This window comes from Bufo bufo, chromosome 3, assembly GCF_905171765.1.
Source record: "Bufo bufo chromosome 3, aBufBuf1.1, whole genome shotgun sequence".
Taxonomy (NCBI): Eukaryota; Metazoa; Chordata; class Amphibia; order Anura; family Bufonidae; genus Bufo; species Bufo bufo.
In genome coordinates, this window is record NC_053391.1 from 320,685,961 (window position 1) to 320,830,139 (window position 144,179).

Sequence of the window (144,179 nt, forward strand, 5' to 3'; positions counted from 1 at the left end):
CCCAGCCTCTATATAAGCTGGAGTCACATAACGCTGCACGTCACTCTGCTGTGCTTAGTATAGGGAGAGGATGATGCTGCTACTGTGAGGGAGCGAATATGACAGAATCTGTTATCAGAACTCCAATTGAACTCAGCGATCTACATAGATATAGTTGTGTGGGTGCAGTGCACAATCTTTTTACCCTGCCCTGAGCCCAGTGCCTGAGAAAAATAACTTTTATCTGTCTGTTAGTTAGGTGGGCGGCAGCGGCCATTTTATGAGAGCTCAGTGCACCAGCACTGCATCTGTGCTTTTGTGACATTCAAATCCAAGCTTGAAATACTGCAATAATAATCTGTCTTTGAAAAAACACCCATTTTTGGCAATATCCAACATCTGGTGCTTTTGCAGGATTAGTCAGTGTGCAATTTAAGCTAGAAAAACAGCTATAATTTTCTGGGTTTTTAAAAACATCCTTTTTGGGCAAAATACACTATTTTACAGCCCTTGCTGCATCTGCACGTGTGAAATTCAAGCGTTATATACAGATTTCATATTCTGTTATAAAAGAAAAACACCATTTGTTGGCAAAATACTTAATATTGCAGCCATTGCTGCATCTGCGATTGCTAGAAACAAGTTTTAAAAACTTCTATAATTTTCTGTATTATTAAAAACACCCTTTTTGGGCAAAATACACAATTTTACAGCCCTTGCTGCATCAGCACGTATGAAATTCAAGGGTTATATACTGCTGTCTGTAACGGATCACCTGGCACCCCGACTGGGTACCTCCGTTGACGGATGCGCCTAGCGTTTCCTGAGGCTTCCAAGCACTCTGGCAGACACCACAATCACCAAACCGAAGAAGCAGATAAATCCTCTTGATGCATATGAATGCTGTAGGCAGTTGAATAGGAAACCATACGAATAGGTTTACACTCCTAGTAGTCAAACTGGGACAGCATGCAATCAATCCTCCCCCAAGAATGAGACGACACTTCACCTTGAGGGTTAAAACAGGAACTGACTTTATTTGGACACAGCACACTACTTTAAACTCAACAGCCTCATTTACATACAATCGGGCACCTAGAGGACTCTGGTACAAGGAAGGGTGGGGGCAAGACGATAGCACGAGCTGATGGGAGATTGAGAAGGGACAGGAAAAAGGGGGAGGAGAAGAGGCACAGAACACCCATGCCTGTAACCTAGCAAACTTTACAGCCAGGGCAAGATATATACAGTCCACAACACACAGCAATACAAAATACCACATGCCCAAATTGCATTCCACGTACAAATTCACCAGGGGCCATAGTCAGTAGGTAGGAGGCGGGCAGCCAGGCCTCTCCAATGCCCAGTGGCGAGGCGGGTTCCGCCACATTTCTCCCCTTTCCCATTTAGACTATCCAGACTCCAGACCTCCAGGCGGTCTGGGGCTCTGATAGTCAGCTGGCTTTTCTCCAAGGGTGTAGTTGTCCCTATGGCCCCCTGCCACTTGTGCCCAGTTGTAGATCCATGGCTTCGGGGGAAGGTAACCAGGGTGCCCTCTTCCCTGGTTGAACAAAGCTGTTGCTGGGGGGAAGGGGTAACAGGCTCCTCTCTCTGCGACACCCTCCCTTGTTGTAGGGGAAAACAGACTGCCTCTCCTTCCAATACATTGTCCTGTTGTTGTGGACCAGAACAGACTGTCCATTGTCACGAGGGTATCAAGAGCCACGTCTGACTCCGTTATACCCAGGGTCAGGAGGTCGCAGCGGGTGGCTGCGCGCTCTATATCTAAAGATCACGTTGTTTCTTAGTGATTGTTTTCTGTGTTTGCCTTGCTATCCTTTTTGTCTCAATCAGGGATCCGTAGCTTCTCCTCCTCAGCTGTTTCTTGTCTGCCACTCCCAACCTCCTTATATTCTCCCCTCACTCTTCTCTAGTTGCCAGTTATAGAGCTTCCTGCCTGGACATCTATACTGACCCACTGGAGTTGTGAATCCTGGTTGTCGTTCCAGAGTGCTACCCTCCGGATCCCTGTTGGGCTTCTTGTTGTCTCCTGTTGTCGCCCACCTGGGATTATATGTTGAGTTTGTATTGTCTGTCCTTCCCTTGGTGTTTTCCTTTAGAGCTAGTGGTGCGGACTAGTGTTCCCACCGCCCTGTTCACTATCTAGGGCTCAGCTTAGGCAAAGCCAGGGCTTTAGGCACGTGATCGGCGTACGGGTGAGGAACCCGTCTAGGGACGTCAGGGCAGCCAGGTGCCAGCCGCTAGGTGAGTCAGGGGTCACCACCTTCCCTCTCACTTGGGCAGGGCCTTCCTTGTTCCCTCCCTCTGCGTCAAGTATGTGATAGTCACGCCGACCGTGATATCCATATCTCCAGTGGTGCAGGTACAGAGACTACGGTCCCATCTGCACTGTTGTGGGGCTTACTGTCTCCCCTTGGTGGGCTAGGCTGCCGCTGGGGAGAGGGGGTAACAAACTCCTCTCCCTTACACACTTTCAGCCGCTGGTGAGAGGGGGTACAAGCCAGCCCTGTAACAAGGGGGTCGGTGGAACAGAGGCTAGCGGCGCTCTGCCCAGATGCCAGCTCTTCTGCTGGGAGGGGGCCAGAGGGGGCTAACGACTCCTCTACTGACCCCAGTACCTGGTTTGGAGTTGGCTGTGGAGGTGAGGGGTTGCTTACCTCCTCCTCTTGGTACTGATGCTGTTGGGGAGAGAGGCCGACTGTCTCCCCTCCCTGTAAAGCACACTGCCGCTGGGGAGTGAGACCGGCTGTCTCCCCTCCCTGTAAAGCACTCTGCCGCTGGGAAGGAAGGACGACACACTTCTCTCCCTGTATTACCCCCATCTGGAGTTGGAGATCTGGGCCGGCTGCCCAGTACCCCTGTAGGGCCGGTAGAGAGATCTCGGTCCCATCTCCACCTGCCATCTGTGGGTCTTCCCAGGACCAGTCGATAAGGTCCCTCATTTCTGGGGCTGGTTGGGGAGTAGGAGGTACCGAATGCAGGTCTCCTGATGATGGGCTTAGTTGTTGGGGAGGGGGAACGAAACTCCATGCTCCCAATGGTGTACAGTCCATAAGACCCATCAGGTTAGAGACAGGTGGTGTCACTTGATCATATAAGTCCGCATAATTCTGTTCGATCTCCCACTACTCTGGTGGTACTTGCAGGGTATAGGGTGACTGACTGGAGCTGACCAGGTGCTGGTAATCCTGCTCCAGTTCCCATTCCTGGACAGCCAGTTCAATCAGGTCTGGCCTTAGGTCTTCGGCCATAGGGAGATCCAGCACGGCCTCTCTGTAGTCAAATATGTCCCAAAGCCGTGACTCTGCCGCACTCCCAAATTCCGGTTCTGCAAAGGCCCCCCATAATAAGCCAGGACCATTATAATCCTTGCCCTCGGGTTTGTCAAATTTGGCCATTCCGGGAACCCGCTGAACCGCGTACCAACGTAGCGCTTGGTATGCATCATCGAGACCCAGTTCCCTCCATGCCAGTGAATTAAGTTGCCTCACCAATTCCTCCTGGGCCTGTTCTCCCAGCATAGGTATCCGTAGGGCCACTCTGGCTTGTAACCGCTGCTCCTTGCTGGGAAGACGCTCACCTCGCCAACGCTGGACACCTTCTAGGGTTTCTTCCCACATCTCTTGTCGGGCGCTCTCTCTGCAGTCCAACCTGGTTGCCTCTCCTATTGGCTTGACCAGTGGTGCCAAGAGGTTCTGTAACCTACGGTTACATTCATTTTCTACCTCGAGCGTTGTCCAGGGACTCACTGGTTCTATGCCGCTCCATAATAATTCCTGTGTCTCCAGGGTGTTGTTCCTCTCACACCAGGACGCCATCCCACTGCTTGCCACCAATGTAACGGATCACCTGGCACCCCGACTGGCTACCTCCGTTGACGGATGCGCCTAGCGTTTCCTGAGGCTTCCAAGCACTCTGGCAGACACCACAATCACCAAACCGAAGAAGCAGATAAATCCTCTTGATGCATATGAATGCTGTAGGCAGTTGAATAGGAAACCATACGAATAGGTTTACACTCCTAGCAGTCAAACTGGGACAGCATGCAATCAATCCTCCCCCAAGAATGAGACGACACTTCACCTTGAGGGTTAAAACAGGAACTGACTTTATTTGGACACAGCACACTACTTTAAACTCAACAGCCTCATTTACATACAATCGAGCACCTAGAGGACTCTGGTACAAGGAAGGGTGGGGGCCAGACAATAGCACGAGCTGATGGGAGATTGAGAAGGGACAGGAAAAAGGGGGAGGAGAAGAGGCACAGAACACCCATGCCTGTAACCTAGCAAACTTTACAGCCAGGGCAAGATATATACAGTCCACAACACACAGCAATACAAAATACCACATGCCCAAATTGCATTCCACGTACAAATTCACCAGGGGCCATAGTCAGTAGGTAGGAGGCGGGCAGCCAGGCCTCTCCAATGCCCAGTGGCGAGGCGGGTTCCGCCACACTGTCATATTCTGTTATTAAACAAACACCCATTTTGGGCAAAAAACTTTAATTGCGGCCTAGTCTGCATCTGTATGTGTGAGATACAACCTTTACATACTGTCATTCTATTCTGCTATTAATTAAACACCCATTTATTGCAAGATCCTAAATTTGAGGAATATGAGGAGAGCGTCAAATAAGGAACGTGGCCCAGGTCGCGGTGCTGCTGGTGGAGCTCCTGTTGCAGGGAGAGGACGTTGTCGATCTGTGCCAGCTAAACGCATAAGTGAAACCCCTTCCTCAGGTGCGAGTAGGCGACAGAACCTGCAGCAGTATTTGGTTGGGCCTAATGCGGCTCTACGAATGGTGAGGCCAGAACAAGTACAGGCGATAGTAGATTGGGTTGCTGACAGTGCCTCCAGTTACTTCACATTGTCTCCCGCTGAAAGATCAGAGTTGGCACCTGCAGCCGATGTCCATCAGTCTTTCACCTCACCCCCTTGCAAATCAGCCAAGCAGTCTGAGCCCCAAGTCATGCAGCAGTCTCTTCTGCTTTTTGATGACTCTGTTAGCAGGGTTTCCCAGGGCCATCTACCTATCCCTGCCCCAGAAGTGGAAGAGATTGAGTGCACCGACGCCCAACCACTTATGTTTCAAGATGAGTACATGGGAGGACCATCGCAGCACGTCTCGGATGATGACGAAACACAGGTGCCAACTGCTGGGGCTTTCGAAAGTGTGGAGACTAAAAAAAAGGAGGGCAGGGGTGAAGACTGGGTGGAAGATGATGTGGAGGACGATGAGGTCCTCAACCCCACATGGAATCAAGGTCATGCGAGTGACCTGTGTAGTTCGGAGGAAGAGTCGGTGGTCGCACAGAGCCACCAGCACAGCAGAAGAGGGAGCAGGGTGCAAAAGCGGAGCGGCCGTCCCCTAGACAATATGCCTGCTACTGCCCACCGCAGCAAGGGACCGAGCACACCAAAGACAGCTCCAAGGAGTTCCCTGGCGTGGCAGTTCTTCAGACAATGTGCTGACGACAAGACACGAGTGGTTTGCACGCTGTGCAATCAGAGCCTGAAGCGAGGCATAAACGTTCTCAACCTGAGCACAACCTGCATGACCAGGCATTTAAGTGCAAAGCACGAGCTGCAGTGGAGTAGACACCTCAAAACAAAGAAAGGTCTCTGGCTCCTCCTGCTTCCTCTTCTGCTGCAGTCTCGGCCTCTTCGTCCACCTCTGGAGTGACAGTGCCACCTCCCACCATGCAAACAGAAGATCTGCCAGCAGGGTCACCAAGCATCTCCACAATGTCCCACGGAGACGTTCAGCTCTCCATCTCCCAAACACTGGAGCGGAAGAGGACCCACCCGCGATCCCTGGACCTGAATGCCAACATTTTTAAATTACTGGCCTTTGAAATGCTGTCTTTCCGTCTGGTGGAGACGGATAGTTTTAAAGGCCTTATGGCAGTGGCTGTCCAACAGTACGTCGTGTCCAGCCGCCACTACTTTTCCAGGCGAGCCATCCCTTCCCTGCACAACCAAGTGGGGGACAAAATCAGGTGTGCACTGCGCAACGCCATCTGTGGAAAGGTCCACCTCACTACGGAATCATGGACCAGGGACGTTATATCTCCATAACAGCACACTGGGTAAATGCAGTGGCGGCTGGGCCTGAGGCGGATAGCAGTTTGGCGCATGTCCTTCCACCACCGAGGATTGCAGGGCACTTCAGTTTGCCTCCTGTTGCTTCCTCCTCCTACTCTGCTTCCTCATCCGGTCAGCGTAACACCTTCACCACCAACTTCAGCACAGCCAGGGGTAAACGACAGCAGGCAGTTTTAAAACGTATCTGTTTGGGGGACAAACCCCACACCACGCAGGAGCTGTGGACGGGCCTTGAACAACAGACCGATGAGTGGTTGGTGCCAGTGAGCCTCAAGCCCAGCCTGGAAGTGTGTGATAATGGGTGAAATCTCGTAGCTGCTCTGGGACTAGCCGGTTTGACGCACATCCCTTGCCTGGCGCATGTGCTGAATTTGGTGGTGCAGATTCCTTAAAAATTACCCCGATATGTCAGAGCTGCTGCATAAAGTGCAAGCCATCTGTGCGCGCTTTCGGCATTCTCACCCCGCTGCTGCTCGCCTGTGAGCGCTGCAGCGTAACTTCGGCCTTCCCACTCACCGCCTCATATGAGACGTGCCCACAAGGTGGAACTCCACCTTGCACATGCTGGCCAGACTGTGCAAGCAGCAGCAGGCGATAGTGGAGTTTCAGCTGCAGCATGCAGGGCGAGTCACTCTGCGGAATAGGACAACTTCACCACTAATGACTGGGCCTCCATGCGAGACCTGTGTTCCTTGTTGCGCTGTTTTGAGTACTCACCAACATGGCCAGTGCCGATAACCCCGTTCTCAGCATTAGTATCCCACTTCTATGCTCCTTGAAAAAACGCTGCGGGCAATGATGAAGAGGATGTGGCACACGAGGAGGAAGAGGGATCATTTCGTAGGGTTTCCGGACAGTCATTCACAAGTGGCTCCGAGGGTGGGTTCCTGCACCCCACAAACTGCCAGGTACACAATTGTCCAGCCAGGGACACAGTTCTGGAGGATGACGAGGTGGAGGATGAGATGGAGGAGGGAGAAACCTTGTTCACAGCAAGGGTGGCACCAGACCAGCTCATGGCCATCACTGCCGCGTGGCTGGGGGATACAGAGGACACAGACGATACACCTCCCACAGAGGACAGCTTTTCGTTGCCTCTGGGCAGCCTGGCACACATGAGCGATTACATGCTGCAGTGTCTCCGCAACGACCGCCGAGTTGCCCACATTCTAACTTGTGCTGATTATTGGGTGGCCACACTGCTGGATCCCCGTTACAAGGACAACGCTACTGTCCTTAATTCCGTCACTGGAGCGTGATCGTAAGATGGCGCGAGTACAAGCGCACGCTGGTAGACGCGCTGCTGGTGGCATTCCCACCTGACAGCGGGGGCACAGTGCAAGCACAAGGCGAAGGAGGAGGACGAGGAAGAAGTCGCCAATGCGCTGGGGCACCGCCAGCACCTCAGAAGGCAGGGTTAGCATGGCCGAAATGTGGTAAAAGCTGCACCACCAGCTGGATATGGAACGTCTTATAGCAGGAGGCAGCATTTCACCAACATGGTGGAAGCAGTATGTGTGCACACGCCTACACGTTTTAAATGAGGTGTCTGCCCCCTTCAACTTCTGAGTCTCCAAATTGGGCACATGGCCTGCACTTGCCCTTTACGCTTTGGAGGTGCTGGTCTGCCCTGCAGCCAGTGTATTATCTGAACGTGTGGTTAGCACGCAGGGGGCGTTATCACAGACAAGCGCAGCAGCCTGTCCACAGCCAATGTGGACAAGCTCACGTTCATTAAAATGAACCAGGCATGGATCCACAGGACTTGTCTGTACCTTGTGCAGAATAGACATGTATACCGGCCTTAACCCAGCCATTGTTATACTACAGAGCAATTGCTCATTCTTGTATTTTGGATATTTCACACTCTTTTGGAGTGTACCCTAATAAAAAAATAAAAATATTTATAACTAAAAACCAGTGTTGGCTACCTCGTCCTCCTCCACCGCTGCTTCCACCTACACCGCTACGTCAACCGCCTACTCAAAATCTCCTACTCCATATGGACCTCCACCTCATAAATCAATTTATTTATTTTTAGATTTGTAGGTATTTTATTTTATGTCATTTCACTAATTTGTCTGTTACATTTTCGGGTGAAATTCACAAATTTTTGGGTGTAATATACCCCTCCTCTACCTAGTTGACAGCTTAATAAATTTCACAAATTTTCTTTTACATTTTCGGGTGACATTAAACAATTTTTTTCTGTCATAGACCCCTGCTCTATCAAGTAGACAGGTTAATAAATGTCACTAATTTTTCTGTTACATTCTTGGGGTGACATTTTACAATTTTGGACGTGAATAAACCCCTGCTCTGCTTTTTTTTTTATTAGGGTACACTCCAAAAGAGTGTGAAATATCCAAAATACAAGAATGATTAATTGCTCTGTAGTATAACAATGGCTGGTTAAGGCCGGTATACATGTCTATTCTGCACAAGGTACGGACAAGTCCTGTGGGATCCATGCCTGGTTCATTTTAATGAACGTGAGCTTGTCCACATTGGCTGTGGACAGGCTGCTGCGCTTGTCTGTGATAACGCCCCCTGCCGTGCTAACCACTCGTTCAGATAATACACTGGCTGCAGGGCAGGCCAGCACCTCCAAAGCGTAAAGGGCAAGCTCAGGCCATGTGCCCAATTTGGAGACTCAGAAGTTGAAGGGGGCAGACACCTGCATAGGTGACAGGGAGAGAAATCTTTAAAAATCATCTGTTCCATTGGTGGGTGACATTAACCCATTTCTGGCGATAAAAAAAACCCTACTCTGCATAGGTGGGGACAGGGACTTAAATTTCTAAAATTCGTCTTTAATTGGCCCTTTCATTCGATCCTTCTGCTTTAATAATTTTTCCCATATTTGCGCTTTAATAATTTGAAAACATAAATTTAAAAAAATAGTCTGTTACATTGTCAGGTGACATTTTACAAATTTTGCCTGATATAAACCCCTGCTCTGCATAGGTGACAGGGAATAAAATTTCTGAAATTCTTCTTTAATTGATGCACGCCACCTCCTTTCATTCAATGCTTAAACTTTAACAAGTTGTCCCACATTTGCGCTTCAATAATTTTTCCAACATTTCCACTCCATCATATTCAATTTTAAACAAATAACCTCCCTTGGATGTGGTCTCTCTTTCTCACACTCCCTCTCCGGAGTGGAACCCTGATTCGCCGATAACTGTGATCAACATGGTAGGCTCAGAAAAGAACATCGAAAGTTAATACAGCAGATATCCAATTAGATCGTGAACATCACGGGTTCGAGCGACATGGTGGGGCAGTATGTTTGCACACGCCTACACGAACTGACTGATGGTTCTGCCCCCTGCAACTTCTGAGTCTCCAAATTGGGCACATGGCCTTAGCTCGCCCTTTACGCCTCGGAGATGCTGGCCTGCCCTGCATCCAGTGTATTGTCTGAACGTGTGTTTAGCACGACTGGAGGGGGTTATCACAGGTTAAATTTCCCAATGTTTTGGGGTGTACCCTAATAAAAATAAATAATACATTTAAAACCAAAAAGCAGTGTAGGCTACCTCCTCCACTTCCACCTACACCGCCTCCTCAACCTCCTACTCCATATACTCCTCCTACACCTTGTCCTCCTAGAGCAAGATTATTATTTTTAATTTTTATGTATTTTATGTTATTTAGTCATTTCCCTATCCACTTTTGTTTGCAGAGCACTTGCCATGCTCTTAACCACATTCTGCAGCCCTTTCCATTACATTTTTACAGCCATTTTAGTGCTCAAAAGTTCGGGTCCCAAACTTGAAGCTCGGCCGAACCCGTCGAACATCCAGGTGTCCGCTCAACTCTACCTCTTACTCTTCCTGGGCTACATTATCTGACGTGGCATAGAGATGGATTCCGAGAAGGATTCTGCTGTAGTGGACTGGTCCCACCCTAAGGCCTACATGCTATCCAGCGGTTCATGGGCTTCGCCAATTATCAGAGGCAATTTTTACCTCAAGTTACCACCTTGACTGCCCCTATTTCTGCCCTTATACAGAAGGGGGTGAATTTCAAGGAGTGCCTTGCAGAGACAGAGTCAGCCTTCCAGTTTCTCAAGCAATCCTTCTCCTTTGCCTCAATTCCTCATTGTCTGGATGTCTCCAAGCAGTTCTTTCTGACGGTGGATGCATCTTTTCTGGGAGCCACAGCTATTCTTACCAGGAAGGGTGCCTCTGGCAAGATGCTCACCTGTGGCTTCTTCTCCGCAGTGAAACCAAATGATTTCATCAATTTGGAAATTGTAGAGTGGTATCATCTGCTGGAACATGCCTGCCCTAATTTCCACAGACCACAAGAACTTATCTGCAGTCAGCTCAACATCTCAAACCTTGCCAAGCTCAGTGGCCGTTTTTTTTTTCATGTTAGTTTCCTGCTACATCTCCATTCGGCCAAATAGAATACCAAGGCAGATGCCCTTACTCATTCCTTTGAGCCTGCAGATAGGAGAGGAGCCCCAGCACGTCATCAATACTGCCCATTTTCCCTGTTGCTTCAATTCAACTGAAGGACATCCAGCCGGGTAAGACGTTTGTCCCCGTGGAAGCAGATTCTGCTCTGGGGGAATTATTTAAAGTTGTCGAACACAACTCAACAACTGTCCTGCACATGAGATTTCTAAGATGTTTGAGACTTTGTTGCCTCCTTAACTTGTTCCCAGAACAAGTCTCTAAAACGAAAACCTGCAGGACTCCCTTGCTGGTGCCCGATGTCCTGTGGCAGCTATCGCCATGTATTTTACCAACCTATATGCTCTCCTCAGGGTGCATGGTAATCTAGGTGGCGGTTGATAGATTCTCAAAGAGGGCTTACTCTGTACCTCTGCAAGGTTTTCTGCCTACTAATCAACTGACCAAGTTGTTTCCACCTGTATGGCTCTTTAATATTTTGTGCGATTGGGGAGTACAATTTACCTTTAAGTTTTGGAGAGCCATCTGCAAGCTTTTCAATATTAAATTGTACTTTTCCTTGGCCTACCATCTGCAATCTAATGGTTAGATGGAGTGTACTGTATTAATCAAATCCTGGTCAACTACCTGCAACACTACACCACGATGATGATTGAGCTGCTTTACTCCCCTGGGCAGAATTTTCTTACAACAACCATTCTAGTGAGTAAGACCCCTTTTTTCTCAGTTCATGGCCATCTATTAAGGGTCCCTCTTCCATTGACAGTTTCCTCTGGTAGCTGTGTACACTATCAATAGCTTCTCCCAGATCTAGCAAGAAACTAAAACTTCTCTACTTCAGGCCTCTACTCGCATCAAGAAGTCCATTGATTGCAAGCGCAGGACTCCAGCAAGGATGATGTATTTTAAGTAAGGAATATCCTGGAAACAAAGGAAATCAGAGGTAAAACATTTTTCCTGGTGGACTGGAAGGGCTATAGTCCAGAAGAAAGATCTTGGGCGCTGGATTTTAATTCACTTATATGCTGCAGCCTGCTTGTTGGCAATGCCACTAATCCTCTGCCCGTAAGGGCTCCAGCTCTTAAAGGGCCAGCACACACACTAGTCGTAATCAACCAATGTCTGGAAACCTTCGGCTAATTAAAAAAGGTTTTACTACTGATGACCTATCATTAGGCTGGGTCATCAGTATCTAATGAGTGGGGGTCTGACACCCGGGACCCCCGTCCAGCTTTTTGTGAAAGCACCGGCGCTCCTGTGAGCGCTGCTGCCTTCTACATGCTCACCAAGCACAGCACCGTACATTGTATAGCCACTCTGTTTGGTTTTGTGCCCAGCACCATTAACTTCATAGGGGCTGAGCTGCGCCAAGGCCACGTGACACATGAACGTGTCGTCACTGGCCTAGGAAAAGCCGTGAGAAGGCCGCGGCGCTCACAGGAGTGCTGGTGCCTTCTCAAACAGCTGATCGGCAGGGGTCTCAGGTGTTGGACCCCCACTAAATCAGATACTGAGAACATATCCACAGGAAATCTTGGAAAACCTCTTTAAGGCACCTTGGGAGGGAGCCTGAGCAATAGGTTCCATAGCTTGTTAAATTCCTTTGAAGGTCTGCAGTCTCTTTTGTCTGCCTGTGCACCGACCTCTGCCTATTTACTGAAATCTGACCCTCCACTGCTTGCTTTGACCTAAGACCATTTTCTGTTAAAGGGGTTATGAAGCCTTTTTCACTAAGTGGAGTATCAGAGCATTGCATTATCCTATGCTCCCCCTTGCCCTGAGCTGCAAGGGCTTTTTCTTTACCTCCGGTGACGTACAGAGTTTTTCATGGGTATGCTAGCAAAGGCTGGCAGAGATCCCGGTGACATCACCGACACTAATGAGCGGTCTTTAGCGCTGACCTAGCCTGTAAAACAGGCTGTGACAATGAAAATAAAAACAGCCCTTGCACTGTGCAACGCAGCAAGGGTAGGCATCGGAGCAAGAAATGCTCTGATGCACCACTCATTTATGCTGAATGGGTGAAGGGGTTATGTCCAGGATCAGCTCTGAACCCAGACATTCCCTTTAAGCAGTACTCTGTCTGCCCTGATCAAGGTCTGTTCCTGACTATGATTTTGCCTGACCCATCAGTGCTCAGCAATGGTGTCCCAGACCTCTGTGGGTCAGCGGTCATACAGAGACTACTGTACCAGCCTGGTGGTTCCTCTGCAGCAAAATCTAGATCCCTGTAAAGGGGTCAAAGGGTGAATACCAGGGGACTGCCAGGATTAGGGCTCTTTCACACTTGCGTTCTTGTCTTCCGGCATAGAGTTCCGTCGTCGGGGCTCTATGCCGGAAGAATCCTGATCAGGATTATCCTAATGCATTCTGAATGGAGAGAAATCCGTTCAGGATGCATCAGGATGTCTTCAGTTCCGGAACGGAACGTTTTTTGGCCGGAGAAAATACCGCAGCAAATCCGGAACACTTGCCGCAAGGCCGGATCCGGAATTAATGCCCATTGAAAGGCATTGATCCGGATCCGGCCTTAAGCTAAACGTCGTTTCGGCGCATTGCCGGACCCGACATTTAGCTTTTTCTGAATAGTTACCATGGCTGCCGGGACGCTAAAGTCCTGGCAGCCATGGTAAAGTGTAGCGGGGGAGCAGTGTACTTACCTTCCGTGCGGCTCCCCGGGCGCTCCAGAGTGACGTCAGGGCGCCCCAAGCGCATGGATCATGTGATCGCATGGATCACGTCATCCATGCGCATGGGGCACTCTGACGTCATTCTGGAGCGCCCCGGGAGCTGCACGGACTGTAAGTATACCGCTCCCCCGCTCCTACTATGGGCAACCAGGACTTTAATAGCGTCCGGGTGCCATAGTAACACTGAACGCATTTGGAAGACGGTTCCGTCTTCAATGCTTTCAGTACACTTGCGTTTTTCCGGATCCGGAGTGTAATTCCGGCAAGTGGAGTACACGCCGGATCCGGACAACGCAAGTGTGAAAGAGGCCTTAGCCACATGTCAAATTTGTTGGAGGACACAATGGCTCCACACCCCCTGCTGTAACACTCATCCAGCCAGGTTTCTGTTATACCGACTACATCATCCATGTCTGTCAGTAATATTTCCAGTTATTAATTTTATTTGCCAGACTCTGTGCATTCACCAGTACGCATTTGAAGTAACCAACAGCTCTGCTTTTCTTGTGTGTACAGTAAAGACCATATCTATTTTGAGCTGCGGAACAGACCTATTGATGTGGATACCATATGGTGTTCTGTGGCCACAAAGAAATGAATGGGTCCGCATGCAGACATGACATACGGTCGTATGCACATGCCCTTATTCCTAGTCATCTGAACACTGTTGTGTTGCAGTTTGTACAGATTGCTGGATCCAGAGTGGTTCTGTGTAAGGAAAAACATACAGGTGGTCTGAATTCTAGGGATGGGTTGGGGATTTTAATAATGGAAACAAAGATGGCATATCCCTTCCTAATTTTGGCTTGCTGTAAGACCTTTGGTAGTTAACCATCTATGAATATAAACTTCTGATAGGAAATAGAAAGACCATACTTTAACCATTGGGTTGTGAGGGTACTACTCAATGATGGCAATGAAGAAAAATAGTTTTTATTCAAATTGAAACATTATGAATTAAAAAAAAAATAATAATAATCCATAACAAAAAATGATAAAAAACATGAAGAGAACAATACTTGGCACAGGCACAAAAAATTAAAAGTCAACAGACACAGCTTTGATTTTAGGTAATCTATAAAGATGCTCTGCTAAAAGGAAGCTAGTGGGTGCATTGGTAATTTTTGAGCCCAGGTGTCTGTTAACGGGATATTCCAATCTTGGGCTTTTATAGCAAATTCATAGGATATGTCATAAAAGTCTGTTAGATGTGGGTCTTACTTCTCACGAACGGGGCCCGTTTGCCAGTTGAAGTGTATGGAGAGGTGGTCGTGCATGTGTGGCCGTCTCCAGTCATTTATTGGGTAATTCTAAGGAAAGCTGAGCAACTGTTTTTGGCTGTTCTTGGACCTCCACAGAAGTGGAGAAAAATGTGCATGCACGCCCACCCTCTCCATACACTTCAGACGGCAACGGGAGCCCGGTTCTCAAGATGGATGCGGGCCCTAGGAGGTGTGGACACGCCATGTATCAGACTTAGGTCCCATTAAGAATCTGAGATAGGAATACCCTTTAAGTGGCTACCAGTCCCACAACAGTGCATCTTACAGATAGCCTAAATACAATGCTCTGTCTGGTAACAAATGCTCTTTAAATAATAAAAGAACTTTATTAAATTTCAAACATGTTTTTTTCAGAAATCTATTTTACCACTTCACAAAACGGGTTTTCCTTTTACAGATATTGATGGCATATTGCTAGGATCACTAGAAAGAAGTGGAAGCAACTATTAGCTTTCTATGGAGGGCACGTGGCTTGAGGTTCTGTCACAATGGACATTTATCATCTATCCACACAATATGGACCCCCACCATCAATAAGAATGGGAGTCTCAAATCCTCTTTCACCTCAATGCACATCACAGTGAGGAGTTAAAGTGGAGTGTAGTTGAGCATGCGCGCAGCATTCAATCTCTACGGGGCCTGACACAAACCAACAAGTTCACACTCAGCTGTTTCCATCAGCCCATATTGACCATGCTCCAAAGTTACTCTCCTCATTCCAGTCATGCAGTAACGAAAGACTAGGGCTTGTGAAACCTGTTTTAAAGACTGGAGGTGATCCCAGCAGAGGATAGGCGATACATTTTTACTATAGCACAAACCTTTTAATAGGAGTCAAAAGGGAACCTGTCACCTCATAAACGCATATAAAACCGTCAGCATTACCTTATAGTAGCCCCCAGTCTGTTAATAATCATGTGTTTGATCTAGTAATCTGATGCTCCCATACATGACAAAAACGATGTTTTAAGCGCCATCTTGCCAGTCCCGCTTGAAGTCAAGGGGGCAGTGTCCTCCTTGCTTAAAGTCAAGATAATCACGCCCCCTAACAGTCCTCTCTTGTGTGTGATTGACATCCTGCAGTGTTGGCCTGGCATAGAGTTAGTCTCGCCCCATGCGGTGGTGCCTCCTTGTTACTGCGCGGTCCCATCTCCGGCTCCCGCTGTTAGCCGGGGTTTCATCAGTACACCGCGCATGCAGAGACTAACGGAATCCCAGGCCGCAAGATAGCGCTTAAAACATTGTTTTTGTCATGTATAGAGCATCAAGATTACCGCATCAAACACATGATTAATAACAGACTGGGGGGCCTACTAAAAGTGTAATGCTGGTGGTTTTTTATATGCGTTTTTTTGAGGTGACAGATTCCCTTTAATAGGAAATTCGAGAATGTCCAATTATTAGAACAGCATGGATTTGGCCATGCATAGTCTGTCGCTTTCTACTGACTCTCTATAGTACATATGAGCTACTTTATACGTGTTGGAGGCTGTTTTCTGTAATCTCCTGTAGAGTTCAGTGGGCAGAACGGTTTATGCCATAAACATTAATCAACCCCTTTAGGCATACAAAATGTACTTCAACAAAGTTTGTGTCCTGAAATAGAACAGTGGGATGCTCACAGACCAGAAGAGGTTTAATTTCTGAAATAAATATAAAACATTAACATAAGGTGCAGAGTTGCAACCTGTTTAATAAAAGGGAACCCGAAAAATGTCAAGGCTCTGTAGGAGAGGCGATCTAGATTGCCGTTTGGTAGGGGAGTTAACTGTTGGGATTCTTCTTTTGTGTCATCAGGGGAGAAACGTTTGGAGGAGTTTTGAGCAGGGTTGCCATCTTCAGGTTCTTCTCTGCACACAGTCTTAACTTCTGAATTTCGGTATCAGACTCTGCAGTAAATGTCTCAGGTGTCCTCTCTGTTGCTTTTTTGCAGAAGTCTCGCTACTGCAGCTACTATCTTCTTGGTGAAGTTTCCTATTCTCTCTATGCTTTGACTGCGGCTTCTTTACCATTTCTTTCGACGTCTTTGTGACTTTTGCTACTTTTGTTGCTTTCACTGTATCCATCATCATAGCTGCTGTTTCCTCTCGGTTTTCGTTGCTTGGACTCCTGTATCTGCTTCTGCTATGTTTTTCTCTTCTACCTCTGCTCTGGCTTCTGTCCCTATTCTTTAGATCCCTAGACCCACTTCTATCTCTCCTGTTCTTTGCTTAGGCTTCTATTTCTTTCTTTTCTTGATCGCTATCCTTTTTTCCTTATTGTGACTTCTGTCTCGATCATGGCTAAAACTTCTTTCCCTTTCACCGAGTTCCTTTTCTGGACTTCTTTCTATTTCTTGACTATCATTATTTTCTCTCTCATTAACTGGATCTTCTCTTTCTTTGCTAGGACTTCTTTCATTACTTTTGCAGTCCCTCTCCTCGCTTTGGCTCCTACTTTCTCTTTCCTTGCTTCGACTTGCATTCTTCTTTTGTTCTGTAGTAGGGCTTCTGCTATCTCTACTCTTTTGCAATTTGCTACGACTCCTGCTCCTATTTTTGCTCCTTTTTACCCTATCTTCACTGTAGCTATGACTTTGTCCCCTCTTCCTTACACTTCTGTTACTTTTACTCATGCTTCTCTCTTTAGTACGACTCCGGCTATCCCTTCTACCCTTGCTAACACTTTTGCTATGTCTCCTGTCTTTGCTGGGACTTTTGCTTCTCCGTGTTCGTCGCCTGCTTCTGCTACGTGATCTGTAAATTTGGGGGAAAATATATGATAAGGCATAAACACAACACCTCCCTACTGTTTTAAAAACAACTAACATTAACAATTTAGCTCCATCATTAATCATGATATAGAACTGGCAGGTACCAGACAGTGAGAGAGGGTAACAATGTTTTGTTAACCGTTTCAAGACAGGGGCCATTTAAACCCTTTCTGACTAGACACACTTTCCGTTTTTTTTTATTATTATGTTTGCTCATTTTTCCAGTGATACCTGGAACTTAATTTTTAATGTCATTTAATTTTCGATTTTTCTAATACCCTTTTTTAAAATATATATATATAGTTTTTTTTTTAATAGCGCCAAAGTGGCAACTACAACACTTTTTTAAAGTTATGTCACCTTTCCATAATAGTCATTTTGATATAGCGTGACATACAGCTTATGGTCGCCAGTGCAGAACTAGGAAGCTGTGGTGTGGCATTTTTTTTTGTATTTTTTATTTTGTCTTGATTTATTTTATTTTTTTTACACTTTGTGTCTCCCATAACATTATATGACAAGTGGGGGACATGTGATTCCTAGGACTTAAAGCAGGAAGTGGGGACATTGCCGCTTCCTGATCTTTATTCACAAAGCTCAATAAGAGCATTGTATACTGTTACGTAGAAGGCAAGGACAATCAATAAAATGTCCCTGCCTTCTCTATAAGAAGCCCAGATGTCACTGACAACCAGCTCCCTGATCCTGCACAACTAGCCTGCAGCTTCTAAGTGTGCAAGAACATTCAAAAATGCCCTTGTACAGGTAAATTCAGACCATCCAGATGTTTAAATAGATGATAGCAATGCAGAAATGAGATTTCACACTGCCATTTATTCTATAATGAGGAAGTCCACATACAGTTGCCAGTGTGAGTCTTCAGGTGGTGCTCAGTACCTAAATGTATCACATAAATCGATTCATAAGATGGCCGGATGAAGTGCAGTGTTGCACAAAACGGCCGTCACTCGGTTTTATCCCTCTTGAGCAACGTTTTTTCCAACTTCTTATACATCATTTAACTAGAACTTGATGTGTAGCCCAATTTTTCAAGAAGGGATATAAAAGAAGTGATATGTGATAAATTTAAAATGAACCTTCTATGTGCATGTTTTATTACAATTTTTGGCTGTCAATCGTTTTCATTTTGGCAGTACTATGTCACTGAAAATGAAATACAAAATGTTGTCCTTCTGTAACAGTCAACACAAAGGACAAGACCTCCAATACAGATAGGAAATCCATTGTCAGTTTACTGCTGTTAAGAATGTTCTTGGTATCATTACATTCAGCTGACCTTGTCCTACAAATGGGGGTCATTTATCAAACTGGTGTAAAGTAGAACTGGCTTTTGCCCATATCAACTAATCAGATTCCACATTTCATTTTTGACAGCTCCTTTGGAAAATGAAAGGAGGGATCTGATTGGTTGCTATGGGCAACTAAGCCAGTTCTAATTTACACCAGTTTGATAAAGGACTCCCTGGTTTAATAGGGTCTATTCTGTTGATATACGCTGTTTAAGGACTCAGGTTAAACCACGCTCCTGCACTCAATATATTTGTTACATTTGCATGGCCAACCAAAAAAAAAATATATATATATATATATATATATATATATATATCTCTCCTCTGGTGTTAAATGGAGAGTTTCTGTACATAACGATTTTACACATTTGCTCAAGTGGTGGCTTTTTTCTGGGGGTAAGGCCTCTTTCACACTTGCGTTGTCCGGATCCGTCGTGCACTCCATTTGCCGGAGGTGCCCGCCGGATCCGTAACAACGCAAGTGAACTGAAAGCATTTGAAGACGGATCTGTCTTCAAAATGCGTTCAGTGTTACTATGGCACCCAGGACGCTATTAAAGTCCTGGCTGCCATAGTAGTAGTGGGGAGCAGTATACTTACAGTCCGTGCAGCTCCCGGGGCGCTCCAGAATGACGTCAGAGCGCCCCATGCGCATGGATGACGTGATCCATGCGACACGTCATCCATGCACGTGGGGCGCCCTGACGTCACTCTGAAGTATAAGTATACTGCTCCCCCGCTCCCCACTACACTTTACTATGGCAAACAGGACTTTAGCGTCCTGGAAGCCATGGTAACCATTCAGAAAAAGCTAAACGTCGGATCCGGTAATGCGCCGAAACGACGTTTAGCTTAAGGCCGGATCCGGATTAATGCCTTTCAATGAGCATTAATTCCAGATCCGGCCTTGCGGCAAGTGTTCAGGATTTTTGGCCGGAGCAAAAAGCGCAGCATGCTGCGGTATTTTCTCTGGCCAAAAAATGTTCCGTTCCGGAACTGAAGGCATCCTGAACGGATTTCTCTCCATTCAGAATGCATTGGGATAATCCTGATCAGGATTCTTCCGGCATAGAGCCCTGACGACGGAACTCTATGCCGGAACCCAACAACGCAAGTGTGAAAGAGCCCTAAGTGGTGGCCTGCATTCAGCTCAAATACTGCACATTAGTAAAATAATATCAAAATATTATGGGGTTTCAAAATTGCAGTGTTGTTAACATACCAGTACTCCTTCCTGCCCTACCTTGATTTAGAATGGCTGCTCCTCTGCGATCGAGAATTGAAATTTGACCTGAAGATTAAATTCCAAAAGTAAACAGTATTTTAAATTACATATCTGCAAGTGAGAAACTGTTCTTGTCACATCTGTTTTTGTATAATGTAAGAATTCATCAATCGAAGGCAATGAGGAACTTGGTGCATTCGAGTAGAACACCCCTGCCCCAATCATACCGAACACGATTTCTTTAGGCAGGAAACGACAGTACTGTTTGAACAACTGTATTTGGGCTGTGTGGTTGTAGAGGGGAGGCCAGTTCTGAGGGCCTCTTCTTGAGAGCTACAGCTGCAATTTTAGTCTTGTTTGAAACTGACAATCTTATATGCTTTATACAGCAATTAGAAACAGGTCCCAGTGAGAGCTACATAAAACCTGAAACACTCGTTTCAGATGCATTTACTAAATGCTGCATTTCTGGTTTTCTGGCAGCTAGGATTGACAGCCTTCAAAGAAGACCAGGATCACATCTCTAGCTGCTACACAACCTCAGATATTAAGGGTTAAATCTCAGCCAGCATAAGGGGGGCAGTGGGGGATGTGCCGACAGGCAGCAGGAGGAAAGACACAGACTCTGGTCTCACCCTGTGTTAACCCCATTTACTAATTAGGTGACTTCTGGAGGCTATTGGTTACACTGGCTTTTATTTAGGCTCATGGGGTTAAATACAAAAACACTCCACGCTTTCCAGATTTTTATTTATTAAAAATTTAGAAAACCATGTATCATTTTCTTTTCACTTCACACATACTTGTTACTTTGTGTTGGTCTATCACATAAAATCCCAATAAAATTTAAGTTTGTGGATGTAACGTGAAAAAATGTGGAAAAGTTCAAGGGGTATAAATACTTTTTCAAGACCCTGTACATGAACAAAACTGAGGCAGTGTGGAGAACCGGAGTGGCAAGGAGCAGATAACTATGAATCTTCTAGGTAGAGCGGCAGAGTGTGGGCAATTGCTAAAAACTAATTATTCCCAGAGAACCCATTTAAGAGTGCTGGGTCTAAGACTCTAGTTAAGGCCCTTCTGCAAGAAATCTAACACAAGCGAAATGTTAGGATGCAAAGTCATGTCCACAGGATCGTAAGCAAATCTAACGAAAGCCTTCCAGATTCTGACAAATACTAGAAGTAACCTTTTTACCCACTGGCCTGAGGAGTAGAGATAACCTTATCAGAAAGGCCTCTGGACATTAAGAATCGCCTTTCAAGATCCAGGCAGTCAGATGCAGCTTCTCTACTTCTGGATAGATGAGAAGACCCTAAAATAACAAATCGTTCCTCTGTGGCAGAACCGATGAGTCATACAGGGACATACTCCTGAGCCACTTGAACCATAGCCTTCTGAGTCAAAAGGGGTGTGACAGAACCATCTGTCTTTGGAATTGTATTGTATGTTATGTGAGGGTACCCAGATAGCTATGCCATGGAGCCTGTTCGTGAAATTAAAGACTTTGGCTCCATGTCGATTTTATTGTATTCGTGTATTCGTGCACTCAGACTTGTTTACTGTAATGGTTGTGACATTGTATGTTTAAATGGTGATTTCTGTCCTGTTGTCCCCACATGTGTATTGGCGATGTCCTGGGAGATAATTGAATTACTCCTCGGGTGTCTCCAGGGCAGAGAGGAGGAAACCATGATGCATTGTGGGGATGTATTGTGTCTGTGTATCCTGAATTGCTGCATATCTGTCCTCAACACAGAGCTTGGTCTCGTTTTTTTTTTTGGGGGGGGGGGGGGGGGGGAGGGAGTTCTTGTAACCTGCCAAGAGGATCGTAACAATTTGGTTTTGTCACAAGGGGCAAAGAGGATCACTTTCTCCTCTTCTATCCTTACTTTTTTTTATATTACTCTGAGAAGAAGGCTGAGAGGGGAAAAGGCATAACCAAGATACTCCTTCCACCTCTAAAAAAAAAAAAAAAAAAAAAAAGGCCACCACACCCCCAAGGGCAATATTTTGGATTGATGGAAAATAACTTCCTGCATTTCCTGTCCTCCCAGGTAGTACAAACATCCATCGAAGGGACCCCTCACAACTTCACTATCTGATTGAAGACTTCCTGGTTCAGACACCACTCCCCCTGGCTGACTTGAATGTTGACTGCGTCTGCGTTAACATTGTCTTCCCCTTTTGGAGGAACTGTCGAAAGGGAGAAAGACACCCTCTGAAGGACCCTTGAGTGAAAGTTGGCCCATAGCACAGCCGGAATGCAGGTCATAAGACAGAGGACCCATGCCTCCCTTAAGGACACCCTTAACCGACTCTCCTCTGAATGATATCCCTTTTTTACGCTCAGAAGAAAACAAGCCAGTTTACTAGAGACTAGAATGATCCCTAGAAAAGAACACTGATAAGGGCAAGATGAGACATGTCCCAGTTCTCCATCCACACCAACTCCGCTAGGGTTTGCAAAATCTGAACCCTGAGACTGTATGGAGAGTGCCCCGCTATCATATCAGAAAGTCATCTAAGTAAGGAATGATGACAAGGTATCTTTGATGCCCCCTGACACCATTACAGTGTTTTTGACCACATAGAGGACCATGTATGCTAAGGATTCCACGCAGAATTTTTACATAAATGATGGTGTTGAAGAGCCATTTGGCTTTGGACCAGAAAAAGAGCGGCATAAAAACCCCTTATTGTCTCCTGCAGCAAGGAATGAAGATCCTCTAGTCCTACTAAATCTGAGATTTCTTTTGCAGTGGTGTACCACATTTTTTCCAGTGGAGAGAGTCACAGCCAGGGAGAAGGGGAGTTTTTTTTTTCTCCCTGGCTGTGACCGCTCTCCACTGCGATTGGACAGCTCACAGCAAGGAGAAACAGGGCAGTCTCCTCCTCCCTGTTCCGATGCGAAAATTAGCATACAGCGCTGGAGAATTTAATGGGGGCCACAGAGGGCAAACGGAGCGGCGCCCAGAAAAAATAGTAAGCGCTATTAGATCCCCGCTGTATGCCCTACATACCCTGATACTTAGTTTATAAAGTCTGGACCCATGAAAGGTCCTCTTTAGGTCTGTTATCTTGAATCTCTCAGGTAGGGATTGTTGAAATTGAGCCAATAGTCTCCTTTTATAATACTTCTGGCCCAGAAACTTATGGAGATGGTTTTCCGGGCCTGAAAAAAGAAAAAAAGTCAACACCCCCCTCCCCCTGAGACCTGGTGTCATTGCTGAGTGCTACTGGAGGACTGAGGCTGGGACTTAAAGAAGAAACACCAAGATTTGCTTTCTCCAATCTGACCGCTTTTTAGAAACCCCCAATCTCTCTCTCTGCTTTGCTTTTTCAAGTCCACGATTTTAGACATAGTAGGACAGACTACAGAAGTTGTTTCTCTGGGGGTTCTATTCAAAATATGAGACTCTAGCTGCCTTAACCACAGCCTAAGGGCTCATGTGTTTTGCGGACCACAAATTCAGATCCGCAAAACACGGATACGGGCTGTGTGTGTTCCACATTTAGCAAAACGAATGGGACCCCATAATAGAACAGTCCTATCTTTGTCTGTAATGCGGACAAGGAACGGACATGCGGACACGGAACGCACACAGTAAATTTCCCAAACCGAACGGATTATGGACAAAAAAAAATGTGCATGAGCTCTAGGAGACCTAGCTACAGAAGTTGTGACCATGTTGAACTTGAGGGCTGATATGGATGTGTCACGATCCTAAAATAAACATCGGCCCTCTTATTCAATCGGATCCCAAAGCACCCATATCAGCCTCAAAGGCAAAGGCGAACCTTCTGCTAATTTTAGCTACGGAGCATGAACTTTTGGAATTAGTCCTGCCACTATAGCAATATCGTCCCTCTCAACAGTTTTTTTCTTTTTACCTCTTTTGGAAAGGAAAAACTCTAGATCTCCTGATCTAAGACAGTCAAACATCTGCTCCTAAAGACACCTTAGGTACTTAAATATCCTCCAATTCCATAGTCCTTGACCGCTTTGAGGAAGGATCAATATCTTTTTTTGAAACAGAATCTCCCTGACTGATCATCAGACGATGAGTCAGAACCCCCAATATGCCCTTTCCTCTTCCAAATCGTGAGTCACTAGAGTCCGCTACTGATATTCGCGAGACTTTTTTTCCCTATGTAGTGTGGTGAAGGCTTTTAAAAATCTAATCATGCTCTGAATTACTCAAAGAATGGAGACTCTTTCACCAACTTATTTTAAACAAGTAACTTAAAAGTAACTTAGTATAAGATGGTGCCAGTTTCTTTCTACGCCTGCCACATTGCTTGCCCTTGGACTTGTGTCTAGCTTCTTTGGGGTGTACCCAGTACCCTAAAACAATACACACCATATCAGTAAATCTAAATCTCTCTCCAATAAAATGAAAAGATAGGGGGGGACGGGACACTCTTCTTATCCAACCCAGAGTACAAACCCTGCTCTGTCTCCTTCCTGCATGGCTGTTTAGAGAGTAGTTTCTTTAGGGAAGTATCACTGCCACAAACTGAATCTCTGGCGGTACAAAACCTCTTCCCAAGGTAGCTGGCTGGAGTCTCCAACTTGTACAGTCGTGGCCAAAAGTTTTGAGAATGACACAAATATTAGTTTTCACAAAGTTTGCTGCTAAACTGCTTTTAGATCTTTGTTTCAGTTGTTTCTGTGATGTAGTGAAATATAATTACACACACTTCATACGTTTCAAAGGCTTTATCGACAATTACATGACATTTTATGCAAAGAGTCAGTATTTGCAGTGTTGGCCCTTCTTTTCAGGTATCTCTGCAATTCGACTGGGGCATGCTCTCAATCAACTTCTGGGCCAATTCCTGACTGATAGCAACCCATTCTTTCATAATCACTTCTTGGAGGTTTGTCAGAATTAGTGGGTTTTTGTTTGTCCCACCCGCCTCTTGAGATTGACCACAAGTTCTCAATGGATTAAGATCTGGGGAGTTTCCAGCCATGGACCCACAAAATGTCAACGTTTTGGTCCCCGAGCCACTTAGTTATCATTTTTGCCTTATGGCACGGTGCTCCATCGTGCTGGAAAATGCATTGTTCTTCACCAAACTGTTGTTGGATTGTTTGAAGAAGTTGCTGTTGGAGGGTGTTTTGGTACCATTCTTTATTCATGGCTGTGTTTTTGGGCAAAATTGTGAGTGAGCCCACTCCCTTGGATGAGAAGCAACCCCACATATGAATGGTCTCAGGATGCTTTACTGTTGGCATGACACAGGACTGATGTTAGCGCTCACCCTTTCTTCTCCGGACAAGCCTTTTTCCAGATGCCCCAAACAATCGGAAAGTGGCTTCATCGGAGAATATGACTTTGCCCCAGTCCTCAGCAGTCCATTCACCATACTTTCTGCAGAAGATCAATCTGTCCCTGATGTTTTTTTTGGAGAGAAGTGGCTTCTTTGTTGCCCTTCTTGACACCAGGCCATCTTCCAAAAGTCTTCGCCTCACTGTGCGTGCAGATGCGCTCACACCTGCCTGCTGCCATTCCTGAGCAAGCTCTGCACTGGTGGCACTTACCGATCCCGCAGCGTGATCCCTTTAGGAGGCGATCCTGGCGCTTGCTGGACTTTCTTGGACGCCCTGAAGCCTTCTTAACAAGAATTATAACCTCTTTCCTTGAAGTTCTTGATGATCCTATAAATTGTTGATTGAGGTGCCACTATATCCTTGCCTGTGAAGCCATTTTATGCAACGCAATGATGCTGCGCGCGTTTCTTTGCAGGTCACCATGGTTAACAATGGAAGAACAATGATTTCCAAGCATCAATCTTCCTTTTAAGATGTCAAGTCTGCCATTTTAACCCAATCAGCCTGACATAATGATCTCCAGCCCTTGTGCTTGTCAACATTCTCACCTGAGTTAAGACGATTACTGAAATGATCTCAGCAGGTCCTTTAATGACAGCAATGATATTGCAGTGGAAGGTATTTTTGGGATTAAGTTAATTTTCATGCAAAGAAGGACTATGCAATTCATCTGATCACTCTTCATAACATTCTGGAGTATATGCAAATTGCTATTATAAAAACTTAAGCAGCAACTTTTCTAATTTCCAATATTTATGCAATTCTCAAACTTTTGGCCACGACCGTAGGCTGTGCTCTCCCTCCCACTGCTGAACCCCTTCTCTACTTTCCGGGCTCCACTCTGGAATGCAGGTGTCATGCTGCAGTACCACTTCTGCCGAACATGCACACCCGATCACCAAAGCTCTCTTCAACATTCTCCACCCAGAATCCCACAAACTCCATGAAAGGCAGGTGCTCTTGTGCAGAGAGAGTGCCATACAGGAGGAGGAAGACAACCGGAGTCGAACAGGGCGTGTGGGTAAGGAGGCTACCCTCTCATCCAAACACTAGAGCCAGGCCCCCCAGAGGATACAATGGAGAACCAGCAGTGGGCACCACACCACCACTGTGGGAGCCAAGAGCACAAAGAGCCTTTTGCAGGGCAAATGTGAACTTCCAGACTACATGGTTGCTCCTGGTGGAGACTTACACCAATCAGGTAACCTCCATTCCACAGATGCTAAAGGGAGGAAGGAGGTCCAGCAGCATCTAACCCAAATCCTAGGGCACCATTCCCCTGTCCTATGGACAAGAAACTGAGGAGGGCGATAGTACTTTTAAAGATCTTGGAAATTAGTGTTTCCTGCCTGGGGGATGGACTCCACGTGCTGGGTGCTGTCATGAGGTGTAATGGAAAACAAATTATTTTGTTGGGGCTTTTATTGTGCAAATAGCATAAGATAACAAAAACTATATTAATTTGTCATTATTTTAATCATACTGCCCCCCACATACCTTATGTACCCCAAAATGGTTCCTAACTCAGGGCTCATGCACACAAACGTATTTTTTTTTTCCGTGTCCGTTCCGTTTTTTTTGCGCAATTCATTTCCATGGTTCCTCAAAAAAATTTTTTAAAAAAATCTGAAGTTATTCCATGTGTATTCCGTTTCCGTATGTCCGTTCCGCAAAGGGATAGAACATGTCCTATTATTGTCCGCATTACTGACAAGAATAGGACTATTCTATTAAAGGCCAGCTGTTCCGTTCCTGCTAAAATACGTAATGCACATGGACGTTCATTCGTATTTTTTGCATGAGCCCTCGTCATGGAAAATTCAAGGTCTCAAAGCTAGGTCCTATCGCTAAAAGGGTACAAGTGCATGGTTGTTGAGGGGTGTATTTTCACCATTAACGCTGACAATGTTTAACCCTTCCTTACTGCCTGTTTGACTATACACATCCAGGTGGTTCGGCATATATGTCAGCACGGAGTTTTAAACCAACTGTGCAGAGATCGCAGTGACAGCAAGGCTCCCCATAGAGAAAGTAGGGACGTTTTTCACCATGCCTTCCCTCATCGCCCTACAGATACTGTACAGAGATCCGGTCCGGAGCAGCTATATGACCTCCAGGAGTGTGAGTCTGCTGGGTCTTCTCAGACTCAGTTCAACTCTGCAGAGATGCTGTACAATCACGCACAACCTCTCTAAGGGCTGTATTAAAAAAATTTACCCCGTAAGCTTGGGATAACTATGTCAGCCCCAGTTACAGAAATCTGCAATAAAAATTAAAATTGTAATGTTAAGTGTTCCCCAAAGGTCTGAATTTTGCACACAAGTTTAAAATAAAAAATATAACAAAAAGAAGGCATCACAGCTTCTAGCCATGTCCCCAGCGACCATAACCCATACATCGCATATATCTAATCAACCTGCATGGAAAGGAGACCTAATTAAAAATACATATTTTAGTTGACTATTGTCCAATTAACAAAAAATGTATTGTGTTTATTGGTAAAAAAAACATCTTTCTTGTTTTTAACATTTTTTACCCTTTAGAAAAATAAAAAAATAAAAATGACAAAAGCCACATGTATTCACCCAAAAGTCGCAAAAATTCTTTACATGTACATACCTGAACGGGGATTTTTTTTTTATGGATTTCAAAGAAGCACGTATTACGAAAATGAAGCACGTATTACGAAAATGTGCCTAGTCAGGAAAGGGGTAAATGGTCCAGTCTTGTACTAGTCAAAGGAAATGTGTCACCAAAAGTTTTATCTGCCAGTTAAAATCAGAGTGTGGCACATATCTTTTTCTTCTAATCTGTTTTGCTTTTCTGATTGCAGATTTATTTCTTCTATTTCCAGAACATGATTATGGGGGGCAGCCATCTTGCCTGAGCTATTCTTAACAGCATTTTAAAAATCATTAAAGGGGTTGCCCCATGAACAATATTCTAGTTTTTCAAACTAGGCAACGGGATCTGAATATCTTTTATAATTGCATGTAATAAAAAATTTAGCATAGCCACAAAGTTTATTTAATAAAATATATCTGTATAGCGCCACCTGCTGTTTGTTTTTTTCAATTCTTTTGTCCTGTTCACCTAGATGGCCGCACATGCTCAGGTTCATCCTTCAATTGCCTCCTGAGCTGTGATAGGGAGAGCTGAGACACGCCCCCTTAGCCTGCAAGCAGAAAAGACACTTCCCTTGAGCTTTCAGCTTGATTTAAATCTAGCAGAGAAATGTATGTGAACATCTCTGATGTGAGGTACAGGGCTGGTTTTAGCTTTGTTACAAAGAGATTGTCATGTACTTTATGGATTTCACATCTAATTTTTACATTAGTCATGGGATAACCCCTTTAAGAAAATTGCAGCCCCATGTCAGGAGGGGACCCCATTGACTTACAAGGGAAAGGTCATTGTAGAAAGAACGAATAGATAAGCTTTTAAAATCATCTACTCTGGTATAGTGGATCCTGTTTTATCTATACACAGAGGTGATATCATTACAGGCAGGATTAGAATGAGTTAACTGCAATAAAGAATTGTGGCGCCAATTAGACATGTAAATTGCATGGAAAATTAAAAATATGTTTAACATAAAAAGTGATTTTAACAGCAGGTCATTTTCTGATGACACATTCCCTTTAAGCAGAGTCACTTTTTTTTTTTTTAAAAAAAGGTACTGTTTTACTTATACTGACCCCCTGTGATACAGCCTGTATTCTAGTCCACAGCTTAAGGAGTATTCCAGTAGATAAAAATTATTCCCTATCCACAGGATAGGAGATTGACTACCAGATCGGTGGGGGGTCCCTAACCACTGGGGACCCCCACCGATCACAATAACCGCCTGCTGCTCCCCTCAAATGGCCGGAGTGGCTGGTCGCTCCATTTATTTCTAAGGGAGTTCCGGAGATAGGTGAGCACGCTACTCTGCTATCTCCAAAACTCCCTTAGAAAATGAATGAAGCGGCCGCACACATGTGCAACCGGCCGCTCTGGTCATTTCAGAGGAGCAGCAGGGGGGCCCCCGTTCTCAAGCTCAGTGGGGGTCCCAGCAGTAGGGCCCACACCAATCTGATCGTTATCCCCCCATCCTGTGGATAGAGGATAACTTTTACCCACCGGAATAACCCTTTAATTCAGAAGTCAGTCTAATAATTGATTAGTTTATCACTTACATCATTGAACATATTACCTTGAACGGCTGCGGTGAGGAAGAGCGTCTGGCCCAAGATCCAGCTCTATCCCCACAAGACGGATCTTTTCGACCATTGATTTCTTTACCATCCAGTCGTTTCGAGCGCTCTCTTCATTATCAGAGTATGAACGGAATTCGGTGATTCCTTCATTAGGCCGTAGGTGATTAGCATCAACAAAGGTGACCTCCCCCACTTGCCCCATAAAGTCCTTTAAAAAGAGTAAATGGTGAAAAAAAATTACTTAACAGGGTTCTCGGAGAATTAATGCAATTAAAATTCTTTAATCTTTCATTAGGTATAATGGCTCCTTTGGTCTAGGGAGCAATCATTAGGAGAAATAAAATGGCCGCCATCCTATTAGTACACACAAAACCTGTCCTAACCACACAGCAGGACAAGTTACTTCATAACACTGAGGTAGAGCTGTCTCATACTCTTGTCCTACTTGTTTGGGTAATTAATGATCGGAATACAGGTGAGTATATATTTAGCTGAATCTCTGTAGGAATGGAGATAATGAGAAATGAAATGAGACTGTGGTAATGGAGACTGCATACAACTGCTGCTGCTCATTAGCCTCACCAACACCCTGCTGTCTGTACTTCATGTCTCCTCATGAGCTCCATTCCTACAGAGATTCAGCTGAAGATCATATTAAACTGTATTCAGGATCATAAAAAAAAAAAAAAAAACTTAAACTGTTTATTATGGCTGGTTTAACCTATTTATTTACCAAGCAAGTTTTGGCATTAAAGGGGTTGTAAAAAATATTAAAGGGAACAACTCACTGATCGGTGGGGGTCTGACCGCTTGGCCCCCACCGATCCTAAGAACAAAGGACCCAATCCCCTGTCCTTGATGGAGCTGATTCTCTATGGGACTGCCAGAAGATAGCCAAAAGCCAAATACGACACAGCTATTTTCAACATGCCCCACAAAGAATGAATGGAGCAGCAAGGCCTCATGCCGACCTGCCGCTCCTCCAGGCTGGGCGAAATGGACCACTGCTCTGAGGATCAGTGGATGGGCCAAGCGTTCAGACCCCTCACTGACCAGTCAGTTTATCTCTCTTAGTACTTGGTACAACCCCTTTTACTACTGAGCCACGTTTTCATCTTAAAGGGTTTTCTGTCACCCCATTAAAACGTTTTTTTTTTTTTTTTCTTTATAATAATCCCTATAGTGCGATCTCATGATACATAATCAAATTAATAATTTTTGGTTACAGTAGATTTTGGCTAAAAAACCGATTTTTTAAAATATGCTTAATTACCTTGCTACCAGCAAGTAGGGCGGCTACTTGCTGGTAGCAGCCGCATCCTCCGATGGTAATGACGCCCCCTCGGCATGCTGATTGACAGGGCCAGGGGAAGGTAATCCTTCTCAGCTGGCGCTGTTAGAATTTGAAATCTCGCGCCTGCGCCGTAGCTGGCTTCAATCGGCGCAGGGCGCACTGAGAGGCGGCCGCTCTGCTCGACCGCGCTCCATCCTCAATGCGCCTGCGTCGATGAACGTCATCGCATACAACCCGGAAGAGAAGACGCCGGCGTCTTCTCTTCCGGGTGTATTGCGATGACGTCATCGACGCAGGCGCATTGAGGATGAGCGGTCGAGCAGAGCGGCCGCCTCTCAGTGCGACTGCGCCGATTGAAGCCAGCTACGGCGCAGGCGCGAGATTTCAAATTCTAACAGCGCCAGCAGAGAAGGATACCTTCCCTGGCCCTGTCAATCAGCATGCCGAGGGGGCGTCATTACCATCGGAGGATGCGGCTGCTACCAGCAATAGCCGCCCTACTTGCTGGTAGCAAGGTAATTAGCATATTTTAAAAATCGTTTTTTAGCAAAATCTACTGAACCAAAATTATTAATTTGATTATGTATCATGAGATCGCACTATAGGGATTATTATTAAAGAAAAAAAAAAAAAAAAACGGTTTAATGGGGTGACAGAAACCCTTTAAATCCCAGGCCGATTTTTGCAAATCTGACACGCGTCACTTTATGTGGTAATAACTTTGGGATGCTTTTTCTTATCCAAGCCATTCTGAGACTGTTTTCTCGTGACAATTTTACTTCATGGTAAGCGGTAAATTTGAGTCGATATATTTTCACCTTTATTTATAAAAAAAAAAAACCAAAATTTATCAAAACATTTGGAAAAATTCACAATTTTCTAATTTGAATCGCAGCGCTCAGCTCATAGCCTGAGAGGCTTTTTTCTCTCAGGCTATGAGCTGAGCGCTGCGATTGGCCAGCGCTACAGCATGGAGAAAGAGACGCCGGCAGGCTCAACTGGGTGGAGCCGAACATATGAAAGATACCGAGGCAATACGCGGGAGAACGGAGCGGCGCCAGGGATAATAGTAAGTGCAAGGGAGATCCCTGGGCGTCGCTCTCATGTCTGTATACTTCGTTAGATTTTTTTAATCTAGTGAAAGGTCCTCTTTAATACCTCATAACAGTTATCAAATCAACATTCCCATATGTCTGTTTTATGTTGGCTTAAATTTTGTAAATGTCATTTTATTTTTTTAGGGCGTTAGAAGGCTTCGAATTTTTAGAAGCAATATTCGCAAATGTTTCACCAAAATTTCCAAAACCATTTTTTTTAAGCACCAATTCAGTTATAAAGTGATTTTGGAGGGGCTTACGTAATGGAAACCACCCATAAATGACCCCATTTAGAAACTACACCCCTCAAATTATTCCAAACTGATGTTACAAACTTTTTGTTAACCCTTGAGGTGTTCCACGAGAATTAAAGGAAAATGGAGGTAAAATTTCACTTTTTTGCTAGATTTTTTATGTAAATAATTATTTTCTTGCAGCACAGCAAGGGTTAGCAGCAAAATAAACCTCAATATGCATTACTCTGATTCTGCAGTTTACAGAAATACCCCATATGTGGCGGTAAACTGCTCTATGGGCATGTGCTAGAGGTCAGAAGGAAAGCAGCGGCATATGGATTTTGGATGCAGATTTTGCTAGAATGGTTTTTAGGCACCATTTTGTATTTGAAGAAACCCTGATGTACCCCTACAGTGGAAACCCTCAAAAAGTGACCCCATTTTGGAAACTACACCCCTTAAAGAATATATTAGGGGGGGGGGGGGGGACTGAGCACTTTGACACCCTAAGCGAAACACCTGACTGTGCAAATGAAAAAGTTTCATTTCTTCCAATAAAATGTTGCTTTAGCCCCAAATTTTTCATTTCCACAAGGGGTAACAGGTGAAAAAGCACCCCATAATTTGTTACCCATTTTCTCCTGAATATGTCAACACCCCATATGTTGTGGTAAACCTGCAGTGGGGGCTCATGGCAGGACTCAGAATGGAAGGAGCACCATATGGCTTTTGCAGTGCAGATTTTGATGGATTGGTTTACGGGTGCCATTGGTTTTCATTTTTTGAGTGATTGTCTTATGTGAGGGCTCATTTTTTGCGGGATGAGGCGACATTTTCATTGGTATCATTTTGGGGTACACAGGGTGGATAAAAATCTATGATTTAAAAAAAATAAAAAAAATACAAAGAAATTTCGGATTTTATTAAACTTAAAATCAGATTTTTTTTTTATATAAAATGCTTTTTGAGGAAAATATATTACCATCCAAAGGTTATTCCATCATGAAATAAAGATTCGTTTTTCAATTATGTAGAATAAGGCTGTATATGTAAATTTTTTTGGTAAATAAATTCATTAATCATTCACAATGTCATGCTCTTCCAGAGGATTTTTTTTAAGATTATTGGGCAGTTTCTCTGCCTACAAGATATTATCACAGATGCTTGGTTTACTTTTGCAGTTCTCAAAACTGAATTTGACTCAGCAGAGATCACATGCCTCTTCTTCACAGCAAAAATGTTATAACATGAACAGAGTTGAGAAAAATACCTTAATCCTAACTTCTACAAACCTATGAATACAGAATCAACCTAATCAAACTAATATGAAAATATGTTATTCTAAAAAATCTTTATCTACTTGCATATTATAAGTTATACCAGCAAGAATTAGTCTTTATGTAGAAAACTATGATTTAAATCAAGCCTTACTGACTAGTGATTTAAATCGTGATTTAAATAGTTTGATTTAAGTCAAATCCACCCTGGGGGTACATGAGACTTTTTGATCGCTTGGTATTAGGCCTCTTGCACACAAACGTATTAGTTCCGTTCCGTGTATTGGGGACCGCAATTTGTGGTCCCCAATGCATGGGCAACTTCCATGCGGCGGCCGGGACGGATCCAGACCCATTCAACTTCAATGGGTTCGTGATCCATCCGTTCTGCAAAAAGATAGAACAGGTTATATTTTTTTGCGGAACAGAAGCACGGATCGGAACCCCACGGAAGAACTCCGTACTGCTTCCGTTCCGCACCTCCGGATTTGCAGACCCATTCAAGTGAATTATTTTTTATTTTTTTTCAACATTCACCCGAGGGGCCATCTCATGTGATGTTTTTATAGAGCAGATTTTTTGATCGCTTGGTATTACACTTTTTGTGGGGCAAGGTGTCCAGAAAAGGCTTTTTTGGCACTGTTTTTATTTTTTTACGGCGTTCACCTGACAGGATGGATCATGTGATATTTTTATAGAGCCGGTCGATACAGACGCAGCGATACCTAATAGGTCTACTTTTCTTTTTTTTCCCCAATTTATTTTTTTACTTTATTTTGGGAAAAGGACTTTTTTTTTTTTACTTAAAACTTACAATTTTTTTTGTAAAACTTTATTTTACACTTTATTTTTTGTCCCACTCTGGTACTTCAACTTTTGGGGGTCTGATCCCCTGTACAATGCATTACAATATGTCTGTATTGTAATGCATTGGCTGTAAGTGTATTACCACTGTAATACACTTCAGCCTGCTTGCCTGTGAGATCCAGGGGGCTGGATCTCACAGGCTGTCACGGAAGGCAGCCACGATGCCTACTGAAAGCATCGGGCTTGCCGTCCAAGCCATCGAGTCCCCCGTCCACAGTAGCGCGGGGACCCGATGGGTGCTCCCTCCCTGCACGGACATCGCACGTGCCGTGGTCAGCGCTGACCGCGGCACATCTAGTGTTAAAGGGATTCTGTCCCCAGGTTTCACCCCTGTCAGCTAAACATATGCTGATGTTCAGGGCCTCATCAGGATTCCTAATGTGGGCTTCTAAAATGTGATCCGTAGCCTTATTTTGCTGAAAAACAGGTTTTACTAACCTGTCACTCAAAGAAATAAGCTGCCCAAGCAGATGTCAAGGGATGCAAGCTGCCGGCTGCACCCACCGCCATTCGTGCCCAGCGCCGGCTTTCCAGACTTCTGCACCGCCTCCTAATCCTCTGTGCCGCCTCTCCCTCCTCCTGCTGTGAGATCTCGCGCGTGCGCACAGGGCTCTGCCTGATGCGCCCGTGCGGACTTCTCGATTTGGCTTCTTAAAGCGAAGTGCGTATGCGCCGGCACTTCGCTCAACCCAGGTATGACCTGCACTCTGGCGCCAGCCTCTCAGAGCCCTGTGCGCATGCGCAAAATCTTACAGCAGGAGGAGGGGGGAGGGAGGGAGAGCGAGAGGCGGCACAGAGGATTAGGAGGCGGTGCAGAAGTCTGGAAAGGCGGCGCTGGGCACAAACGGCGGTGGGTGCGGCCGGCACCTTGCATCCCTTGACATCCCCCGACATCCCCTTGGGCACCTTATTTCTTTGAGTGACAGGTTAGTAAAACCTGTTTTTTAGCAAAATAAGGCTACGGATCACATTTAGAAGCCCACATTAGGAATCGTGATGAGGCCCTGAACATCAGCATATGTTTAGCTGACAGGGGTGAAACCTGGTGACAGAATCCCTTTAATGCGCCGGCATCAGTGTTTTCACTGATGCCGGCGCATACAGCAGGGGTTATCAGTCACTGCTGGACCCCTGCAGCTGATCGACGACGCTGGTATTTAAGCCAGAGCAGCCAGCGCCGTACATGTACGGTGTTGGTAGCAAACGGGTTAAGGCCAAAATTACCATGTTACATAAAAATATATTACTAGAATGGTAATCTAGAGCTGATTTGAGGAGTTAAGCCCAGAAAGGTGCCAATGGTTGGGCCCTCTCTACTGACTGGTTGTCCCTTATCCTCTAGATAGTGGCTAACTTGAATGGGTCACTCAGCTTTTGTAAGACTTTTGATATGTCATAGAGATCACTACATAGCTAGAACCAGGAGAGAGAAGCGCTCTCATATCGACCTTTCCTCACTGCAGGACAGGAAAGCCCCCCTGACTCAATATGAAGTCTATTGGCCCATCTCAATTCTGTCTGCTGCAGCGAGGAGAGAGAGCCTCTCACGACTTGTTATAGCAATCAGCACTTATGTTTCTATGACATATGAAAAGCTTTATGAAAACTGTGACCCTTTAAAGGTTGGCATGACCCCTTTAAGGACAGAGGATTTTTTTGTGTTAATGTGTCATTTTTTTTTTCTTAAACTTCGGAACGCTTTTATTGATCCAGGAATTTGAAGATTGTTTTCTCGTGACACATCGTACTTCATGTTAGTGGCGAATTTGAGTTGACGTGTTACTTTTATGTAAAAAAATAAATTAAAAAATTGCAGAAATTTTTCTGATTTTAAGACAAATGATTCTCGCAAAATGTTCCACAGGAATTAAAGCAAACTGGAAGTGAAATTTAAAAATATCTTTTTTTCTGTGCAGATTTTACCTTTAAATCTATTTTTCCTGTAATACAGCAAGGGTTAACAGCAAATCAAACCTCAATATTTATTACCCTGATTCTGAAGTCTACATAAACACCCTATATGTGGTGTAAATCTCTTTATGGGCACATGGTAGGACTCAGAAGGAAAAGAGCGCAATATTGTTTTTGGAGGGCAGATTTTGCTGGAATGGTTTTCAGGTGCCATGTCACATTTTGAAGAGACCCCTAGAAAGAAAACCCCAAAAAGTGACCCCATTGGAAACTACACTCCTCAAGGATTGATCAAGGGGTGAAGTGAATGCTTTGACCCAACAAGCGATTGATAGAATTTAGAAACACTTGGCTGTGAAAAACGAGATTTTTGTATAACTTACCAGTAAAATCTCTTTCTCGCTCTTTCCTTGGGGGACACAGAAGACCTTGGGTATAGCTCATCTCCATAGGAGGCGTGACACTAAGTGAAAACTGTTAAGCCCCTCCTCCACAGCTATACCCTCAGCCTGGAGAGAGAGTGCCAGTTGCGTGTCCAAGTAGTGAGAAAAGGCAAAGTCCAACAAGGAACCAACAAGCCAACTACCCAACGGGTAACAAAAAACTCGGAAACCGTGCAGAGAAAAACAATGAATGGGTGGGTGCTGTGTCCCCCAAGGAAAGAGCGAGAAAGATTTTACTGGTAAGTTATACAAAAATCTCGTTTTCTCGCCCAGTTTCCTTGGGGGACACAGAAGACCTTGGGACGTTCAAAAGCAGTCCAAAAGGGGAGGGACCACAGCTCCAAGGTGAAGCACCCGAAAGGCATCAATGAACCGCCGCCTGCAGACCCAGGCGGGCCAAGGCAGCATCTGCCAAAGCCAGAGTATGCACCCTGTAGAACTCGGTAAGGCGTGCAAGGAAGACCTGTGGCCGCCTTGCCCAAATGCATGGCCGAAGCCCAATGCCTCCGGCCCAGGAGGCACCGACCGCTCTGGTGAAATAAACGGTGACACCAAAGGCAGAATCCTGCCCTTGGTGCGGTAACCTCAGCAATAGTCAATCTGATAAAGCGGAGGAAAAACCACCCTGGAGTCCGTCAACCCTATGCACGGACCTCCTGGAAACCCAAGAGGCCGAACGTCGACAAGAGTCGGAGATCTCCAAGTAAAAACGGCAAGGCCCAAACAACGTCCAAATCGGTGAAGTGTTGAAGCGAAAGGCAAACACCACCTTCAGAAGGAAGGAAGAAACGGGATGTAGAACAGCCCTGTCCTGGGAAAAGACAGAAGGCTCGGAACAAAAAAGGGGCCATTCAGACACCCGTCAGAGGCACGACTGATACGGAAACACAACCGTACAGGACAGAAGGGGTAGAGAGAACTTCTGTAACGGCTCCAAGGACAAAGATTGGAGCGCCGAGAGCTCAGTATGTATTCCCCAGGGCGGGGTACCGAAGGACAGTACAGAGGAACCAAAGAGCCACTCCGAGGAAGAAGGACTTGACAGGCCCAGAGGGCCGGGGAACGCTGGAAGAGGAAGAACAGCGCAGACACTTGACACCTCAAGTAAAGGAGTCCCAGGTCCAGGCCGGACTGGAAAAAAGACAGAACCATGGGGAGAGAAATTCAGAGTGGGGAATGCACAGCTTCCCACAGAACCCAAGACAAAAAAACCCTAAGTCTTACGACAGATCCTGGACAAAACACAGCCAGGAGCGGACAGTAGCGAACCCGCTGGAGTCGCCTGGCAAGCGGGCGAAAACCCAATGTGATCAGGCGCAGACCAGTAACACGGGCAGAAGGGTCGACAAAAAACTGGTCCCGTCGGCCCTCGAGCAACGTTGTCCCGTATCCACCCGAGTGGGGGAGCAGAAGGACAGACGGAAAGGACCCAAAGGATCCGCCAGATGCCAGGACAAGACAAGGCTAAAGTCCATGCTGATGTAGCCACGTTGTACAGTCCCGGTGTGGGAGATCAAAGGACAAATTGGACCGAAAGGTAGTCCCCCCAAGTTACCGAGAAGGTAAGTCTACCGCAGGACCATTGTCTTAGAATGGACCACGCAATCTGCACTCAGCGGGAGGACAGAACGCGGTAGACTCGGTAAATAGGCACACAGCTAATACAGCCAGTGTGAACAAGGGAGACAGTACCAGGCCAAAAGGAACACCGGAACCATCCACATGAACAACCATGCTCTCCCAGAAGGGAGGACAGTGAAAGAACAGCCTCTGAAGTCTGGCGGGGCAGAAGCCACATCAGAGTGATCTGTACCAAGCGGGAGCCAAACAGAGCCGGCGATAAGGTAGTCGAGACAGAGGCCGGCATAACACCCTCCAACCGAAAGGAGGAGGAGTGGCAACAGGGAAGCCATAGGACAGCCCAAAAGCAGAACTCCGCTACACTGTGAGACGCCCGGAACACCGCCTCGCAGAAGGCGAATACCCTGAAGAACTCAAGGCGGAGGTCCTCCGGACCTGGGTAATCGAGCACCCAAGAGAAGTTGGGTGATCTTCCCGAGAAAAGCGGCCCGAACCTGGTAGCAGATCAGACTGAAGCGTAGAGGCGCCAAGAGGAAGGACTCATACCACACTGCATCCGAAGAGGAGGAAATTGCAGCAGGCAAGGAAACCGCAGTCCTGCCAGAGCCAACGAAGAATTCGAGGGGCGCAGCAGGCAACAGCACTCTCGACCATGTGACCACTAGCACAAGGAAGCAATGCCGCGGAAGGCCGAATGGGCACGCATCTAGGACCCACGAACACTCCCTGGGATGAAAGGCCAACTAAATGAATGAGTACCACCCAGCTCGGTGCAGCAGAGAGCAATAGAGCCTGTCCGGGTCAGGTGGATAGAATGAACTCCTTAGAGACGAGTGTAAGGCTTCGTATCCCAAGAAAACAAAAGTATGCCGCAGGAAGCAGGTGAGGCATACGTACGAGCAGCCCCGTAAGCAGTGAGAAGGCCAACCCACCTACAGGAGGAGAAGGCATACACGGCCCAAACAATGCCAAGAACGTCCGCTCACTGCGAAAAAAGGTTGGGCTCGCCACAGAGTGCCACAGCATGTACGGAATTGCAAAGTGCAACCTGAAAGGGAGTTATGCACAAGCCTAGTATAGCATGCGATGGAACGCAATCAGTCCGCCCCGAAAGGGGGGGAAAATGTACCTGGCAAGCTGCAGTCGGCAAGAGTGCAAAGGCCCGTCCCAAAAGGGAGTGATGCCCAAGGCCGTACCTACTTCAGAGAAGCAGGACATACCCCATAATCCAGCATGAACGTAGGAGGTCCACCTAGTGAAAGGGGAACATGCACAGGGTTATCCTAGCATTAAGTGAGTGTGCAATAATACACCCAACACTGAACTCAGCGAGAGTGCAACTACTCTGCCAATGAAGGGGGACATGTACAAATCCAGCACAGCCATACAAGGACAGCCGTGAATCTCATGAGCGTGCCAAATTCTGCCCATGAAATGAAGGGTGGTCACGCACAAGGCCAGCACTGTCCAAGGAAGTGCAAGCGTTCCACCCATGTTAGAGGGCCATTCTCATGGCCAGCAATGTATCCGGTGAGAGTGTAGCATGCCGCCCAGAAAAAGGAGGGGGGGTAATACACATGGCCAGCATCTCATCGAGGGAGAGTGCGAGCACCCCGCCATGTATGGGAGTCATACACATGGCCAGCAACGTACCGGCGAGAGACAACACAGTCAGTGAGAATGTGTGTATGTCGCCTGAGGAAGGAAGGCATGCCCCTGGCTGGCAGCGAATCCAGCGAGAGTGCGTACACCGCCCACGGAAGCGGGGTCATGCCTATGGATCCAGTGAAAGTGCAAGTACCCTGCCATGTATGGGGTACATGCACATGGCCAGCAACATACCTGCGAGAAAACATGTATGTATGCTGCCTGAGGGAAGGAGGCATACCCAAAGCTGGCAGCGAATCCAATGAGAGTGCAGCATACCGCCTATGAAAGGGGGTCATGCCTATGGCCGGCAGCGAAACCAGTGAGAGTGCAGCATAGTAACATAGTACATAAGTACATCATAGCACATCAGTGAGAGTGCAGCATTCCGCCTATGGAAGGGGGTCGTGCACATAGCCAGTACCGTATCCGGTGAGAGTGTAGTATTCCGCCTAAAAAGGTGGTCATGCACATGATCGGCAACAGATCCAGTGAGAGTGCTGCGTTCCGCCCATGGAAGGGGGTCACGCACATAGCCGGCAGCAAAATCCAGAGAGAGCAGCGTTCTGCCTATGGAAGGGGGTCGTGCACATGGCCAGCACCGTATCCGGTGAAGGTGCAGTATTTCGCCTAAGAAGGGGGTCATGCACAGCCGGCAGCCAGGGAGAGTGCAGTATCCCGCCTAGGAGGGGGGGGGGGAATGCACATGGCAGGCACCATAACTGGAGAGATGATGAATGCTGCCTACGGAAGGGCCGCATGCACTTGGCCAGCGCCGTATCCTGGAAGAGAGCAAGAAAACCGCCTAAAAAGGGAAAATGCCCTAGCAGCGACGCAGGCTGGGAGCGCAACACCATGCTGCCTGTGGAAAGAGGTCATGCAGACATGCAGCACTACTGATGAGGCTGCAGCGTCCTGCGCAGTCCAATAGAAATTAGTTATCCATTATTCATTATTATTATTTATTGAATTTTTTTTTATTTTATTTTAAACACAGCCTCTCTGAGGCTAAAAGGGGGGCCACCATATAGGGGCACAGATCGTCTGAGAGACAGAAAAAAAGGGGGACCAACCATACAGGCCCATTGGGAGCCGGCCTGTACCCAAAGGGTTAACAGGGATCCGGCCTGGAGGGCGGCACTGCGATCCCCTGGGGGCGGAGGAACCCCCAGGCGGGAAGAATTTGCGCCTGGAGAAGTTGCCGCCCCCTCCACCAGAGGCCGGAATTTTGCGGCCTAGTAGGCCGCGAAGCAGGGGTCTAAATTTGCGGCGCCCGGCCGGGACCTGAGGTGGAGTGGCGCTTCAAACCGGCCGCGGGTGCCCAACCCGCGGGCCGGTCGGAATTGCGGCCCAGCAGGCCGAAGCCTGGGACAAAATTTGCGGAGCCCCGCCGACCGGCACCGACGGTCGGACGGGGCCTGCTGGGGCATAGTCAAGCCCAATGCCGGCCGCGGGAGCCCACCCCGCCGCCGGAAGAGACAGGGGCCCGGAATGGGGCTTGCCGGCCGCGGGAGCCCACCCCGCCGGCCGGAATAGTCAGGGGCCCGGAATGGCGGCTCGCCGGCCGCGGGAGCCCACCCCGCCGCCGGAAGAGACAGGGGCCCAGAATGGTGGCTTGCCGGCCGCGGGAGCCCAACCCGCCGGCCGGAATAGTCAGGGGGCCCGGAATGGCGGCTTGCCGGCCGCGGGAGCCCACCCCGCCGGCCGGAATAGTCAGGGGGCCCGGAATGGCGGCTTGCCGGCCGCGGGAGCCCACCCCGCCGGCCGGAAGAGTCAGAGGCCCGAAATGGCGGGGCCTGAAATTTTTGCGGCGCTCAGCCGCACCAGAATATTAATGCTGGCCGGAGGCGAGGCCTTACGCAACACTGCGGTAAGGAGATGGGGGGACCCAGAGACGGGGTGCACGTGAGGAGAAGGCAGGCGACAGCAGAAACTATGTCGCAGCTTCTGCAGCTAGCTGTGGGGAGACAGCCACTAGCTAGTTCATATCCTATGAGGGCCAGGAAAAGGGAGGGGGAGGCAGAGAGCAGATTGTCGCTCTGCGGCACCCCAGGGGCCAGCCAAGGTCCAGCAGGGGAAGGGTCCAGAGGCCCAGTATGGGGGTCAGGCATGCAGGAGACCGGGGGGGGGGGGGGGGGGGGGGGGGGGACGTAGGGCTGGAGAAGCCTCTCTCTTACCACAGCCGTCTTCACCCTCGGTTCATTCCAGCAGGGTCGCCCCTTCAGCTACTGGCACCGCAGTGGCAGGACGCTGGAAGAGGGACTTGGCGTGCGGGCGACCCTTGCGCTGGCGGGATGTAGGGGAGCGAGGCTGCCCTGATCCACCTTGCCTTCTGTGGGGGAGGCAGCAGTGCGGGTGACCGGCACTGGCGCAGCTCAACCCCGGGAGAACAGAGAGGTCTAGTGCGTCTCTGTTGTCCCTGATGATCTGGAACAAAAATAAATAAAAAAGTAAAAATCTAAACTTTAAACAAGGAGAAAACAGCCCTGCAGAGCAGGGAGTGTCTTGCCTCCTTGGACACTAAGCAAAAAACTGGCAGTCTCTCCCTCCAGGCTGAGGGTATAGCTGTGGAGGAGGGGCTTAACAGTCTTCACTTAGTGTCACGCCTCCTAGGGAGATGAGCTATACCCAAGGTCTTCTGTGTCCCCCAAGGAAACTGGGCGAGAAATGAAAAATTACATTTTAGTTCCAATAAAATTTAGCTTTAGCCTAAAATTTTTCCTTTTCACAAGGCACTAGGAGATAATGCACCCCACAATTTGCATTTTTTCCTGAATACAGCAACATCTCAAATGTGGTTGTAAACTGCTGTTTAGGGAAACGGCAGCGTTCAGAAGGGAAGGTTAGCATCAGGATTTTCTAACATGGAATTTGCTGAAATTGTTTTTAGGGGCCATAACATTTTAATTTTTTTGTTGACTGCGCTTTGTGAGGGCTTGTTTGTTGCAGGACAAGCAGTAGTTTTTTTGTACAATTTTTGGGTACAAATGACATTTTTAGTAGGTAAGCTGCGCAAAAATTGCAATTCTGTCAGTCTTATTTTTTATGGGGTTTCTCATGCGGTATATATGATATAATTCTATTCTGTAGGTTGATACGGTTATAGCAGTACCAAATTTATATAGTTTATTTATGTTTTGCTACTCTTTCAGCATAAAAATCACTTTTGTATTAAAAATAAATGATATTTTGCATCGCCATATACGAACATCCATAACATTTTTATTTTTTCACCAATGTAGCTGTGTGAGGGCTTGTTTTTTGTGGGCCGGACAGCATTTACCACGCGGGATTAATACCATAATCCTTTAATAGATCAAGTTTTATTTTTTAATCACTTATAAATTAATGGATATGAGAAAAGGTAAGTTATTTTATATTTATTTTATTATTTTTCACATTTTTTTTTATCAAGTGCCATTTCCATCTTTAAGTACAAGTGGGGCTGATTGCAGTACAGTGCAGCAATAGTCATCTTTTGCAATGCACTGTACTGTGCATGCCCTGGAGCTGTTCTATTGAAACATGATATGTTGCAAAACGGTGGCCAGGACACCAGCTGCAGTGCATGTGTGGATATGCATGCTCTTGTGATCCCAGCATACCAACGCATCCAGAGTACGCAAAGGACTTCATCTCACTGCACTAGCGCGGCCACTGCTGCAAGATCGCAGTGGTGGCCGAATCCTCTAACCACGAGCAGAACACATATGGGGAGAACGGGGAGCCAGAAACTAGAAAGGGGCACTACCAATAAATCATTGTAGTTGGCAAGTGCCTTCTACTGATTTTTGTTGCACGAGGGGACCCAAATGGCAAGATGGCAGTAGCTCTTTAATCTTGCATGGCAAGGCAATTATCTAGCGGTGTTTCACTTTCAGGTGTCCCTGAGTTCCTTAAAATTAGTTGTGAATTATCCTTATATAGCAGATCCATTTTCACTTTTGACAGTAATGGACAGTACTGATCAGCCCGCAGAGGTTGCAGGACGCACGCAATCAGATATTTTGAAAAAATTGCTACAGTAAAAAATCTGGACTAACACTACCTAACATTTTCATATCATATATAAATAATAAAATAAATAAAAAACCCTCCTGTTCCAAAAACTGAACATAGATGCTAATGAGTGGCGTACACACTGATCAGTCCATGGCGGTCCCGGCTTGCACACAGAAAAATTGCTGCAGGGCTGGAAATAAAAAACTGTGACAAAAAAGCGTACACTATGGATTGGCATCCACGAAAACATATAGGGGGAGGGGGAAAGGATAGGTATACGGGTTGGACCTTAAGGATCAGTGACCCTGGAACTGCTGCAAATGAACAATTGATTATGATCACTGCAGCAGTTCCAAGGACAGTTTTTGTCACCGTAGATAGCAGTGATGAGCCACAAGTCCCAGCAGGCCAACACACAGCACAGAGGGGCAGTATTTTACATGTCCCCGTTGTGCTGTGGCTGGTATGCTTCTTGTACAGTGCGGGTCGGGAACTCACTTCCTGCTGCGCTGAACATGTACAGCAAAGATTGGGAAGGGGTTAAAGACTTCATTTTGTACTAATAAATATTTCTATGACCATACATTAATGCATGCCCTAGCAGTCACGAAGAATCCTACCTTCAATTCTTGGCAACTACATCGTGCAGACAGATTTTCGACTTTCAGGCGATACATTGTGCGAACTGGAGGCCCAGGCTTCTCGGTGGCACTTTTTCGGTAGCCATAGCCATCTGTGACATAGGGAGAGAGACCAGAGGCAGCTGAAATTGCAGTTATTAATGAAAATAGCAAAAAGGTGACACTGGTAGAAGCGCCTGTCCAATGTATGTTAAAGGGGATGTCTCACTTCAGCAAATAACTTTCTCTACATGATAAATTCTAATACATGCACCTACTAATGTATTGTGATTATCCATGTTGCTTCCTGGATTCATTTTTCCATCACATTATACACTGCTCGTTTCCATGGTTATGACCACCCTGCAATCCATCAGGTGGTCGTGCTTGCACAATATAGAAAAAAGCGCCAGCCTCTCTGGTGGCTAATAACGTGGGAGCGCACATAGGCAGGTGCTTTTTTCTATAGTGTGCAAGCACGACCACCTCTGATTGATTGCCAGGTGGTCATAACCATGGAAACAAGCAGTGTATAATGTGATGGAAAAAGGAATCCAGCCAGCAAAGTCAGCAAATATGGATAATCACAATACATTAGTAAGTGCCTTGTATTAACTTTCTCTACATGATAAATAATACTTGATGAAGCGAGACAACCCCTTTAAGGCTGGCTTTACCAAATTTTTTACAATAAAAATGATTGTATATAGAACATTGCATTCTCATAGGGGATCCCTGTTCTCATAATCAGTAGGGGTCCTAGCTGACAGACATCCAGCGGTCGTACATTTATCTTAGAGGTAGGTGATAAACATTGTACTGCTACACACACCATTATTTTGTCTTGCCGATAGTTGGCATATATGCCGCAAAGTGGGTGGATTCCAGCTGGATCACATTACAGTGAATAGGGATCCGGTGGTGCACGGTGGCAGATACTCCACCGGAACAGACTGCCGGAGTTCACAGCACAGATGGGAATCCAGGATTAATGGACTTTTCTAATTGCTTGCAGTGTCTGTGTAATCCCATCAAACAGAAGGCTATTTTATGGCACTTTGTAATCTGGGTTCTCTGCAATAAACAGTGTAATCACATGATAGTACAACAAAAACACTAAAGGTGGATGTACACTGCCCGATTTTTGGGGCAGATTATCAGAAACGACCATTCCTGTGAATGCTCGTTTCCGACAATCAGCCCGTCTAAATGTGACGCCGCCGATGAATGAGCGAAACGTTCGTTCATCGGGGAATCTGTTGTTTGTGCAGGCACCACCGATCATGGCTTCTGGGCAGCAGATTGTGTGGTCTAAACGGCGACCTGCTGCCCAGAGACAAGGATTCTGTAAGGGGACGAGTGATAGCGATTCCTCGTCCTCATACTGTGGAGGAGATTGTTGTATGTAAATACAGCGGTGTCCTAGCTGACTGCCGGGGAAGGAATGTTTCCATCCCAACAATCAGCTGTAACGTCATGCAGTGTAAACCTGTCTTAAAGGCGCATTTACACGGGCCGACTGAGGTGCCAATTATTGGAAAGGAATCATTTCTGCTCGTCAGTGGAGGTAATAGTTTCATTTACATGTAGCAATCACCTCCACTGTATGGGGACGAGCAACGGCTACTTCTCCATCTATTGTTCCTGGGCGGCAAATCGCTGTTTACAAGGACAATCTGCTGCCCAGAAAGGATGATTTAGGTGTCCGCATCAGCAATGATATCACCCGATGAACAAGGGTTTTGCCTGTTCATTAAGTGATCTGCGGCACCTTAAGGCTCCATTCACACATCCGTAACAATGGGTCCGCATCCATTCCGCAAATTGTGGAACGGGTGCGGACCCATTCATTCTCTATGGGGACCGAATGGATGCGGAGAGCACACTTTGTGCTCTCCGCATCCGCATTTCCAGAGCGGCCTGCCGATCTTTCGGTCTGCGGCTCCCGAAAAAAATAGAACATGTTCTATTCTTGTCCGCAATTGCGGACAAGAATAGGCATTTCTATGGGGGTTGCCGGCCGGGTGTATTGCGGATCCGTAATGCACTACGGATGTGTGAATGGACCCTATGGATAGGATGATTATCTGGAATGAGCATTCGTACTCATGTTTGTTCCCAATGATCGGCCAGACAATTGCCCTGTGCTAATCAGGCTTTAGAGCGTCCCCTAGCCTACCTGACATGTAAGCGTCACAAAAATAATAACGCTAACAAAAGCACAATAATCTTTCACTGATATACTTACTGTGCAAACCCCTCCTTGGCGCCCGTGTGTGTTCCACAATGACGCGCTCTCCACATAGGTCTCTCCCATTCATTTCATACACAGCATCGTCAGCATCGCGAACATCTTCAAACTCCACAAACCCATAGCTTGGACACAAACAAGATTGGACATTTCATACAGGTTAGAAAGAACAATAGATAGTATCGGCGGAGGTTCAAGAAGGGAGGCAGACGTATCTTCCTTATGGACGACATATCTTCACGCAGGACTAACGGTAAACCCAAATGGGGAGATTTATTAAAGGGAACCGGTCACCATGACATTTTGGTGTAATCTGAGGAGGACCGCCAGCATGACTCCTAAGCATAAAAAGATTAAATTACAAGCTTTATTGAATCTTTTTCCATAGAACTAGATATATTCTTTTGGTATAGAAAAAAAACTAAGTTACAAATTTGGTTGGGAGCAAGTTCCTTTAAAGGGAACCTGTCACCGGGATTTTGTGTATAGAGCTGAGGACATGGGTTGCTAGACGGCCACTAGCACATCCGCAATACCCAGTCCCCATAGTTCGTGTGCTTTTATTGTGTAAAAAAAAAAACAACGATTTGATCCATATGCAAATTAACCTGAGATGAGTCCAGCGTGAAGGAGCCCAGCACCGCCCCGCATCCTCAGAATCTCCTCCTTGCTCCCCGTCAGAAAGCTAGAGCGCCGTAATCTCGTGATGCGTGAGCTAGCGCATGCGCAGTTCGTCCCATGAGGCTGATGCCAGCACAGGGAAGGAATACTATGATGACACTGCGCATGCGCTAGCTCGCGAGATTACGGCGCTCTAGCTTTCAGAAGTCGGGGAGCAAGGAGGAGTATTCTGAGGATGCGGGGCGGTGCTGGGCTCCTTCACGCTGGACTGATCTCAGGGGCAGGACTTCTCAGGTTAATTTGCATATGTATCAAATCGTTTTTTTTACACAATAAAAGCACACAGAGCTATGGGGACTGGATATTGCGGATGTGCTAGTGGCCATCTAGCAACCCATGTCCTCAGCTCTATACACAAAATCCCGGTGACAGGTTCCCTTTAAGACCCTCATCACTTTGTAAAAAGTGGAAGCAAAAAAGGCAAGATGAGGATGGGCACACAAGATGAATATGGAGTGGTAGCCTAATGGCCCACAGACATGGGTAACCAACAAAGAAATAAAACAAGGCTCAGAAGCGCTGCTCAGAGCTCTCTGCCCCTCGGCCTTCAATGGCTCTGCTCAGCTATTTCAGTGTGTGGAGTACAGATCCCATAAACATTCTGTGAATCAGTACACCCTATGCTCAAAAATATGAGCAGAGCCGACAGAAGCCTAAGAGACACAGCTTCTGCTCCTTGGTGTTTTTTTTTTATGTTTAGGTCCCCTTTAATGTATAAATGTTTGGTTCACATTGCCTGGTGGGCTCGATCCACCTCATCCACACTGTAATGCAGAACTTCAGGAGGCACCATCAACAGCACTCAGCAGATCTAAAGCAGCAACTTCTTTCCAGAGGGGTGAAACTCATTAGAAAAAAAATTAAAGAAGGGGTATTCACCCTTACCGATTCCTGACCGTCTCTCCTGCTAGACTGCTCTCAACACGCAGGAAATGTCTGCTCTGCCAATCACTGGCTGAGCAGGCATCTCCAGAGCATGGACCTGGTAAGCGGCAGGACGGGACCAGCATGTTGGATGAAGGGGATCACTGCTCTTGGGGCTCCCGATAGGTCTTTTAGTAAATCCTTGTACATTGTGTAGGAAGGAACAAGGGGCCCTCATTGATGGTCGGTATGTGTCACCGAGGTTCCTGGCGTCGGTGAGGTAAGAGACAGTTTTTATTATTGCAGATTGCAGTCTGACACTTCAGCTGTTTAGTATGGCTGTAAAGCTGATCCGGGGCGGCTTTTACTGGGTGTAGTCAAAAGTGCTGGGTGGGTGGCTACTCCCCACGTTCCATGCCGAGTCTTGGCAGGCTTATAAAGCAGTCAGCACTATCAGGTGGTGTGGATCTACCTCCATCTGACAGTGAAGCTGTGGAGTCCTCTGTGCTGAAGACTGCAAACAGGCCTGCAGGCCGCCTGGAAACCTGCCTGCCAGGCTGGTGGCTGAGCATTCAGCCGGGTGTGAACCGACACCTAGGATTCCAGGTGAACATTGTTTTGTTTTGCTGTGTGTGAACAAGCACCAAGACTGTTATGTTTTGCTGAGTGTCAATAAAAGACTGAAGTTTGATTTACAACCTGGTTCCTTGCCTCTATACTGCGTCCGCTAACCTGTCTACCAGAGCAAATCCCCACAATTGTCAGAAAAAGAGAAAAGTACAACATGGATGTGGAATCATGGCATGGAAGAGTATTTGGGGTTGCCAGGTATCTAGAAACCCATCTAAAGTCCATAAAAATAGAAAACATTTTTCCACGACCATGAAATACCGTACATGTGTTGGTGAGTTTTTAGGCTGCTGGTACTCCAGCAGATTGTCATCACTTTACAGCCCACAGTAGATGATGGTAAGTGCTCATACCAGCGTACTGAACTATACACATCTCTTAAAGGGGTTGTCTCACTTCAGCAAGTGGCATTTATCATGTAGAGAAAGTTAATACAAGGCACTTACTGATGTATTGTGATTGTCCATATTAGGGATCGACCGATTATCAGAAGTACCGATATTATCAGCCAATATTAAGGATTTTGCACATTATCGGTATCGGCATCTAACCTTGCCGATAATGCGTATAAAGCGAATACTAGTGAGCGCTTATGGAAGCGCTCGCTAGTATGCATCGGGTGCAGGGAAGAAGCGCAGCAAGCACTTCCGATACTCACCCTCCCTGGTCTTCTTTGATGGGGCCCGTGCTGCACTGTCCTGACCCCGTACAGCGCGCACTATGACAGGTGACAGTGCAGCGCGGACCAGAGAACACAGGGGAGCAAGACGCCGGACCCGGAGATGAAGAGGAGCCGCGGCGCAGGAGAGGTGAGGAGTTTTTTTATTTTATTCATTTGAGGTCTGATAGGGGTTAAATAAAGTCTGATCTGAGGTCTGATAGGGGTTAATAAAGTCAGTGAGAAGGTGGAAGATGGTGTGGAAATTGGCATTTGGCACTATTATAAGTTAACTACCAACTAAGGCTACTTTCACACTAGCGGCACGGACCTCCGGCAGGCTGTTCCGTTGGGTGAAAAGCCTGTCGGATCCGTCCTGCCGCTAGTGACCGTGTGCCTCCGGACTGCCGCTCCCTCCCCATTGACTATAATAGGGGTGGGGGTGGAATTCCGGCGAGGCACGGTAGCGCAGAGGCTGCCGGAATAAATGTCGGACATGTCATAGTTTTATTCCGGCAGCCTGTCGCCGTGCCTCGCCCCCATTATAGTCAATGGGGACGGAGCGGCAGTACGGAGGCACATGGTCACTAGCGGAAGGACGGATCCGGCAGGCTGTTCACCCGACGGAACAACCTGCGGGAGGTCCGTGCCGCTAGTGTGAAAGTAACCTAAGGGCTTTATTAATTTATAATTTACCGTACATTTATAATATACTAGTGCCAAATGCAAATGTTCAACACCTCAGTGGCTACAACGAATATAATATATAAAATATCGGTATAAATTATCGGCCTGAAAGTTCACCGATTATCAGTATCGGCTCTAAAAAAAATCAAAAAAAAATCAATGTCGGTCGATCCCTAATCCATATTGCTTACTTTTCTGGCTTGACTCATTTTTCCATCACGATATACACTTTTCGTTTCCATGGTTATGACTAGGAATGAGCGAATTTCATATTTGGAAATTCGTTTTCGGTTCGTGTTGTGTATTATGTGAATTGCATTATGGATTCTGTTACCACGGACCATAACGCAATTCCATGACGGAATGCATAGAGGCATTCTGTTATTCATTCCATCATAATAGAAGTCAACGGCCTGCATAACGGATCCTTCCGGTTTACGTTATACTGGAGTCCTCTCCTGCATAATGTAAACCGTCATGGAATTGTGTTATGGTCCGTAGTAACGGAATCCAAAACGCAATTCGGTAAATAACACAACACGAACCGAATTAAAAAATATGAAATTCGCTCATCCCTAGTTACGACCACCTTTCAATCCAGCATCGGTGGCCGTGCTTATGCACTATAGGAGAAAGCGCCGGCCTATGTCCACTCCTATTGTCCTGGCCACCAGAGGTGCCAGTGCTTTTTTCTATGTGTGCAAGCACGGCCACCGATGCTGGATTGAGAGTGGTCATAACCATGGAAACGAGCAGTGTATAATGTGATGGAAAAATGAATTCAATATGGATTCAATACATTAGTAAGTGGCTTATATTAACCCTGTATACATGATAAATGCTATTTTCTGAAGTCAGACAACCCCCTTTAAGGCTACATGCACACGACCGTTGTGTGTTTTGCGTTCCGCAAAACACAGATGGCGTCCGTGTGCGTTCTGCAATTTGCGGAACGGCACGGACAGCCTTTAATATAACTACCTATTCTTGTCCGCAAACAAGAATAGGACAGGTTATATTTTTCTTGCGGACCACGGAACGGAGCAACGGATGCGGACAGCACACGGAGTGCTGTCCGCATCTTTTGCGGCCCCATTGAAGTGAATGGGTCCGCATCCGAGCCGCCAAAAAGGCGGTTCGGATGCGGACCAGAACAACGGTCGTGTGAATGAGGCCTAAGGCTCATGTACAAGTCCGTTTTGGTTTTTTTCTGCATCCAATTTGCATTTTTTGCAGGTCAGATGAGGAACCATTTATTTTAATAGGGCCACAAGAGATCAGTGTGCTGTCCGCGTCCGCACATCCGTCCTGTGGCCCCATAAAAAAATGTCCTATTCTTGTCTGTATTAGGGAGAAGGATAGGACTGTTCTATAGAGGGCCGGACAATGGGGAAGGAGCAGGGCCGGTATCCTAGCTACAGCCGTGTGCATGAGGCCTTACCTACAAGCGGTATCATCTACGTGTACTTTTATCACAAAGGGCTGGAAAAACTTCAGAATAGATCCGATTCCATAAGACAACACATGCCTATGTTCACACATGCCGGTTCTGATAAGGTTTTTAATACCAAAATTAGGTGTGGATATAGCAAAATAAAGAACAGATCCATCTCCTCTATCATGAAACTAGTCCTGGGGTTGGCTTCCAAAATCTGCATCCAAAAAACCTGAGCAAAATCTGCAAGTGTGAACATCCCCCTAATAATCACGATGGGCAGCTGAGGCCAGAACAGAAGAAGGACATGCCAGCTCCAATCAGAGCACCTGACGACACACACTGGTCACTCACCCATTCTTCAGATCCACCTCCAGAATCTTGCCGAAGCCCTTGAAGAAGCGCTCTACGTCGCTCTGCCGGGCCCGATGACTGAGCCGTCCGATGTAGATCCTTGGCATGGCCGATGACCGCGACATACCTGTGCTACACACCGCGTCGCAGCTGTCACCAAGTCACTCGCTCATTACCCAACATGCAATAGCGACGGCGCAGGCTCGGAAGTGGAAGTGAAAGTCTGGGCCGTACAATAGCGCGTGGAACGCAAAGCCTGCGTGATGACGTATTTCCGGGGGGCGGGCCCTAGTGGAAACATGGCTGTCAGTGTGAACGTGGGTACTGTGGTTGAAGCTCTGAAAATACTGATAACCCCTAGAGGTGAGGACAGTGTGCAGTCCGGAGCCGGTGTACGTCCCAGTGTGCAGGACTTGCTGGGATTTGTGGTCACTGGACTAAAAACAGGATGGACTACAGATATGGCTGATCTAAATGTATCTATATCTAAGTTATTGTCATTACCTTTCAGTGGCAAGATGTTAAAACCCCCTACTAAACACTGTGTCCCAACAGTGTCCTCCCCTCATATACAATATACATAGCGCCATATACTGCACAACTAATAGTGCCGCTATACATTTCCCAGATGATGCATCATGTAATATCCAAGTATTATATGACATATTACAGTCCTAGGTAAATACGGGTCCCAGACAAGCAGGACAAGGCGGCCACAGCCCCTCTCACATGCAGTGTTCAATGGCTTCCCACATTTGCGGGGTAGCGGTGGTATCCCCTTCAAATTCATGCTCTTGGCTGCTGAGGGTGGGTGGGGTTGCAGCTGCCTCGTGAAAACCCATCCTATATGGCTGGTTGATGGCTAACCTCTGCCGCTCCAGCTGTGGTAAAACTACAACTCCCAAGATGCACACTTGCTTGGTTGTTCTCAGAACTCCTTAGAAAGAAATGGAGCATGCTGGGAGTCGTAGTTTCACCACAGCTGGAGTGCCGGAGTTGAGCCATCACTGCTATATGTCCACCTGCACGTACATTCACCCTCTGCAATAAAAAAAGGTTAAAAATCCACGGCAGATATCCGCAACGTAACCTGACATTTAGACTCCCCACCACATGTCAAGTTAGGCGCGGTTCCTCACCAAAATGTCATCCACTTCACTGCTACTAGAAAAAACCCTGCCGGTTTTCCACACATAATTCCACTAGGGAAAATCTGTGGCGGTACCCAGCAGCAGGGGTGGACATAGCGCTTTAGATGGGTGACGCCAAGTATTAAGAACTTTCAAAGACATCAATGGTGGCTGCTTAGTTACACAGTGCATGTATTGCCCAGATAGTGCCATGAAGTGCCCTGATAAATGGGGCATCAGAGTGTGCCATACATTACTGTATCCCTTGAGTCTTGGACGGCTCCTCTGGATTTGCTCTGATTATAGTACCTGTTTGGGAGTTATTTAAAGGGGTTGTCCCAAAATGACACCTTATCACCTATTCTGTGGATAGGAATACCTGTATTAAAACATTAATTACCTACTGTAATTGCTGGGACCCCACCGATCACAGGAGAAGGGGGTTCTCCGTCTCCCTGTATGAAAGGAGCAGTGGTCGAACATCTGCACTGCCATTTCATTCTTTTCTATGAAACTGCTGAAGAGAGGGCAGGTAGAGCATTTGGCAATCATGCTCAACCACTTCACCAGTCATACCGGGAGACGCCAGACCCTCGGGGTCCCTGCAGTCAGAACCATACCGATCACACACCACCTATTCTGTAGTCAGGTGATGTCATTCTTGGGCCAACTCTTGATTAGATTTTTCATGGCTGAGATTTGAATAGCCCTCGCATGAGGTGGACTGGGGTATTCTGTTTTGTAACTCCTATATCCTAGAGAGCTACGCTGTTTCAATAACTCGAGGACTGTGATCCTCTAAAGACTACTATTAAATGTACTTCCATATTATTTTCTTACAGAATCTGGATCTACTGCCCATAACACTGATAAGCAGGCTGCCTTACTCAGCACCTTACAGTTTAATGTGTCTTCCTTGGAGGAAGAACTAAAGCAAGTCTCAAAGTGGGGGGCTCTAGTCACTTTGCGAGAACGACTTTCAAAAGATGCCCCAGGGTTTCATGAAAGTTTACAAGAAGATCCATCATGGAAGTTCACTTCAGTAGCCCTGCTACTACTGCTATGTCTTAAGGAGTGCATGATTGAATTGGCCAAGTCTTTTCAACCCTCTAAACCCAACCTGAGGACCCCTGAGGCAGCCCCTTCTCTGAGTCCAGATACTCTTAGCATATCTCAGCAGAAGACTGTCCAGTCAGTGCTGCAGTTTGTGGTGTCTATGGGAATCTGCCCATACCTTCTTCCAGGCATTGGTCTTTCTTTACAGCATCGATCTGAATTTGGAGCCCTTGTGTGTTCAATGGTGTCGTGTGACTTGCCACAAGTTCGTACACGTAGGCTGTACATTGCATGCATGTCCTTGTTGGAGGTGTCCCACCATTCGTCTCTGGGAAGCCTGCTCTTTACACAGCATCTTGGAGACCTTATGGCTGGGCTGTGTCAACTTGGATATTGCCCTGCTAATCAGGGCACAAAAGAGAGTCTGAAGGTATAAGGTTAACTCTGTGTTTTCCATTTCTTTGGCATGTAGACTTGGTATAGGATTCATATATTACAGTTTTTACCCACATCACTATAAACGATTATAAGTAAATCACTGTGAAATCTTTGCCAGTATCCAAAGCAATTCATCAGATCAAGGATTTCATTTTACAAGGCGATTCTGGATAGATTCTGCAGATACTGGAGGTTAGGGCAGAGAAGTGGCAAATAAACTTTAAATGGGTTGGCTGGAAATTGTGAAGTTTTAAACAATACTCACAGCCTCGCCTCTGCTGTGGAAGGAAACATACTTACCTGCTCACCGCCACTCCTGTCCTGTACACAGGGTCCCACTACCCATCTGCAGCTTGTTTATTTTCTCCCCAGCATGGTCACATAATTTACTGGAGCCAGCCACTGGCTTCAGCAGTGAGGTGTCTATCAGAACTGCAGTGGCCCATGCCGGGAAGAAGTAAACAAGCCACAGACCGGTAGATGGACACTTGAGAGTCGGCGTGCAGGACTGGAGCGTCAGGCAGCAGGTAAATATGGTTCTCACCTTAGCGATGGCAAGGCTTTGGGCATCTGTTTCAACAACACTGTTCCCGAACAATCCCTTTAAGGGCTTGTTCAAGTAACAGAATTGCTGCAGATTTTCTGCCCAGATTTGTGGGGGTGAATCCAACACGGCTGTGGAGTCAGTAAGCCAAAGTTCTTACTCTGACTCCTGCATAAATGGCCAATACTTCAGTAATAACACATTTCCTATAGTAAAATTGTAAATTTTGGCTTTTTCTTACTATCATGTAAGTAATAAGGCTACTTAGATAGAAATGAATTATAATTGGAATGCAATTTTTTAAATTCCTGAATTTTTCTACATTCCTGTAAGTGAATGTGTAATGCATATGCATTTAATGACTGGAAAAAACACTGTTATACTTAATATTTGTAAGGAATCTATGAATTTGTGCTCAGAAAATGTTAGAAAAGCTCTATATATATGTCTTGGAAATGAAGAGAATCATGTGCAAGTCTAAATGGGAATAAATTGTAGCTGCTATATTCATTGCCTACCGTGAAAGAGTTGTCTGGAAATGCATAACTTTTCACAGGTACTGCAGCCTGCCTCTGCTATGGAAAGATTCATACTTACCTGCTCCCTCCCTACCTGGTCCTGCACACTGGCTCCCATGTGTCTGTCTTCCGGTCCGCAGACTGCCTACTTCCTCTCTGGAATGATCATCTGCTCCGCTGTAGTCAATGACTGGAATTAGTTTTGACGTATCCGTAGGAGACACATTACCGCTGAAGCCAGTAATTGGCTTCAGCGGAGCAGATGCTCATGCCCGTTCCGGGGAGGAATTAAAAAAGCAGCAGAAGGGAAGGTGGACACACAGGAGCTGGCACGCAGAACCAGAGCGGCAGGGAAGTAGGTAAGTATGATTCTATTCATAGCAAAGGCAGGCTGCAGGCACCTGTGGAGAGTTACTTATTCCCAGACAACACCTTTAATGCTGTCTTCTTGTCCTGTCTAACAGTTCTAAGATGACAGCAGGCATTCCTTCTCTGGTCCTTAGAGGATGAACTTACTACTGAGCATGTGCAGCACAGTTTCAGGCATTGTAACTAAGGGCTTTGGAGCAACATGAAGATACATAGTATAAGGGACAGGAGAAGGGAGAACTGATTTTCTGTCACCACTAGAACACCCTGTGTATCATTGTTTATAGTATAAGGTAAAGAAGAGAAAACAGGAGAGTTGAGAACTGATTTTCTATCACCACTAAAACACTCTGCTTATCACGGTTTATAGTGTAAGGACAGGAGAGAACACGTGAGAGGTGAGAACTGATTTTCTATCACCACTAGAACACCATGCTTATCACTGTTTATAGTATAAGGACAGGGGAGAACACAGGAGAGGTAGCAACTGATTTTCTATAACTACTAGAGCACCCTGCTTATCATAGTTTATAGTATAAGGACAGGAGAGAACATAGTAGAGGTGAGAATTGATTTTCTATCATCACTAGAGCATCTTGGTTAACAATATATGTAGTATAAAGACAGGAGAGAACACATGAGAAGTGAGAACTGGTTATCATTACTAGAATTCCCTGCCTATCGCTGTTTGTAGTATAAGGACAGGGGAAGTGAAAACTGATTATCACCACTAGAACACCCTGCTTATCACTGTTTATAGTATAAGGACAGGAGAGGTAAGAACTGATTTTCTATCACCACTAGAATAACCCTGCTTATCATAATTTACAGTATAAGGACAGGAGAGAACAAAGTAGAGGTGATAACTGATTTTCTATCACCACTAAAGCATCTTGCTTAACACTATTTGTAGTATTAGGACAGGAGAGAACACATGAGAAGTGAGAACTAATTATCACCACTAGAACATCTTGCTTATCACTCTTTGTAGTATAAGGACAGGGGTTGAACACAGGAGAGGTGATAACTGATTTTCTATCACCACTAGAACACCTTGCTTATCTCTGTTTATAGTATAAGGACAGGAAAGGTAAGAACTGATTTTCTATCACCACTAGGACATCCTGCTTATCACTGTTTATAGCATAAGGACAGGAGAGAACACAGAAAAGGTGAGTACTGATTTTCTCTCACCACTAGAAAAACCCTGCTTATCACAGTTTACAGTATAAGGGCAGGAGAGGTGAGAGCTGATTATCACTACTAGAACACCCTGCTTATCTCTGTTTCCAGTATAAGGACAGGAGAGAACACAGGAGAGGTGAGAACTGATTTACTTTCACCACTAGAACACCCTGCTTATCACTGTTTTGGATAAATAAGGGTCTTTGATAGAACATAAAATATATTTCTGATTAACTTTTCTAAACTTTTCTAAATTTCTATGAAAGTTAATACATTACACAAATGTAACTGAAGTTGGTACATTTCTGCCGACTACAACTCCACCCCATAAAAAGTATTACTATGCAATAAATAGAGCATTTCATAAGAAGTATTATTGCAAAATATGCATAACAAAAATATTGTTTGTTTTTTAATGTACATTAGATTTTCCTCTCTGGTAGCGCCCCATGCTGTCCTGGAAATGCAGAGAATGTGGGTATATGCACCGACGAACAAAAGGGTAACAATGTTTTGAACTTTTGACTTTCAGGCTCCATATCTCCCCATTGACTACAGCTTCGAATGTGAGACTACCATCATTTTATAGACAATCATCTTGCTATTTAATACATTTAATACATGAATTGGACTTGCATCTATTTAGCATATAATTAGTTATGCAGATTCTTGTCATGTAACTGCATTGTTACTGTTTTGCCCCAGGTGGTGGAACAGTATTTTTCTACAACCTGTTCTCACATTCCCTAATAGCTCAGTGTGTTATTAGGTTGATTCACAAGCTAAAGGTCACTGGTTGGAATTGAGGATCAGCCATGAAGAAAATTTCCCAAGAAAAGAGAAACCGCATCATCCAGCTCATCGATAGTGGTATGTCGGCCAAGAAAATTGCCAAACTGCATCATATGAGTGTCATGACAGATGGAAGAATACGAAATTAAGTCTGTCCATCCATTCCAAAGCCAAGAAGGTGGACGTCCAGGCAAAGTATCGGAGTCAACAAGTCGTCTTATCATAAGGTCAATCAGTTCTGCTGCAACAAACATGGCAGTGGAGGTGGCTCTTATGCTTCGTAATAGTGAGATCACAGATGTCCATGCAAGAACAGTGCGACACGCATTACACAAGTCTGGAATGGTGGCCCGAAAAAAGGTGAAGAAGACTCGACTTCAGTATCGTCATAAGAAGCATTGGCTCGAATTTGCAAAAAAGTACGAACAGTGGACAGTAGAATATTGGAAACGGGTGATTTGGAGCGATGAGCCGAAATTCAATAGACTGGGTTCTGATGGGTCTGGAAAAAACAAGGGAAAGGGGGCTAACAGATCGAGAAATTGAAGGAAATGGCAAGTTTGGTGGAGGAAGCCACAAGCCAAAGGAGTTGGATACTTGACCAGGATCGATGGTGGTCTCAATGCTGTGCTATAGGTGAGTATCCCACAAGACGAGTTACTTTATACACTCGAGTATTATGGGTATGAAAAGGACAACATAGTGTTCCAGCAGAACAACCAACTGAAGCATACGTTGAGATTGGCGAATAAGTAGTTCAATGACAATGAGGTAGTGGAGCTGGATTGGCCCCCACAGTCCCCAGACATCAACCCCATCAAACACTTGTGGGTAGAGTTGAACATTGGGAACGTGTAGAAGAGAACTGGGAACAGATTTCGGTCGAGACATGCTTGAATATGATCAAGGGCGTGCCCAGAAGGATTCAGGCAGTATTGAAAACCAAAAGTGGATTTACAAAATACAAAAAAAATATATGCAATTACATGACAAGAATCTGCGTAACTAATCATATGCTAAATAGCTCCAAGTCCAATTTATATATGAGATAGCCAAGATGATTGTCTATAAAATGATGGTAGTCTCACGTTCGAAGCTGTAGTGGATGGTGAGATATGGAGCCTGAAAGTCAAACTTTCAAAATATTGTTGCCCTTTTTCTCGTCAGTGTATATATATCAGACCCCTATCAAAACCACAGGCTCCATCAGACCTCAGATCACTCCCCCAAGCTCCATCAGACAAAAAATGAACTTCTGCTCTGGACCGTGCTGACACTCACCACTCCCTGGTCTTCTACCGGCCTAGCGCTGCACTGTGACCTGATGTCACACAGTGTCAGGTTATAGTGCTACGTTCTGATGCTACGCACAGTCAGGACATGTGCAGTGCAGCACCCGGAAGAAGACCTGGGAGCGGTGAGTACAGCCATAATGGAAGCCGCCCTTTTTTTGTATGAGCCTAGAGGTCACCTTCCTTACAAACTCAACTGTTAATGGTGGAGATGTTTGTATCCAGTGGTATGCAATGAGCTTCCTAGCAACATAGAGCAATCTTCCCACACCCACTTTCTCGTGTTCTGTCAAATGTAGATCCTCCACCAAACCTAGTATACATATCTTAGGGTCTTTCCGCAGGGTCACTCAATAACAGTCAGATATTATCTTTAACACTAAATCCCAGTAAGAGATAAGCATTCGACATTGCCAGAGCATGTGTATCATCCCTGCCCCCTCCTCCCCACACCTAGGGTAGCAATCGTCCGACCGAACACCTATCTTACGTAAAAATATCGGTGTCTTGTAGACTTGGTGTATGATATACAATTGTGACAGTTTGGCGCCTTCGCCCAGAGACATTTTGGGGATGGCTTCAAGAATATCCGACCATTCAGCCTCCGTTATCCTTCCTACCTCCTGCTCCCATTTTGTCCTCCTGGATAATGGGTGTTTCATGAGTCCTATATCCTTTTATAGTATATAAAGGCCAAAATTGAATCCAGTATTCAAGAGGTGACCTTACGAGGGATAATGTTTTCATTTATCACCTCTGTCAGCAGTATAAACCCTATTAAACTAGCCATATTGTGTGGTGGGCTTACCCTGCCCAATTGAAAACATGCCTTTATTCCACCAAATTGTTGCTGTGTGAAGAAATAAGTGTTTTCAAAGTTGGCAGATTGAGACATGTGTGCATCGAGGGTGGGCCCTAGCCATTCCTTTAGTGCACCTCAAAGAGAACCTGTCACCAAAAAATGCAAAGCAATCGGAAAGCACCATGTTATAGATGATATATATCGTTTCTGGGAAAGATTCAGTAAAACTTGTAGTTTTTACATTTCTATCTGCAGGCCTATTGGTACAGGAGGGAGGTGTTATCAGTGACTGACAGCTATCTCTCTATGTACACTTATACACACAATGCCATCAGTCCCTGATATCTCCTCCTCTCTGTACCGATGCTGTTAACAGACGGTAGAAAAAGCAGAGATATAAATGTATAAATGACAGGTTTTACTGAATCTTCTCCCACAAAATCATATATCAATCTGCTCGGCTTATCCTGCTCTATAACATGGTGCTGTTAGATTGTATTGCATTTTTTGTTGAAAGGTCCTCTTTAACTCCTCTGCTCTGCTTCCCTGGCCCTGTCAATCAAGTAGAGGGGGTGTCCAGGGGGCGGAACGGGACTAAGGTGGGCTGAGTGGCTAGAACTCTGCTCTTGGTGCACTTATGTCCGAATTTGGGGTTGATCCTGCTGACAGATGCCTTTTAAATTACACTATATGACCTACACAGGCCTTGGGTGGCCTCTTCGGTTATATTGTATATTGCCAGTATTACAAATTCCTATTTTTTCTTTTCTCCAGGCTCTGTCAGAGAGTGAGAGGGGCCAGTGCAAGGAGGCTTTAAGAGGACTGTTGGATCAGTTGTACCAGCCACTTGTTATCCGAGAGCTGCTCATTTTGCAGGGGGGTCCTAGACAGGTAAGTCTCTTGTTATTGCGTATTACATTGACTATTGTCATTCTTTATAGGTATTTGAGGGATGAGAAAGACTTTAGATCTTTGTGATTGCAATGATAAATCGCCTATTTTCTAGGGGCCTCGTCCTTCTGGTGCCTCTGCCTCCCTGCAGAGAGCTCCGGCACCTGCCTGGTTGCGCCGCCTCTCTGGACAGTTGCTCTCAGAAAGATTGATGAGACCTAATGGGGTTCAAGCTGTGGTACGTGGGATCCTAGAAGATGCAGGAGGTTAGTTCAGTGCTGAAAGCTAAAGAACAACATATCGCACATACTATTTAAAGGGGCTGTCTCAGTTCAGCAAATAACATTTATCATGTAGAGGAAGTTAATACAAGACACTTACTAATGTATTTTGATTGTCCATATTGCTTCTTTTGCTGGCTTAAGTAATTTTTCCATCACATTATAGACTGCTTGTTTCCATGGTTATGACCTCTCTGCAATCCAGCAGCGGTGGCCGTGCTTGCACATTATAGGAAAAAATGCTGTACTATGCAGACTCCCACAGTAATGGTCACCCAAGAGGCCTGCACTTTTTCCTGTATTGTGCAAGCACAACCACTGATGCCGGATTGCAGGGTAGTCGTAACCAGAGAAACAAGTAGTGTATAATGTGATGGAAAAATTAGTCTAGCCAGAAGGAGACAATATGGATGATCACAGTACATTATTAAGTGCCTTATATTAACTTTCTCTACAAGATAAATGAAATTTGCTGAAGTGAGACAACCCCTTTAATATTGCATAAAAATAGTAAATTATCGATGGTTATATTAAATGTAAGATTGTGCTTTGACTCTAACTTGATCTTATTAAAAGTTGTGCTCATAAGTTTACATATCCTTGCAGAATGTATGAATTATTAACCATTGCTCAGAGAATATGAGACACGGACACTTTTCTCTCGCTCATGGTTAGTGGTCGGCTGAAGCCATTTATGTCAAACAACTGTGTTTACTCTTTATAAATCATAATCACAACACAAACTCCCCAAATGACCCTGATCAGAAGTTTACATACCCCAGTTCTTAATACCGTATATTGCCCCCTTTAACATCAATGACAGCTTGGAGTCTTTTGTGGTAGTTGTGGATGAGGCTCTTTATCTTCTCAGATAGTAAAGCTGCCCATTCTTCCTGGCAAAAAGCCACCAGTTCCCCTAAATTCTTGGGCTGTCTTGCATGAACTGCACGTTTGAGGTCTCCCCAGAGTGGCTCAATGATCTTGAGGTCTGGAGACTGAGATGGCCACTCCAGAACCTTCACTTTATTTTGCTGTAGCCAATGACAGGTCGACTTGGCCTTGTGTTTTGGATCATTGTCATGTAGCAGCTTCCGGGATGATGAGTGCAAATTCTCCTCCAGTATTTGTTGATACATTACTGCATTCATATTGCCATCAATTCTGACCAAATTCCCTGTGCCTTTGTAGCTCACACATCCCCAAAACATCAGCGATCCACCACCACGTTTCACAGTAGGAATGGTGTACCTTTCATCATAGGCCTTGTTGACTCCTCTCCAAATGTATCATTTATGGTTGTGTCCAAACAGTTCAGTTTTAGTCTCATCACTCCAAATGACTTTGTGCCAGAAGGTTTGAGGCTTGTCTCTGTGCCGTTTGGCATATTGTAAGCGGGATACTTTGTGGCATTTGCATAGTAATGGCTTTCCTCTAGTAACTCGACCATGCAGCCCATCTTTCTTCATGTGCCTCCTTATTGTGCATCTTGAAACAGCCACACCACATTCTTTCAGAGTCCTGTATTTCACCTGAAAATGTTTGTGGGTTTTTCCTTGCATCCCAAACAATTATTCTTGCAACTGTGGGTAAAAGTTTAGTTGGTCTACCCGACCGTGGTTTGATTTCAACATAACCCCCAACTTTTTCCACTTCTTAGAGTTTTAACACTGCTGATTGGAATTCTCAAGTCCTTTGATATTTTCTTATATTCCTTTCCTGTTTTATAGAGTTCAACTACCTTTTCACCAGGGTATGTAAACTTTTGATCAGGGTCATTTGGGTAGTTTGTATGGTGATTATGATTTAAAAAGACTAAACCCAGTTGTTTGACAATAAATGGCTTCAGCCAACCACTAACCATGAGTGAAAGAAGTTTTTGTGTTCTCATTCATATTCTCTGAACAATGGTTAAGAAATTATTAATTCTGCAAGGGTATGTAAACTTATGAGCACAACTGTATATCACTAAAGTCCAACATAACATCACGTGAGCTACAGTAAAACTTTGAAACTCATATACGAATAAGGACCTAGTCTGAGGAACACACTTTGCTTTACCTCTTGTGATGTTATGTCATTCAAAAGATATTAAAATAAAGTCAGGTTTTTACAGCCCGGTACAATCATGTTACCAGGCGCAAATATTTGGATGTCCAAGTGTTTAATACTGATGACGTATCCTCAGGATAGGTCATCAGTATGTGATTGGTCGGGTCCGACTTCCGGCAACTCTGCCAATCTGCTGTTTGGTGTTGGAGCCCAGCCCCATTCACTTGAATGGGACTGAGTTGCGCCTATGCCATGTGACGTCACTGGCCTAGGAAGAGGTTATGGCGTTCACAGAGCTGGACCCCCACCAATCACATACCGGATATCTGGCCTTGAGGATAGGTCATCGGTATTAAACACTCAGACAACTGTAATCGCACTCTGGATATGTCCGTGCACACAGCAGGACTTCTGGTGTTATCAGGTGAATTGACTTTACGTCTTTAACCATACTGTATATTTATAATGAGCCATCATGCAGTTGTATTATAAGTTTAACAGATACATCCGTTCAGAACGGATCCGTTTTTTATTATCTTTAACATAGCCAAGACAGATCCGCCTTGAACACCATTGAAAGTCAATGGAGGACGGATCCGTTTTCTATTGTGCCAGATTGTGTCAGTGAAAACGGATCCGTCCCTATTGACTTACTTTGTGTGCCAGGACGGATCAGTTCATCAGACGGACACACTGCAAGCAGCGTTTTGGTGTCCGTCTCCAAAGCGGAATGGAGACTGAACTGATGCAAACTGAGCGGATCCTTTTCCATTCAGAATGCATTAGAATGCAAACTGATCCGTTTTGGACCGCTTGTCAGAGCCCTGAACGGATCTCACAAAGGGAAAGCCAAAACGCCAGTGTGAAAGTAACCTTATCTGCTCTAAAACTGAGATAAATTAACCCCCTGTTGGTAAGTTCTATAGCTTAAGTAATTTAAAATAAGGATAATGGTTGCGAAGATGGATTCCTGAGTATATGGTTGTGAGTACTTTTATAGTATTTATGTATGATAAAGAGGATAACCTTTTATATATTTTAATGACGTGATTGTTAAGGAGAATTTTAGGATAAATGTGGAGCAAAGTACTGTAGGGAAAAGTATTCTGGCTTTTGGTATATGTAATGAAATTTAGGTTTATGGGGAGGAATTGTGATTTATTTTTTTTCCTCCTTTCGATCATGGTTTTAAATTATAGTATTTAATGTAAAGATCTAGATAATTTAATTTAGATAAAAGTAAAAAGTAAGGCCTCTTTCACACTTGCGTTGTTGGGATCCGGCATGCACTTCCGTTGCCGGAGGTGCCTGCCGGATCCGGAAAAACGCAAGTGTACTGAAAGCATTTGAAGACGGAACCGTCTTCCAAATGCTTTCAGTGTTACTATGGCACCCAGGACGCTATTAAGGTCCTGGTTGCCATAGTAGGAGCGGGGAGCGGGGGAGCGGTATACTTACAGTCCGTGCGGCTCCCGGGGCGCTCCAGAATGACGTCAGAGCGCCCCATGCGCATGGATGACGTGATCACATGGATCACGTGATCCATGCGCTTGGGGCGCCCTGACGTCACTGTGGAGCGCCCGGGGAGCCGCACGGACGGTAAGTACACTGCTCCCCCGCTCCCCACTACACTTACCATGGCTGTCAGGACTTTAGCGTCCCGGCAGCCATGGTAACCACTCTGAAAAAGCTAAATGTCGGCTCCGGCAATGCGCCGAAACGACGTTTAGCTTAAGGCCGGATCCGGATCAATGCCTTCCAATGGGCATTAATTCCGGATCCGGCCTTGCGGCAAGTGTTCCGGATTTTTGGCCGGAGCAAAAAGCGCAGCATGCTGCGGTATTTTCTCCGTCCAAAAAACGTTCCGTTCCGGAACTGAAGACATCCTGATGCATCCTGAACGGATTACTCTCCATTCAGAATGCATTAGGATAATCCTGATCAGGATTCTTCCGGCATAGAGCCCCGACGACGGAACTCTATGCCGGAAGACAAGAACGCAGGTGTGAAAGAGCCCTTAATGTTTTTTTAAAGTGCTGCACAAGTTTGATGAGATGTGAAGTGTTAAGTCGCGTGATTTTTATGATGTGGTTATAAAACCCGCCCCAATGAACCAAAATTGAGACGCCCCAGGCGAAGCAGGAGCGAAACCCGGGTCGGGCAGCGTTTTTATTGTATATGCGATGTTGAAAGAGAAAACTCTGCGAGTATAATAAAGTATACCGAATGCTTTTACCTACGGGTCTGCTCTATGTTGGTTTCCTCTTTAAAGGAGTGTATGAAAGCGGTGGCCGCAGGTCAATCTGTATACTGTGGAGGAAATGAATATGCTCGTTGCTGGTCGGTACAGAGATTGAAAAGGTGGTGAGAAAAGACCAAATAAACTGAAGATCCAGTGAAGGAGCCACCTGAAAAATCTGTAGTCTTTGTGCGAGTTTCTACTTAAGTGCATAGCGCGGATACTTTATATTCCTTTTTACATGGTATTCTTGTGACCGTCTGTCTGATTTTATACAGCTTGGCCTTAAAGTAAGTCCTGGTGGTATCTGAGGATCAGGAGACACCACTAGAACCCAGGACAGGCTACTGCTGTAGGTGAAATCCAGTTCTTCAGTCTTGAGAACAGCCAGCAGCCTTACAGAGCAGCAGCTTCAACTTTTGCTTAAAAAGTGCCGTACAATATGGTAGCAGAGACTATATACACAAAACGCTGAAACAAGAAAGTGGGACTACTACAGTATCTAGTTGTTAGTTCTTCTATCTTACTTTGTTCTAGACATGCTCGGTGACCTGTTTAGAGGTGACCATCACCTGTTGTGAATGGTAGATCATGTGTTACCTATTTGTTGGTGTTACCATTTCACACTTGTGTCATTAGGGGGACACAGAAGACCGTCGGTATAGCTGCGGCCACTAGGAGGCGACACTAAGCTGAAAAAAAGGGGTTAGCTCCTCACAGCACCGATACCTCTTCTGCAGACACTGCCTAGGTACAAACTGATTAGCTTAGTGTCTGCAGGAGGGGTATAGCTGATGGGAGGAGCTATAGTGTCGCCTCTTAGTGGCACCAGCTATACCCACGGTCTGTGTTCCCCCAATGAATGAAGGTAGCGAGAAAAGGAATTTATTGCTTGAACATTGTGACAGAATGGCACTGTCAGGGTGTGATGGCACAAATCAGACAGCAGCAATATACATTGTGGTGCACATACAATTTGTGTATACCGTTCCAGGTAACTGATGTCTAGTCTACAGAGGCTTTTTATTTATAGACACGATCCAACAGAGATAAGACTGGAGGAGCGTGTGCATCCACCTCAAATCCAATAACAATTCTCATACCATGCATGTCAATGGGGTTTCTGCGACCCCATTCACATGGTCTGGAAACATTTATGTGTGGATTTCTGTTCAGCGATAAGTAGCAAGCCATCTCTTCCACTCCGAAAAGCCAAGGTCCAGCCTTGAACATTAATAGGGGTCCTATCCTGAAGATAGGCCTTCAGTATCAGTTCCCCTGCCATCGGCTGTTCGGTAGTGCCGGAACCATACAGCTCTCTCCAATGTTTACAGGACTGTGCTGGTTACTGTAGTGCTGCTCCCTTTTAAGTGAATGGGAGCAGTGCTGCAGTAAACTGGCTCCACCCACTGTCCAGTGGACAGAGCTGTGTAGTTCCAGTGCCGGAACTATTTCCAAGCAACTGATTGGCAGGGTCTTGGACCCCTGCCCTGCCGATTTGATATTGATGGCCTATTGTGAGGCTTCCAGAGTTTTGTTTTTGCTTTGTTTCTACTTTTTTTATTCATTTTTCAGCCCTTTCTGATAGTGTTCAGGGGCATTTTTTTCTTTTAGGCACCGTGAAAAAATAGTATTTTGAGAACCTTTATTTCAAAGTTTTGTCTTGAAGAAAAAGTTTCGTAAGAATTTTGATCATAGATGTCTGATTTCTTGTTTTACAGTTGGAGTAGCTGGGGGTCGTGAAGCCGAGGCTGCTGCCAGTAACTGGAAGAAGTGTGATGCAGTAGCAAAGGTCCTGGCATCATGTCCTCAGCAGTCAATCACTGTTGAGGAGTATTACCGAAAAGTATGTCCGCAGGTAAAACGGACCAATAGATATCAAATTAAAAGGAGTAAATCCGAGATACCTCGCATTAAAGGGGTTCTCGGGGAATGATTTAAAATGTCTGCCAGCAAATGTGAGCTGGACTGGTTTGCCTCCACTTGCAGAGCTGCCTAGGGGGGTGAGGGGGTGGGGCACTTGCATATACTACATATTAGTCAGTTTTCCTGTCAGGCTGCTCAGACATAATGACATATCATAGGCAGGATCACATCGTTACTGGCTATTGTAGAGTAGTGTCATGATGCCCAGACCCCTCACCCCCCTAGGCAGCTCTGCAGGTGTAGGCACCCAGTCCTTCTCCCATTCTAGGACAGGTTGCTGGTGGCCATTTTAAATAATTCCTGGAGAACCCCTTTAATATCTGGTGTGTGTGTAGCTATGTCTTACCATTTTTTAGGCTGATATATATTATATACTATGTTACTATGTAATATATTCTTCTGTATTAGAGCCTCAGTTATTGTTTGTGGAGTGTGAACATGGTGCCATGAGGCGTGGTAGTACCACAGCAGTATTTGATGCATCACATTATTCAACTACTTTGGGTCCCCGTGCAGGTGACTTTCCCTATAGACAGCCTAAGCAAATCTATGTAGAAGCCTGGATGTATTTCTGGAGTGTAATAATATTACAGGCTATAGCTACTAGAGATGGGTCGTTGATCCAAGGAGTTATTCTGATTGCCTGATTGGAGTCGGGAAGGAATTTTTTATTCCCCTGAAGTGAGGAAATTTGGCTTCTACCTCACAGTTTTTTTTTTGCCTTCCTCTGGACTTGCACATTTTTGCAACCATTTTTTCTGTCCCATTGCATTTGAAATGAAAAAAACTCACATAACTAATCTTAAGAATCTCCTGCAATTTTGTGTCTACAGCTCCGATGCAAGCTTTTATGTCTTCATGGTTACAAATTGCAATCAGACCACCTTTGATTATGCCCCTATCTTTTGACAGTAGGAACTGTTAGGAGACAGACAGAAGGGAGTGTGACTGCAGAATATAACTACATAGGTCTTGTTTGCAATCTACTACCATGGAGATAGGTCTTCATGGGAGCTGTGAACTCAAAATGGCAGATTCTTATTTAAGACCATTTACAAAGTTGGATTGTTTTTTGTTTTGCTGTTTTTTAAATGCAGTTAGTTTAATGCCCTTTAAGGAGCTATTGTGATTCTTCCAACTTGCCTTCCAAGACGTAATTAAAACCCACATAAAACAATTTTGGTGATTGTGGTTACATGCTATTCCTGTAGGGCAGGGATGGCCAACCTGCGGCCCTCCAGCTGTTGTAAAACTACAACTCCCACCATGCCCTGCTGTAGGCTGATAGCTATAGGCTGTCAGTGTTTGCTGGGAGTTGTAGTTTTGCAACAGCTGGAGGGCTACAGGTTGGGCATCCCTGCTGTAGGGGATGGTGGGACAGAAATTGCTTCTGTGATATTTCCTACACAAAAAGCCCCTCATGTAGCTTTTCACTGAATTAAAGGGTTGTCCCACCAAGGACGTTTATTGCTTATGGATTGGTGATTTGTTTTTCTTAGATCCTAGATTTGCTGCACATCCAGAACCCTCTGACAGCTCGACAGTTTCAAAGAGTCGCCACTGAAACATTTTTGAAGATGGGACGGGAGCAGCCTCAGCTGGCAGAGAAATATCTAATTATGCCCATGCTGAAACCCTTACTGTATTGTACCACAACAGAAGCAGGTGAGAACCATTCAGTCAAACTGGATGAGTGCCATATCCAAACCTAGTGTCATGCAATGCAAAATGCAAAAAAATTAAATAGAAATGAAACCAGTCCAAGGGGCTCAGTGTTTTATGTTTAAAAATGCCCCCTCAATTACACAATATAGATACCACGTCCAGTTTAGTCAGCTTGCTTGTTGCATGCAGGCAGGGAAAGGCAGGATCTACTGCACTAAAAAAGAACTCCAGTAAAAGTGTTGTTGAATTCTATTTTCTACATAATTTATACTGTATCTTCTAATTGTAAAATGCCCCTCACCAGTGGCGTGGTGTACCTACTATGAAGGCAGACCTGTAACTGCTATAGGGGGAGTGGGCTTCTTCTCTTCCCAGCATAAATCCACCACATTTTCCTGCAGCGACCATTAGGAGGAGCTCTGTCCAAAGAGATTTTTACAGCTTTCCTTGCATTTAATGGTAACTGTTTAAATAAATTCCTATGCACTGAGCTCCCCCTAGTGGTGACTGCAGGCAGCCGGTTTTATAATATATTGTGAGGGGAAACCGCTCACACAATGTATTATTTATTGAACAGGTGCTTTATTATTAAAGCGCCAGTTACACATTTTCTGTTGCAAAAGTTGGGCAAAGTGGGTGATGCAGAGAACAATGTCCCCCCCTCCCCCCAGTTAATAAAAAAAAAAAGTGGGGAAAGTGGGGGGAGGGATGGCACAGGGGGCATTTGAATGTTGCTTCTCCAGATCAGACTGAGTGATTCACAGCTTTTCTTATTTACAAGCAAAGTTTTTTTTTACGGTCTTGCTGTTCTTAATATGAAGTGATCCTAAACAGTGTGCCCCTATTAAATCCATATGCCTTAGTAGGACATATGGAAAGAGGATGTATATAGAAGATTGTAAGAGAGTATTTCAGTGTACTGTGATATGTCTGAATAGAACATTTTCTCACTTTTGTTTAACCTCTTCTTAGATAAGGCTCCAGACCCCGGAGAGACTCTGGTGTCTGAATCTGCACTGTCACAATGTATTGAAGACATTGTTAAGGTACGTGGTTAAAGGTTTTATCAGAAGTATTTGGTCAACAATGTTATTATCTGTGGTTTCATTTACAGGTCCATTGCTTCCATCAGCAACCACCCTTCAGCACTTCATATTATATGCTCTTATCGTAAGAATTTCATGTCCCCATACAGATCAATGTCCACTTTCTAATTGACTTGGAAGAGGCAATTATATGTGTGTGTATAAATATATATATATATATACAGTACAGACCAAAAGTTTGGACACACCTTCTCATTCAAAGAGTTTTCTTTATTTTCATGACTATGAAGGCATCAAAACTATGAATTAACACATGTGGAATTATATACATAACAAACAAGTGTGAAACAACTGAAAATATGTCATATTCTAGGTTCTTCAAAGTAGCCACCTTTTGCTTTGATTACTGCTGTGCACACTCTTGGCATTCTCTTGATGAGCTTCAAGAGGTAGTCCCCTGAAATGGTTTTCACTTCACAGGTGTGCCCTGTCAGGTTTAATAAGTGGGATTTCTTGCCTTATAAATGGGGTTTGGACCATCTGTTGCGTTGAGGAGAAGTCAGGTGGATACACATCTGATAGTCCTACTGAATAGACTGTTAGAATTTGTATTATGGCAAGAAAAAAGCAGCTAAGTAAAGAAAAACGAGTGGCCATCATTACTTTAAGAAATGAAGGTCAGTCAGTCAGCCGAAAAATTGGGAAAACTTTGAAAGTAAGGGCTATTTGACCATGAAGGAGAGTGATGGGGTGCTGCGCCAGATGACCTGGCCTCCACAGTCACCGGACCTGAACCCAATTGAGATGGTTTGGGGTGAGCTGGACCGCAGAGTGAAGGCAAAAGGGCCAACAAGTGCTAAGCATCTCTGGGAACTCCTTCAAGACTGTTGGAAGGCCATTTCAGGGGACTACCTCTTGAAGCTCATCAAGAGAATGCCAAGAGTGTGCAAAGCAGTAATCAAAGCAAAAGGTGGCTACTTTGAAGAACCTAGAATATGACATATTTTCTGTTGTTTCACACTTGTTTGTTATGTATATAATTCCACATGTGTTAATTCATAGTTTTGATGCCTTCATAGTCATGAAAATAAAGAAAACTTTGAGAAGGTGTGTCCAAACTTTTGGTCTGTACTGTGTATGTGTGTATATATATATATATATATATATATATATATATATATATATAGTTATTGATGGGGATGGGGATTTGTCAGAACAAAGAAGCGTGCTGATGAGGTGCTACCATGTTGGCACAGAAACAGGTGTAATCATGGCATTGGCATCAAATATAAACAGGAATAGAGATGACTGGGAGTGGAGATCAAGCCTTTATGAATATTGGATAAAAAATATGTCACTTATACACAAGAGTTTATTGATTTTTCTAAAGTAAGAATTTAAAGGGAGTCTGTCATCTGCAGTATCTCACTTAGGGCAGCATAGAGTAGTGTCAGACTCGCTGATTTCGGCGGTCTGTCATTTCTATGATGGCAGTCAGGACTTATATTACTGAATTGCGGAAGCCTGCAGTGCACGCCACGCTTCTTTCCTGTTGTGCATAGCTGTTGGGTTCGGTAGGTCAGTACTCTAAAACCACCGACTTTCAGAAGTGACAGACGGATGAAATCAGAGGGCAGCATAGTGCAGGTGACAGGTTCCCTATAAAGTCTCAAGAAATAAGGAGTCTTCCTACTGTCTAACTGTCGGTTCTGTCATTTGCAGGTGTTCGTAGTTGGCAATGATCCCACAGTTGCCATATTGAATGTCAGCAGACAACTCCTCTTGGTCATCTTTTCCTTGTACTGTTTTGCCAGGCAGAATGCATCCCACATACGGTAAGGCGACACAAAGTACAAAGACGGTTGAGGCATTCAGATGTTGTTTGATAGCTGCAATATTAAAACACATTGAAAATGACCGATAGTTGGGATGGCTAAAGTCCTGTGGATTATCAGAAATTCAGAATATCGGTTGGTTATACAAAGATATATTATTAGTCTGTAAAGGTCTATATAACCTCCTGCATAACTTTGTGTATCAGCAGTAGGATCAGTGGGCTTTCAGGTGGTAGATTAAGAGAAATTTACTACATTTGAGATTGTGTTTTTTGCAAGTCACATATTCTTGTATTAATAAGTCTGAATGCCTTATCTGGGAATGTGCAGAAAAGGTCTCCTCTTCTATGCTGTTCCATTGTATTTGGCGGAAAAAAAAGTGCAGCATGAAGCTGAAATTACAGAACCTGATGGGGCCTATTATAACTCATTTGGGTCCATTGGTGTCCACCATGTCGCTCAGCTGTCACAGCCTGAATTTCGTTTTTTTGCTCCTATGATGGAACAGGAGAATTTCTAACACAAATGTGAAGGTTGTAATTTGTTGTAAGTTAATGCTATTCATTCCTCACAGCTCATCATGCCAGGATATCCTGCTCTGGTTTCTAGAGAAGTCCGACAGAGAATCGGCAGTGTCAGCACTGGCAGGATTGAGTGGCCTGGAATGCTCTCTTCCATCTTTGCCTCACTATAGCTATATCAAGCCTGGGAGTGAAGGAGGAGCAATGATCGCTATACGGGAAGACCAGAGGTGAGAGGTGGCTTTTTGTTACCATATGAAAAAAACTGTATTGTTTCTGCGCAAACTATCAAGTATAAACCGTCTCTTAATTGGCTCCTGTTGAGACTCCACCACATGTAATATTCCCCTATACAAATAGTGCAGTTGGTTCGTGATATAAATCACTCCTACCTTCGATAGTCCAGTTGTGGTAAAAGCTCCAATGGCTTAGCTCAATCCCGGAGTCCTTTAGAGGCAGTTTAGTTCTTCCTTTCAGATGGAAGTGTGCCCTCCTGTTTGATGCTCGCGCTCCTGTATGGAGTGGGGTAATGTCACAGTTTCCCATTTCAGCTTTTGTAACTGTGCTCAGGTGACGTTTATACTTGATAGTTTGCGGAGAAACAATACAGTTTTTTTATATTTATATTACCGAGTGCGGTACCGACAGTTTCCTGCAGCACTATCATTTAGCATTTCGGAATAGCGCCAGTGATCACAATTCTTGTTGCTTTTTGTTACTACTTTTATTTACCACACGATAAGTAGGGTGAAATAATTAGGGGTGACCGCTTCACTGAACCTTTAGCACATATTCATTTAAAGGAAATAATCTCTATGGGTATGTTCACACAGCAGATTTTTAACAAGAATTTTGGCACTTTTTCTGCATACCGGTATGTGATTTTTACAGTAATGTTATCCCTGTCTTTTACATTCTGAAGTAAAACATTTGGAGGAGCATAAGAACCCTATTATTTAACCAATTATATCATTTGACTTATTCTTCCAGCGAAGATGATGAGGATGCCTTGTATGACAGGGTGACCGGGGAGCAGTGGAGATTGCAGTGTTTAGTGGATTTACTCTCCATTAATCCTCACACTGGCCTAGCAGCTGATTTCTTTCTCTATTGTCTTAAGGTAACTCTGCACCACAAAACTACCAAGGCTCCTGTTTTAAAGAGACTCTGTCAGCATGATCAACCCTATTAAACCAGGCATACTGCCTGGTAGGGCTCATTATGCTGATTCAGTCCTGCACCCGGGGGGCAGGACTGAATTCTTGTAGCACTGCTTTTGTAACAGCCTCTGTGCCCAGCACACTACCTACTCCCTTTGATTGACAGGGCTAGACATCAGCAGGCTGAGGGCAGAGCTGTTTCCTACAGCTGTGTCCTATACTGTGTCCACTGTATTCACCCAAAAAAATAAACTGTCAGATGAAATGCAGAATGTAAAAGTAAATTTCCCATTAAAAGTGCCCTGTCTGACCCAGGAAGAAGTACAGCGGCGTCTTAAAATAGACAAATCACCAGGACCAGATGGCATACACCCCCGTATCCTAAGAGAATATAGTAATGTCATAGCCAGACCCTTATTTCTGATATTTAAGGACTCTATAATGACAGGGAGTGTTCCACAGGATTGACGCATAGAAAATGTTGTGCCAATATTCAAAAAAGGTCCAAAAACAGAGCCCGGAAACTATAGGCCGGTAAGTTTAACATCTGTCGTGGGTAAACGGTTTGAAGGTTTTCTAAGAGATGCTATCTTGGAGTACCTCAATGAAAATAAGCAAATAACGCCATATCAGCATGGCTTCATGATGGATCGGTCATGTCAAACTAATTTAATCAGTTTCTATGAGGAGGTAAGTTCTAGACTCGACCGCGGCGAATCAATGGATGTCTTATATCTGGACTTCTCCAAAGCATTTGACGCTGTACCACATAAAAGGTTAGTATATAAAATGAGAATGCTTGGACTGGGAGAAAACGTCTGTATGTGGATAAGTAACTGGCTCAATGATAGAAAACAGAGGGTGGGTATTAACAGTACACACTCAGATTGGGTCACTGTCACTAGTGGAGTACCTCAGGGGTCAGTATTGGGCCCTATTCTCTTCAATACATTTATTAATGATCTTGTAGAAGGCCTGCACAGTAAAATATCAGTTTTTGCAGATGACACTAAAGTAGTGTAAAGTAATTAACACTGAAGAGGACAATATACAGCTGCAGATGGATCCTGATAGATTGGAGGCTTGGGCAGATAAGTGGCAGATGAGGTTTAACACTGACAAATGTAAAGTTATGCACATGGGAAGGAATAATGCAAGTCACCCATACATACTAAATGGTAAAACACTGGGTAACACTGACATGGAAAAGGACCTAGGAATTTTGGTGAACCGCAAACTAAGCTGAAGAAACCAGTGTCAGGCAGCTGCTGCCAAGGCCAATAAGATAATGGGTTTCATCAAAAGGGGCATAGATGTCAGTGATGAGAACATAGTCCTACCACTTTACAAATCACTAGTCAGACCACACATGGAGTACTGTGTACAGTTCTGGGCTCCTGTAAACAAGGAAAACATAGCAGAGCTGGAGAGGGTCCAGAGGAGGGCAACTAAAGTAATAACTGGAATGGGGCAACTACAGTACCCTGAAAGATTATCAAAATTAGGGTTATTCACGTTAGAAAAAAGACAACTGAGGGGAGATCTAATAACTATGTAGAAATATATCAGGGGTCAGTAGAGAGATCTATCCCATCAGCTATTTATCCCCAGGACTGTGCCGAGGGGACATTCTCTGCGCCTGGAGGAAAGAAGGTTTGTACACAAACATAGAAGAGGATTTTTTACGGTAAGAGCAGTGAGACTATGGAACTCTCTGCCTGAGGAGGTGGTGATGGTGAGTACAATAAAGGAATTCAAGAGGGGCCTGGATGTATTTCTGGAGTGTAATAATATTACAGGCTATAGCTACTAGAGAGGGGTCGTTGACCCAGGGAGTTATTCTGATTGCCTGATTGGAGTCGGGAAGGAATTTTTTCCCTTGAAGTGAGGAAAATTGGCTTCTACTTCATAGTTTTTTTTTGCCTTCCTCTGCATCAACTTGCAGGATAACAGGCCGAATTGGATGGACAAATTTATTTTTTCAGCCTTATAAACTATGTTACTATGTTACATATCATATACACCACTTACTGCAGCCATATACATTGAGAAGAGTGTCTATGAATAAAGCAGTAATGTGTATTAGTTTTCTAGGCCTAGAAAACTAATACATATTACTGTTTTATTCATAGGCACAATATATGATTATAATGAAACCAGTAATATATATTAGCTTTATAACTATAGAAAACGCACAGTCCTCAATATAATAAGGTTATATCCAGGAAGTAAGTCGTCAACCTTCGACATCACCTAGGTTTGAATATTGGGAGAGATTAACGCACAATAAAAATCTAGCCTTATATTGAGAATAATGGGGGACATTTGTGACCAGGTATGTGCCACTTTTGTGGCGTCTGTAACGTAACGTGAATTTAAAAGATTTGAGAATGAATATACTTACACAGGCTGTTAATGAATATATTTACTTAGTGTGATTAAATATATAACACAAACAAATCACATACAGAATAATAAAAAGTAGATAAACATCACTAGCCTAAATGGAGTGTAGACTCCGTCGATCATGCTAGAACCCATGGCTGTCTACCACATTATAACACATGACCGACACCCCAGGGTGTACAAGAGAGATAGGACAATCATACTTACATCCTACCTAGAATGAAGAGCTTGGTGGAATCCCAATAAATTTGTTAGTTCAGAACACACTTATTCTTATCAGCCCCTCCTCCAGTGTGCATCACGCATGTCTCGGAGATCATTGAGGAATGTATTCTTATCAGCACAATGGGGGATGGGTACTATCTCTAACCCACTTCATTACAAGGAAAACTTGGAAACTATTACACAGAGTATTAAACAGAATTAAATGGGACAGAACCAATCAGTACTTAAAGGGAGTCTGTCCCCTTCAGAACATGTTTTAAAATGATTATATAGCTCTGTGGGAGGCAGATCCATAACACTGATGGTACCCAGGTTTATTTTTCAGAGCCTCCAAAGTGGCAAAAATGAAGTTTGAAAGATATGCAAATTTTATATTGCGAGTGCCCAGGGGCAGAGAGTGTGCTGCAAGTGCCCAATGCTCCCCGCCTTACTTGCGCCTGACTCCTCCCCTCTATATTGTCCAGCCAGCCCTTTATCATTGTGGCGTCATTTTCGTCTCCATTCATAATCCAATGCATGTGCGCTTCACTGCCAGGACAGGGCATGCGCAGTACATTGCCCGCTGTGGGCAGAGGCATACTGATATGGAGTGCGCATTCGCCGGTTAATTAACGGGCCCGGCAGTGAAGCGCACAGGCTCTAAATTATGAATGGAGACGAGAATGAGGCAGCAAGGATTCAGGGCCGGACAATATAGAGGGGAGGAGTCAGGCGCAAGTAAGGCGGGGAGAACTGGGCACTTGCAGCACACACTCCGCCCCTGGGCACTTGCGATAGGTAATTTGCATATCTTTAAAACATCATTTTTGGCACTTTAAAGGCTCTGAAAACTAAACCCGGGTACCATCAGTGTAATGGATTTGCCTCCCACAAAGCTATATAATCAGTTTAAAACATGTTATGTAGGTGACAGACTTCCTTTAAAATACCCTTACAATACAGCGTCTATCTGGCACATATTCTGTGTCACACCATTGTGCTGCAGAATCTGTGACTTCTTCGCTCATGTCAGGTCTAAAAAAAGTGGGCAGCGGAGGGGCCGGTAGGCATGTCTTATTCATTATTTTCGATGCCTGGTTTAGGCGTAGAAAATTGTCTAAATTTAAGACAGCAAGGAAGCTGTCTTACATTTAGAATCAGCACTCTTCATAAATTTGCTAATCCACCACCAGCTATAGGGCTTATAATGTGCCCCAATGTTTTTTATACTTAGAAAGCTAAAACACATTACTGGTTTGAAAAATAAATTGAGGGTTAGTCAGCACATCCCAGCGCGCAGGTGCACGTTGCCATGGCTGGAAGCACAAAAGCCAAAAACAAACAATGCAACAGCATAAAGTAAATACAATAGTGCCATACTCACTATAGGAAATGTAAAATGCTAATTCTACGTTATAAATGTGAGATTTGTGGCAAATACATGTACCAATTTTTTTGTGCCCGTCTGCCAGCGTCAAGGCAATCTCTTTAGGACAGGAACCTAACACTAAATACTACATCCACTGGTGTCATACCGGCATTCAGGAAATGCAGGGTCCTGGTTTCTTTATGATCCTATATTGTACCTGTGAAAAAAAACTGTAATATGTTTTAAGTTTCTAAGAATAAAAAACACTTTAGCCTATAACCTCAATATAGTGAGGTTATAGGCTTTTAATATGGGTTAAATTAGAGAGAAAAAAACATATATAATTCTCTCCTGGGACGTCAACTTAGGATCTTTACATGCAAGGCTGACCACTTATCACCAATCTATAGCATTACCACATAGAGAAGGAGGGTTTTTCTATACTTAGCTATTACACATTACTGGTTCCATTATAATCAAATATTGGCCCTATGAATAAAGCAGTAATATGTATATATAGAAATCCACTCTTCTCAACGTGTAAGTTGGGTATATGATATGTACAGTGCATGCTAGGACACAGCTCTAGGGTACAGCTCTGCCCTCAACATGCTGATGTCTGGCCCTGTCAATCAAGGGGAGGAAGGCAGTGTTACAAAAGCAGTGCTTCAAGTATTCAGCTCCACCGCCTGTTTCTCCAACTTGCTCATTTGCATATGAATAAAAACACAAATCTCTGCAGCTGTTTGGCATACAGACAAAATAAAGGTGTCGTTTTTAATCAGCATAATGAGCCCTACCATGCAGTATGCCTGGTTTAATAGGGTTAATCATGCTGACAGAGCCTCTTTAAATGGAATGTATTGTTAGAAAATGACATATTTAAATCATTGAATTATTTAAAATTGTATGATACTTTTATGATAATCTATATAAAAACAAGTCTTGACATATTTTACTTTTCCCACCAGTGAATAGAGCATAGTAGACCGACATTTCCTCTGCAGCTCAGTTGTCAGCTTTGCTCTGTAGATTGTGACAGGGTCAGCAGAGCAGGAAGTATTTAATAACAGCTCTGTTGAACTGCTTGAGGCAGGGCAGTAATACTGTGCTTTCTGAAGACTATAGTTGTCACTTGACGAGTAGCATTTTTCTGTTTTTTAACTCCCATTAATCACAGCTTCTATAAAATACACACAGATTGCTGTAGAGACAACACTGGAAGGACGTGTATGACTGTTATTGAGCAGACCAGAGCTTCTCAAACTTATTCTACTCAGGCCTTACCAGCCAATCCAGGAGCCATAATACTCCCCATCAGCACTATATACCGCAGAGCAGCTCAACTTACCTCTATAGCAACACAAACAAATACTTAAAGGGGTTGTCTCACTTCAGTAAGTGGCATTTGTCATGTAGAGAAAGTTAATTCAAGGCAATTACTAATATATTGGGATTGTCCATATTGCCTCCTTTGCTGGCTGGATTCATTTTTCCATCACATTATACACTGCTCGTTTCCATGGTTACTGACCACCATGATATCCATCAGTGATAGTCGTGCTTGCACACTATGGGAGAAAGCGTCAGCCTCTCTGGTGGCGGGGACCATGGGAGCGCACATAGGCTAGGGCTTTTTCCTATATTGTGCAAGCACGACCACCACTGATAGATTGCAGGGTGGTCTGTAACCATGGAAACGAGCAGTGTATAATGTGATGGAAAAATGAATCCAGCCAGCAAAGGAAGCAATATGGACAATCACAATACATTAGTAATTGGCTTGTATTAACTTTCTCTACATGATAAATGCCACTTACTAAAGTGAGACAACCCCTTTAAGTGCAGCACAAAATACCAGCACCGCCGAACAAATATCAAAGTGCAGTATAAAATACTTTCACAGAAGAGCCTAATATTACAGTGCAGCACAAAATAATTCCCAGCAGGGCCAACCAAATACCTCAGTGCAGCACAAAATACCTCCCCAGCAGGGCCAACCAAATACCTCTGTGCAGCACAAAATACCTCCCCAGCAGCAGTAGTCCCTGGAGGATGTGCATAAACTACAAGGTGACTTGGACACTGTGTTTGGCCATTCATTTGACAAATTACATTCCTTGTGGATAACTAAATTATGCATCTGAGTATTCATAGGTGGAGTAAAACCTGGAGAGTGACTTGCACTTGGCGCGAGGACGTCGGCACTCTGTGACCTTATGCTGTGCACGTCATAAAACATTTTTCTCAGCAATGCGGGCACATATGACCATGGGACCAGCACAAATGCCTTCAGCTGCCAAGAGCACATGTAACAGGTCAGCCAGTTTCATAGGTACAAATCTGCTGACAGATGCACTTTAATAGTAAGTACCTCCTCACATAATGGACAACATGGGGTTACTGTTAGGCAATTGGGTTATTTACTATTAATATGAGGCACATGGAGGTCCAAACTGATGTGCCTGACATTAAGAGTCCATTCACACGTCCGTAAGTGTTCTGTGGATCCGCAAATTGCGGATCTGCAAAACACAGACACTGGCCATGTGCATTCCGCAATTTGCGGACCGCACATCTCCGGCACTATAATAGAAAATGCGGACAAGAATAGGACATGTTCTATTTTTTTGCGGAAACGGAAGGACGGGTGCGGATCCGTAAATGCGGATGCGGACAGCACATTCCGGCCCCATTGAAAATGAATGGGTCTGCACCCGTTCTGTAAAATTGCGTAACGGATGCGGACCCATTTTGCGGACATGTGAAAGGAGCCTAAGGCTTCACACGTGGCTAGTTTTGCAGTCTGCAAACCGCATATCCACAAAACTCGGTTGCGGACCGAAATTACAGTAGTATGATGGGGTTACTACAGTCCTGATCAAAGGTTTAAGACCACTTAGAAAATTGCAAAAAATCCTATTTAGCATGGCTGGATCTTAACAAGGTTCCAAGTAGAGCTTCAACATGCAACAAGAAGAAATGGGAGTGAGAAAAAACTTTTTTTGAGCATTCAATTTAATGAAAACAACGAATAAACTGAAACAGGCTGTTTTTCATCTAATCAAAAGTTTAGGACCACACCTCCAAAAAAAAAACTAAACCCCCCCAAAACAGAAATCCAACTTCCAAACATGAACTCAGTAATGAGTAGCTCCGCCGTTATTGTTTATCACTTCCAAAATTTGTTTCGGCATGCTTGATGCAAGCGTTTCCATGAGGTGAGTGGGAACATTTCTCCAAGTGGTGAAGACGGCCGCACGAAGGCCATCTACTGTCTGGAACTGTTGTCCATTTTTGTAAACTTCCTGTAACTGTCGCGTACACATACATACACACAGGGGGGAGGGAAGTGACCACTGCGCTTCACCCTTACCCCTGGCCCTGCCTACTTGCCTCGCGAGTCCTAATGACAGGGGACAACTGGACGGCAATCCCTAACTTGGAATAAGTGCAGGGATGACTGACAGACAGACAAACAACAGGACGTGAACGGACCGAGTCAATACCAGGAAAGTTACAAAGTACAAATGGAGCAAGCAGAGAATTGTCAGGAGAAGCCGGGGTCATAAATACCAGGAGAGACGTGAAGTACCAAAGGAGTCAGCAGAGGATCGTCAGGAGGAGGCCGGGGTCAGAATACCAGGAGAGCAGCAAAGTACACAAGGAGCAGGCAGAGGATCGTCAGGAATTCAGCAGGAGGTAAGTACGCCAGGAAAGACCAAATCACAGGTGGAACCTAAATTAACAGGCAACCTGTGGCCAGCAGGCTGCCTGTATTTATAGTGGGGAGTGAGGGTCATGTGACGTGGCCAGCGTCACATGACCGACAGACCAACCAGTCGAGCACCGAGTGATCAGCTCGGCGCTCAAGGCAGACTTAGGAGCAGGGAGCCACCCAGCTAGTAAAGCCGCCCTGGGAACGAGGTAAAACACAGATCCTCGTTCCCGAAGCGAAGCAGCAGGTCTGCGGCTAATGGGGGACCGAGTGCACCTTCGGAACCCCGTTACACTTCCCTTGCCATCCATCCCCAAAGGTTCTCAATTGGATTTAGATCAGGGGAACACGCAGGATGGGCCAAAAGAGTGATGCTATTCTCCTGGAAGAAGTCCCTTGTCCTGCGGGCATTGTGTACTGTAGCGTTGTCCTGTTGAAAAACCCAGTCGTTACCACACAGACGAGGGCCCTCAGTCATGAGGAATGCTCTCTGCAACATCTGGACATAGCCAGCGGCCGTTTGACGCCCCTGCACTTCCTGAAGCTCCATTGTTCCACTGAAGGAAAAAGCACCCCAGACCATTATGGCGCCCCCTCCACTGTGGCGCTTAGAAAACATCTCAGGTGGGATCTGCTTGTCATGCCAGTAACGTTGGAAACCATCAGGACCATCAAGGTTAAATTTCTTCCAACTTTGAATGTCCCATGTTTGGTGCTCTCTTGCAAAGTCCAAACGAGCAGTTCTGTGGCGTTCAAGGAGACGAGGTCTTTGAAGACATTTTTTGTTTTTGAAGCCCTTCAGTCTCAGATGCCGTCTGATGGTTATGGGGCTGCAGTCAGCACTAGTAAGGGCCTTAATTTGGGTCGAGGATCGTCCAGTGTCTTGACGGACAGCCAATTGGATCCTCCGGCTCAGTGCTGATGAAATTTTTTTGTTTTGGTTCTTCCACTTGACTTTTTTGTTCCATAACCCTCAGGATCATTTAAGAATTTTTGAAATTCCAAATGACTGTCTTACTGCGTCCCACCTCAGCAGCGATGGCGCACTGTAAGAGACCCTGCTTATGCAGTTCAACAACCCGACCACGTTCAAAAAGGGAGAGTTTTTGTGCCTTTGCCATCACAACGTGTGACTACCTGACAGAAAATGACAATGAATCCACATCTTTGCACAGATTTGGCCTTTTAAAGGCATGTGGTCCTATACTTTTGATCAGCTGAAAAACAGCCTGTTTCAGTTTATTCGTTGTTTTCATTAAATTGAATGCTCAAAAAATGTTTTGTCTCACTCCCATTTCTTCTTGTTGCATGTTGAAGCTCTACTTGGAACCTTGTTAAGATCCAGCCATGCTAAATATGATTTTTTGCCATTTTTCAAGTGGTCTTAAACTTTTGATCAGGACTGTATTAATGGGAGGCACATGATTTTATCAATTTTTGATTTCCATGTGCCTCACATTATTAGTAAGTAATAATTGCGGACAAGATTAGGCATTTTCTATTATAGTGCTGGCAATGTGCGGTCCGCAAAAATGCGGAATGCACATTGCCGGTGTGTGTGTTTTGCGGATCCGTGGATCCGCAAAACACATACGGATGTGTGAATGGACCCTTAATATGGATGCGAAACCAATGCCCAAAGTTTACAATTTTTTTCGTGAGTTATGTTCAGCGTAGGTGTAAACCAACTGGCCAGACACAACTGATATATGGGAACACCCCTTCCAAGCACAGCAAAAACTGGGTATATGTTCTCAGAGAGAATCAAGAGCACCGAGGGCACCATAAAAAGTATGTAACAGCAATATCTAAATATCTGGACACTGATGGAATTTAATAATTGTTTGCATGAACTAACGTAAAAATAGGGGTATTATGTCGTATCCACACGATGTGCCACAAATTCCGATGAATGCAGGTCCCACCTCTAGGAGTGTAAAAACCACACCTTTACCACAATACACCTACAGCCGAGGATGCGCCTCACAGATCAACCTGAAGGGAGCTGCATTGAGGTGACCGGAAATTTTAAATGCAGATTAGGATGTGACTGCAGAAAACTCAAGATCTGACCTATATCAGTAATGTAAATGAAATAAGCAAAGTAGCTATTATATATCGATCTTCTCCTGACAGAAGATGTAAGGGACTGTCTCTATATACAGTAGATTGTAGGCGATCCAGTGGAAATCCTCCTCCGCTGGAGGACTTACTTATAGCTTTCTACTTCAGATCCAAAAGGACACGTGAGAATTTGACACTTTTTGCGATTCAATAGTTCTGATAAATCTCTGACACTATGGATTGTATGAAGATCTCTGACCTTTTCTCCCATCCTATATAGAGGCTGACACCCATTACTGCAGGAGAGGAAAGCCCGGGCCTCAGTCCTAGTCCAGAGGATAGTCTTTTAGATATAGAGTGTAAGCTCACACTTCGTTATCAGTCTGGAGAGAAAAAGCTTCAGCTTCTTCAGGTTTTGTCGGTGCTCTGTGAGAGGATCTCAGACTCCATTTTTACAGACGTCAAGCAGGTGAAGATCGATTCTACAGATCCGTTTAGTCTGAGCAGGGAGTTGCTGTTCTTCTATTGAATGTGTCCTTATCTGTGTTCAGGTAGTGGAGTTTGTTTTGATGACTCTTGAGAGGGCCTGCACCAGTCTTGCCACCTCTAAAGGAGGTACCGTGGCATCTGAAACACTCAGCATGGCAATGGGACTCGTTGCTGCCATGTTGGGAGCTGTAGAGGTAAGTGCAGGAATTTGTATATTCTGGAACATAACCCTGAAAGGCTATCTCCACCTTTTGGTCTGCCTGACCCCTTTGTTCCTTTATGGTAAATTTAACTTTAAGTGACTTCCAGCAAAAATTGTTTAAAAGTGTTGTCCAGGACTAAAAAACAAAAAAAAACATGGCTGCTGTCTTCCCATAGCGTCACCAGGTTCTTTGTGGCATTGTAGCTCAGACCAATTCCACTGACAGGTGTGGTGATGATTTCTAATCCTATACAAACCCTTAAAAGGACATTTTTGGCACTCCATCCAGTTTGTTTAGATGCTGTTAGGAATGGCTTATAATAACAGTACCTTCACACCCATTAAGAGCTCATTCACACGACTTTTTAAGGGTGCCGTAACAGCGTTGCAGGCTGCAATGCACGGGCACCGGCCTTGTGAATTTACTTGAATGGACATGTCCTATCTTTTGTGGTGCGGAGGAACAGAACCAAAAGTCCATGGAAGCGCTTCAGAGTGTTTCCATGGGCTTTCAATCCGTACCTCCACTCTGCAAAAGACATGTCTTCTATCTTTTGCTGTATCTTGCGGAGCTCGGACCCATTTAAGTCAATGGGTTCGCCTCTGCAGCATGGAGTGCACACGGCCGTGCCTGTGTATTGCGGACCCGCTGTTTGCGGTCTGCAATACGGGCACGGAGGCCTTACTAATGGACCCTAATGCGAACAGCCATGTAGGTCCCTGACTATTTGATTTGCTATATATAGAGCACAGTGCTTTTATATAGGGTATATTGCGCTCTCCTAAAGCTCTACACTGTGCTGTTCTTCTGGCGTTCTACCTGGAAATTCATAAATAAATCGATAACTGATAACTTAAATTCCCTTACACACTGTGGTACTTCCCAGTGTGTACTGGTGGTGCCAGATTTTGTATGGACATGCAATTGACAAGGAGAATGGTAATGCTCAGTGACTGGTTTATTCATACATTTCCAGGAAGAACAGCAGAAATGACGCAGTTCCGCAATGTTATTTAATAGGGAGTATTTTTTTTTATAACAGACTTTTTTAGGACAGCAGACGTGCCTTTGTGAAATTAAAGTGCTTCCTAGTTCTGAGAAGTCACATGATACCTTAGCCAGTCAGCAGCATCAACATGTAGGCATATAGGTAACTATTCTACACGACTGGAGTTTTCTGAGATTCAGAAACTGATACAAAAAAGGATAGGTCATCAATATCAGATCGGCGACCTTCGACACCTGGGACCCCACCTGTTTGAGGAAGCCACGGTTCTCCAGTTAGTACCGGAGCCTCCTCGCAGCTTACCAAACGCAATGCCGCCCATTGCATAGTGGATCTGCTTGGTATCTTAGCTCAGCCCCATTTATTTGAATGGGATTGAGCTTCGCCTTGGCAAAGTGACTGATGAACGTGAACTTTGGCCTAGGAAGAGGCTGTGGTGCTCACTGGAGCTCAAGCAGCTGATTGGCGGGGGTCCCAGCCAATCTGTTATCAATATCTGATTCTCAGAAAACCCCTATGAACTATAATCATTGTAGTGTAGCATAAAGAAAAGCTCCAAGCAAAATGTATTGACTTTGTTATATGGAGTGTAGAGCCGTGTGGTGTGATACGTGATGCTCCAAAGAACACAAGACAATACCTGTGTTGTCCATCATCCCATCATTCCCAATATGTGTACTGCCTGGAGGTTTCCTTTCATTTCGGCTAAGGCTGCATGGGCATACTTCCAGTGCCATCGTGCAGCCCACAGAAATGCAGTCAGATTGCACAACTCCACTGTGAATAGTTGCAGAAGGGACAAACCAGTGGATGGAGAGTTCCATCATCTCACAGAAGTTTCCGTCTGGTACCAACATATTCTTACATAATTACTTTCACTCATTTATACAAATGTCAGTAAGCCGGTGCCCGAATTGAGAGGGAGCATGTGGCCCTGTGGGCACCATACTGGTTCTGGGCTCCTCTGTCAGTGATGGCACAACTGTTGTATATTACTGTATTATTCCGATTTATTTTTGATATGTCCTTCTACACAGCTGACCTCAGCAGATTTCGGATATTTGAAGCAATTGATTCCAGTGTTGGAAAAAGTAATGGAGTCCCACCCGGAGCCAGTCATTCAAGAGCTGGCTAGTGACCTGCGAGTTACCATTGCCACACATTGTGCTGTTCCCTTACCAAATAGGACACATAATGACAGTGACACTGAGAAGAAAGACACAAGACAGCAAAGGCTTAACAAAGATGCTGACCTACAGAACATACAGGAGATCCTAAGCTCAGCCAAAGATCCTGATGTACCCACCAGGGCAGCAGCTCTGCGCTCCCTCACTCGTCTCCTAGAGCAGAGGCACCCTCAGCTGACAGAACATCGGGAGCAGGTGATGCAGGTATGCTGGAACACATCTTATCCACTAGGTGGCGCTGTCTTCATGTATTCTAATATGTTTTCCATTTGTCTCAGCTCTTTGTGGAGAATTTAGAGCAAGAAGACCCCTTTGTGTATCTGTCCGCTATACAAGGTACGCTTACTCGCAGACGTGCTGTCCAGAAGTAAGATACATGATGTGAATACTGTGAATTTCTTAAATGTACCATGTGATAGCTCTCAAAAATAGCCACACTCCTGGATTAACAGAACAACATCCATTTACTGCATGTGGGTTTCCGTTTCTGTTCACATCCAAAATAGATGGAAGCCACGACACAGTGCTGGATCGACACCACTGGTACTCAACAGACTCCATTAACTTATAATGGGTTAGGTTGGGGTCTGCTGATGCATTGCCAGCAAAACTAGCTGATTTTTCTGTCAAATATGATGGAATCTGTAACTGAGGTTCCTAACGGAAGTTCCAATGCAGATAAGAAGCCCTGCTAGGTAATTGCTTTAATCCCTGTTCCACCTCTTCATGTCTCCAGGATAGAGCGTGACTGTAAGGCCTCTTTCACACGACCGTTTTTTGGTTTTTTTCCGTCTGCGGCCCGTTTTTTGCGGTCCGTATACGGAACCATTCATTTCAATGGTTCCACAAAAAAACGGAATGTACTCCGTTTGCATTCCGTTTTTCCGTTCCGTTGAAAGATAGAACATGTCCTATTACTGCCCGCAAATCACGTTCCGTGGCTCCATGCAAGTCAATGGGTCCACAAAAAAACGGAACACATACGGAATGTACTCTGTATGTCCTCCATATCCGTTCCGTTTTTGTGGAACCATCCATTGAAAATGTTATGCCCAGCCCAATTTTTTCTATGTAATTACTGTATATGCCATACGGAAGAACAGAAACGGAAACACAACGGAAACAAAAAACAGAACAACGGATCTGTGAAAAACGGACCTTAAAATACTGAAAAAGCCATACGGTCGTGTGAAAGAGGCCTAAGGATGAGCTGTGTGAATAATTTCCGTGTGCGAAGCTTGTCCTTTCAGCCACATGCATGGGTGCTGTAATTGTCAGCCACATGCATGGGTGCTGTAATTGTTCCACCTTCATCCATGATGCCCAGCTCCTTAGGACCAGATTTTGAGAGTATTTATATTAGGATAATAGTACGCTGCTGACAATATGGCTGTTAACATGGCTATATAAAGAGTAATTTAACTTCATCACCAAATTCTTATTGCACATGTCTACCTCGGGCGCATATACCTTGTGGGGGAAATCTTACGTGACCACAAATACTGTTTCCCTTTTTTACAAACAGGTATTGCTGTAATGTCCGGAGACATACCTGAGCGCATCCTGCCCATCCTCCTAGCGCAGTATGAGAGTGCAGTGCCACCCAAGGCGAAGGCACCAGCTCCTGAGACTAGGATGAAAGTAGGAGAAGCACTGATGAGATGCACACGGACTCTGGGTGAGTATATCGAGCGGGTCACATGGAGAAATGCCTGCTGGACATATCTGTTTGTAGTAGTACCACCCAGCACTACAAATCTCATTGCTGATCGTCTGATGACATCACATTCTCTCGGAAGTTCTGTATTACTGAATCATAGCGTCCTCAACAGTCCCCTGGAATGGTCTACTATGTGTAACATCTTTACTTTCAAACAGGGAATGACTACAGTTTGCACCATTGGAGATATTTCCACTTCACTACCAGTAATGATAATATTGTCATCTGTCAGCCACTGTACTTCTGAACCAGTAGAGCCAGTCTGCCGTTATTTGAGTATGCCTACACTGTGCAGTCATAGTTACGGCTGATTGTTTGAACATCGTCCCAGGGGATGGCCCATCTGGGACATTGATGGTATATTGCTAGGATATGCCATCGATGTCAGATAGGTGTGGGTCCCACCTATGGGACTTGAGCCAGCGCTCGGCTATTTTAGGAACTCCCATAGCAGTGAATGGGTGGTGGTCACGCATGTGTGGCTTCTCTCTGTTCACTTCGGGCATCCCGTTCTGGAGATAGATGCGGGTCTCACGTATGGGACCTGCCCCTATTCTGACATATATCCCAGATGAAATACCCCTTTAAAGGGATATTCCCAGAATGACAGGGTTTCTGACCACTGAGACACACAGCGATCTGAGACTGGGATTCCTGTGTCCCCTGTTAGAATGAAGCAGCGGCTGCGGAGCATGCAAATTTCTTTTCCATTCAAACTTTTTGGTATTATACTTTGCTGTCATCAGCAGTCCCATATTGTTTGAATAGAGTGACTGTGCATGCTTGACTGCTGCTTCATTCAAACAGGGGACACAAGACCCCATTGTGATGATTAGTAGGTGCTCCCAGTGATATTGAGCTGCACAGCAGTAACTAGGGACAGCCACTACATAGTGTACAGAGCTGAGTAGTTCCATTGCCTGGTTCCAGTGCCACAGTTACTGGAAACAGCTGATTTGCAGTGATGCCAGAAGGCAGACCCCCTGAGCATCTAGTATTGCTGACCTATCCTAAGGTAAGTCCTGGACAAACTCATTTAACCCCTTTTCCGACATGCTGTACATATACAGCACAGCAAACAAGGAGGGCACTGTACATGTGCAGCACACTGATTGAGCGGGACACAGGAGCAGTGCTTATATCCAAAAAAAGAGTAAAACAGGATTGCACATCCTCATACTATGTTTTGATCTAATAACTGCTTCTCAGCATAATTAACATAAAATCTCAGCGTAATAAATAGTATACATGCTATACTTGAGGCATTAGTATACATTTTGATCAAAAAGCATAAGCCCACTCACCATGCCAAAGTTGCTTTCTCGAGTGCGAACCTACTCTAAATTTGGCGCAGCGACCACCGATGCCGCAGCACCGCATCAGCAGACTGTGGGACCCAGCAGCCAAACACCACCCCTGCTGCTTGGCAATGCCACCCTGGCACTGGGCCCCACCAGCACAGCACCACAGCAACAATGGCCACCACACAGCACCGCACCATGTGAACAGTTGTCAAAACTCACCTTATCATATGCTCTCCTGGTAAGCAGGAGCAGTGCTTACTCTATCAGGACATGGCCTGGCTGTTACTGACAGCCAGGCCCCTGCTGTAAGTGCCAGCATTGCTGAAAACTCAGATCCCTGCAGTTTAACCCCTTAGATGCAAGTTTTACAGAGGGAGGGGGCTCCTCTCTCACTCAATCGGTCATTTTTCTCGCCCATATTCATTGGGGGACACAGAAACCATGGGTATAGCTAGGAGGTGTTGACACTAGTAAAAGCTGTTAGCTCCTCCCCTGGCAGCTATACCCCCTCCAGCCTGGAGAGAGAGCTTCAGTTTTTTCTAGTGTCAATAGGAGGCAAGACCTCCCTGCAGGGTAGCTCCTGAAGATTATTATTATTTTTTTTTTTTCTTCTTTCAGGTGGGAAACAGTGGTCGCCTCGCCTCCCTGTTCTCCCGGGGGGAGCACGCCAGCGTTGGTCCGCCACACTGCCTCCTCCCCCCATAAGAAGATAAGGTGGACCAGGGCAGCCTCGCTCCCCTGCATCCCGCCAGCCAAGGGGTCACCTAGGTCCGCCAAAGAGAAGACCCTCCCGCCATACCAGACTCCTGCCACTCCGGTGCCAGCTGCTGAGGAGGTGACCCTGCTTGAGAAGGTAACCTTATGGGCCCACTTAGGGAGGGTGAAGAGAAGAGGAGGAAGATAAGGTGAGTACACGGGACTAGGTGAGTATGTTAACCCTCTCCCTCCCTATTTGGCAAAGCACCGGGCTCCCTACTTCCCCCTCCCTCCCCACGATAACTGGGCCAGACACCAGGCTTCATTTATCCTAGCCCTGAACCTCTGGTGGATTCCCTCCCCTCTCCCTCTGTGCCGACACTATACGGGCACATAGGGGGTTAACGGCCCTATCTCCTGCAGGCACTGTTAGGCACAGCGGGCGGCCGAGCGCACGGCTGTGCTCTGAATTTTTTACCTCGCTACAAGAGGGGAGCGGAGGAGGTTCCCGCTCCCCAGTGCCATAATCCGCCCTTCTAGGGAGCGGGCGCCAAGCGCGCTGCTCCAGAAGAGAACTGCCAGCACTGTGTCCGGGCGTCGTTAAATTTAGGCCCCGGCTTCACTTTGGGCCTACCCCTTCCTTCTTCCTCCGACCTGCGCGGCGTTCTCCACAGCCGGAGGGCGCACTCTAATGTCACTTACGTCCCGGGGCGGCGCACTTCCCCCTCTGTGCCCCGGCCGGCCTGTCAGTAGAGCGAGGGTGCATTCCGGTCGGCCGTGTCCATAACTTAGGCCCCGGCTTCGCTGCCTACTAGGCCGCAATCTTTCATTCCCGGGTATGGGGGTGGGGGGGGTTTCGGTCTGCGCAATCCAATGGTGGACCTCTGGACCTTTCCAATCACGCTCCGGGGTCGTTTGGTTAATAAAGCACTACCTGCGCGATTCACTGGTGGACCTCTGGACCTTCCCAATCACCCTCCGGGGTCGTTTGGTTGATAAGCCCTACCTGCGCAATCCACTGGTGGACCTCTGGACCTTCCCAATCACCCTCTGGGGTGGTTTGGTTGATAAAACACTACCTGCGAAATCCACTGATGGACCTATGGACCTTCCCAATCACCCTCCAGGGTCGTTTGGTTGATATTTTCCACCTGCGCAATCCAAGGGTGGACCTCTGGATCTTTCCAATCACCCTTCGGGGTCGTTTGGTTGATGAGCACCGCCTGCGCACTTCAATGGTGGATCTCCGGACTTCCCACCTCCCTCCGGGGTCGTTTGGTTGATAAAGCACCGCCTGTGCAATCCTCTAGAAGTTCCCATTCCACCCCCGGGTAGTTTGGTTGATAACTCCCACAAGCGAGCCTGCCACTGCCATGGGCAAGATTCTGAGAGTTAAGACTGCACACAGCGGGCCAGAGCAGGATATATTCCTCCTCGGTCACCTCCACTCCCTCACACTTCCGCCCTAGGGTCATGCTCAGACGCACCCTCCCTCCCTGGAGAGGTTTGGTCCGAAGGGGGGGATCAGTGATTCGGTCTCTGCCGTGATTCTGGTGCGATCTTCCAAGATGGCGTCCGAGGTAGACAGCAGTCGTATGCATTACCCCCTTCCTTAGGCGGAGTATTTGCACTACTACTGGATGCAGTACTACCTTGGATATTACCTCCCTCCATTGGAGTCTAACCGCACTAGAACTGTTTCAGTGCCGGCAGTAGGCGTTCCCCCTTTTAGTAGGTGGCGGAACTGCATTCCCACTGGGGACAGTACTTACTGTATGTATTAGCCTCTTCCATAGGTGGCGCTATGGCATTATTCCTGGTTCAGTGTTTACTGTATGTCTTAACCCCTTACGTAGGTGGGGTATTGATACGGGACTCTCCATATGCCTTGCCCTTTCCGTAAGAGACGTACTCTCTCTACTTGGATTCAGTTCCTGCTAGATGCATTACTGCATTGCCACCCTTCATGGTGGAGTACTTGCACTACCACTGAGTGCAGTGCTTACCCCCTTTCATTGGTGGGATAATTGCTACATTGCCCCTTTCACAAGTGATCCACTACCGTGAGGAATGAGTACACATCTTGGATGTTGCACTTCAACTACGCCACGGCTATAGATGCCTTAGCTTCTACTACAAGTGGAGCGTAGCGAGTATCGATACACGCTGGTGCCCTGTACTCTTCTTCTAATGGTATTTCAGTGCCGCCAGTGGATACTGTGGCTGTTTCCACGTTGTGTCCTTTTCCTTCGGTGCCGGTTTGGGGCATGAATATGACAACCTCTCTCCTCAGGGGGTTGCCCAGTGTCACTCATGTGTCCTAGCGTCCCCTATCTCCATGGTCCTCCACTGTTCCAATATGTGTCTTCAACAATATGTAGTGCGTACACCATGGCACGTAATATTGTGATTACGTTCCAGCAAGTAGAGTGTTACACTGACTCTATATTCTCTATCCACCATTCCTGATGTAGGAAGTGGTTGTGCTGGCACTCTGGTTTAGCTTTGCAGCGTGTTCTCCGCTGGTGCGGATTTTACGCTGGTACTAGCATTTGCAGTTGCTGCACTGGGGCATTCCCTCAGGTAGGGGTTCTACCCTGACGCTGGCTTGGCGTTTGTTCCTGTTCAACGTCCTTCCCAGGTGGAGTGTTTAAGGTTAGCTCTCCTTCCCTGGGGCAGTATGGTACCATGGCTTCTACCGGATTCCTCTAGTCTGCCCCTCAGTTTGTGCTGGCGGGGCACGCTGCTGCTCCTACGGTACGGGGGTCCTGGAGTACCCACTACATACTCTGGCTCCTCCTGCACAGCTCCTTCGCCAGGCGACGGATTCTTCTAACACCGAATTCGGTGGCGTACGCTGCATGGCCTCCTCCTTAGTCGGAGTATGGCACCGCCACTATCATCCGGTGGCTACTTCTGTGTAGTGCCAGTCTCAGATGGGGAATGGGCTTCGCCCTGCCCCTTTTTCCTTCCTTCTTTCTTTTTCCTTCTCTGGCTCAGGGTTCGCGGCCACTCCGCAAACCTTGGTAGCTCCTATGTTACTACTTCCCCTCATCTACGTTGATGCAGGGTATTGGTTCTGTGTTTTTTTTCTTTCAGTCTTGTTCCGGACCAACTGTTGGGCTGTGACGTTTTCCATATTCCTCCTTCTACAGGTGATTCTTACCCGTTGGTCCTGGGTGTACTACCCGTATCTACAACTACCTCTCAAGACTTGACTAATGACTGCCATGTCAGTCCAATGGTAGTCATTCCTTTTCACTGCACATTCCGTGGCTAGACTACGAGACTCGCCACGCCAGGCGGAGCGGGAGTGCTGTCACGACTCACCACCATTGATGGAATTTCGTTCCTGGAACGGAACACCCCTTCTATTCTTCCTCCTCAAGGCAGGAGTTTTTCTCTCATCTTGGTCTGGTTGAAATTTCCGTCGAGCAGCGTTGCTACACCGTCAATACACGGTCGCTGACGGAACTCCACCGCTGGTGATTCTCAAATCAGCCAGCTTCTAAGTCTCCCCACAAGCCTCTTCGGCTCGGGGGACACCGGTGGACCACTTACCGTTTCCGTGGAGCGCTTCCCTTTAGCAGCGGTGGATCCTGCGGTTCTGGGTTTTTGGTTTAGCCCTTGGTTCCTTGATGGGTCAGGTTCGGCACTTTCTATCCTTTTCCAGCATCCTCTGACTCACCCATAATAACCTTCCTTCAGGGAATGGCACATACGGTTCCTCTGTACCGTCCTCCTTTACCGCCTTGGGATCTGAACTTACTCCTTTCAGCGCTCCGGAATTCTCCCCTTGAACCCTTGCGGAGATGTCACTCCGACTCCGGTCCTGGAAGGTAGTTTTTTCTTGTGGCTATCAGGGATAAGCGGTTCTCCGGCCCGTTCATTCCTTTCTCCCAACGGTGGTCTCTGATTTCCATTTCAATGAAGAAATTGTCCTTCCATCACTGTATCCCTCCCCTTCACACCCTAGGAAAAGGGAGTTACACCATTTGGAAGTTGTCAGGGCTCTGACTATTTATTTGCCAGCCTCCAGTTCCTTCCGGCGTACGGACTCCCCTTTTTTGTCATCCCGGAGGGTCCTCGCAAGGCATTGGCGGCCTCCAGGGTGGCAATTGCATGTCTGCAATTGCTGAAGCATACTGCACCCGGGGCAGGGTTCCGCCCTTCGGTGTCACGGCTCACTCCACCAGAGCAGTGGGTGCTCTTGGGCTCGGAGGATTCAAGGTTCGGCCGTAAAGTTTTGCAACGCGGCTACTGTCCTCCTTACGCACATTCACAAAATTTTACCAGGTGCATACTTATGCATCGGCGGGCGCTGCCTTGGGCCGCATGGTCTTGCAGGTGGCAGTTCTTAGTTGCCTGCAGGGGCGCTTTCTCCATGGGTCTGTGGTTTTTTCTCCCTGTGGACTGCTTTTGGACGTCCCACGGTTTCTGTGTCCCCCAATGAATATGGGCGAGAAAACGAGATTTTTGTAAAACTTACCAGTAAAATCTCTTTCTAGCTCTTCGTTGGGGGACACAACACCCACCCAGTATTGTTGTTTCGGCGACAGTTGTGGCTGTTGCTGGTTAGAACCTAGTTTGGTTCTTGGCATTGTTGGTGTTCCACGTTATTTCGTTGGTTAACTTGCTTCTCCTGCTGCTTGTACACAAACTGAAAGGGACACTGACAGGCCAAATCAGCATATATAGTTAGATATATGACATTACAGGTCTTATACAGTCTTTTAAAAGCATATAAGTATCCCCCCTGTCCACCTTATAAAGAGCGAAATATAAAGTTTTATAACCTGCTTGTCCGGTCACCAATCTGCCCAAGGGGCGGCGTTTCATGTGAAAATGTGCCCAGCCAGCCTTCCCAACTGCCGTTCTGAAGCCCCGCCCAGCTCATCAATATTCACTTCGCTGGGCGGCGGCTAGAACTCTCCCCAGTCCCGATCCTGCGCATGGGCAATTCAATTGTCCGGGCATCGTTCATGCCCAATCTTCTGCGCCTGCGCCCCGCCGTAGTTAGATCGCACCTGCGTACACACACAGCCTACCTGCGTCTTCGAGGCAGCTGCAGCCTCAGCCTCAGCCATGCACTGTTCAGAGCAGCGCTTCAGAGCGCTGCTCACTCACATCGTCAAAGGGGTTAATTATAGACAATTGAATTGCCCATGCGCAGGATCGGGACTGGGGAGAGCTCTAGCCGCCGCCCAGCGAAGTGAATATTGATGAGCTGGGCGGGGCTTCAGAACGGCAGTTGGGAAGGCTGGCTGGGCGCATTTTCACATGAAACGCCGCCCCTTGGGCAGATTGGTGACCGGACAGGCAGGTTATAAAACTTTATATTTTGCTCTTTATAAGGTGGACAGGGGGGATACTTATATGCTTTTAAAAGACTGTATAAGACCTGTAATGTCATATATCTAACTATATATGCTGATTTGGCCTGTCAGTGTCCCTTTAAGCTCTCTCTCCAGGCTGGAGGGGGTATCGCTGCCAGGGGAGGAGCTAACAGCTTTTACTAGTGTCAACGCCTCCTAGAGGACATAGCTATACCCACGGTTTCTGTGTCCCCCAATGAAGAGCGAGAAAGAGATTTTACTGGTAAGTTTTACAAAAATCTTGTTTTTGGGGGTTTCCACTGTAGGGCTACCTAAGAGTCTTCTGCTGCAGTTTGTGTCTGGCCAATCCTCCGCTTGCCTGCCAAAACAGCTCGCCAGATTGTAGCTACCGCTGGTGTGAAGATAGCTTAAAATTAGTTTTAAATAACTTGAGGGGTGCATTTTCTAAAAGTCACTTCAAAACGAAATTGTTTCATAAAAAGTTGGTTTTGGAAATTTTTCTTGAAAAATTGTGTCTAAAGTTCTAAGCCTTCTAACATCCTAAATAAGATTAATGTACAAAAATGATGCCAACATAAAGTAGACATATGGAAAATGTTAAGTAATAACTATTTTGTGAGGTATCCTGATCTTCCTTAAAAGCAGAGAAATTCAAATTTTGAAAATTGCTAATTTTTCCACATTTTATGTACATTTAATTTTTTTATAAATAAAGGTAAAACATATTGACCAAAATTTACCACTGGCATGAAGTATGCTGTGTCATGAAAAAAAAAAGTAGCAGAATGCCTTGAATAAGTAAAAGCATTATATATATATATATATATATATATATATATATATATATATAGTTATTAACAGATAAAGTGACACATGTCAGATTTGCAAAATTAGGCTTGGTCAGGATGGTGAAAACTGTCTGGGTTTGGAAGATGATCCCACATATAAATTTAATTGCTTTTTCTGCAGGTGACATGGTCCTCCGACACAAAGACACATTGATTCATGCATTTTTGAGGGGTTGCCGGGATCCAGACAGCTCTGTTAGAGCAAGCAGCCTTTCCAATTTGGGTGAATTGTGTAAGCAACTGCAATTTTCCCTGGGTCCTGTTATCCATGAAGTAAGTGACAGAATGCTTCCAAAAGACGTAAAGGCTTTAACTTGGATTAGACAAAAAACTGCTTTTGTGTGGGTCAACTGCAATATCAGACAAATCTGGGGCGGATTCTAGAAAAAAAATTGTGCATAATTTTATATATAAAAACAATAATTTTTCCAATTCCAGACAATCTATCTAAAGGGAATATACCACGAAAAGTATGTATTTTTCGCTTTATAAGACACACTTTTTAGCAAGAAAAGTGTCTGCATATTATAAACAGCAGTCAAGGAGATCCAGCATGGCCAGACCCCCGACTGCTTACTTAAAGAGGACCTTTCATGGTTATTATTTATTCTAGATAAATAACTTTGCTTGCTGATGCTGTCACCCTGCCTGTTTTTTTTAATATTACTCCTGCTCCCCGCTGTGCCCCCTGTAGTTTTCCCGCTCAGTATGTTAATACTGAGCATCGGTACAGGGAGGAGGAGACGCCAGGGTTTGTCAATGGGCGTCTCCTTCTCCCTGGCTGTATATCAAGGGGAGAAAAACAGAACTGGATCACACATCCACAATGCTATGCTTAGATCTAATTCACTTCTCAGCGCTATATTAAAGTGTACAGCCCCCTGTACTGCATGCTGTACAAGAGGCATTAGTGTACATTTTGATCAAAAGGCATAAGCCCACTCACCACGCCAAGGTCGCCTCTTTGAGTGGGACCTACTCTGACAAAAAAGGCGCAGCACACTGCGGTGACAAAGCGGCACTGCCCTAGTAGGTGGCAGGACCCAGGAGTCAAACAGCAACCCTGCTGTCTGACAATGCCACCCATGGTCCCACTAACCCACCAGTACAGTGCCACAAAAACAAAGGCCACACGCAGTACTGCACCATGTGAACAGTTGTCTAACACAACATGTTGATTGCTATCAGGAACTGCAGGTCAATTACCACTTATATGCAGACTTCTGCGAAATTAAAACCACCTGTGCCGAATGGGAGGAGTGCTGATACCAGTAATAAAGAAAAAAGATTCAACATGCATATATCAAGGGGAGAAAAACAGAACTGGATCGCACATCCACAATGCTATGCGTTTCTCAATGGGCGCCTGCTTCTCCCTGGCTGTGCCACGATCCAATCACAGTGGAGAGCGTCACAGCCAGGGAGAAAAAAAAACTCACCTTCTCCCTGGCTGTGACGCTCTCCGCTGTGATTGGATCGCGGCACAGCCAGGGAGAAGGAGACGCCCATTGAGAAACCCTGGTGTCTCCTCCTCCCTGTACCGATGCTCAGTATTAACATAGTGAGCGGGAAAACTACAGCGGGGCGCAGGAGCGAAATTTTTTAAAAAACAGGCAGGGTGGCATCATCATCATTAACTCCGCAAGTAAAGGTATTTATCTAGAATAAATTAAAACCATGAAAGGTCCTCTTTAATGATCCGGCAGAGCACACATAGAGCGCTTTGCCCAATCAGTGAAAGAGCGTGCATTTGCGCTCACCTCGCTCTCGCAGCCGACAGCAAGCAGGAGAACGATCCATTGAGTGTACGGGGAGGAAGGTCCTGCGCTGTACTGAAAGTAGAGGAAAACTCCAAGTACGGCTTAAGGACCTTTGATGTTTTCATCAACGAGAGCAGCCAGAACAGAAGTATTATACAGCCAGCACTAGTGCAGGGAAATGTGAGTTTTTATTAAAGATGATGTGGGTAGCAGAGCTGTATGGCTGTAGCAGTGCTGTGTGTGTATAGCAGTGCTGTATGGATGTAGCAGAGCTGTATGTGTATGGCTTTGCGTGTATAGCAGAGCTGTATGTATGTAGCAGAGCTGTGTGTTTGTCGCAGACAAATACTTTAAAATAATCTAGCAGAAGAAGAAGCATGGCAAGACACAACAGAGCCATGACAGGAGACACATTTATTTGGACAGGTACATTTAATGACCACATGCACCATTGCTGGTTGTTATACCTAAGGTTATTAACCCCTTCACTTCAGTAAAACACCAGTAAACCACATTCCCATCAAAGAGGACCTAGAAAATATTTTTTCTAATTTTCTGTTGTCTAAAACTGGGGTGTGTCTTATAGTCCGGTGCGTCTTATAAAGCGAAAAATACTGTATTTATCACCTATCCACAGATAATATACAGGGTGGTCCATTTATATGGATACACCTTAATAAAATGGGAATGGTTGGTGATATTAACTTCCTGTTTGTGGCACATTAGTATATGTGAGGGGGGGAAACTTTTCAAGATGGGTGGTGACCATGGCGGCCATTTTGAAGGCGGCCATTTTGAATCCAACTTATGTTTTTCAATAGGAAGAGGGTCATGTGACACATCAAACTTATTGGGAATTTCACAAGAAAAACAATGGTGTGCTTGGTTTTAACATAACTTTATTCTTTCATGAGTTATTTACAAGTTTCTGACCACTTATAAAATGTGTTCAATGTGCTGCCCATTGTGTTGGATTGTCAATGCAACCCTCTTCTCCCACTCTTCACACACTGATAGCAACACCGCAGGAGAAATGCTAGCACAGGCTTCCAGTATCCGTAGTTTCAGGTGCTGCACATCTCGTATCTTCACAGCATAGACAATTGCCTTCAGATGACCCCAAAGATAAAAGTCTAAGGGGATCAGATCAGGAGACCTTGGGGGCCATTCAACTGGCCCACGACGACCAATCCACTTTCCAGGAAACATCAATAAGTTTGATGTGTCACATGACCCTCTTCCTATTGAAAAAACATAAGTTGGATTCAAAATGTCTGACTTCAAAATGGCCGCCATGGTCACCACCCATCTTGAAAAGTTTCCCCCCTCACATATACTAATGTGCCACAAATAGGAAGTTAATATCACCAACCATTCCCATTTTATCAAGGTGTATCCATATAAATGGCCCACCCTGTATATTGCATTGCAGGAGAGTCTGACCTCTGAGACCTCTATCAACTATGAGAATGAGGGGGCCTTGTGTTCCTTCCCAAATGAAGCGGTAGTGTACATGTCGGTCCACTGCTCCATTCACGTTTGTGGGGCTGACGTAAGAAGGGTGCCATCAGACCCATAGTCAATGGCGCTATGGACCGACGTCCACTACCAGCCCATTTAGAGAAGGAATTTGACGTAAGAAGGGTGCCATCAGACCCATAGTCAATGGCGCTATGGACCGACGTCCACTACCAGCCCATTTAGAGAAGGAATTCGGGGCCCTCCATTCTTATGATTGCTGTTAGACCACCCACAGGGACCCAATGGGATCCAACATTTATTATCTATCCGTTTCTGCTTGCAAAGTGATTTTTTGCCATTTCTCTGTATTCTCAGATGACCTCCTGCTTATCAGCTGTGGTTCACACTGACCCAGAGGCTCAAGTAAGGAGAGCGGCCATCCATGTTATCGTCTTACTTCTAAGAGGGCTCAGTGAGAGGGCAACCGAGGTAAATAATTTGTAAATTGGCGCCTTAAACTTTCCATTTAACTAAATATATGCTGTACTAGAATGTCTGCATTAAAGATATTTAAGTTCCTACTAGGAGCGCGGGCATTGTGATAAAAGTTGGCAGCCACACTTTCTGATCAGTTGTCATAGTAGCAGAGCAGGTCATAGTGACAGTGGGGACGAAGATTCTGCTTCTTTCCGTAACACCATGTATAATCTGTTCCAGATGGATTAACACGTGTATTCTGAGTGATTTGTAATAATGAAATAGAACAACAAATAAAACCTTATTACAAGGAAAGGAAATATTCTATTAAATCCAGAGATTTTAGCTGTCTACCTACCATGAGCTACACGAACCATTGAAGTATGAGAGGTTGAATACTTTTCTAATTTCCTGATCTCATCTCAATAGATCACTACAGTGGTTTCAATATCTGCAGATATTTCCCTTCATTTACTACATCTTTCATTCCCTTTTCTCTTGTGTTTTCTACCAGGTGTTACGTGATGTACTGCTGGAGCTGTACCGCTTGCTAAAATTTGTAGTGCAGTGTGAGAAGGACTCTGTATCCGTTCTTCACGCCCAGCTGGGACTGGAGGAATTGGACAGCATCATGAGAGCATTTCTCTTTCCTCCTCAGAAACTGGAGAAGAAAATTATGGTTTTACCATAAAAGTTCATTTCATCAGAGACAGCCCTTTTCAGAATATGGGTTTCGGGGCAGTCAGCTTTTGGCAGGCGAGGCTGCCATTCAGATGAATGGTAGTCTTTGGAGTACATGAACAGGTCAACTCTTCTAGAATGGGGGTGGGGGGCGTTGTGAGCAGAGGACCACCTTCTGTGATGTACATATGCCCTAAAATGGTATATGGAGAGGGGTTGTCTTCATAAGCCAATCCCTTTAAGGGTACTTTCACACTAGCATTTTTCTTCTCCGGCACGGAGTTCTGTCCTAGGGGCTCAATACCGGAAAATAACTGATCAGTTTCATCCCCATGCATTCTGAATGGAGAGAAATCCGTTCAGGATGCATCAGGATGTCTTCAGTTCAGTCACTGAACGGCGTTTTGGATGGAGGAAATGCCGCAGCATGCTGCGGTATTCTATCCGTCCAAGATTCCGGATCAGTTGCCGGCATTAATTTACATTGAAATGTATTAGTGCCGGATCCGGCATTAAAAATACTGGAATGCGCAGACCAGTAAAAAGGTGAAAAAGAATAGAAACGGATCTGTTTGTCCGTATGACAAACCGAGAGACGGATCCGTTCTTGCAATGCATTTGTGAGACTGATCCGGATCTGTCTACAAATGCTGTCCGTTTTCATGCAGATGGCCTGATCCGGCAGGCAGTTCCGGCGATGGAACTGCTTGCCGGATCACTCTGCCGCAAGTGTGAAAGTAGCCTAAGACAATTGAAACATCGCTTAGGAGCTAAAAAAAACATGTCTGTTCCTACTGCACCAGTATTGCAGGCTATCATATATATTATCAGTGTCATTATTCTAGTATGTCCTAATATCTAAAGACCTGCAAAGTGATTATACACACAGGCTGACCGCTGGACTGTATAGGGAGGGAATTACCAATGTTTCAAATAATAAGGAATTGTACCATGTACATGTTGAAGTGTCTGTGATAGCAGAAATTTGTTCTCTAGTGTATGAAAAAGGTGAGGATTCAGGTCCACTGCTTGCCCGCCCTGTGGTCTATGTCACTCTTCCACCTGCTTATTTGTACAAAAGTCTGTTTTCGTAAAATAGAATGAAAAATTCTTTTTGTATATTTTTATAAACAAATAAATGTTGTTAAAGGGGTTTCCCGGTCCTTTTATATTGATGCCTTAGACTCAGGGTTCCCGTTGGTCAGCTGTGCTTCAGTAGCTCTAGCGCTCTGACCGTTTTGTGTACAGGATGGAACTGGTAAGTGCAGAACTGCTTCTATTCAATGGGCGTAACCACTACAAACACTGTAGTTCTTTAACTGCATGCCATTTATAGAACCATTCAGGGGGGAATTATCAAAACTGGTATAAAGGAAAACTGGCATCTGTTCATATGTGCCTACGTTGCTGAGAAAAATTATGTTTTAATATATGCAAACAAGCCTTGAGGTGCAAGGAGGTGTTGCAGTTAAACCCAGAGGCTCAGCTCTCTCTGCAACTGCTGTTTCTTCTACACTTGGATCGATAGGGCCAGACAGTGAAAATGTTATCACAACTGTCCCTGTCAATCAAAGTGAAGAGGGCACAGCAGTTGCAGAGAGAGCAGAGCCTTTAGGTGTAATGGCAATACTCCTGTTGCTCCTAGATTCTCATTAGTATATATTAAAACATCATTTTTCTCAGCAATGCGGACACATTTGAACATGGGTCTAACACAGATATTCTTCAGCTGCCAAGTGCACATGTAACAGGTCAGCCAGTGTCATAGGTACAAGCCTGCTGACAGATGCCCTTTAAGAAATGCAATGTATTCGGAAAGTCTTCAGACCCATAGCGTTTTTCACATTTTGTTATGTTGTGGCTTAAATAAATTAAAACGTTTTCCCCCATCAATCTGCACTCAATACACTATAATAAGAAAGTGAAAACAGAATTTTAGAAATGTTTGCAAATTTATTAAAAAAGAAAAACAAAAATTTTGCATAGACATAAGTATTCAGACCATTTGCTGTGACATTTGAAATTTTGCTCTGGGGGACTCAAATTTTTTCTTGATCACCTTTGAGATGTTTCTACACCTTGACAATGCAGAATGATAATGAGAAGCGTGATTTTTTTTTATTTTTATTATAGCACAAGGCCGCAACATAAAATGTGAAAGGGTGTGAAGACCTTCCAAATGCACTGCATATTCTACATTTATTCTCCTCGCTGATGGGCAACATGTAAGCACTGCAAATGTTGTTCATTTCTTAGGCCCCTGTTCCATGTACATTGTATAGAGCAATTCTCCATACAGCAGCGGCATGGCCTTTTTATACTGTACAGTATCCTTTGGATGTGATGTTGACCACGTAGCCGCTGTATGGAGCTCTAATGTACAGGGAGGGGGGAATAAAAACGCTGAGCCGTCAGTGTGGGCTATAAGTAATAAGCAAAGTTTTGTTTTGTTTTTTAAATAAAGCTCAAAGAGATATTGTAGCCCAATAAAAAATATATTCTATGGTCTGCAGATGGTTCACAAAAATAGCTTATATTCACCTCGCAGCTACCATTCGAACAGTGCCCATGTCCCTGCTACGCTGACATCCCAACATAGCAGGAAATGGCTGGGAGTGCTGCTGGTGGGTCATAGATTATGCCAATGATCGAGCGGCATTCCCAGAAGTGTCGGGAGGTCTGCAGGATCTAGGAACCCTCGGAAATGGCAATGGCTGGATCTGAATTGTTAGCGTGTTTCTGCACTTATTTCCCTGCTCCTGCACTGTCGACTGTCTCTGAATGGACCAAAGCTGTGCAGTGCTACGATATTGGTAACCTATCCTCAGGATAGGTCATAATTATCAGATCAGCAACCCCGCCGATCAGCTGTTTGAATATTTGAAGGGTAGATGTAGGGGTTAAACTGTAAATTGTGTGGACAGCCTTTCCAGTGTCTCACTCACTACCTTATCTGACTGCTACAGTATATAATTATAGGCACCACGATGCACATAATCTGCTACATCTGAACGTGACCTTACAATATATTTGAGAGTAACACATTGGCCCCAATTAACTAATCTTGTTAATTTGTAAACTACAAAGGCCTTAAAATGCACCAAATTTGAACAAAGCACATTCTGCCCTAGTCATCAGCAGGCTCGATGCAGTGACGTCATCATGCCTACTGGGCTGAATAGGAGAACGAACAGGCATGAAACGGGCATAACTGCCGTGAAGGGGCTATTCTGCTATGAGGTGGGGGCTACAGGGCTCGGGCAGCATAATATAAAGTAAACTCTTGACTCCTGTTTTGCGAGGGTGGCCAATCCTAACCAGCTGTGGAAGGAAGCAACTCCGGGGGAGTATTTAAAAAAATGTGCTTTGAGGTCCAGCCTTTTCTAGTGTTGCTGCCCCATATTCTGATTCTATATGGTGTGGCACGTGGAATTTCCTCTCTGAGATTCCATGTGAATATTCTTCATGAATCGGTGTTAAAAAAAAGATTTGGGGCATGCTCCATTGTATTCCATGTTATGTTGGTATTCTTCCCTAGAAGCATTGCTTGTAGTGGAAAACATGGTGCCTCATGTAATGTTGACCCCTATGGGCGTTTATTATACATACAACATGAAAAGGTCTACTCTGTTCCATCTGGGACTGTTACTAATCAGTCTATAATCTTCTACTGCTAAGATGTCCATCACACTAAACTCCTGAGTGATGGTGGCAGTATGCAAAATCACTGTCATGAGCAACACAGCAGACAATTCTTATTAGCCTGAACGGATTTTAGAATATCCCAGAATGCCTCTTGGTCACGTCATGAATGCCGGGATTAACCTAGACAAAAGGAGCATGGTACAGTAACGTGTTTTCTTTATTTTCATGTGTGTGACTTTAAATGTAGACAGATTCCTGTGTGCGTATTCTTTATCAGGAAGTAAAAGTTCAAATGTACAGAAAAATTAGATAATACATGAAAAAAATGTGAAATTCTGTGAACAGAAAGGCAATTGTTCCTGATCAGTTCCACATCCTATTGATCAGATATTGTATTACATTTGTAGCATCAGGGATATAGAACAATGTGAGAATCATTTATAGATACAGGTGAAACTCGAAAAATTAGAATATTGTGCAAAAGTTAATTTATTTCAGTAATGCAAATGAGGCTACTTTCACACTAGCGTTCAGAGCGGGTCCGTCTGATGTCTGCTCAGACGGATCCGCTCCTATAATGCAGACGTTTGGGTCCGTTCAGAACGGATCCGTCTGCATTATAGAATTTTTTTTAAACTAAGTGTGAAAGTAGCCTGAACGGATCCGTCCAGACTTTACATTGAAAGTCAATGGGGGACGGATCCGTTTGAAGATTGAGCCATATTGTGTCAACTTCAAACGGATCCGTCCCCATTGACTTACATTGTAAGTCTGGACGGATCCGTTTCCCTCCGCGTTCAGGTGTCCGCTTGCTGAGAGGAGCGGAGGACAAACGCTGCCAGACTGATGCATTCTGAGCGGATCCGCGTCCACTCAGAATGCATTAGGGCAGTACGGATGCGTTCGGGGCCGCTTGTGAGAGCCTTCAAACGGAACTCACGAGCGGACACCCGAACGCTAGTGTGAAAGTAGCCTGAAAAGGTTCAATATTCTAGGCTCAAAGTGTCGCACTCTAGGCAGCTAATTAATTCATACCCCCTGAGCAAAGGGTACCTCAAAATTGTGACTTTGGGGTTTTCATAAGCTATAAGCCATAATCATCCAAATTATAACAAATAAAGGCTTGAAATATCTCACTTTGCATGTAATGAGTCTCATATGCTAGTTTCACCTTTTAAGTTGCATTACTGAAATAAAATAACTTTGCACGATATTCAAATTTTTCGAGTTTCACCTGTACATTTGCTGCACAATGTATTACAGTGAAACAAATAGATTTTTCTGTTCTATGCAACTTTAAGCCGGATTCATACAAGGAATTTTTTGGCTGAATGGGGTTGTCTGGTTTCATGATATTGATGACTTATGCTCAAGATAGGTCATCAATATCAGATCAGTGGGAGCACAATTCTTGGCACGCCCACTGATCAGCTGTTTGAAAGGTCTGCGGTGCTCAGGCAAGCGCTGCATCCCCTTCAATGTTTACCTGCACGCCATCCGTTTTATAGTGGCAGTTTGGGGTAATTAAAGCTTGCTCAACTGTTCCAAGTGAATGGGATGAACAGCTATAATTGAACTGCACCGCCATTAAAAAGTAGATGGCTTGCAGGTAAACCTTAAAGAGGATGCAGTGCTTGCATGAGCGTCGTGGCCCCCTCTACCCCAACTGGTTGGATATTGACAGCCTATTCTAAAGATAGATCTTTAGTATCATGAAACTAGACAATCCCTTTAACTGCAGTGGTCAGCTAAGCAATGATGAAGAATAGGGATTTATACTTCAGGTGTGAATTTAGCTGGCCATACAATAAAAAAAATTTGCAGCCAAGTGCCACTCTTTCACTGTCTCACCTGACTGCCCCATGCTAATGCCTGCTTGCCTCAGCTGAGGGTGCATGTATGCTGAATAGGGGAGCGATCTTGTGTCTAGGGCTGCAGCTATTTTGTAATCGAGTATTCTATCGATTAATCCAATGATTAATCGAGTACTCTAATAACAAAAAACTAATTAAAAGAACGTTTTTCTTTATAAAAACTCATCAACTCCCCGGGCCATCAAGTTCCCCCATGCCATCAGACTCCCCCCTAGTGCCATCAGACTCCCCCCTAGTGCCATCAGACTCCCCCCTAGTGCCATCAGACTCCTCCCTAGTGCCATCAGACTCCCCCCTAGTGCCATCAGACTCCCCCTAGTGCCATCAGCTTCCCCCCCCCGAATGCCACCAGCTTCCCCCCCCCGAGTGCCACCAGCTTCCCCCCCAGTGCCACCAGCTTCCCCCCCAGTGCCACCAGCTTGCCCCCCTGTGCCACAAGCTTGCCCCCCTGTTCCACCATTACCCCCCTCCTAGCCATGTCCCCAGCACCAGTGAAATAAAATACCTCTCCTGTAGGGGCGCCGCTCTACAGCTCATCCATCTTCTCCGCACGCTGTACTGTCGTCCTGACTTCACACAGCATCAGGTCATAGTGCACGCTTACGTGCGCTATGTCCTGACGATGTGTCAGGAAGAAAGTGTGGTGCGGGCCGGCGGGTGACCATAGAGCGGTGAGTAATAGTAAGCTCTTCACTCCCGCTCCGTGGTCACAAGACACAAACAAATCCTTGATGCTAAAAATTTGCATTGAGGAGATTTTTTTGTGTTGAATTACTTGATTGAATCGAGTAATCATTTCAGCTCTACTTGTGTCAGACAACTCCGCTGTGGTCTTACTTCCCTAGAACAAAAGGCTAAGACATGTTAAAATCTTACTGCCATTGGGGGAGAGTTAGGGTACTTTCACACGTGCATCAAAGTTTTCCGGAAATTTAGTTCCGTCCTAGGGGCTCAATACTGGGAAAAAAAAGATCAGTTTTATCCTAATGCATTCTGAATGGAAAGCAATCCGTTCAGGATGCATCAGGATGTCTTCAGTTCATTCCTTTTACGGTATTTAGACGGACAAAAAAAACGCAGCATGCTGCATTTTTCTCTCAGGACAAAAATCCTGAACACTTGCCGGAATGCCGAATCCGGCATTTTTTTCCATAGAATGTATTAATTGGCGCATTGACGGATCCGGTTTTCCGGTCCGCACAAGCGCAGACCTTTAAAAATATATATTTTTTAAATACCGGATCCGTTTTTCCGGACAGATGGATCCGTTATTGCAATGCATTTGTAAGACCGATCCGGATCCGTCTACAAATGGTTTCCGTTTGCATACAGATTGCCGGATCCAGCAGGCAGTTGCGGCGACGGAACTGCCTGCCGGAATCCAGCAACGCAAGTGTGAAAGTACTATTAGGAAGTTCCAATACATGTTAGATAATCAATGGGTTTTGATGACATTAAAAGGGTTGTCCCACCATAAGAGCTTACCACCTATCCACAAGTGGGGGTCCGATCACAAGAACAGGCCTCTTGAGTGAATGGAGTGATAGTCATGCAGTGTAGTCATGCAGTGGAGTCCATTCATTTTCTGAGACTGCTGAAGAGAAGACGAGTACAACTCTTGGCTATCTATGTCAGTCCCATAATAAGTGAATAAATGGACTGGCAGTGTGCATGTGTGACCACTAGTCCATTAACTCTGGGGACTCTGGAACTTCGTTCTTATCAGTGAGGGCCCCAGCAGTTGGACCCCCACTGATCAGATACTGATCACCCATATTTTAGATAGGTGATAAGTTCCTATGGTGGGACAAGCCCTTTAAATAGTCTCTGTCAGCGTGATCAACCCTATTAAACCAGGCATATTGTCTGGTATGGTTGATCATGCTGATTTAAATGATACCTTTTACCAGTATGTTAAACATCTGTAGAGAGAGAGATGCATTTTTATTCAGATGCAAATGAGCATGCTGCACCAGTAGGTGGAGCTTAATCCTTGGAGCACTGCTTTTGTAACACCCCTATGCTCTGCACACTCCCCCCTCCCTTTGATTGACAGGACTAGATATCAGCATTCTGAGGGCAGAGCTATGTCCTAGCATGTACATATCATATAAACTACTTACTATAGCTGGACCATGTTGAGGATAGACGTTTTCTTTACTTAGAAAGCTAATACATATTACTGGTTTATTCACGGGCACAATATCTGATTATAAATAAACCAGTAATATGTATTAGCCTTCTAAGCATAGAAAACCACTCTTCTCAGTATGATAAGGCAGTAGCCTAGAGGTAAGTGGTCAACCTTGTCCTTGATTACAATATCAACAATATATAACTATACATACACCAGTAATATGTAGGGAGAAAAAAATGTATCTGAAAAAAAGTGAAAAAAAAAAGTTTTTAGAAATCTAAAAAAAAGCGTTTTTGAACATATAAAAAAATTCTAATCACACTTCCAATTTTAAAAATAAATGAAAAATAAAGATGATTAGTATCGTTGCATCCTAAAATTCCCAAACTATTAAAAAATAAACATTTATGTCGTACAGAGAATGTCATAATGAATAAAAATGGCCAATTCACAGTTTTTTTGGCATTGCACCTCCCAAAAAAATTAAATAAAAAGTTATCAAAAAGACACTGCTGAGACACATCACCACTGAGTCCAATGATTGGCTGCTGTTGGTTTACATGCGGGGACCGAAAGCCCACTGAAGACAGCTCAAGGTAGGTATAGTTCTCTTCCCAGATCCCACTAGGGGGGGACATAAAAAATAAATAAATCCTGGACAACCCCTTTAATCCCTGCCCTCTTGGGATGAGAATATACAATAAGGATCTCGTCAGCACTGGGTTCATGCGGCGAGCCAATGGACACAAGGCGCAAATCACAACCCGAGCTTGGATACAAGGTTTTTTATTGGGATGAGATGCGCCACAGTTATTAAGAAGAGCACACCTCTTAATATTTGGGGCGCATCTCTGCAGGTCAATGTGCCAGAGCTGAAATCTATGCCATCAAGAGTGCTGGCCTAGACTTTAGGTAAAATTTAGTACAGCTTCCTGACATAAAGTACACTATAAAAAATTAAGTATGACAAATCTGCCAGACTGGCTAGACCTGGCCCTATACCGCCCACTGTGTAGAAAATGGGGCAAAAACCTCAAAAAGTTGCAAATTTGTGTGTAAAATATGCACATTTTTTACCTGTTTTCTGGCATGCAGGATTGATAAATGTGCCCGAATGTGTACCTTTGGCTGCTTAGGGTAACACTGCAAAATCTGAAATTAGATTTTGTGAGCAGACCAGGAAGTTTTTTTTGTTTTTTTTTGCCTATTAATAATGCTATTACTATTATAATACTTTTGTCTACTATATCTGAATATATTATTTCCTCTAGAACATCCATTTCCATATTTTCCTCTGCATTCTTATCTTTTATACGCTGTTCTACATGGCAAGCACCTTGTGTGCAGGATTCATGAGGTAAGAGCCTGGACAGCATTTCACATAACTAAAATATAAGAGCATTAGCTGAAGGTAAATGTGCCTAATCCATGTGTTAAGATGTACAAATCTATTATCCAAAAGATTGCACTATGCCTTCTGTATCTCCTTGTGTATCTTCAGATATCTTTTTACAATTTGTAGAATGCTGGCTTTTCCTGAGGAGCTGTATACAGTCTACCCATGCCCCACATCTGGTTACTTCTCTTGCTTGACTTTAAAGCCTATGTACACCTTTGGGGGCAATTTTTTAAATTAATGCATTGTACTCATTTTGAGCTAAAAATCATTTTTTCAGTTGACTTTTATTAAAAATATTGAGCCCTTTTTGTGTAAATAGCTGAGATGCTCTAGTAGCAGCCTTTGGATTTTCTCTCTTTTCCATCAGTCAGCTCTCTGGGGCTCCTTATCTCTGCTCTCTGACATTATAAAAAATCATTATAGCTCAGTTCTTATCTTACTGATAAGAATGTGGCTTAAATAAGTGTTTATGACCTCTTAGTAATTTAGAGATAAGGTTTATTAGATGACCGACACAAAGCGAAAGTGAAAGTACCAGTCACACAGCTAAAAAAAACTGTTAACTCTTTGGACAGAACTGCTCAATATTTTTAATAAAGACCAATTAAAAAAATGTTTTTTAGCCAAAAATGAGTAAAATGCAATCATAAACAAAAATTGCTTCCAAAGGTGTACATAGCCTACTTTCAGAACGAAATTACTCTTGCTCAAGCAACGCAGCTTGGAGTAATAAAGTTATTATTCCAAGGTCTTACATTATTATACATGTGGATATACCAAATTCACTATGCACAATTCAATATAATTTTTCAATTTCTTTATAAAGCAGTTGTCCAAGATAAAAAAAACAGGGTCTGTTAATTTTTCAAAAACGCTGCTCCAATCACTTGAAGGAGAAAAGGTGCAGGAATAAATGCAGTCCAACGAAGAACAACCACCATACCTTTAATATTTCTTCAATCTATCATTGTAATTTTTATTTATGTATACATTTTTTAGGATAGAAGATTTTGATTGGATGTTACCATTTAGACACAAGATTACACCATCTCTCAGTAGCTCTCAATATTTACGTGGGTATTACAGCAAGCTTTTTTTATCTTTTTATGCCCTGTCTCATGTCGTCTCTAAACTGATGTCTGCCATTTTCTAGTGAATATTCACACATGGGAGAATTTTTTTGCTGCATACATTGTCCCAACATCTGCAACAACTCGACTGCAAAAGTCGCTACTCCGTCCACATAAATTATATTGCACTATGGCCTATGTGTTCAGGGCCTTAGCTGACAAAATGTGATTTCTTAGCAGAAATTTGCCTAAATAGCCTCAGGCCTCTTTCACACGGGCGTCGCGTGTAAGGGCCGGACAAGATGCGGGTGCGTTGCAGGAAAATGCGTGATTTCTCCGCGCAACTGCAAAGCGTTTTAATGTGTTTTGCACGCACGTGAGAAAAATCGGCATGTTTGGTACCCATACCCGAACCTGGACTTTTTCACAGAAGTTCGGGTTTGGGTTAGGTGTTGTGTAGATTTTATCATTTTCCCTTATAACATAGGGTAAAAAGAGGTAACAGAATCCCTTTAATTTTTAAATATTTTTTTTAAACCCCTCCATCCCTAATTTACTAAGCGTTCTGTATTAAGAATGCTATTATTTTCCCTTATAACCATGTTATAAGGGAAAATAATAAAGATCGGGTCCCCATCTCGATCGTTACCTAGCAACCATTTTTGAAAATCGCACCGCATCTGCACTTGCTTGCGGATGCTTGCAATTTTCACACAGCCCCATTCACAGCAGCCCCATTTCACGCACAATATAGAGTTTGCTGCGATTTTCACGCAATGCACAAGTGATGCGTGAAAAACACCGCTCATGTGCACAGCCCCATTGGAGTAAATGGGTCCGGATTCAGTGCGGGTGCAAAGCGTTCACCTCGCGCATTGCACCCGCGTGGAATTCTTGCCCTTGTGAAAGGGGCCTTACTCTTTCCAGCAAGGTACACATATAGCTCAGATTCATTTCTAAATGTGAAACTTCAATGTAAGTTCTCTACTTAGTCTTCTAAGACTGGCCTTGTGAAATTCCACATGATCTTGAACAGGCTTGTCATTGTTTTTGCATTGTTGAATGGAAGATTAAAGGACACTATATTTCTATAAATATTTTCTTATATAGCCACGTAAATAAAAGTACAGTAGCAGATAACATAAATAAAAGGTCAAGAGGGCCATACACTTTAGGGTATGTTACAAAAATGTTTGCTGCAGATCTGCTGATCTACAACTACAGTGGGATCCTAGGTGTATTAGTCCCATTCACTAGGGCTAATGCACATACAGCTAACCTGCCAAGGATTTCTGCATGGAATCCACATAGAGAAGTGACATGTCGCTTTTTCATACGGATTTTAAATCTGTGTGGAACATTTTGCCTCAGTGTTGGTGATGTTAATTTCAATTTTCTATGTCAATATCTGTATTTAAAATAAATGCTAAAATCCTCCAGTCTTCACGCTAGTCAATAAGCCGAATAATAGGTGCCACTTCTTGGTCTGTCCAGATCACTTTTCAGCAGTCATCTCATTATGATCACAAGTGGCTGTTAAAGTTTATCTACTCATTGCTTGTAAAATGACCTCTGCACGGGTCACAGAGCATGCCTAGAAAACTCTTCCATAGAAGTCAGTAAGGTCCCCGCCTGACCATTGTGTCTATGGCTCATGTGGTTGCTGTAAAGCATATCTCTAAATGATGATTTTAGCAGCAGCTCAGGCAAGATGGCAGCCCCGATAATAATGTTCAGGAAGTAGAATAAATAAATTAATCATCAAAAAATAAAAACAGATTAGAAAAAAGGATATGATCTGGTTTCATCTGGCAGAAAAAATATTGGTGACGCATTCCCTTTAAAACATACAGTACAGACCAAAAGTTTGGACACACCTTCTCATTCAAAGAGTTTTCTTTATTTTCATGACTATGAAGGCATCAAAACTATGAATTAACACATGTGGAATTATATACATAACAAACAAGTGTGAAACAACTGAAAATATGTCATATTCTAGGTTCTTCAAAGTAGCCACCTTTTGCTTTGATTACTGCTTTCCACACTCTTGGCATTCTCTTGATGAGCTTCAAGAGGTAGTCCCCTGAAATGGTCTTCCAACAGTCTTGAAGGAGTTCCCAGAGATGCTTAGCACTTGTTGGCCCTTTTGCCTTCACTCTGCGGTCCAGCTCACCCCAAACCATCTCGATTGGGTTCAGGTCCGGTGACTGTGGAGGCCAGGTCATCTGGCGCAGCACCCCATCACTCTCCTTCATGGTCAAATAGCCCTTACTTTCAAAGTTTTCCCCTCAGTTTTTCGGCTGACTGACTGACCTTCATTTCTTAAAGTAATGATGGCCACTCGTTTTTCTTTACTTAGCTGCTTTTTTCTTGCCATAATACAAATTCTAACAGTCTATTCAGTAGGACTATCAGCTGTGTATCCACCTGACTTCTCAACGCAACTGAAGGTCCCAACCCCATTTATAAGGCAAGAAATCCCACTTATTAAACCTGACAGGGCACACCTGTGAAGTGAAAACCATTTCAGGGGACAAGCTCACCAAGAGAATGCCAAGAGTGTGCAAAGCAGTAATCAAAGCAAAAGGTGGCTACTTTGAAGAACCTAGAATATGACATATTTTCAGTTGTTTCACACTTGTTTGTTATGTATATAATTCCACATGTGTTAATTCATAGTTTTGATGCCTTCATAGTCATGAAAATAAAGAAAACTCTTTGAATGAGAAGGTGTGTCTAAACTTTTGGTCTGTGCTGTACATTCAGTTTCCTTTTTGCTGGTCCCTGGCTTAAGAACTTTGTACCTTACTGGCATATGAAACAAAGTGCCTAAGTGGGGATTATCCTTTATTTAAAGTGCCCTGGCCCGCTGCTTCTGACCTGTTGCATGTGCGCTTGGCAGCTATGTTGGTCCCATGTTCATTTGCGTCCGCATTGCGGAGAAAAATGTTTTAATATACTGAATGCAAATAAGCTTCTAGGAGCAATAAAGGTGTTCCCGTTACTCCTAGAGCAGGGATTAGCAACCTCCGGCAATCCAGCTGTTCTGAAACTGCAACTCCCAGCATGCTCCACTCACTTCTATGGGAGTTCTGAGAACAGCCAAGCAAGTGTGTATGCTGGCAGTTGCAGTTTCACCACACCTGAGATGCCGAAGGTTGCTGACCCCTGTCCTAGAGGCTCAGCTACTTAGCAACTGCCACGTCCTCTGCACTTTGACAGTGCCAGGCAGTTAAAAGTTCATAACGCCTGGCCATGTCAATCTAAGTACAGAGGATGTGGCGCTTGCAGAGAGAGCAGAGCCTCTAGGAGTTATGACAACACCCCTGTTGCTCTTAGAGGCTCATTTGCATATTAAAACATTATTTTTCTCAGCAATGCGGGCACATATGACCATGGGACCAACACAGATGCCTTCAGCTGCCAAAGTGCACATGTAACAGGTCAGCCAGTTTCATAGTTTAAAATCAGATACCCTTGCAAATTGTGCCAAATTTGTCAAAATAGCGCCCAGTACCTGTAGAACAATATTTTGGCATAACTCAAATATCTTTGTAATGCTACTACAATTCTACTCTTTCCACCAGTTCATGTGATTTCTGCAGGGATAACCTTCTCATTGAGTGGCCTTCTCTTTGTCCCTCTTGTTGGTGCCATGGTGTGGGATTATTCTGCCACAGTGACTGTTCTTCATGTAATAATCTGTTGCACAGGTAAGTGCTGTATATGTGGACGTATGGAGATTTTTATTGATTTTCTTAATCTTTATCACTGGCAGGATTTTTACTTTAAACTGATAACATTAATTTAATATTGCACTGTTTAACTTTGAAACATTTAGCTACAGTATAAAGTTCATGGCTTGCAAGCATCTAGAGACAGTGCCAATAATGTTCCCGGGACATTGACACTGTATTCAAAAAGGATGAAACAGCCCTGTGTTATTTGCAAAATAGAGGGCGCACAGTTTCCCAGCACCAGACCAAGCAGGGGCAGACTGGGAACTTAACCCCTTCAAGACCAGGCGATTTTACGTTTTTGTTTTTTACTCCCAGTTTTCCCAAAGCCATAACTTTTTTTTATTTTTCCATTCACACAGCTGTATGAGGTCTTGTTTTTGAGGGACAAGTTGTATTTTCTAATGGCACCATTACCAGTTGCATACAATGCAGTGGGAATCAGGAGAAAAAATCCAAATGGGGTGGAATTATAAAAAAAAAAAAATTCCTTCACAATTTTATGGGTTTTGTTTTTACTGCTTTTCCTATGCCGTTAAACTGACCTGTTTCCTTCATTCTCTGGGTCAATATGGTTACAACAATACCACATACACCACTCCTAAAGAGTTAGGGATATTTGGCTTGTGGGTAAAATTTCAGGATGAACCTAAAAGGCACTCTAACCTTTACAGGTGAACTTAATGTGACCTTCTCTAAGCTTTTGGATGCACATGTCCAACTGTTCAATGTTTCAGTACTTTTTGCACAACTTGCTGTTCTCTAACCAGGAGCTTAACGGAACAATTCACAACAGTTATTTGATTCATGAATCGCCCAACAAATTTCCTGGTTCAATTATAATTGGTATTTAAACAGTCCTCCTCATCATGCTGTTCACATTTTGACATCATGAGACCAAGACAACACCTAACAATTGATCAACAGTACCTCGCCTTTGCAAGGTTTCAAGCAGGATGTTCTCAGACGGAAGTGGCCACTGAGCTTAGAGTGTCATCAGCAGGTTGCAACAGAGATACAGAGAGACCGGAAGAGTCATAGAAAAGCGGACGTCCTATGGCCACATCCCACACTGATGTCTGCTTCATTGTGAACAATGCCCTGCGGAACCGGATGATGAATGGCACACAACTCCAGGCACATTTTTGGTAGATGAGAGGCACCTAAGTGTCACGTCAGACAATTTGAAACTGTTTACATCAGCGTGGTCTGCGTGCTAGACGACCTGCAAGGGTAGCTGAACACAGGCATCATCGTCTAGCATGGGCCAGAGAGCATCTACACTGGATGAGGGACCAGTGGGCCTTAGTGCTTTTCACCGATGAAAGTTGATGTTCGAGACGTCAAGCAGAGTGCTATGCATCAGCTACTGTTGTCACCAGATGAGCATTTGGTGGTGGTGGTGTTACAGTGTGGGCAGGTGTGTCTAGTCAATACAGAACGGCCCTACACTTTGTAATGGTACAGTAACAACCCCATACTACTTGAATAACATCATTAATCCAGTCATTGTGCCTCTTCATGAACAACACAGGCCTAATTTCATCTTCATGGACGACAATGCGCCAGCTCATCAAGGTCGCATCATTAGGGAACGGCTGCTGGAGACTGGGGTACCTCAAATGGAGTGGCCTGCACTTTCTCCAGACCTGAATCTCATTGAAAACTAGGGATGAGCGAATCGACTTCGGATGGAACATCCGAAGTCTATTTGCATAAAACTTCATTAGAATACTGTATGGAGCGAGCGCTCCGTACAGTATTAGAATGTATTGGCTCCTATGAGCCAAAGTTTTTACTTCGTGAAGTCTTGCGGGACTTTGGTAATAACTTCAGAAATTAATTTCTACTGTAAAAAAACTTTTACCAAACTGTACATACTTTTTATTGCTACGTTAATCAAACCCTGTAAAAAAAAAAAAGTTTACATTATTTATCACATATGTTAAACATAATTAAAAATAAAACTGGCAAAATTGCTACTTTTTTGTCAATTCCACCTCCCAAACAAATGCAATAAAAAGTGCTAAAAAATTCTTATTTACCACAATATGGCACCAATTTAAACTACAACGCATCCCAAAAACTAAAATAAACCCCAAGATTTCATACAGCTTTGTTGACATAAAAAAAAAATTATATGGGGCTTTGAACGAGGTGACAAAAAACAAATTAGTTAATAAAAAATTGTTATTGTGCAAAGGTAGAAAAAAGTGAGTAAAATGATATTAATGTTGGCATTGACATAATTGTACTGATCCACAGAATAAAGTTATCATGTCGTTTATACCACACATTGAACATCACAAAAACCAAACAGATACATTCTGGATTTGAATTGCTGTACTTTTTGCAGTACTCATCCTATTATCTTCACAGGCCAGATTACAACGACATATAATACCTGGGTATACATAACACAGGATCACATTATTTACAATAGCTGAGGGTCATAGTGTATCTACTCCCCCTCTCTCCACATACATTATGCCTAGATCTCTCTGCCACAGAAGTCATTGAGTTCCCTCCAGACTATTGTGTCTGTGGTCCGGTGGCTTCTCTAAATGCTGTTAACAGCTCAGGCAAGATAGCTGACCTCATAATCATAGAAAATAAAAAATTCTACAATCAAAAAATAAAAACACTAGACAAATGGAATATTTATCTCTAACTGGTTTTTATTAGTTAAAAAAAAAACACTAAAGCTAATACATTCCCTTTATACTTTGATACTTGTATACTGTTCTGTTGATAAAACTAAATCTTACCCTCATTCCCCCAGTTACGCAAGAATTTCCTCTCATGTGGCAATGGTGGCTGCAAATAGGTAAACTAGATTTTTATGTATTTATAAATTTTTATTAATTATACTGAATTGTGATTGTTGTACTAATAAGCAGTAACTTTTTTGCAGGCTCTGGATTGTTTCTTATGATTATATCTGGTCAGACGGTTGCATACTTTACATGCAGAAGCTCAAATCAAAGGCATATATCAACTATCTAATGTGACAACTGTATGTATGTATATACTGTATATCAAAAAGCTAGTGAATAAAACATATAATAAAGCAAAAAATCTTTGTTTCTTCTTTAGAGAAATTGATGGACCTATGGTTGAACTAAATTACTAACTACCCATAAATCTATCTTTCCATTAGTCTCAAGGCCCTTGAGGGAAGGTTTTAACCCCTTCAGGACCCTGATATTTTTCACCTCTAAGGGGTTCTGCACTTTGTTTAAACTAATGATCTATCCTCTGGATAGATCATCAGCATCTGATCGGCGGGGGTCCGAGACTCGGGACCCCCGCCGATCAGCTGTTTGAGAAGGCAGCGGCTCTCCAGCAGCGCCGTGGCCTTCTCACTGCTTACCGCTGGCCCAGTGACGTCAAGACTAGTATCACTGGCCTGGGCGCGGCTAAGCTCCGTTCACTTGAATGGAGCTTAGCCCCGCCCAGGCCAGTTGATACTAGTCGTGACGTCACTGGGCCGGCGGTAAACAGTTAGAAGGCCGCGCCGCTGCTGGAGCGCCGCTGCCTTCTCAAGCAGCTGATCGGCAGGGGGTCCCGGGTGTCGGGACCCCTGCCGATCAGATGCTGATGATCTATCCAGAGGATAGATCATCAGTTAAAACAAAGTGCAGAACCCCTTTAAGGACCAGGCAATTTTTTGCAAATCTGAGGTGTCACTCAGATGGTGATAACTTTAAAATGCTTTTACTTATCCAAGCCATTCTGAGATTGTTTTCTTTTCACATATTGTACAGTACTTCATGACAGTGGTAAATTTGAGTCAAAATATTTCATTTTTATTTATAAAAAATACCAAATTTACCAAAAATTGTGAAAAATTTGCAATTTTCTAAATTTCAATTTCTCTGCTTTTAAAACAGATAGGGATACCTCCTAAAATAGTTATTACTTTACATTTCCCATATGTCTACTTCATGTTTGGATCATTTTGTAAATTACATTTTCTTTTTTTTTGGAAGTTAGGGTACTTTCACACTTGCGTTGTTTGATTCCGGCAGGCAGTTCCGTTGCCTGAACTGACTGCCTGATCAGGCAAACTGTATGCAAATGGATATCATTTTTTCTGACTGATCAGGTATTTTTCAGACTGATCAGGATCCTGATCAGTCTGAAAAATGCCTGATCAGTCTGAAAAATGCATTGCAATACCGGATCCGTTTTTCCAGTGTCATCAGGCAAAACGGATCCGGTATTTATTTTTTTCTCATTTTTAAAGGTCTGCGCATGCGGCATTCCGGTATTTTGAATGCTGGATCCGGCACTAATACATTCCTATGGGAAAAAATGCCGGATCCGGCATTCAGGCAAGTCTTCCGTTTTTTTCGCCGGAGATAAAACCGTAGCATGCTACGATTTTCTCTTTTGCCTAATCAGTCAAAATGACTGAACTGAAGACATCCTGATGCATCCTGAACGGATTGCTCTCCATTCCGAATGCATGGGGATATGCCTGATCAGTTCTTTTCCAGTATAGAGCCCCTGTGACGGAACTCTATGCCGGAAAAGAAAAACGCTAATGTGAAAGTAGCCTTAGAAGGCTTAGAAGCTTAGAAGCAAAAGCCATTTTTTAAGGACCAGTTCAGGTCTGAAATAACTTTGTGGGGCTTACATAATAGAAACCACCCATAAATGGCCCCATTTTAGAAACGACACCCCTCAAGGTATTCAAAACTGATTTTACAAACTTTAACCCTTTAGGTGTTCCACAAGAATTAAAGGAAAATGTAGATGAAATTTCAGAATTTCACTTTTTGGGCAGATTTTTCATTTGAATCCATTTTTTTCCGCTAACAAAGCAAGGGTTAACAGCCAAACAATTTATTACCGTGATTCTGTAGTTTACAGAAACACCTCATTTGTGATCGTAAACCGCTGTACTGGCACACGGCAGGGCGCCGAAGGACAGGAGTGCCATGTGGTTTTTGGAAGGCAGATTTCACTGGGATAATTTTAAGTTGCCATGTCACATTTGATGCACCCCTAGAGTAGAAACTCCAAAAGAGTGACCCCATTTTGGAAACTACGGGATAATGTGGCAGTTTTGTTGGTACTATTTTACGGTACATATGATTTTTGGTTGCTCTATATTACACTTTTTGTGATGTAAGGTAACAAAAAATAGCTGTTTTGGCACCGGTTTTTATTTTTTATTTTTTACAATGTTCTCCTGACAGGTTAGATCATGTGCTATTTTTATAGAGCAGGTTGTTACGAATGTTACAACACCAAATATGACTATTTTTTTTATTGTTTGTTTCAGTTTTACATAATAAAGATTAAAAAAAAATAAAGATTTTTTAGGGTCTCCATATTCTGAAGACCATAGTGTTTTTTATTTTTTGTGGGCGACTGTCTTATGTAGTGGCTCATTTTTTCAGTATGAGATGACTGTTTGATTGGTACTATATTAGGGTGCATATGACTTTTTAATCGCTTGGTATTACACTTTTTGTGATGTAAGGTGACAAAAAATGGCTTTTTTTACACCGTTTTTATTTTATTTTATGTACGATGTTCACCTGAGGGGTTAGGTCATGTGATATTTTAATAGACCTGGTTGTTACGGACACAACAATACCTAATATGTCAAATTATTATTATTTTTTCACTTTTAAAGTCTCATCATGGGCAATGGTGGCATATCGCTAGGATATGCCCCCATTGTCTTATAGGTGCGGGTCTCACCACTGGGACCCGCATCTATATCGAGAATGGAGCCCCGCAAGTGAAGGAGGACGCACTGCGCAGTTATGGCCAGTTCGCAGTGTTCGCCAACGAACACAAGCGGGCTGCCATCTTGACTCACAAGTCAAGCCTGCGCCGCGAGCAGGTCTGAAACAAATGCGGTCACCGGGAGCAGGCAGTTCAGAGAACAGCCCGATGAAGGCCCCCGGCGGCTGTTCTCGGAACAGCCGCCCTCCATTAATTTTCTATGGAACCTTCAAAAATAGGCTTTTTCTGTCGGCCCCATAGAAATGAATGTGTCACGGCCTTTGCAGTAGCCGTGACACTTGTGCCATGCTTGCGGTTGCCGGTGGCAACGTTTTGCTGTTATGGCATGTGGTGGCAGTGTCTTGGCTTTGGCTGGATGAGATCTGAGGGCCATCCAAGTTTGACATACTGTCACGGTGGGGAGTGGGGGAAACTCCCTACCGTACAATGTCACCATGTGCTAGGCCATAGGCAGGGAAAGACAATGCAGCAACTGCACAGCAGGTAAGAACACAATGTAACAACAGAACATCAAACACTTACCTGCCGCAGCAAAGATGGAATAACCACACCAAAACAACCTGGACCCCCATGCAGACACCGAAGCAAGGTGGCTCCAGGCAAGGCTGCAAATGTCTTTAGGTTCTCCCCTCCGGGAAACCAATGGGACCCCCTTTCGGAGGTGACCAGATCCCTTAAAATAGCCCTAGTCTCCTGGCTGTATGAGCCGCCTTCAATGGTAAGGGGGCTCATACCCACGGACCTAGAAGTCTAGGAATCCCTGCATCGCCCTCAACATCGTGACAGGGCAGAGACCTCCTGTTCATCCAACACCACAGATGAAAGGCATCTCCAGCAGCCCAGTAGCTGACAGGGAGAAAGACAATGCAGCAACTGCACGACAGGTAAGAACACAATGTAACAACGGAACATCAAACACTTACCTGCTGCAGCAAAGATGGAATAACCACACCAAAACAACCTGGACCCCATGCGGACACCGAAGCAAGGTGGCTCCAGGCAAGGCTTCTAATGTCTTTAGGTTCACCCCTCCGGGAAACCAATGGGACCCCCTTTCGGAGGTGACCAGCTCCCTTTTCCCTGCCTATGGCTTAGTACACGGTGTCATTGTACGGGGGGAGTTTCCCCCACCTTGACAGTATGTCAAACTTGGATGGCCCTCAGATCTCATCCACCCAAAGCCAAGACACTGCCACCACATGCCATAACAGCAACACGTTGCCACCCGCAACCGCAAGCATGGCACAAGTATCACGGCGATAGAAAAGGCCGTGACAGAATGGGGAGCCGGCTTGGTGGTGGCTGGATCGGAGTCCTCCAGCCACCACCTTGCAGGGCTACGTTCTCTATAAAGGTGCGGGTCCCAGCGCTGGGACCCGCACCTATAAGACAACGGGGGCATATCCTAGCGATATGCCTCCATTGTCCATGATGAGACAACCACTTTAACACAATCAAAGTATTTTGAAACAAAAAAAAAAATCATGTTTTAGTGTCTCCATAGTCTGAGCCATATTTATTTTTTATTTTTTGCCCAATATAGGGGCTCATTTTTTGCGGGATGAGGTGACGGTTTGATTTGTACTATTTCGGGGAGTATACACCTTTTTTGATTGCTTGGTATTGCACTTTTTGTGATGTAAGGCGAAAAATGGTTGTTTTAGCACAGTTTTTATTTAATTTTTTCTTCAGCGTTCAGGTGAGGGGGTGGATCATGTAATATTTTTATAAAATTTTATGTGTGTTATTTTGGGAAAGGGGCTTTTTTTAACTTGAAATTTTTGTCCCACTCTGGAACTTCAACTTCTGGGGTTTGATCCCCTCTGCAATGCATTACAATACAATCTGTATTGTAATGCATTGCATGTCATCTTGTATGCTGACAGTCTGCCTGTGAGACCCAGCCTAAGGGCTGGATGTCACAGGCTTCGGCATCGGGCTTGCCTTCTCTGCCATCGGGTCCCCTCCACTGCAGCACGGGGACCTGATGGAGATGCGGAGGGCACGCGTACCCTCTGCATGCCGCGGTCAGCTTTGACCGCGGCATGCAAGGGGTTAATACGTTGGCATCGGTTTTTTCACCAATGCCGGCGTATGCAGCAGGGGCCTGGCTGTCAGTGACTGCCAGGTACGTGCTGCTCCTGCACCAACCCGATAAGAGGTTTTATCATTGTGAGTGATGTGAATATGACATTTTATTCTGCTAGATTCATCACGATGATTTACTATGAAGTGCTCTCTGCATTGAACTGATTCACATCTCTTCCTAGAAGAACACTATAGCTGTCACTCATAGGAGAGGTGTTGTGGGACCAGCTCACTGCAGAGCTGACTTCACACCACCTCCAGGGCACTTGAAGGAGCAGAACCTGGCAGAATAAAAGTTCATATTCACTTTTCTCCTGATAAATGCCCTATTAAAGGTATGTTTTCCCTGCTCTGCGCAGTCTATCTCTAGCGCTGTCAGCTGCTGACAGGCTCCTTTCAAAAGTCAACAGTTCTTTTCTTTGTTAGAACTGCATGCTATAACTATTGTGTTTTTTTGTGTAGTATTAGGCCTATTGCACACGACCGTATGGCTTTTTCAGTATTTTGCGGTCCGCAAAAAATATGGATGACATCCGTGTGCATTCAGTTTTTTGCGTCCCCTGATAGAACAGTACTATCCTTGTCCGTTATGCGGACAATAATAGGACATGGAGGACCCATTGAAATGAATGGTTCCGTATACGCAATGCAAAAAATGGAACGTAAACGGAAAAAAAAAAGCTTTGTGTGCAAGAGGCCTTAGTTTTGTTCTTTTTTTTTTGGGTAGTGCAGTACCAAAAGTGTTATATAAATTGCTCTCCAATGAGCAATGACATATAAGGCTTTTTCAGTGCAATATTGTTGAACTTTCCTTAGGATACGTCCTCAATACCAGATCAGTAGGCGTCCAATGCTCGGCACGGCCCAGAATCAGACAGCTCCGTACACTGTGCATTGCTGCTCAGCTCCCATTCACTACCTGCATTTAAATTTATCAATTATCTTTAGTATTATTACCGACGGTTTGTCCCTATACAGTTTCAATTTGTTGGAAGCACATCCTGTTTGCACTGGGTGATGTGCAGGCGGCAATTACATTTTATGCCGCATAAAAAATCTGCTGACAAACAAGCAAATCGCCTGATTTTGTTCATTCCCGATCACAGGCCCCTAAATGGGTCGTCCAAATTATTATTTTTTGCTCTTTGTATGGTTCAAACAAACCAAATGTCAGGGATTTTCAATTCACTTCCTTCATCTACAGTGGCCCCGTTTTCCTAGTTAGCTGAGCGTCACATGACCTGTGATGTCAGCTTCTTTCCCTGCTCTAATGAAATTCGGTGCACAAGCCTGAGGGAGAAGGTCTGCCTCTGTGCACAAGCCACGCCCCCTTGCACTGCCCGATCTGCTTGCTTAGCTGTCTGCCCTGTGTCTCCCCTCCCACTGGATATTTCAGAAAAGTTTAACCCTTTCTACCATCAGCAGCACAGACTCAGGGTTGGAGGCTCTACCTTAGGTACTGAGCAGCTGCAGGGTTTCCTCTTCTCCAGGCAATGAAGTAGGGTTGCCACCCGTCCGGGATTGACCCGGAAAGTCCGGGTTTGTAATTCTGTGCCCGGGTACAAGCCTTTCTTAGACCCGGGCACAGGATTATTCATTCAAACTGCAGTGTGGACGGATCGCATATTTAAGCTGTCACTCACTGCAGCTGCAGGGTGATCAGCTGAGCGCAGTGCTCCCGAGCCTCCCTCCAGTCTACACTACAGTGATGCGGCTGCCAGGCAGCGCAGCGGCTCACTCACTGTTCAGTCGCCGGTCTCCTCGCTCCTCCTCGCTCCTCCCCTGCATCCCAGTCCCTCCCTCCCTCTCTCTGATAAGGAAGTCAGGTCCACAGAAAGTGACATCAGAGAGAGAGAGAGGCAGGGAGCTCCGTGGGAGAATTGAAATCATTCTTCTTCTCCTCTCCAGTCCAGCTCCAGCAGTCTGCCCATGTAGTGCCCAGCCCAGTGCCCACTGTGCCCTGCCTGCAGACAACCTGCCTGCAGACAGTCCTGACTCTGAGTCCTCCTGACACCTGTCCTAGATAGTCACTCACTTACTTCTAAAAAGGTATAAATATAAAACATTTGAATTGTGTAATTGTATGTAACAGTGTGGGCTTCTGTCACCCCACTAAACTCTTTTTTTGGCTTCTTATAATCCCTATACTGTGATATATGAATACATAATTATAGTTATTAGTCATTTTGGTTCAGTAGTTAATGAATAAAACAGACTTTTATAATATGTAAATTACCTGTCTACCAGCAAGTAGGGCGTCTACTTGCTGGTATCAGCCGCATCCTCCTATCCTAAAGACGCCCCCTCATGTTGATTGACAGGGCCAGCGAACGGGATCTTTCTCTGACTGGCCCTGTCTGCTATCAAGATCTCGCGCCTGCGCCGTAACAGTATTCAGTCGGCGCAGGCGCACTGAGAGGAGGACGCTCGCTCGGCCGCTCCATCCTTAGTGCGCCTGCGCCGGGTGTAGATGTGACATCATCAGCGCAAGCGCACTGAGGAAGGAGCGGCCGAGCGAGCGTCCTCCTCTCAGTGCGCCTGCGCCGACTGAATACTGTTACGGCGCAGGCGCGAGATCTTGATAGCAGACAGGGCCAGTCAGAGAAAGATCCAGTTCGCTGGCCCTGTCAATCAACATGCGGAGGGGGCGTCATTATGATAGGAGGATGCGGCTGCTACCAGCAAGTAGCCGCCCTACTTGCTGGTAGACAGGTAATTTACATATTATAAAAGTACGTTTTATTCATTAACTACTGAACCAAAATGACTAATAACATTATGTATTCATATATCGCAGTATAGGGATTATAAGAAGCCAAAAAAAGAGAAAAAGAGTTTAGTGGGGTGACAGAAGCCCTTTAAACAGGTTTCTGAATCTGTCAATCATCAGAAAAAACGTTATGTTATGTAGCTGACTGACATTAGCGATGTGCTAATGTCAGTCAGCTACATAACATTGTGATTTATAACTCTCTGCCTGTTGCTGCCGCCGTTCTCTTAAAATAAATACTTATAATATGCTAATGAGCCTCTAGGTGCTATGAGGGCGTTCCTGCAGCACCTAGAGGCTCCATCTATTCACCCTTTGGCAGTGGCACGCCCATGTCCAGTTGATTGACGTCCGACTTCTCCTCTTCGTCCTGTAAATCCCGCGCCTGCGCCGAATACTAAACGGGACGGCTTAGGATCAGGGGCGGAACGATCGCGGTGCGACAGCGACCAGGGGTGGAGACGGGAGATGGTTGGAGGCGGGACATGGGTGTGGCTGGAGGCGGGGACTGGAAGGGGGCCCTCCCTCCCTTCTGTTCGGGTTTGGCTTGAAGAAAAGGTGGCAACCCTACAATGAAGAGACAAATGCGCACAGGATCCTCCCTCCCTCCTCACCCTGCAAAAACAGAGCTGACAAAGGGCAGAGGAGTTCTCTCCTCTGTACTCTTCTGCTGGCTGTGAGGATGTGTCTGCACAGCATTGCACAAGAACAGGTAGGGGGGAAGATCCTGTGTGTATCAGCAATGTCATTGTGCTGTACAGCTGGGACTTGTAGTTCCACACATACAACATGAATATCCCTGCAGACGGCAGCATTTTACTCACTTCCTTTTCAGAGCAGGGGTGCAGAGAGGCAGTCTTTGTTGATATCCACAAATATTCATGAGGAGAACCTCATAGATTGTTGTTACACGCCTCCACAGTTGCCTAAAACTTGTTTAGTTTATGTATATATTGCTTACCATCAAATTTACAATGCTTTATTTTATTTTTTTTATATAAAACTGGGACAACCACTTTAGGGCCCCTTTAGAATTCCCGATGTTCGGGCAGATTATCGCTAGCAATAATCTGCCGGTATAAAGGCGTTGCCGCTTACCCTATGAACGAGCAAAACGCTTGTTCATTGGGTAATAGGATCATTGCTGCGGACACCTAAATCATCATTTGACGGTAGCAGATCTTGTCTTCTAAACATCACTCTGCTGCCAGCAAACAATGATTTTGTATGAGGATGAGAGATGGCAATAGTAAGCACCCCTCCCCATACTATAGAGATCACTGCATGTAAATGCGGCGGTCTCCTCCACTGACGAGCAGACAATTGCTGGGAAGGGACGCTTCCTTCCTGACAATAGTCTGCTCAATTGAGAAACCTTTCACCTGCAATAACCATTTTGTGCAACTCAGACAGAAAGTAATATGAGTTTTCATGTGCTGTTGGCCTTCTTGTTGGTGGTTTCCAAGTAACAACAAAACAAACCCCTGCAAACTAAGCATAAATAACAAAAAATGATGAGGAAGAAACATTCACAGAAGTGTGTAAATGTACATTTTTGAAGTTGGAGCTTCACTTTATCTTTGGTGGAAATAATTTCCGAAACGTATCCATTATCTTATGTAAGACAATATAACATAGAGATCAGCTCTTTCGGCTCTCTATACAGAGATTCTAAACAAAGCTTTTCCTAATCCCAGAGACAAACTTTATCACTGCCTGATGAATACTTTGTTCTACAACTCTGATTCCGTTCCCTGACTTTCTGTATAGCCTTAGTCTTACTGTTCGTCTTGTTATTTTACTTATAATCTCACTTGTAGTTGCTATTGTTATGCACATGCCTGATTTGACAGGCTCTTTGCTCGGTGTCAGAATGTAGATCTACGCTTCTGTAGATGTATTGTAGGTGTTCATCCGGGTGTTGAACTTGGCCTGACTACTGTTTTCCTTCTTTAGCTATTCGCATATTTCATATTGTTCCATGTACTGGATTCTGATCTGCATTTTAGATCATGTCACCTAACAAATCATGGTTTGTCCACTTGTGAACTCCGGTCTACAATTTAAATATAGATATGCTGAATATAATGTTGAATAACATGGCACATACATTATTTGATTTATGGTGCCCATACACATTAGGCCAGCTTCCCACTGGCCTTTAGCTTTTCCAGCAGGGGAACAGCCTGACGGATCCATACTACCGTTTGCACATGTGTGCTGCTGGAAGTCCTCCCGGCCCCATTCACTATAATGGGGACCGACTGGAGATCCGATTGCAGCATGGCAAATAGGCCGAGAGGCGACCGGACAAAAACCGCAGCGATTCGCTCATCCCTATTTATAACCTATCCTTACATTTAGTACTGGTTGTTCTGTGTATTGCATCGTTGTCTCATTCACATGGCGGCCACGTGCCCTTCCATCAGTAGCCATGTTTAGGACCAGAGCGCTGTACTCTCAGTGAAGAAGGGGAAGCACTTCTCAGATCCAGACATCAGCCCTGGTCTAATAACATTATATTAGTAAGTGACTTATAATACTGGTTTCAGCACATTTGTGAAAATAATTATAAAGTGGCCAGCCCCTTTAACCACTTGCCTACCGCCGCACGACTTTCTACTTTGCGGCGGTAGGCTCTTATCTGTAACCCGACGTATAAAAGCGTCGGGTCACATCGCGATCTGCCTCTGCCAGCAGCCTGTGCCACCACAGATCACTGTGACCGTGCTGTCATAGGGAGATGTGCCGTGGCCAGCGGGAGCGGTCAGGCAGTAATACACCTTTGTAGCACTCTGCTACAAGTGTGTATTACATTGAAGAAGTGGAAAGCTGGCAGGAAGTGCTTTTTCTTATGTAAGAGTGCCACCTGCTGGCTTTAAAATGAAATGTTAGACTGCAGATTGGGAATTAACCCCTTCCTGCCTTGACTGTAACAGAAAGGGGTTAATTCACTTTAAATAAATGGTAAAAAATAAATAAAATATTAATTAACCCCTTAAGGACCCTGCCATATTTCACCTTAAGGACCAGGTCATTTTTTGCAAAGTCACTTTATGTGGTGATAACTTTAAAACGCTTTTACTTATCCAGGCCATTGTTTTCTTGTCACACATTGTACTTCATGACAGTGGTATAATTGAGTCAAAATGTTTTGTTTTTTTTATCTCAAAAAAAATAATTTGGAAAACTTAGCAAATTACCAAATTTCAATTTCTCTACTATTATAATAGATAGTAATACCTCCAAAAATAGTTATTACTTTACATTCAGAGAATTTTTCAGAAAACTTCCAAAACCCACTTTTAAAGGACCAGTTCAGCTTACATAATAGAAGCCACCCAAAAATTACCCCATTTTTTAGAAACTACACCCCTCAAGGTATTCAAAACTGATTTTACAAACGTTGTTAACCCTTTAGGTGTTCCACAAGAATTAATGGAAAATGGAGATAAAATTTCAGAATTTCACTTTTTGGGCAGATTTTCCATTTTAATGAATTTTTTTCCCACTAACAAAGCAAGGGTTAACAGCCCAAAAAAACTCAATATTTATTGCCTTGATTCTGTATTTTACAGAAACACCCAATATGTGGTTGTAAACTGCTGTACGGGCACACGGTATTGCACAGCAGGAAAGGAACGCCATATGGTTTTTGGAAGGCAGATTTTGCTGGACTGGTTTTTTGACACCATGTCCCATTTGAAGCCCCCCTGATGCACCCCTAGAGTAGAAACTCCAAAAAAGTTACCCCATTTTGGAAACTACGTGATAAGGTAGCAGTTTTGTTGGTACTATTTTAGGGTACATATGATTTTTGGTTGCTCTATATTACAAAAAAAATAGCTGTTTTGGCACCGTTTTTATTTTTTGTTATTTACAATGTTTATCTGACAGGTTAAATCATGTGGTATTTTTATAGAGCAGGTTGTTACGGACGCGACAATACCAAATATGACTACTTTTTTGGTTGTTTGTTTCAGTTTTACATAATAAAGCATTTTTGAATTATTTTTTATTTTTTAGTGTCTTCACATTCTGAAAGCTGTAGGTTTTTGTTTTTTTTGGGCTACTGTCTTGTGTAGGGATTCATTTTTTGTTCAGTATGAGATGACGGTTTGATACTATTTTAGGGTGCATATGACTTTTTGATCGCTTGCTATTACACTTTTTGTGATGTAAGGTGACACCATTTTTATTTTTTTACTGTGTTCACCTGAGGGGTTAGGTCATGTGATATTTTTATAGAGCCGGTCGTTACGGATGTGGCAATACCTAATATGTCTTTTTTTAATTTATTTAAGCTTTACACAATGATATTTTTGAAACAAAACAAAAAATCATGTTTTAGTGTATCCATATTCTGAGAGCCATAATTTTTTTATGTTTTGGGCGATTGTCTTAGGTAGGGTATCATTTTTTGCAGGATGAGGTGACTGTTATATTGACACTATTTTGGGGTGCATATGACTTTTTGATCGCTTGCTATTACACTTTTTGTGATGTAAGGTGACAGTAAATGGCTTTTTTGACACCGTTTTTATTTAATTTTTTTACAGTGTTCACCTAAGGGGTTAGGTCCTGTGATATTTTTATAGAGAAGGTTGTTACGGACATGGCGATACCTAATATGTATAGTTTTTAATATACTTAAGTTTTACACAATAACAGCATTTTTTAAACCCAAAAAATCACGTTTTAGTGTCTCCATAGTCTGATAGCCATAGTTTTTTTTTTTTTTTGGGCGATTGTCTTAGGTAGGATAGAATTTTTTGCGGGATGAGGGGATGGTTAGGTTTAGATTGGTACTATTTTGGGAGGGCATATGCCTTTTTGATCGCTTGGTGTTGCACTTTTAGTGTTTTTTTTTGGTTAGCACAGTTTTTATTTTATTTTTTGACGTTGTTCATTTGAGGGGTTAGGTCATGTAATATTTTTATAGAGCCAGTCGATACGGATGCGGTGATACCAAATTTGCCTACTTTTCTTTTTCCCCCTATTTTTTACAAATTTGTTTTACTTTATTTTGGGAAAAGGACACTTTTTTTTTTTTTACACTTTATTCTTTGTCCCATTCTGGGACCTCAACTTTTGGGGGTCTGATCCCCTTTACAATGCATCACAATGCTTCTGTATTGTGATACATTGGCTGTAAGTGTATTACAAACTGTAATACACTTATAGCCTGTTTGCCTGTGAGATCCAGGGGGCTTGATCTCACAGGCTGTCACGGAGGGCAGCCACGATGCCTAAGGAAGGCACCGGGCTGCCTTCCCTGCCATCGGGTCCCCGATGGAAGCTCCGATCCCCGAAAGGCCATCGCACGTGCCGCGGTCAGTGTTGACCGTGGCACATCAAGGGTTAATGCGCCGGCATCGGTGATTTCACCGATGCTGGCGCATGCAGCAGGGGTCCGGCTATCAGCGACTGCCGGACCCCTGCCGCGGATCGGGCAGGAGCATCTCCTCTACACGCCCGATCACAGAGCCGTACATGAACGTCGCTGGTCCTTAAGTCATGGACGGCGCAGGTCCTTAACCCCTTAAGGACTCAGCCCTATTTCACCTTAAGGACTTGGCCATTTTTGGCAAATCTGACCAGTGTCACTTTAAGTGCTGATAACTTTAAAACGCTTTGACTTATCCAGGCCGTTCTGAGATTGTTTTTTCGTCACATATTGTACTTCATGACACTGCTAAAATTGGGTCAAAAAAGTAAATTTTTTTGCATAAAAAAATACCATAATTACCAAAAATTTTAAAAAATTTGCAAATTTCAAAGTTTCAGTTTCTCTACTTCTGTAATACATAGTAATACCCCCAAAAATTGTGATGACTTTACATTCCCCATATGTCTACTTCATGTTTGTAGCATTTTGGGAATGATATTTTATTTTTTGGTGATATTACAAGGCTTAGAAGTTTAGAAGCAAATCTTGAAATTTTTCAGAAATTTACAAAAACCCAATTTTTAGGGACCACTACAGGTCTGAAGTCACTTTGCGAGGCTTACATAATAGAAACCGCCCAAAAATGACCCCATTCTATAAACTACACTCCTCAAGGTATTCAAAACTGATTTTACAAACTTCGTTAACCCTTTAGGTGTTGCACAAGAGTTATTGGCAAATGGGGATGAAATTTGAGAATTTCATTTTTTTGCCTAATTTTCCATTTTAACCCATTTTTTCCACTAACAAAGCAAGGGTTAACAGCCAAACAAGACTGTATCTTTATTGCCCTGACTCTGCCATTTACAGAAACACCCCATATGTGGCCGTAAACTACTGTACTGGTTTTTTGACACCATGTCCCATTTGAAGCCCCCCTGATGCACCACTAGAGTAGAAACTCCATAAAAGTGACCCCATCTAAGAAACTACACCCCTCAAGGTATTCAAAACTGATTTTACAAACTTTGTTAACCCTTTAGGTGTTGCACAAGATTTAATGGAAAATAGAGATACAATTTAAAAATTTCACTTTTTTGGCAGATTTTCCATTTTAATATTTTTTTTCCAGTTACAAAGCAAGGGTTAAGAGCCAAACAAAACTCATTATTTATGGCCCTGATTCTGTAGTTTACAGAAACACCCCATATGTGGTCGTAAACAGCTGGACGGGCACACTGCAGGGCGCAGAAGGAAAGGAATGCCATGCGGTTTTTGGAAGGCAGATTTTGCTAGACAGTTTTTTTGGACACCATGTCCCATTTGAAGCCCCCCTGATGCACCCCTAGAGTAGAAACTCCAAAAAAGTGACCCCATTTTAGAAACTACGGGTAAGGGTGGAAGTTTTGTTGGTACTAGTTTAGGGTACATATGATTTTTGGTTGCTCTATATTACACTTTTGTGTGCGGCAAGGTAACAAGAAATAGATTTTTTAGCACGTTTTTTTTTTTTTTGTTATTTACAACATTCATCTGACAGGTTAAATCATGTGGTAATTTTATAGAGCAGGTTGTCACAGACGTGGCGATACCTAATATGTATACAATTTTACACAATGATTTTATTTTTAAAACAAAAAAATGTTTTAGTGTCTCCATAGTCTAAGAGCCATAGTTTTTTCAGTTTTTGGGCGATTATCTTAAGTAGGGTCTCATTTTTTGCGGGATGAGATGACGGTTTGATTGGCACTATTTTGGGGTGCATATGACTTTTTGATCGCTTGCTATTACACATTTTGTGACGTAAGATGACAAAAAATTGCTTTTTTTACACCATTTTTATTTTTATTTTTTTACGGTGGTCACATGATATTTTTATAGAGACGGTCGATACGGACGCGGAGATACCTAATATGTATACTTTTTTTTTATTTATTTAAGTTTTACACAATGACCATTTTTGAAACCAAAAAAATCATGTTTTAGTGTTTCCATAGTCTAAGAGCCATAGTTTTTTCAGTTTTTGGGCGATTATCTTGGGTAGGGTATGATTTTTGCGGGATGAGATGACGGTTTGATTGATACTATTTTGGTGTACATGCGACTTTTTTGATCACTTTTATTACCTTTTTTGGGAAGTAAGGTGGGCAAAATTTCAATTTTCTCATAGTTTTTATTTTTTTATTTTTATGGCGTTCACCGTGCGGGGAAAGTAACATGATCGTTTTATAGATCAGGTCGTTACGAACGCGGCGATACCTAATATGTGTAGTGTATTTTATTTTTTTTATTTTTATTCAGTGATAAATGTGTTTTTTTTAATCTTAACTTTTTTCACTTTTTTTAACATTTTTTTGACCCAGACCCACTTGGTTCTTGAAGATCCAGTGGGTCTGATGTCTGTATAATACAGTACAGTACAATATATATTGTACTGTACTGTATTTTACTTACACTTTGTCTGAACAGATCTCTGCCTTTAGCACAGATCTGTTTAACACCATGGACAGCAGGATGCCGTCCTGTTGCCATGGGAACCTTCCCCGTCTGCTCAGTAGTGGTCAGAACTTCGCAGACGGGGAAGGGTAAGGACGGGGCTGTCGGGGGGCTGTCTCCCTCTCCCATCGGGGGGCTGCAAAGGCTAAGCAGCCCCCCGATGGGAGAGGGAGGGAGCTCCCTGAGCTGTTAACCTTTTCCATACAGCGGTCCGTATGGACCGCTGTATGGAAAGGGTTAAACGGCTGACATCGCATCACCGATGTCAGCCGTTTATACCAGGGTGTCAGCAATGTGCTGACACCCTGGTATACCCACTGTCCACCAACGATTATTCAAGGGGAGGCGGGCGGGGGATCGCGATCCCGCCTGCCGCACCGCCCGCCTCCCGCACAGCCTGCGACACCCCCCCTGCACCACCCGCCCACATAATATCATTCAGGGGTGCAGGGGGGGGGTAATAAAACTTTATTTCAGGCATTTTAAAGTTTGATCCCCACGGGCACACAGTAGGGCGTAAAGGGAAAGGTGCGCCGTATGGTTTTTGGAAGGCAGATTTTGCTGGACTGTTTTTTTTTACACCATGTCCCATTTGAAGCCCCCCTAGAGTAGAAACTCCATAAAAGTGACCCCATCTAAGAAACTACACCACTCAAGGTATTTTTTTTTGTTATCTACAACATTCATCTGACAGGTTAGATCATGTGATATTTTTATAGAGCAGGTTGTTATGGACGCGGCGATACCTAATATGTATACAATTTTTTTTATTTATGTAAGTTTTACACAATGATTTCATTTTTGAAACAAAAAAAATCATGTTTTAGTGTCTCTATAGTCTGAGAGCCATAGTTTTTTCAGTTTTTGGGCGATTATCTTAGGTAGGGTCTCATTTTTTGTGGGATGAGATGACTGGCACTTTTTTGGGGTGCATATGACTTTTTGATCGCTTGCTATTACACTTTTTGTGATGTAAGATGACAAAAAATTGCTTTTTTACACCGTTTTTATTTTTATTTTTTTACGGTGGTCACGATATTTTTATAGAGACGGTCGATACGGACGCGGAGATACCTAATATGTATACTTTTTTTTTATTTATGGAAGTTTTACACAATGATTTCATTTTTGAAACATAAAAAATCATGTTTTAGTGTTTCCATAGTCTAAGAGCCATAGTTTTTTCAGTTTTTGGGCGATTATCTTGGGTAGGGTATGATTTTTGCGGGATGAGATGACGGTTTGATTGGTACTATTTTGGCGTACATGCGACTTTTTTGATCACTTTTATTACCTTTTTTGGGAAGTAAGGTGGGCAAAATTTAAATTTTCTCATAGTTTTTATTTTTTTATTTTTATGGCGTTCACCGTGCGGGGAAAGTAACATGACCGTTTTATAGATCAGGTCGTTACGGACGCGGCGATACCTAATATGTGTAGTGTATTTTATTTTTTTAATTTTTATTCAGTGATAAATGTTTTTTTTTTTTATCTTTACTTTTTTTTACATTTGTTTGACCCAGACCCACTTGGTTCTTGAAGATCCAGTGGGTCTGATGTCTGTATAATACAGTACAGTACACTATATAGTGTATTGTACTGTATTTTACTTACACTTTGTCTGAACAGATCTATGCCTTTAGCACAGATCTGTTCAGCACCATGGACAGCAGGATGCCTGAGAAGGCGTCCTGTTGCCATGGGAACCTTCCCCGTCTGCTCAGTTGTGGCCACAACTGAGCAGACGGGGAAGGGTAAGGAGGGGGGGTCCCTCCCTCTGTCACCCCATCCTGTCTGGGGGCTGCAAAGGAACAGCAGCCCCCCGATGGGAGAGGGAGGGAGCTCCCGACTGTTAATCTTTACTCTTCCATATTGCGGTCCATACGGACCGCGGTATGGAAAGGGTTAAACGGCTGACATCGCATCAAAGATGTCAGCCGTTTATACCAGAGTGTCAGCAATGTGCTGACACTCTGGTATACCACTGGACACCAATGAATATTCAAGAGGAGGCACACCGCCTGCACCACCCGCCGGCATAAAATGCCCCAAATAAAAACCTTTATTTGGGGCATTTTGACCCCTTAGGGACGCATGACGTACCAGTACGGCATGTTTCCCGAGCCCTTAAGGACCCATGATTTACCGGTACGTCATGAGTTTAAAACGAGATTGCGAAGCTGCGGAGGTTAATCGGAACAGGATGCCCGCTGAAATCATTCAGCGGGCATCCTGTCACAACGCCAGGGGGGTCATATGACCTCCCCGTATCGGCGATCGCAGCAAACCGCAGTTCAATTCAGACCTGCGGTTTGCTGCGCTTTCTGCAGATTCTGACCGCGGGGATCAAACTTTAACCCCTTAGGGACACAGCCTTATTTTACCTTAAGGACCAGGCCATTTTTTGCAAATCTGACCAGTGTCACTTTAAGTGCTGATAACTTTAAAACGCTTTTAATTACCCAGGCCGTTCTGAGATTGTTTTTTCGTCACATATTGTACTTCATGACACTGCTAAAATTGGGTCAAAAAAGTTAATTTTTTTGCATAAAAAAAATACCAAATTCACCAAAAATTTAGAAAAATTTGCAAATTTCTAAGTTTCAGTTTCTCTACTTCTGTAATACATAGTAATACCACCAAAAATTGTGATGACTTTACATTCCCCATATGTCTACTTCATGTTTGGATCATTTTGGGAATGATATTTTATTTTTTGGGGATGTTACAAGGCTTAGAAGTTTAGAAGCAAATCTTGAAATTTTTCAGAAATTTTCAAAAACCCAATTTTTAGGGACCAGTACAGGTCTGAAGTCACTTTGCGAGGCTTACATAATAGAAACCACCCAAAAATGACCCCATTCTAGAAACTACACCCCTCAAGGTATTCTAAACTGATTTTACAAACTTCGTTAACCCTTTAGGTGTTGCACAAGAGTTATTGGCAAATGGGGATGAAATTTGAGAATTTCTTTGCCAAATTTTCCATTTTAACCCATTTTTTCCACTAACAAAGCAAGGGTTAACAGCCAAACAAGACTGTATCTTTATTGACCTGACTCTGCCGTTAACAGAAACACCCCATATGTGGCCGTAAACTACTGTATGGCCACACAGTAAGGCGTAGAGGGAAAGGTGCGCCATATGGTTTTTAGAAGGCAGATTTTGCTGGACTGGATTATTTACACCATGTCCCATTTGAAGCCCCCCTGATGCACCCATAGAGTAGAAACTCCCTAAAAGTGACCCCATCTAAGAAACTACACCCATCAAGGTATTCAAAACTGATTTTTACATACATCGTTAACCCTTTAGGTGTTGCACAAGAGTTATTGGCAAATGGGGATGAAATTTGAGAATTTAATTTTTTTTGCCAAATTTTCCATTTTAACCCATTTTTTCCACTAACAAAGCAAGGGTTAACAGCCAAACAAGACTGTATCTTTATTGCCCTGACTCTGCCGTTTACAGAAACACCCTATATGTGGTCGTACACTACTGTACGGCCACACGGCGGGGCGTAGAGGGAACGGAGCGCCGTGTGGTTTTTGGAGGGCTGATTTTTATGGACCGGTTTATTTACACCGTGTCCTGTTTCAACCCCCCTGATGCACCCCCCTGGAGTAGAAACTCAGCATTTTTGGGACTATTTTTAGGGTACATATGATTTTTGGTTGCTCTATATTACATTTTTGTGAGGCAAGGTTACCAAAAATTGAAATTCTGAAATTTCATCTCCATTTGCCATTAACTGTTGAGGAACACCTAAAGGGTTAATAAAGTTTGTATAATCAGTTTTGAATACCTTGAGGGGTGTAGTTTCTTAGATGGGGTCACTTTTAGGGAGTTTTTACTCTAGGGGGCATCAGGGGGGCTTCAAAAGGGACATGGTGTCAATAAAAAAGGCCATCAAAATCGGCCTTCCAGAAACCATGTCGGTCCTTTCCTTTTGCGGCCTCCCTTTTACTGATACAGCAGTTTACGATCACAAATGTGGCGTTTGTGTAAACTGCAGTATCAGGGTAATAAATATTAACTTTTGTTTGGTTGTTAACCCTTGTTTTGTTACCGAAAAAACGGATTGAAATGGAAAAGTGCACAGTTTTTATTTTTTTTGACCGTGTTAATCTGGGGGGTTAGGTCATGGGGTATTTTTATAGAGGAGATTCTTACGGACGCGGCGATACCTAATAAGTGTACTTTTTTTTGACAATTATTTAGGTTTTAGACTATATTATCCTTTTTGATACAAAAATTTTTTTTTGTATCTCTAAGGTCTGAGTCATTTTTTTTTTTTTTAGCCGATTATCTTATGTGGGGGCTCATTTTTTGCGGGATGAGAGGACGGTTTTATTGGCACTATTTTGGGGGCTATATGACTTTTTGATCGCTTGCTATTAAACTTTTTGTTATGTAAGGTGACAAAAAAAATTTTTTTTTTGGACAGTGTTAATCTTGAGGGTTGGGTCATGGGGTATTTTTATAGAGGAGATTCTTACCGACGCTGAGATACCTAATTTGTATACTTTTAATAAATTATTTTAGTTTTTACAATTTTGTTGGGTGTCTCAAGTCTGAGAACCAGTTTTTTTTATCCGATGTCAGTGCTAAATTGGGATATAAATTTAGTACTCCATGGAAGTGTGGTACTCCCTGAAGCAACCAATAATGCAGAGGCCCGGATGATCGGAGCACGTGTCACATTGAGTAGTGGTGTCTTTCTGTAGCCCTCTCCTGTGACACACTCTGCACCTTTTTTGGGTTCGTCCATTCTTTCCAGTATGGGGGACCACCCCTGGAAAGTGTTGGCCAGGGACGATCCGGGCGCCTACAGTTCCCGAGGTACTCCGGCCTGCTCTTTCCCAGTCCGAAAAGATCAGGGCCTTGAGGACTGCCTCATAGAACTGAAGGAATGTCCCTGTGTTGCCAGCGCTCCGGGACAGCACAAAAGAGTTGTACATGGCAACCTGTACCAAGTAGACCGCAACTTTTTTGTACCATGCCTGGGTTTTGCGCATGGCATTATATGGCTTGAGGACTTGATCAGAGAGATCAACTCCTCCCATAATGCAGACATTTCCGGATGGCCTCAAACCGGGAGCGTGTCATGGCCGTACTGTAAAGTGGGGTCTGGTAGAGGACGTCCCCACTCCAGTACAGCCTGACACTGGGTTTCTTGACCAGGCCCATATGCAGCACGAGGCCCCAAAATGTCCTCATCTCGGCTGCACTGACCGGGGTCCAGCCACCGGGCCTGGCCAAAAAGGAGCCCGGGTGTTGAGCAACGAACTGTTGGGCGCACAGGTTCGTCTGCTCCACCATCAGATTTAACAGTGGTTTACTGAAAAAAAATCACAAAAAAAGTCATATTCAGTGTAGCCCACTGTGGAAATCTGGATTCCTGATTGGCCTAATAAAATCAGGAATCACGGGCTCATATCGCTCTGGGGTACACCAGACAAGTTCACTGGCAGGGTGCTCCGGTGGATTTAACTGGTGGGCCGGAAAACTAGTACGAGCCCCAGAGCTGCTTGTACTAGGGTGGGCCACAGGGTCCCTAACATGGCGGTCCCCTTGCTCCGCCTTGGGGGCTCATCATCATCGCTAGATGATGACGCGGATGACAACAGGAAAGTGGGGTCATCCTCGTCCTCACTGGGACTCTCGGAGTCTGAGGCAAGCTGGGCGTATACCTCCTCGGCCGAGAACGTCCGGCGGGCCATAGGGGAGTGTGTGTCTGCGTGTGTATGTGCGTGTGTGTAAATCTTTATTTGGTGTGCGTGTGTGGGGGCACGGGTGTTCGCGAACTCACCCTAAAACGAACAGAAAAAAATAAAAATAAAATAAAAATGGCCAAAAAATGTGGAAAAAAGAATTTCTAAACCGCTGATCAACCGTCCGAAGTTGATCAGCGGTGGGGTGTGCGATGCGCTAAGAGTGCCGGCCACAGTCAGCGTACACAAAAAAAAAAAAAAAGGATCCTGCACCCCAGAAAAGTTGGGGGGAGGGGGGCAGCACCCCTGGGGGGGTCTAGGGTCACACAGCTGTGCTGTGGACCCCAGGCACCCTAACTTACGTGATGCAATCAAAGTTTTTCAAACTAGCTTTCCCTTTATTTTCCCTGCCTAGCCCAACCTTTCCCTAAGTACCTGCTGTTCAGATGGGGGTGCTGGGGCACAGATCGGGTCCTGGGGGGCACAGATGGAGTGATGCTGGCACAAATCCACGAGGTGCAGGCAGCCTCTCTCCTCCGGCTCCGGGACACAAAAGGAGGAGGAGAGGAGCGCTGGCAACATTTGAATCTGCCGCCGGCCCGCTCACCAACCAATCAGAGGCGATCCTGAGAGGTGATGTCACCATCACCTCTCAGGATCGCAGGATGGTGATTAGTGGGGTAAAATCACACCATCATCACCATCCTGTTCCGGGTTATCGGGTCTTCAGAGACCCGAATAACCTGGAAATGCAGAAAACCGCAGATCTGAATTGACCTGCGGTTTTCTGCGATCGCCGACATGGGGGCGCATTTAGCCTAGGTGCCTGCTCAATGATTTGAGCAGGCACCGGGTTCCGATCACCGCCTGCCGGTACGTCATGTGTCCTGAAGAGGTTAAGACTGCGCCGTATGGTCGTACCCTAATGCATATAGCTCCAGGTGAACTCTTACTAACTCCAGTTGTAGATGAAATAAAGGGGCTGGAAACAAAGTCATTGATCATCAAATTTCCTTAGTTTTAGGACCATAAATTTGGATCATAAAAAAAAGAAGAAAAAAATAAATTAAATCACACTTTTTTCTTGTCATCTGTTTTATTTACACGTATATGCAATCTACGTACATCAAAACTGTATATTGTGCAAGTCTGTCATGGAGATGTAGGGGTTTTGTTTTATATATAAGCCTGGAATACACTGACACAGCATTAGTACAGCATACATTAGTCACCATGAATGGATCAGACCTGAAGGTAATGCAATAAATATATTCTAGCAATAGAATGGAAGTTTTGGATGTTCTTAAGAGGCATTATACACAGACAAGTAAAACACCACTCATTTATACGGTCACATTTATTCTTAGATTGGAATCTAAATTTCACAGACATAAAAATATATATATATATATATCTATAAATATACATTGTGTTGACAGGGTCATTAGCCTCTCAGCCATACAACGTGTGCAAATAAATTCACCTCCTGATTACATAATCAAGACTTGTTTGCGGGAAAGGAATGGTGTCTGTGAATTACGCAGCGCATGGGTAAAATCTTCCAGGGGCCACTCAGTGCATGGGGGAGGAAGCAGCCTCCCTCTGCGGATTAAATCACAGAGGTCACGAATCATCTTGGTAATTTCTTCCCGATCTATAGAAAAAAAAAAAGACAAGGAACATAAAACCTGATGCAAATAACTGAATATCTAATAGACATTGAAGCTCCACTTGGCATTTGCTATCTTGTATTGTATTGCTATTGTCACTTTACATTTCTTCCTGTTGTATGTCAGGACTGAGCTTCTGTTAAGGGGATACCTGTCACCAACCTCCAGAGCTGTGATTCTAACTGCAATTCACTTAGGTTGGTGTCACACACAGCTTTTTGTGGCAGTTTTTGATTCAAAGCCAGATGTTTGCTGTAAGGCCTCTTTCACACGAGTGAGTTTTCCGCGTGGGTGCAATGAGTGACGTGAACGCATAGCACCCCCACTGAATCCTGACCCATTCATTTCAATGGGTCTGCGAACATGAGTGTTTGTTTTTTTCACGCATCAGTTCTGCGTTGCGTGAAAAACGCAGCATGTTCTATATTCAGCGTTTTTCATGCAGCCCCGGCCCCATAGAAGTGAATGGGGCTTCAGTGAAAAACACATTGCATCCGGAAGCAAGTGCGGATGCAATGCGTTTTTCACGGATTGTTGCTAGGAGATGTTGTTTTTACGCGTGTGAAAAACGCATCAAAATGCATTGCAACCGCGCGGAAAAAACTGAACAACTGAACGCAATCGTAGACAAAACTGACTAAACTTGCTTGAAAAATGGTGCGAGTTTCAATGAACGCATCCTGAACCAATCCGCCACACTTGTGTGAAAGCGGCCTTAAACCAGACGATCTGCCTAGTAGAGCTCATCATGCTGATTACACCTTTCTTTTGTCTGTATGCTAAACAGCTGCAGAGATATCTGCTTTTATTCATATGCAAATTAGCAAATTGGAGCACCAGGGGGCGGGACGGGGCTGAATCCTTTGAGCACTACTATGTAACACCCCCTGTGCTCTGCACTCTCCCCTGTCCCCTTGATTGAGAGGACTAGACATCAGCATGCTGAGGGCAGAGCTGTGTCCTAACATGTACTATAGCTTCACCACATTGAGATCTGCTTAGAAAGCTAATATACATATTACTGCTTTATTCACAAGCACAATATAGGATTATAATGTCACCAGCAATATGTGTTAGCTTATAAGCATAGAAAAAACATCTTCTGTATGTGGAAAGGCTATAGCTTAGTGATAAGTAGTTAGCTGTGCATCAGTTATGCGCATTTGGCATCTGTATAAGCCATTTCCGTCTGAGATCCGTTTTTTGGATGGAAAAAACAGTACTGCCTTCAGGACTTTATCGTCAAAAATAACTGATGCTGTATTATTATTTTGTTTCCTGTTCTTCTGAGTTAAATGGGGATGTGGCCACCAGAGAAGCCAGTGATTTCTGCTACAGTGTGCAAGCTGGATTGCAGGGTGGTTGTAACCCCTGGATATGAACAGGGTATAATGTGATAGAAAAATTAATCCAGCCAGTAAAGGAGGCAATATGGACAATCACTATATACATTAGTAACTGCCTTGTATTAACTTTCTCTACATGATAAGGCTCCATTCACACGTCCGCAAAATGGGTCCGCATCCTTTCCGCAATTTTGCGGAATGGGTGCGGACCCATTCATTCTCTATGGGGACACAGTGTGCTGTCTGCAGCCGCAATTGTGGAGCGCGGCCCCGTTTTTGGGTCCACAGCTCCGCAAAAAGATAGAGCATGTCCTAGGCATTTCTATGGGGGTGCCGGGCTGGTGTGTTGCGGACCCGCAATTTGCGGGTCCGCAACACACCACGGACGTGTGAATACAGCCTAAATACCATTTTCTCATGAAAACAATCCCCGTTCATATGTCTGTCCAGAGCATATAGACGTCACAGGGGTGCCCACTTGGGACCCCTTCTGTGAGCCTGGCAAAAATCAGCCAGGGGTGCAAGGAGACAGACAGGCTTATGGTGTTCAGCATCTGCAACATGAAAGATGTTGTCTGATGAAACAACAGTTAAGGGGATAAGAAGAAAAGCTAAAAGATTGCCAGTGAAAGGGTAATGATCAGCAGATTCATGCATTCATAGACACTCACTGTTATATCGATCCTTTTTCCACTTAGTTACCCAGAAACCACAGAGCTTCACATTTTTAAATATTAGAGCACTCTGAAATAAATGAAAGAAAAGGCCAAACATTGTAAGAAGTTTCTAAGTGGATAAGTATCAGTGCAATAACTAGGTTTGGTCTACAGTCAGTAATAAGTAATTTACATGCCCTCACTTTATGATCAGTGGGGACCAAACTCTAGGACCCCACTAATTATGAGAATGACCCCCTTCACCCGGGTGTGCAGGGAACTGCGGTTCAGCAGAGGTTGGACCTCCATGATCAGTATATGTCTATAAGGCTACATGCACACGAACGTATTTTGTTTCTGTGTCCGTTCCATTTTTTTGCGGATAGGATGCGGACCTATTCATTTCAATGGGTCCGTAAAAAATGCAGACAGCCCACTGTGTACTATCTACATCCGTATGTCCGTTCCATAGCCCCGCAAAAAAAAAAAAAAAAAAAAGAGCATCTCCTATTCTTGTCCGTTTTGCGGACAAGAATAGACATTATTACAATGGATCCACAAAAAAAACGGATGCCATACGGACATCATCCGTTTTTTTTTTTGCAGACCGCAAAACACATACGTTCGTGTGCATGTAGCCTAAGCTTTATGGTGATAAATAGGAAGAAGTTTCCCTTACAGCTGCTTTGTCATATCTTAGGCGCATCCTTCGGCAGTCCGTGCACCTAAACAGAAATCTACGACATTTTAGAAATTTCTGGCTTCATTTACTCCAGAAAGTTGTGTGTAAATTAAGATAAATTTGTCATAGCTGCTGGCCATCCTCCCTTCTAGCCCTGGTCATGCCCCCGCTCTGAAAAGTGGCGAGTGTGGCATAAAAACTGCAACAATTTTTTAAATAGTCACAGTTAAAAAGTGGTAAACACCTAGGGGGGAATTTATCATGAGAATATTTGAAGTCAGTTTGGCTTGAGTCTGAGTTGGGAGTACTTTATGCCACATTTATAAAATGTCACAAGTTGTTTGATAAATTTGTCTTATCCTTAGACCTAACACTTTTGTCTAGAGAAGCTGCTCCAGTTTTCCTATTCCACCTCCTCCTGGAGTGGAATCCTAAATCTGGAGTGAAACTCATTAACATGGCTAACCACACCCACATTACAAAACTGGAGTGGGTGGTGTAAAAAGTCGCAAAATTTTGTGCAAGTGCATGTAAAAAGTCGAACATTTTTGTGCAAGCGAGTGCAAAAAAAACAAAACAAAAAAACGCAAAAGCCCTATTTTGCAACTTTTTGACACCAGAATTCTGGAGTGAAGGTATTATAAATCAGGGTCATAGTTTGCAACCTTTTAACGTCACTTTTCAGGGAAAAGAGATATGATAAATCTCCCCCAATGTGCTTATCCACATTTCAGAAAGGCTTAACATTTTATCTAGTGAAGCATAAGGATTACCTGCCATGGAAAGGACAGATGTTAACAGCCGAGGAAGTGACACTTCTAAGCCTTTATGACACTGGGCAGACTGGTTGATAGCATGGCATCAGCAGATGTATTTAGCTAAACCATTTCATGCTCCATTACAAATAGGTGAGGGCTGGATGAGTTGTCCAGGTGACCAGAGAGTGGCATGCTATAACCAGGGTGTCTGCGCACGTAGATTAGTTAGGAACTAGTAATAGCTTTTATAATATGAACCGCCCGTCCCATTGGTTGCCCCCCAACACCGGATGTTTTCATTGGTGTGCAGGAGCCGGGTAAGTATATTACTTGTGAGGGGCCCGGCACACAGGGGGGATGTTTCTGAAATCAGAAAACCCCTTTAATTGTTTATAATGGCTTGTTTAGTCTAGGGGTCAATCAGTAGAGAAA

At 44.4% G+C, this 144,179-nt stretch overlaps 4 protein-coding genes and 1 long non-coding RNA gene across 7 annotated transcripts in view; 3 read left to right on the forward strand and 2 right to left on the reverse strand.

The window, feature by feature from the left end:
* Nucleotides 1-14,142: 14,142 nt before the first annotated feature.
* On the reverse strand, nt 14,143-52,122 carry LOC120995263 (serine/arginine-rich splicing factor 5-like). Of its 3 annotated transcripts, none has more exons than XM_040424360.1 (6): nt 51,880-52,122; nt 46,568-46,695; nt 44,320-44,432; nt 29,341-29,552; nt 19,823-19,858; nt 14,143-17,252 (listed from the first exon to the last, which is right to left on the reverse strand). In XM_040424360.1, exons 1-6 carry the CDS (start codon nt 52,002-52,004, stop codon nt 16,736-16,738), a joined length of 1,131 nt encoding a protein of 376 aa, XP_040280294.1. In that variant the 5' UTR covers nt 52,005-52,122; the 3' UTR covers nt 14,143-16,735. The 3 variants fall into 3 exon arrangements, with proteins under 3 accessions (XP_040280294.1, XP_040280293.1, XP_040280295.1); XM_040424359.1 differs by having other exon boundaries at nt 19,823-19,870; XM_040424361.1 differs by lacking the exon at nt 19,823-19,858.
* A 7-nt stretch (nt 52,123-52,129) lies between these two features.
* Nucleotides 52,130-100,888, forward strand: TANGO6 (transport and golgi organization 6 homolog). Its single transcript, XM_040424358.1, has 18 exons — nt 52,130-52,242; nt 53,852-54,495; nt 60,780-60,896; nt 61,012-61,162; nt 67,187-67,323; nt 68,891-69,056; nt 70,029-70,102; nt 71,825-71,937; nt 72,512-72,688; nt 73,449-73,578; nt 83,660-83,848; nt 83,931-84,062; nt 86,115-86,468; nt 86,543-86,600; nt 87,790-87,942; nt 96,290-96,441; nt 99,765-99,878; nt 100,381-100,888. The coding sequence occupies exons 1-18, from the start codon at nt 52,143-52,145 to the stop codon at nt 100,555-100,557; spliced, it is 3,138 nt and encodes a 1,045-aa protein (XP_040280292.1). The 5' UTR covers nt 52,130-52,142; the 3' UTR covers nt 100,558-100,888.
* On the forward strand, nt 56,254-57,264 carry LOC120995264. The gene is made up of 3 exons (XR_005777557.1): nt 56,254-56,414; nt 56,955-57,024; nt 57,244-57,264. It is a non-coding gene; the product is annotated as an uncharacterized LOC120995264 (long non-coding RNA).
* Nucleotides 100,889-109,516: 8,628 nt separating the features above from the next.
* Nucleotides 109,517-117,418, forward strand: LOC120993778 (transmembrane protein 244-like). Its single transcript, XM_040422249.1, has 5 exons — nt 109,517-109,560; nt 110,602-110,675; nt 114,263-114,388; nt 117,195-117,239; nt 117,327-117,418. Exons 1-5 carry the CDS (start codon nt 109,529-109,531, stop codon nt 117,416-117,418), a joined length of 369 nt encoding a protein of 122 aa, XP_040278183.1. The 5' UTR covers nt 109,517-109,528.
* Nucleotides 117,419-139,720: 22,302 nt separating this feature from the next.
* Nucleotides 139,721-144,179, reverse strand: part of MECR (mitochondrial trans-2-enoyl-CoA reductase) — a 22,624-nt gene continuing 18,165 nt past the window's right edge. Inside the window, exons 9-10 of the mRNA XM_040424363.1 lie at nt 142,323-142,395; nt 139,721-140,289 (exon numbers count right to left, since the gene is read on the reverse strand). Of these exons, the coding sequence (XP_040280297.1) occupies nt 140,126-140,289; nt 142,323-142,395 (237 nt within the window). The 3' untranslated portion in view covers nt 139,721-140,125. The remainder of the gene's footprint in view (nt 140,290-142,322; nt 142,396-144,179) is intronic.

Excerpts from the sequence above, each read along its gene's own strand:
- TANGO6 (XM_040424358.1), top strand. The coding sequence starts at position 52,143 with ATGACGTATTTCCGGGGGGCGGGCCCTAGTGGAAACATGGCTGTCAGT. Across the intron at positions 69,057-70,028 it reads TTGTACCACAACAGAAGCAG|ATAAGGCTCCAGACCCCGGA; the intron begins GTGAGAACCATT and ends ACCTCTTCTTAG. Across the intron at positions 73,579-83,659 it reads TCTTTCTCTATTGTCTTAAG|AGGCTGACACCCATTACTGC; the intron begins GTAACTCTGCAC and ends CATCCTATATAG.
- LOC120993778 (XM_040422249.1), top strand. The coding sequence starts at position 109,529 with ATGGCAAGCACCTTGTGTGCAGGATTCATGAG. Across the intron at positions 109,561-110,601 it reads TTGTGTGCAGGATTCATGAG|GATAGAAGATTTTGATTGGA; the intron begins GTAAGAGCCTGG and ends TACATTTTTTAG. Across the intron at positions 114,389-117,194 it reads TGTAATAATCTGTTGCACAG|TTACGCAAGAATTTCCTCTC; the intron begins GTAAGTGCTGTA and ends TCATTCCCCCAG.
- LOC120995263 (XM_040424359.1), bottom strand. The coding sequence starts at position 52,004 with ATGTCGCGGTCATCGGCCATGCCAAGGATCTACATCGGACGGCTCAGT. Across the intron at positions 29,553-44,319 it reads GTAGTTGCCAAGAATTGAAG|GACTTTATGGGGCAAGTGGG; the intron begins GTAGGATTCTTC and ends CTCTTTTTAAAG. Across the intron at positions 19,871-29,340 it reads CCTCACCGCAGCCGTTCAAG|GTCAAATTTCAATTCTCGAT; the intron begins GTAATATGTTCA and ends TTTAATCTTCAG.